The following is a 144,179-nucleotide window of genomic DNA, read 5'->3' as shown; positions in this document are numbered from 1 at the left end:
ACAAGCATAGCTAGCCTTAATAGCCATGTCTGCATTCAACGCCCACCAGCATAGCTAGCCTTAATAGCCATGTCTGCATTCATCGCCCACCAGCATAGCTAGCCTTAAAGACCATATCTGCATTCATCGCCCACCAGCATAACTAGCCTTAATGACCATATCTGCATTCATCACCCACCAGCATAGCTAGCCTTAATAGCCATGTCTGCATTCATCACTGACCAGCATAGCTAGCCTTAATGACCATGTCTGCATTCATTGCCCACAAGCATAGCTAGCCTTAATGACCATGTCTGCATTCATCACCCACCAGCATAGTTAGCCTTAATAGCCATGTCTGCATTCATCACCCACCAGCATAGCTAGCCTTAATGACCATGTCTGCATTCATCGCCCACGGGCATAGCTAGCCTTAATGACCATGTCTGCATTCATTGCCCACGAGCATAGCTAGCCTTAATAGACATGCCTGCATTCATCACCCAACAGCATAGCTAGCCTTAATGACATGTCTGCATTCATCGCCCACGAGCATAGCTAGCCTTAATAGCCATGTCTGCATTCATCACCCACCAGCATAGTTAGCCTTAATGACCATGTCTGCATTCATCGCCCACTAGCATAGCTAGCCTTAAGGACCATTTCTGCATCTATCACCTACCAGCATAGCTAGCCTGAATGAACATGTCTGCATTCATCGCCGCCCACCAGCATAGCTAGCCTTAATGGCCATTTCTGCAATCATCACCCACCAGTATAGCTAGCCTTAATGACCATTTCTGCATCTATCTCCTACCAGCATAGCTAGCCTTAATAGCCATGTCTGCATTCATCACCCACCAGCATAGCTAGCCTTAATGACCATATCTGCATCTATCACCCACCAGCATAGCTAGCCTTAATGACCATGTCTGCATTCATCGCCCACCAGCATAGCTAGCCTTAATGACCATTTCTGCATCATCGCCCACAAGCATAGCTAGCCTAAATGACCATATCTGCATTCATCACCCACCAGCATAGCTAGCCTTAATGACCATGTCTGCATTCATCGCCGACCAGCATAGTTGGCTTTAATGACCATGTCTGCATTCATCGCCCACGAGCATAGCTAGCTTTAATGACCATTTCTGCATTCATCGCCCACAAGCATAGCTAGCCTTAATGACCATTTCTGCATTCGTCGCCCACGAGCATAGCTAGCCTAAATGACCATTTCTGCATTCATTGCCCACAAGCATAGCTAGCCTTAATAGCCATGTCTGCATTCAACGCCCACCAGCATAGCTAGCCTTAATAGCCATGTCTGCATTCATCGCCCACCAGCATAGCTAGCCTTAAAGACCATATCTGCATTCATCGCCCACCAGCATAACTAGCCTTAATGACCATATCTGCATTCATCACCCACCAGCATAGCTAGCCTTAATAGCCATGTCTGCATTCATCACTGACCAGCATAGCTAGCCTTAATGACCATGTCTGCATTCATTGCCCACAAGCATAGCTAGCCTTAATGACCATGTCTGCATTCATCACCCACCAGCATAGTTAGCCTTAATAGCCATGTCTGCATTCATCACCCACCAGCATAGCTAGCCTTAATGACCATGTCTGCATTCATCGCCCACGGGCATAGCTAGCCTTAATGACCATGTCTGCATTCATTGCCCACGAGCATAGCTAGCCTTAATAGACATGCCTGCATTCATCACCCAACAGCATAGCTAGCCTTAATGACATGTCTGCATTCATCGCCCACGAGCATAGCTAGCCTTAATAGCCATGTCTGCATTCATCACCCACCAGCATAGTTAGCCTTAATGACCATGTCTGCATTCATCGCCCACTAGCATAGCTAGCCTTAAGGACCATTTCTGCATCTATCACCTACCAGCATAGCTAGCCTGAATGAACATGTCTGCATTCATCGCCGCCCACCAGCATAGCTAGCCTTAATGGCCATTTCTGCAATCATCACCCACCAGTATAGCTAGCCTTAATGACCATTTCTGCATCTATCTCCTACCAGCATAGCTAGCCTTAATAGCCATGTCTGCATTCATCACCCACCAGCATAGCTAGCCTTAATGACCATATCTGCATCTATCACCCACCAGCATAGCTAGCCTTAATGACCATGTCTGCATTCATCGCCCACCAGCATAGCTAGCCTTAATGACCATTTCTGCATCATCGCCCACAAGCATAGTTAGCCTTCATGACCATGTCTGCATTCATCGCCCACCAGCATAGCTAGCCTTAATAGCCATGTCTGCCTTGAGCATCCACAGGTCTAGCTTGCTTCAGGAACTTGCCTGCATTGTAACACCCCTTGACAAGCTCACTTCACTGACCAAGTATGCATATGTCCCCACATGAGCATAACTCGCTGCCACAATGCGTGCATATGCCTACCCACTGAATTAACTCCCTTCAGTTACTGCATCTAAAAGCACCACCCCAACAACCTAGTTTTATTCTATGATCGTGTTTGCATTCCTCGCACACCAACATAGCTAGCCTTCATGACCATGTCTGCATTCATCAGCCACCAAAATAGCTAGGCTTAATGACCATGTCTGAATTCATCACCCACCATCATAGCTAGCCTTGATGACCATGTCTGCATTCATTGCCCACCAGCATAGCTAGCCTTCAAGACCATGTCTTCATTCATCACTCACGAGCATAGCTAGCCTTAATTACCATATCTGCATTCATCACCCACCAGCATAGCTAGCCTTAATGACCATGTCTGCATTCATCGCCGACCAGCATAGCTAGCCTTAATGACCATATCTGCATTCATCGCCCATGAGCATAGCTAGCCTTAATAGCCATGTCTGCATTCATCGCACGCGCATAGCTAGCCTTAATGGCCTTATCTGCATTCAACGTCCACCAGCATAGCTAGCCATAATGACCATGTCTGCATTCATTGCCCACGGGCATAGCTAGCCTTAATGACCCTTTCTGCATTCATCACCCACCGGCATAGTTAGCCTTCATGATCATTTCTGCATTCATCACCCAATCAGAGTCGCCCAGGTGTCAGAGGCCTTGAAATGGTGCTCTTCCTTTTTGAAAAATCGGACCCAAGTCGTCAAGTTGGGAAGTTACTACTCGGAAGCCCTCCCAGTATTGTGTGGAGTTCCACAGAGATCATCACTGTCACCGATATTGTTTAATATCTATCTCAGGACAGTGATGGACATCTTCTCAAGGTTTAACCTGAAATACCATTCATATGCAGAAGACACGCAAATATATGTCAGACTAAAATCAGCACCAGAAGCAACCGAGCGTGTCCTGGCTTGTGCTGAAGCTATAAAAGACTGGATGGTGGAAAGCAAGCTTCAGTTAAACCCCACCAAAACTGAGGTTATAGTATTTGGACTAAAACATCCTCTTGGCCAATACCATGCCTACAACCCTTGTCAGCCGTTTTTGGCTCAGTCACATCCTTCTCTCATAAGGTTAAGAACTTGCGCTGTATTTGGCAAGGATCTTTGGGAATTCATGCCAATGTCTCTGAGGTAGTTAAATCTGTCAATTCTCAAATTCGACTCTTGAAAGCTATTTTACTTCTTGTCTCCGAATCAGATCGTGCAACGATTGTAGGTACAACGGTAAACTCAATATTGGACTACTGCGGCACACTGCTCCTTGGAGGCCCGGATTGTCAACTAAAACAACGCTAGGTAGCTCAAAACGCTGCTATTCGATTAGTGTACAATCTTCCAAAAAGAGTTTCCATCTCCAAGCACCGTCAAAAATTGCACTGGTTGCCAGTGCGGCAATTAATCGAATTACGCTACTATGCCTGATTTTCATGTGCATCCAAGCAACTGCACCTAGGTATCTGATTTCAAAGATTAAAATCTACCAGCCCGCGCGTACTCCGTGCTCCTGATGGAAAAATCTCCTAGCTGTCCCATTGTCTAAATGCCTCTCCTGGGGAGACTGAAGCTTCTCCATCAGGGGCCCCCAACTCTGGAATGCACTTCCAGCAGAACTGCGGAATATATCATCTATTATTACCTTTCGGAAAAACATAAAATTATACTTGTTCCAGTGATTGATGTGTCCTGTGACTGTGTCAAGTGTTAGAGAGAATTCTCATTTATGGCTAATCCTTCACCTAGTGAGTCCCTCAGAAGCTTTTCTGGGGTTTATTTTTTTCCACCTGGTAAGAGTGTGAGCCTTTTTCCCACTCTTACATGTGTTTTGCCATGTGTATTTCTACTGTTTGTGTGATCTTGGGCTCTGGAGCTACACCACTCCATGAGCCCCACTTTTTTGTGTGTTACACAGCACCTTCAGTGCAGTAACACAGGACTGTCTTTGAGACTTCCCACTGTCTCCATTTTTTCTGGAGATGACTACTGTCCCCCAGAAACAGGTAAAGTTGCCATTTACTTTATGTAGTCATTTAAACTACAGACCCAGTACACCCCATCTTACATGCAGTATTGGAAAGGGCTAGTTCCTATCCCTTTTTGTCAGTGCCTCTCTGAGCTTTATTTTGCTATCTTAACAATAAGACTTGGCTGGTGGCAGTGGTATCTACCCTAACTTTTCTACCGCGATTATACTATATAAACGTGGTACTGTTTTAGGCTATTGTATTAGCCTCAAACTTAAACCTGCTTGACCAAATACTTTTTATGTTGGCTCCGGTTGGGTTTTATCGCCATTTCTTTTAGTTAAAGTCCTTCTTGTGTTTTACTTTGCACGGCAAACCAGGTTTGCCTCCTTTGTTCACCGACCTTTGGTGGGCTTCTGTCCAGAAGCCCTCCTTTGGCATCTGGGTGTCTAGGTGGGCTGAATGTGAGGGAGAGGTTTAGTCACCTCCTGCACAGGATCTCCTTGGAGACCCGAGTTGCACTTTGTGTCAATTGGCTGAGGTGGTTGTCCGGGCGGGACAACCCCATTGCTGAGTGATTGACAGCCAGGCTGTGTGAATGGGGGATTTTGGCAGAAAAGGCAGGACTTAACCGAAGAGAAGCGGAGAAGAAGGCTGCTTCTGCAACTCCCGAGTCCCGGTGAAGCCCTGCTGCAGTCCTGAGCTATCTACCCTTCAACGACAAGAGAAGATCCAGTCCGGAGTCTTCTTCCCCTGAGCCTGGTGGGATAGACCAGCTCACCTTCCACAGCCAGAGGATCCTCTTCTTGGTTGAAATCGATGCACACAGCTGTAGTGGTCCGGATACCCATCTGAGGAGCCTCTCCTGTATTTTTTTTTTTTAAACTTTATTTTGAATTTTCAAAAATCAAATTATAACATAACATACATGGAATTACTTGTGCTTCTCGTGCCCTCCCCCCCTCCATTGTCCTCCGCCCCTCTTCGCCTTATAACCAAGCCTGGGTCTGTAGTGGTTCGTGGTTAGTTGTATTGTTCACGGTGGGACTTGCGTCCGTGGGATTCCGATGAGGTTCAGGTGATGCGTCTCGGGAAGCCTTGCTGTCTCCGTTGGACATTAGGTAGGCTATATAGGGGCCCCAGCTGTCAGGTGGCCGGGCGTGTAAGGGTAACAGTTTGGTGAAGTTTGTTTCCGTGTCTTGGCAGTATGATATATCGTTTAGCCATTGCTGTGTGGTCGGCGCGGGACCCTTCCCCCAGGACATCGCAATTCTTCTGCGCGCCAAGAGTAACAGCAACCCTCCAAGTTTGCGTGTTGTGGGGGGGAAAGTGTTTGGTGAGTCCCAAAAGAGTGATTTTGGGGTTGGGTTCTATGGGTACGTCCACTATTGCAGCTGTCTTTTCCAGAACCGATTCCCAGAAGTGTTGTAACCTCGGGCAGGCCCAAGCTAGGTGGAGGAAGTCTGCCGTTGGGGCGCTAGATCGGCCGCACTGTGGGGAGGTTGAGGGATGGTAGCGGTGAATTCTGGCTGGGGTGAGGTATGCTTGATGTATATATTTTAGGTGGATCAGTTTGTGCCTGGTGTTTAGGGATATCTTCTGGGTTTGCGCCAGAATGTATTCCCAATCTTCGTCCTGGAATGTGGTCTGGAGGGTTTTTTCCCACCTCACTTTAGGTGTTACCAGGCTTGGAGCTGTGTCTGCCAGTAAGGATCTGTAAAGCATCAAGACTAGCTTGCCCTCACCCTCCGACTGGATAATCCCGTGGAGCAATTGCCATGTCTCGGGCTGTCGTGGGAACGAGGGTAGTATGGTATGTAGGGCGCCCCTGAGGCGGAAATAGATAAATGAGTCTAGGGCAGTAGAGGCTCCGCGGGATCTGGCCTGTTCGGGTGTGAGGAAGTGTCCATCGACAAAGAGGTCACCTATGGTTTTAAATTTTTAGCTTGACAACCCAGTTTAGGAAGACTTTTTCTGTGGTTAATGGGACTCCGGGAATGAATTTTACCGGGAGTAAAGGGGAGAATCTGGTCTGGATCCCACACTTCAACGGTATTTTCTTCCATATTGCTATGGTAGAAAGGACCGTATTTAGGGTTTTATGTGGGGTGTGGGTCAGGCCGAGGATGGTTGCTCTGAGCAGGTTGGGGGAAGCCAAGGCGCATTCTAGTTGGACATGAGGGCGAATGAATTGCGTAGCATACCAGTGCCCGAGGAATTGGGCTTGTGATGCCCAATAGTAGCGTTCTAAGTCAGGGAGAGCCATTCCACCCTTTTTAACAGGTTGTATCAGTGATTGGTAAACTATTCTAGCTATCCGCGTATAGGGAGATTATTAATTTATGGGGACCGAAGGATAGGCCTCTTTGTATGTGTTTAGCTCAAAGGTCTGAGGCGAGAGGCTCCATCACCAATGCAAAGAGCAGGGCGGACAACGGGCATCCCTGCCTTGTTCCTCTTTGAAGGTTGATCGCCGTTGATCTGGTTTTCCCTAGAATGATGTGGGATCGGGGCTAGTTATATAGTAGGGCTGTCAGTTGGAGGAATCTCTTACCTAGGCCCATTCTCTGCCTGGTGTGCAGGATCTGTCACCTCTAAAACTCCGAATATGCGTCTAATGCCGAACGTGGTATTGCGGCCTTGCATAAATCCGGCTTGGTCCGCCATAACCATCGCGGGCATCAGAGGAATGAGTCTGGAGGCTAGAATCTTGGCCAGTATCTTGTTATCTAAATTGATCAGTGATATTGGCCTGTATGATCCACATTCCTCTGGGGGTTTGTCGGTTTTGTGGAGTAGTATCATGTTCGCCTCATGGAGGGTCGGGGGGAGCGATCTGGTTTCTAGTGCCTCCTCATAGACTTGTAATAATAATGGGGCAAGGATGGGCGCAAATGTTTTATGGAACTCACCAATCAGGGGCTTTGGTGCGTGGTAGGTCTTTGATGGCCTGGAGGATTTCTTCAATAGTGATAGGTGCGTTTAGGGGTTCCCTTAACATGGTGTCTACCCAGTATAATTCTATGTATGCTAGATATTGGGACAGTTCCCTTTGGGTGGCGTGAAAGTTAGTTGTGTATAGGGTTTGATAAAAGATGCGAAAAGTTTCTGCTATTTCCTTTTCGTTGTACACCAGGGTTCCTTCGAGGTTTCGGATTTGCTCAATTTGTGTGGGTTTTCGGTCTGCTGCTATTAGTCTTGCAAGAAGGGTGCCTGGTTTCTGCCCCTCTCCATACTGGCTGATGCGGTGGCCGTGGGAGAGGAATTTCAGTTCTCGATCTGCGGCTGCTTTGAACTTATCAAGCTCTATCTTCAGTGACGCCAGTACCTGAGGGTCGTGTTTGGTCGATTGTACTTGTTCAAGCTCTTTCAGGCGAGTCTCGCTCTGTGACAGTTCTCGTCTAATGAGTTTCAGAATTCCTTGCTCTTTGGATAAACAGACTCCTCTGATGTAGCATTTTAAGGACTCCCACAGGGTCCCAGCGGACGCCACCGATCCTTGATTGATTTTGAGGAATGTTGTGATTTCTGTGCGGAGTTCGGCGGCGAACACCTGATCCTGCAGTGACCCAGGTTTGAGTCTCCAGTGTCTCCTTCCCTCCGACGGGTCTGGCGGGGTGTATTCCACTGTTACTACCGAGTGATCGGACATGGTTCTGGGCAGTATTTGGCTGTTCGACCATTGAGTTTGGCTGTGTGCGGATACAAGGATGTAATCCAGGCGGGAGCTGGTTTGGTGGACCCAGGAGTGGAACGAGTACTCCCGGTACTCGCCGTGTTGGCGTCTCCAGATGTCCACTAGGTCGTATGCTCTACAGATCTCCAGAACCTGGCACGCAGCTTTGGGAATAGTTGTGGAGGTCGGGTGGGATTTATCTTTCTGTGGGTCTAGAGTGGTGTTCAAGTCACCTGCCCCCATGATAGTTGCTGATCTTGTTTCTCCCAGGTGCGTCATGACCCAATCAAAGTTGTTGCAACCGTCTGTGTTCGGACCGTAGGAATTTATTATTATGAGTTCAGAGTTTTCGAGAATTCCGTGTAGTAGAAGTGACCTTCCGTCCTCATCACTGTTGGTTGCAAGTAATTTGAATTTCAGAGTTCTATTTATTAGGATTGCCACTCCTCTGGCGTAGAGGAAAAAGACGCAAAGTATCTGTGGCACCCCCAATCTCGGGCCCACTGGTTCTCCGTTCCCGGGAGGAGGTGGGTTTCCTGGACCAAGGCGATGTCCACCTTGTGTCTTCGGAGGTATTGTGTCATTCTCCTGGTTTTGATCGGGTTATTGTCACCTTTGATGTTCCACGTAGCTAGCTTGAATGTTGTGAGTAATTGAATTTTGAGGTAAGTTTTGGCCAGGGCACCACCTTGTCGTGGGGTGTTCCACATGTGTTGATTCTGAGTTTCCGCATCTTTAGATGTCAGCGTACTATGGTACAGCTGTTGGGCATTTCCGGGCGGCGGCAGGCGGAGCACGGGCCCCTGACTAGTACAATTCCATAATAACAAACCATTTCCCTCCCAATCATGGGCAACCCCCAACTTGCCCATCAGCTTTCCCCTCCCAAGGTCCCGAAACATAGCTAAGCTGCGCTTGGGGCGCTAGGGAGCTTCCAAGGACCAGCGCACCTTAAAGTTTAACATGGAAGTCTGGATCCGGGGGATCGTTCTTATGCGTCTCAGGGCAGCCTATTGACGTATGCAGATGAATCTCAGGGTGGGTCCCCATTGGCTCGTTCTCTTCTTCGGGGTCTAGCGTTGTCTATGTTTTGTCTGCACCCCAGTTTATCGAGAAACTAATTTGCCTCCTCGGGCGTATTGAAAAATTGTGACTTGCCGTCGTGTTGGATATGTAGCTTGGCTGGGTAGAGCATGGAATACATCAACTTGTTGTCTTGCAGTCGATGTTTCACACCATTGAATGTTCTGCGCAAGGCCTGGACTGAAGGGGAGAAGTCGGGAAAAAATTGGATGTTATCTCCATCGTATTGCAGGTGCCCTTTCTCTCTTGCAACCCGGAGGATTGTATCTCGGTCTCTGAAGTTAAGCAACTTTGCGATTATTGGGCGGGGGGCTGCTCCAGGGATGGGGCGGGTAGTTGGGACCCTGTGAGCCCGCTCCACCACGAACATGTCGGACAATGCAGGGTTTCCAAATATCTCCTTGCATAGTTTTTCGATGAAGTCCTCCATTTTTCCTGTGGTTTGTTGTTCCCTTACCCCGATGATCCTGATGTTGTTCCGGTGTGAACGCCGTTCTAGGTCCTCGTTCTTGGCCATAACAGCTTTCATTTGTGTTTCTAGCGTTGTCACTCTGGCGGTCATAGAGGTCACGTTATCCTCTACATCAGAAATTCGTTGTTCAGCCGTGTCCAGCCTGTCCCCGTGTTTGTCTAAACGGTGTTGAAGTTGGTCAACTTTGGTGGACAGGGAGTCTAGCTTGCTATCTATGTCGCCAATTCCTGCTTTTAAATCGAGGAGGATTTCTCTGATGTCTGTATCTGGAATGTGCTCGACTTCTCGGGGTGTGTCCGCTTCCAAGTTTTCATGTCCCGCATTTGTTTTGGGGGTTTTCACTATGGCTCCAGCCTCGAATGTCAGCTTCCGCTGAGCTTTGTCTGCTTTCCCCATCGTGATGGTTTACTGTGTTTGCGTTACTAGATTGGGGGACTTCGCCTGTGGTCTCAAAGGTTGTCTCGTGTGGCTGTATTTCAGATGTTTCTTGAGCTGCAGTTAGCCGGCCTTTCCTGTCCTGCCTTTGTCCGTGTTATTGGGTACCCCGGGAGGGGTTTCCTCTTGACCTGGAGGGTTGGTTTAGGTGCCAAGCTCCGGCCCCGATGTGAGCGTGTAGGATTGCCTGCCGCTTGAACCATTGGGGCGTGGGAGAGAGGGGAGGCCGCCGAGGCGCCGGCCGGTTCGTGTCCCTCCCGGTGTCGCGGGGGTCCTTTGAGCGCTGTGTGGTCGCCGGGGGTGGGCCCGCAGTCCGGCTGGCCTCGGGCCTGCTGTTGTGCCGAGGTGTCTACGCGGATCTCAACTCCCGGCGCTTGGTGGCAGCTACCGGGCCCACGAGGCTCGCGCTGGTTGGCCGCCGAAGAGGCGGCGGGGGGAGGCAGGGTGGGCCCGCCACTTGGTTTGGAGAGATGTCTAGCTCCCGACCGGCCAGTCCTCAGCCAGCGCCCCCGGCACCGCTCGCCTCCGTGCCTGGCCTCGAATCCGCCTTACCTTCGGGGGGTTGGCTGGCCCCCGGGCCGAATGTGGTGAGAGGGCTGGTGCTCCTCCTCCTTGTCTCGTTGCCTGTCGCCAGCGGTGCCGCTCGGATGGAACACTCCCGCCGGACACTGCGCCTTTCGGGGGCCGCTGGATCTGCTCACCCAATGTGGTACACCCAGGAAGCCTCTTGTTGACTTATCTTCTTGCCGGGAAGGTTGTTGATCCCCGGCCGCTCTCTCGTGTGTGTCTGCCCAGGTCACACGTAGTAACGGATCACTCTCCTGCGGCGCCTCGCTCATATGCCGCCACGGGCCGCAGCCGATCAGGGCCTCATCGTACCGCGCCTCTGGTTGGATAGGAGGCCGCAGTCGTTCTCCACGTCTTCCGAGGGGGTGAGGGGGCTGGCGGTCGGTGCGCTATACTTTGAGGCAGCTGCCCCTCCACTGAGGGGGTCGGATGGCCCCCAGATCCGCGTTATTGGGAAGGATTAATTAGGTGCGCTGACGGCGCTGACACCAGTGCGGCCATCTTGGTCGCGCTCTAGCGCCCTCTATAGCCTCTCCTGTTTTAAAGGAGCGCACCTTTTATTCACTGTTGTTTTACTGCTGCTGGCTTCATCCCTGGGTAGTGCAGATCGCTCCAGACGTCCTCCTTCTTGTCCCCATGACTGAAGCTCCAGGAACCATGAGTCTGCAAGAACTACCAGGAACAACTGCCGTAGCACCAGCTTTTCTTCATACGAATAAAGTACTGTTTCCAGCTTCGAGGAATTGGGGTGAACCCTTTCTCTTCACCCAAGGCTTGCCCTTGTCTTCCTTCCCTCTTATAACTTTTGCTTCTCTTTTGACAATATCTAAGTACTCCTGGCAATCCCGAATCGTGAACTGTTCTAACCTTGTGATCCTCGACAACAGGGCCCTGTCCCATTTGACACTGGCTCAGGCCTATTGACTTTTATCTACGTTTTAGAAAGTGTCTCTTAATTCTATCTGCCTTGACAAAAGTATTGCCTATGATTTTTATCCCCAACTCTCTTGTGTTAATTCATGTGCTAAGTGTGTTTGACTAGGGTAACATTTCTTCTCGCGGGTATGCTTTTCTTTCGTAAAACCGAACTGTCATTACTGTCAAAAAGTGATCCCGTAATAACCCACGGTAACGGCTTTGTTTCACAACACCGGTCTGTCAAATCCAAAGGTACTTACCTTGAATTGTTCTGCACAAGGGGAATTGGTTGTGTGTAGTGTATTTGAAGTGTGGTTTTAATTTAATAGAAGTGAAGTGTTTTGTGAACAGATGGTCTAAAAATAAATGTACTTTTACTTTTTAACCAGAAACCTTGAGTCAGTGTTTTCTTGAGTCACAGTAATTGTAGTCCTTTGTGTAATCTCTACAAATGCTCATTTGCTCTTGAGATAAGTCTGGCTTCTCCGCTACTGCTACCACTCTAACTGTGTAGTACAGGCTTGTACCAAATAGTACTACCACCTGTAGTCTTAATTGTGTGTACTGGTCCCTAAGGGTACTGCACGGGATTCTGCCTAACATCATGATGTGAGCAAAGGATTTTAATATCTGCACCTAAATTCAGTTTAATGCTTGGTGCCGAAGGGATATGCGTATTACAAATCCCTAATCTAATCTAATCTTCATTGCCCACAGCATAGCTAGCCTTAATTACCATGTCTGCATTCATCGCCCACAAGCCTAGCTAGCATTAATGACCATGTCTGCCTTTAGCATCCACCGGTCTAGCTTGCTTCAATGACCCACCATCCTAGCCTGCTTCAGTGGGCAGGTCTGCAGGTGACCCCTCAATAGACTCGCTCTTATCAATGACCATGACCATGTCTTTATGTCCCACAGGCCTTGCTTAATTTATCATTTCTGCATGTCCCACCTTACCAGCCAGACTGGCAAGGACCAAATACCACGTTTGCATGTGCCACCACCCTGACTAAGTTTGCTTTGATGCCCACCCACATGTCTAGCTCGCTTTAATAACCACGTCAGCAGGTGCCATCCTACCAGCCAAATTTGCTAAACGTTCATGCCTTCTTTTGTCATTCCCAGCCCCTTCCTGCCCTAGCTATGACTATGGGCCTCATTACCAGGCGGGCAGAATGGGTTTAAGGGCGCTGGTAATGGTGCCGGCGCTGTTAAACCCATTCCGCCCTATTACGGGGTTCCCTTGCGGGACCCGCTCTGGACGTCTGGTTTTACCGTTTTTAACGGGCCCGTTGTTAGCTCCCTCCCCATTCCCATTCGAGCCCTATGGGGGCTCGAATGGGAACGAGGAAGGTCCGGGTCCGGGTTCCCTGAAAGGGGAAATACCGGGCCCTCCAAGGTCGGAATGGCCCGGTATTTCCCCGTTCAGGGAACCCGGACCCGAGTTATTATTAAGGGCATGGCTGCCTCCAAACTCGAAATGAAGCCCTATGTGTGAATGTGGCACGCACCTGCTCAGCTTGCTCCAATGATTACTTACGCATGTGCGCCCCCCCGCCTGCTTATCTGGCTTCAACAACCACGTACTACTATGCCATCCAATTGGCCCAGCTCACTTTAATTACTACGTACTGATGTGCCACCCCACCGGACTACCTTGCTTCAATGACAACATAGTCATGTGCCACCCCACTGGCCTAGCTCGTTTCAATGACAACATACTCATGTGCATCCCCACCTGCTTAGCTAGCTTCAGCTACCATGTACTCATGTGCCACCCCACCGGCCTAGCTCACTTCAATGACTATTTACTCACGTGCAACCCCTCTGGCCTAGCTTGTTTCAAAGACTATATTCTCATGTGCCACCCACCGGCTTAGTTAGCTGCAATGATTCCATACTGAGGTGCCTCCCCACCAGCCTAGCTCGCTTCAACGACAACATACTCTTGTGCATCCCTGTCAGCTTCAGCTCAGCTAGCTTCAGTGACTGTACTCATGTGCCAATTGTGACAAATCTAGCAAATTCGTCTCTTCTTCCTAAGGGAGAGTCGATATCCCTTTTGGGACTAGGTAGGTGAGCCCGCTACTCTTAACACCCCCTAGGGGTCAGGGCAAGCGGGTACACACTTGGGGTAACCCACCCTTTGGGGACAAGGAATTACCAAGTACGGGTTTTTCTACACTTCCCTGTAACACGGAATCACACGTTTTTGTTGATTATAGACGAAATGAGCACTACAATAAGGTACAGGGCCCTTTAAATGTGGATGGTTTGGTTTCTGACCCGGCCTTGGTAGCACTTACGCATGAAGTGCAGAACCAATGGAGCCCCTCTTCATTTCAAGGAGGAACATAAAGGATCTGAGACCCAGATCCATCCTGGGGATGAGAGACCGAAGCCTGCTCCGGAGCACAGAGGAAGGGACGTCTCCATTCCAGGAGGAGCCAGTCCAGCAAGGCGGAGAGTCTGAGAAGCTCAGAGCTGCTGACAAACCAAGAGACAGAGCTGCCACAGATGCAGCGCACCAGCATCCAGCAGGTTCGACGCCAAAGTCTTGTCTGTCGAAGACAGGAGGAACTGAAGTGGGAGACTCGACCACGAAGAAGTCAGAGTCATGGTTCGGCACCGAACAGAGAAGCCACCTCTCCGACAAACAACACGGCAAAACCAGGTACGCGGCTGACAGAAAGGAGCGGGAGGAGGGCGATGAGGTACCAAGATACCCCCTGGTGGTGAACACACTACCAAACCCTGACAGCCTAAGAGGCCAGATAGCCCATGAAGGGCTGAGCAACGAGATACCCCACGAGGGGGTGACACTGAAGAGAATCCACAAAAGGCAGAAAAGCCTCCTAGCCTATGCAGGGCTTCTAATCCAGGGGTGATAGAGGTAACAAGTTGAACCGGGCTGAAAAGCCAGGAAGCCCACGCACAGCTAAAACATACAATACCCTACAAGGCGGTGAGATACCCAGCAAGGGTGAACAAGAGAAAAATTATAGACGTACCAAGATACCAGAGACCCTGAGCTGGGGAAAAACACAGTTCCAGGTGAACAAAGGGAAACACAGACTAAATCACAAAGCCTATTTTGTCAGACAGTGAACAGGCTCACAAGGCCAGTTATTCCAGTAAAGATTGGAACTGTGGGAACTGATAAGAACATTTGCTTTCGGCGGTCCAGAGCAACTCCATAGACTGTAGAAAGAGAGACAGAATCAAGGACCCATTTTGAACAGTAGCAGCAGGCCGAGGCCTGAGAGAAAAAAAAGCACACAATTGAGGTCAGAAACCAGCCACCAGAAGCCAAGAAAAAGGGAATTGTTTTACGGAGGCAAAGGGTATGTTCTTTTTTCATTAGTGGTAGGGATAGACGATAGGTTAGAATAGGTTTGGACCAGGGACAGAATTTTTGTGAGACATTCTGGTGAGCACTAGTATTTTGTTTTTCCTTGAAGATTAGAAAATCCACCATCTTGGAGCTGGGTACAGACAAGGCTTTCATTCCTTTAATCGCTTTGTTGCAAAACATGTTCTCGTGTCTGTCTCCTATGCCTGATTTACCACACATCCCCCAACCGAACTCGCTCCAAAGACAATGCTCTCATGCACCACCACACCAGCCTTACTCACTTCAATGGCTACATACTCCTGTGCCACCTGTGAAGGGTCAGAAATGTGAGGCAGACAACTTTGTGAAGGTTTTTCAATAGATGCCATTTTATGAACTCAAAAGGTTGGATGGACACCTCACTATCCCTACCCTGATGAGGATTGCCCTGCCTGAAATAAACCAAAGAAAACACTCTAACAAAGGAGATCTGTCCCTCACACTTATACATACAGTATGATATGATATATTTATAAAGCGCCTGTACAAACGTGGTTCAAGGCGCGACAAGACAAGGTGGGGGGAGACAGAGGGAGGACAAGACAAGCGATCTTCCTAGGCCTTGGGTCATTCAGATCGTGCATCCACCCGGGAGGAGACTTTAGGTAGGGGTTTAATAAAAATAAGTGTGAAACTTTAGAAAATACATCAGTTCACTTCAGTTAGCAAAACACAATCACCATATTTTTGCAATGCCTGCCACAGACAGACTATAAAACCCTATGATTACAAGTACTGCATCGTATACAACCAGAGGTGGAATGGAGAAGGGTAGCCCTAACTACCCCAGGTCCCAGCATAGGTAGTGTACAGCACTACTACTGCTCTTTTTTTTTTTCTTCAATATTTTTATATAGCGCGCCTCATGCCTGGCGGTCTCAGAGTGCACACATAGAGCATACAAGACAAACAGACAATGAGAAAAAGAACGGAGGATTCAGTGTCCGGGAAGCAAAAATAATCAGTGGCGGCAGGAATGAGTTAATCAGGAGGTAGGTTGAAGAGATTAGGCTTCAGCATTTTTTAAAACTCTGTGGTTGTGGGGGAGACTCTGAGGCTGTACGGAAGTGCATTACAGGCAATCAGGCTTTGAACATCAAAACTACGACCGCCAGCTTTGGCCAGTTTGAACCGTGGCTGCACAATTTTAAGTTGGTACTTAGACCTGAGAGTGCGCGAGGGGACATAGTGCTAAAGGCGATCCACAAGATATTTCGGAGCCACATTGAGTCCACATTTGTGAGTCAATGTAAGAAGCTTGTGGGTGACTCTGTGTTTCACAGGCAGCCAGTGAAGATCCCGCCTTGATGCAGTTATGTGAGCACGTTTAGAAAGGCCCGAGATGGCACAAATTGCTCCATTCTGAGAAATCTGGAAAGATGACAAATTGAGCTGAGAACAGCCACTCAAGAGACTATTGCGGTGATCCAGGCGGGAATGAACAAGGGCAGTGGCAAGGATGGCTGCATTTTCATGTGTCACAAAAGGTCAAATCTTGCAAAGTAAGTTATTGACCAAGCCACATGACAAACGAATCTGAGCAACATCCAGGGGAACACTGAGAGTCTTTACCTTTTTGGCTACTGAAATGATGGTGCCTGAGATGGAAAAGCTCTTATATTCCTGCGGTAAGATTTTAAGTTTAAGACTGGAGGCCACAATCAGGAGTTCAGTCTGCTTGGTGTTTAAAGCCAAGGACTTAGTAGCCATCCAGGCATGGATGGCAGAGTAGATGGAATTTAGGTTAGACAGATCCTGAGCATGGCATACCTGTGAGTTTCACTTCCACCTAAACCCAGGACAGCTCTTGGCACACAGCACAGTGCTACAGCTACAATCTGGCCCACAGCACTGCAATTGAGACCTGGAGCATGTTATGGGTGCAGTACTGCACAGTCAGGGCCGGCGCTGGGCAGTATATGCGGCTGCACATGGCCCTGCTCCGGTCATGGGGCCCTGCGCAGAGAGTACCGTTGACTCGGACTCCCTTTGTTGCAGCAATTTGCAGGCTGCAGCGTGAGCCGTGTCTGTGTGCTCAGAGTGCACTCGAACGGGCGGCCTAAGTTAGAGAGCGAGAAAAGCCATTACAAAAAAGTTACATGCAAGCATGGGGTGGGGGTGGGCAGGTGGCTCCGGCGGGACTGTAACTATGTAACAGTTTGCCGGCACCACCACGATTTCACCTGACGTCACGTGCACACCGGCGCCATTTCAGAACGTTCCAAGAACTTCTGAAATAGCAGGCAAGACAGCTACTGCGTCGCCTTGTCAGCAAACGAACTTCAGTGCCTGGAGCTGAGACCTATGGACTTGCGCTTTAATGTGTGCTGAAGACGTGCAGCAGGTAATGTATGGAAAGGGCGAGATGATGACAGTCTAGGGGACACACACAGCCACGGCAGTTGCGCAGGATATGATATGATATGGCATTTATAACGCACCAATACACAAGTGTTTCAAGGTGCGATGCGGCAAGGGAGGGGGAACAAAGGTAAGACAAAGACAAACGATCTTACTAGGCCAGGTAACATTGAGATTGCGCAAGTGCAAGGTAGGGGGGAAAGGTTAAGTGCGTGGGGAAGGGGGGTAGAGGGGCAGTGCTATACATAGGATCAACAGTAAGGAATAAATAAAATAAATAAAAGCAATAGGTAAAATTGCAGCCAGCTAGTGGCAAGTGTAAGTGCAGACGTCAAGTGTGAAGAGCAGGTGGGGACTGTAGGAATACAGATACAGCCCCCAATTGCAGGGGTTGCCAGAGAGGCAGTGCAAGTGTGCAGCTGGCAGGGGAGGGGACCTGGGCCCAAGATCAGGGGGTAGCCAGGTGACCAGTGCTGATTCAGTCAAGAGTTCAGCAGGGGGGAGGAGGAGAGAAAGCAGAAGCAAAGAGGAAGGTCTTGAGGTGCTTCCAGAACTGGAGATGGTTCTCCTCAAGTTTCAGGGAGGCAGGGAGGCTGTTCCCGAGGGAGGCCCCAGCCGAAGAAAGAGATCTAACCCCAACTCGCTGTTTGGAGAAGCGACTGACCCTGAGGGAGCTGAAGGCGGATGAGCGTAGAGCTTGAGAAGGAAGATATTTAGGAAGAGAGAGTTGAAGGTATTGAGACGCCAGGCTCCAGAAGGCCTTGTGGACAATGCAGAGGGTTTTGATCTTAATCCTCGCAGCCACTGGGAGCCAGTGCAGAGATTTGACTCCTGGAGAGAGATTTTCCCTGGGCTTGAGGCCAAGGACAAGTCTCGCAGTCCTGTTCTGGATGAGTTGCAGAGGGCGGGGAGTAGAAGCAGGCAGATTTAGAAAGAGGATGTTGCAGTAGTCCAGCCTAGAGAGAACCAGAGCTATGGAGTCAGTGAGCTTCTGGGGGAAGGAGAGGAAAGGAAGAATACCTCTGAGGAGGTGCAGCTGGTAGTGTGACTTCTTAGAGACATCATAGATGTGAGGAGAGAAGGAGAGAGTGGAGTCGAAGATGACCCTGAGGTTTTTGGCCTCACAGGTGGGAGAAGGAGGAGGGCCAAGAGAGGCTGGACAGAGAGTGACATGAAAGGAGGGAGCAGGTGTGCTGATGAGGAGAATATCACTCTTACTGGCATTAAGGCAGAGATCGTTGGTGGCACACCACTCCTGGATAGTGGACAGACAGTCAGAGATGAGAGAAGAAGAGGTGGCGGAAGGTATCCTGAAGATTAGCTGAGTATCGTCTGCACAGAACTGAAAGTTGGGGCAGAGAGTAGCAATGCGGTGGGCAAGAAGTGCCAAGTATTGGTTGAAAAGCCAGGGAGACAAGTTAGACCCCTGGGGAACACCACAGGTAGAGATAGAGATAGAGGAGAGGAAGGACCCAAGTTGGACCTGGGAGGGTCGATCGGAGAGAAAAGAGGTCAGCCAAGCCAGGGCCTGATCACTGATACCCAGCTTATCACAGAGACAGTTGAGCAGGATGGCATGGTTCGACCGTGTCAAAGGCAGAAGAGAGAGCAAGTAAGATGAGGGCACAAGGGGTATTGGAGTCAAGGTTGGAGAGCAGGTCTTCATGGATGTTCAGGAGAGTAGTTTCTGTGCTTCTGGCAGCTCTGAAGCCAGACTGATGGTCATGGAGACAACCAACCAATTCAGTGTGAAGATTGAGCTGGGAGATGGCCAGCTTTTCCCAGAGGTCGCCCAGGAAAGGAGTGATGAGATTGGCCGGTAGTTAGCGAGGCAGGAGGGGTCGGCAGAGGGTTTCTTAAGAAGAGGGTGCACAAGGGAGTGCTTCAGGGGGGAAGGGAAGATTGCAGTGGCGAAGGAGAGGTTGCAAAAGTCAGCCAGAGCCGGAGCAAGGGTGTCAATGTGGTCCTTGATGGTTTTAGAGGAACAGGGGAGAACCTGTTTTGACAAGACTTTCATAGATCGGACTTGTCTAGAAACCTTGTCAGGGGAGAACAGGGGAAGGAGGGAGGAGGGGGGGGCCACAGAAGGGCCAGAGGAATAGTGGGGAATAGAGGGAGGAAGAGGAGAGGAAAAGAGAGAGAGGACAGGATGTCCTGAGTTTTAGAGATGAAATGAGAAGCCAGGGCCGTGCAGAAGGCCTGGGAGGGGACAGGAGAGGAAGAGACTGCAGCAGGATTAGCCAGCTCCTTGCAGTTTTTAAAGAGTTCGGCCGATTTGTTGGATGCCGCAGAGACACGGGCTTGGATGAGGGCTCTCTTCTTGGTGCGGACAGAGAGCCGGTAATGCCTTTGGAGCAGGCGGAAGGCCAGTTTGTCAGAGGATGTACAGGAAGCAAGCCATTTCCTCTCAGCCACCCTACACTTGCGTTTAAGGGTGACAAGGTCTGAATCGTACCAGGAGTTGCACTTGGCTTTGGGATTCAAGCGGATCCTCATAACAAGGGCAAGGACATCAAGAGTATCAGATATAGCAGTGGAGCATAGAAAGGGCTGTGTCAGGGTGTGAGTGAGGGGGGGATGAGAAAGTGGCAGCGAAAGCCTCAACTGGCTCAAGGGAGCCTGAAAATGAGCTGAGTGTCATCCGCATAGCACAAAGTTGGGGCAGAGAGCGGCAATGCAGTGGGCAAGAAGTGCCCGGTATTAGTTGAACAGCCAGAGAGAGAGGTTAGACCCCTGGGGGACACTACTGGTAGAGAGGAGAGCGGAAGGACCCAAGTTGGACCTAGGAGGGTTGATCGGAGAGGAAAGAAGTCAGCCAAGCCAGAGCCTGATCGGTGATACCCAGGTTATCACAGAGACGGTTGAGTAGGATGGCAGGGTTGACCGTGTCAAAGGCAGAAGAGAGATCAAGTAAGATGAGGACACAGGGGGTGTTGCAATTGAGGTTGGAGAGCAGGTCTTCACGGATGTTCAGGAGAGCAGTTTTCGTGCTTCTGGCAGCTCTGAAGCCAGACTGTCATGGAGACAACCAACAGATTCAATGTGAAGATTAAGCTGGGAGTTTGCTCAGGAAAGGAGTGATGGAGATTGGATGATAGTTAGCTGGGCAGGACAGGTCGGTAGAGGGCTTCTTAAGAAGAGGGTGCACAAGGGAGTGCTTCGGGGGGGAAGGGAAGACTCCAGTGGCAAAGGAGTGGTTGCAGAAGTCAGCCAGAGCAGGTGCCATGTTGTCAATGTGGTTCTTGATGGTTTTAGAGGAACAGGGGTGAATCTGTTTTGACGAGACTTTCATAGATCAGACCTGTCTAGAAACCTGGTCTGGGAGAACAGGGGAAAGGCAGAGAAGGACGGAGGAGAGGTGGCAGAAGAAGGGTCAGAGGAAGAGCAGGGAGTAGAGGGAGGAGGGGGAGAGGAAGAGAGAGGACAGGGTGTCCTGGGTTTAGAGATGAAAGGAGAAGCCAGAGCCGTGCAGAGGGCCTGGGAGGGGACAGGAGATGCCGCAGAGACGTGGAGGCTCCCTTTTGTGCGGACAGAGCCAGTATTGTATTTGGAGCAGGTGGCAGGCCAGTTTGTAAAAGGATGTACAGGAAGCACACAGGAAAGGAGAAAGTGATCACGCCAGGAGAGAGGAGTGGTGAGAGGGATAGAGAGGGGAAGGTCTGAAGAGATCAGAAAATCCAGAGTGTTCCCTGCAGAGTGAGTTGGGCCAAAGGGGAGAATATAGAGTGAGAGTCGCAGAGGTCGCGAAAGAGTCCAGAGGAAGGACAGGAAGCATCCAGGTGGATGTTAAAGTCTCCAAGAAGGAGTAGTTGAGTGGTCGAGACCCGGGGGGGGAAGAGGAGAGGCCCGCCCACTCAGAGAGGAAGGAGGAGATCTGACCAGGTGGTGGATATATGGTGGCTACAGAAAGGGAATGGCTAGGAGAGAGAGAGAGAGCCTGCAGATGAGGCATTCGCAAGAGGAGTAGGCCTGCGTAGGAATGACGGAGGCAGGAATCCATTCAGGGAAGATCAGGACTATACCCCCTCTGGAACGATTGGACCTGGGCGTGGAGAGGATCTTGTAGCTGTCAGGGAGGAGAGTGTCAAAGCTCGTGACAGAGCTGGCCGTGAACCATGTCTCAGTGAGACCGAAGATATCGAAGGTCAAGTTGTTCGAGGAGGCCGCAGATGTCAGAAGCGTGTTAGACTGCTGAGCAAGAGTTTAGAGTGGCGATATTGAGAAGGTTTCCATCCTTGAAAGACTTCTGGGGAGGGGTACAAATAAGAGGTACGCCCTGCCGAGGGGGGAGCAGAAGAGGCAGGAGGAGAGGGCAAGGTAGCCAAGGAAGAGACAGCAGGGGGAGGCAAGGAAGCTGTTGAGGGAAGAGAGGGGACAGCAGGAGAATAAAGGATTTTGATGAGGCGCGTGAAGCATCTATGAAAGAGGAGAAGATTGGCCTGAGGGCCTTGGACCAAGACGGTACCATTCTTGTAAACATTTATGATGACGTTGGAGGAGCGGAAGGAGGCCAGGGGGGCCTCCCACCGGGTGCCCCCATTAATGGGAGAAGAGAAAGGAGAGAGCACAGAGACCATATGAAGAGTCCATAGGTCTGGTGAGGGAACGACAAAGAGGATGTCGGTGAGCGTTTGCCTGGAGGAGGCACTGGTGTAGGTGTCAGCGATAGGGAGGCCTGGGTTGGAGACCAGGATATCCTTTTTAAACTTTTTCCTACCAGGATAGTCAGTAGAGAAGCAGTTAGAGAATATAGGAGAGACAGAGAGCACCATAGGGTAGGTAGGGAGAGGAGAGAAAAAGGAAGGGTGTGGGAGGGGTGGGAGAGAGCAGTAGGGAAGGACACAGGGAGGGACGCGAGCAGACGATAGAGAGACGAGACAATAGACAATTGGACAGACGACAGGAACTTAGATTTGGTAGGAAAAATGATTATTCTTGTCATTATTCATGTCATACTCTCCTGCTCTCTATAGCATGCACACAGCGCAGTTGCAAATGCAGCCAGCCCATCGGTAATGCCAGCTTAGAATGCTCTGAAATGGACTAACGAAAAAGCAACGTGGGATCGTAGAATCTGGAGCATGGCCCGTGTCAGGCGCTGCATTGCAATGCCAGTAAAAAACTGAAAACAAAACACCTGCCAATAGGTTTATTCAGAGGTTCCCTCCATCACAGTGGTGGTATCACAAGGCTGTGTAGCGGCTCGTGGTGAATTATTTTCTGGGCACACATTCAACTCTAATTACATAAAAACATTGTAATGCAGGCCGCCACTGCTGCCGCAACCGAGTCATTCAGCTGTGAACTGCGCACGTTGAGAATCTGCTTGCAGTTATTTTTCTGTTCTACTTTAACATGGTAATGCATTCGTCAGCGGCTTGCCAATTCTGAAAAGACGACAGGTGCTTATCTGCCAGGCCATGATATGATATGACATGATATGGCATTTATAACGCGCCTATACACAAGTGTTTAAAGGCGCGACGAGGCAAGGCAGGGGGAACAAAGGGAGGACAGACAATGATCCTACTAGGCCAGGTGGCATTCAGATCGCGCAAGAGCATGGGAAGGGGGAAAGTGCGGGTTGAAGGTGGGAGGGACAGTGCAGTACTTGAGTATAGAATAAAACAATAAGTAAAGGTAACGGCCAGCAGGTGGCAAGTGCAAAGGTAAGTGCAGACATCAGGGGTCAAGTGCTGGTAGTGGGACTGTAAGTATACAGAAACAGTCCCCAAGAGCGGGGGTTGCCAGGCAGGCAGTGCAGTTGTGTGTGTACTCTTGATGCATACTCGTGTGTCTGGTTAAATCTTCTACACCAAACAATGGGTTCTAAAGAAAGATGGCCATTTGTCCAGAGTTTTGAGTGCCGCCTGGCATCAACCTGCACTGGGCCTAGCTGGCACCCATGTTGCGTTGTCAGGCGGAGGATGGGACGGAAGTTCACATTTTATTTAGGCAGGGAGGATGCCAGCGTAAATATGGATAGCACATGTTATCATGCCAGACTGTTGAGGGAGATGCAGACTGTGCTCTTGGGCCGTGGCATAGTTTGTGTGCATGTGGCAGGAGGTATGTACTAGGTTCTTCAGAGGTGTCGATTTCACACCTAGAAACACTTGTGTATCGGCGTGTTCTAAATGCCTTATCATATCATATAATATGTTTATATTGTGTACATCTCGCAGGAGCCATAGATTGTACATGCCATTGAACTACCTGTCATAGGTGAGCTCAAATATACGTTACAGGGGGTGTTCTGGGAGTCCCTCTACTGGCACGAACACAGCCCATTGACCTGTTCTTGGCTGGATGGCCCCCGGGAGAGTCTCAACCAGGTCGTTACCTCACTGTCCCTTTTACAGAGGATACATTTTCATCTGCATATCAGTCTTTGTCCTGCCCAGGGGCAGTCCAGCAACGAAATGCCAGGCAATTCTCCTCTGAACAAGAGAACCAACAGCATCCCCAGACACGTGTTTCAGCCTAGTCGGGCCTCATCAGTGAGGTGGAACTGTGCCTCTCTAAGAACCTCTCATTTGATTTGGCTGCATACTGATGGTGCAGAACGTAAGAAGGGCGGGGTTCCTAAAGTGATCAGGCCTCCCCAGGTCTCCAAGCGTCCATTTTGGAAATAGGACATCCGCTTTCATTTGTGTCCGTTTCTTGCGGAATATGCCTAATGTGGCCGGGAGGGAGCCTTAATGGATCGGATGTAGTGCTAACCGATGGCGCTTTTTGCTGCCTTAGCAGATAACATGGCCTTGCCGCATAGCACCCACTGGCACCCCCCAGACTTGCACTCTGCTCACCTGTGCTCACTCGAGTTCTCTCTGCATGCTGCAGGGCACAGGACAGGTCAAGGTCAGCCAGGGCCCCGGGCAGGTCAGGGAGCAGCAGGATATGATTGGTATGATATGATTGGTTATTTATAACGCGATTAATACCCAGAGGTTTCTAAGTGCGTACCCGGGGATCGAACCTGTGTTGCTCGTGTTGTCTTGCTTCCAAGGCGAGCACGTTGCCCCTGAGCTATCCTCCCGAGGATAAGGCGTTGTTGCTGTGGCCGTGGGTGGCTCTCTCTGGCTGACTCTAAATATTTTTATTTTTTTATTGATATTGTTGAAATAAATCAACTTTTCAATATAAAACTTTACATTCCATTTGTCAATTAGTCATAAAATACAGAAGCTCATCATGATTATTGAATTATCAGCTGTAAACTACACACTTGTCACTCATTAAAAGAAAAGATGTAGTAAAAGATGTAGTAAAAAGATGTAGTATTCAATTAATATGAACATTAAACACAAATTAGGCAATTGAAAACTCCACATGTGCAAAATAAACAAAAGACATTCATAAGTAACAACGGTTCTCTAGCAAGTCAAGTTCACTCCATAGAGGAAGTTAACAATTGCAATTTGAAGGGAGACTTTAGTCGTGCACAATAGCGTGGGCCATCTTTCTACTGAATCCAGCTGGGCATAACGATAGTATGTGTTCTAGAGTTTCAGTAGTCTGGGTGTCAAGACAAAATCTACAGAAAGACGCCACCCCCTCACAACACTTACGTTGGGTCAGAAGTTCACGGGTATGCCATAAATTCAAACGCATTCTCAGAATGCCTGAGCGTATTTTTTTGCAGGGGAACTTTAGGAGGTATGATTCTATGTGTCCCAATCGTTTGTGTCTAAATTTTTCGGGCATTGCAGATTTGTATTGGAGACATTTGGTTCCAGTCTTGATCCAGTCATTTTGATAGATTAGCAATTTCACTTTATTTGGATTCGACAAGAGCATGTGAAGCGACACATCCGCTTCCACTAGGGTGAGATAGATGGCTCGTAACCACTGGCTAACAAACTGATGTGTAGTATGGAAAATGTAATTCGATAGAAATTGCAGAACATTATGTTCTTGGTATGGCATCAAACATTTCCGAAAAAGGGCACATGTTCTCCACTGGTATTGGGCATTTAGACAGTTGAGGCCTAATTCATAACGCACCCATACTATCGGAATGCATTGTGGAAGCTGGAGAATTGTTTTCCAAAATTTGCCTTCTAACCTGTCAAAGACTCCTGCCTGCCAAGGTGCTTGCAACTCAAGCCCATATAAAATAAAAGGGGTCGCTTTTTGCTTTCAGTAGAGAACTGCCAGTTTCATCGTAAAAGCACCATAACGATGCATTATGATTTTTGTCTGTGAGACAGCCGAATCGAGTTTACATTTTACAACATCCAGATGGGCGTTCACTGAACCATTACCCTCAAAGACCATACCAAGATAAACGTAACTTGGCACCGTAGCCAAATCTATGTGATTGATGGACCAAGATGGAATGGATCGCGTGGTATTTCGAGGTCTATAGACGACAACTTGGGTTTTAGCCGTGTTCACCCGTAAGTCATTGGCTATTATGTAGTTGTTGAAGCCATCGAGAAGTTTTTGGAGTCCATATGGGGTTTTTGAAATTAACACCAAATCGTCGGCATACATTAGGGTCTGAATTTTATAGTTGTTTATCTTGGGAGAGTCCGATGATATAGCTTCGAAAACCTGGCGAACGTCGTGCATAAAGTAATTAAAAATTGCGGATGCCAGGAGGCCACGAGCAGTTGGAATAGCTCTAGATAGGAGGCCTTCCAGATTTAATCTAATACGCACAGAAGTCTCACCATGAAGCAGTTGAATAATTTGCTGTGATGTTGGTGGGCACTTCTCTCTAGAGAGTTTCGCAAAGAGAATGGGACGGGAGATGGCATCAAAGGCCGTATGAAGATGGCTCTGAATATTAGTGCGCACTGTGGACTGCGTGCGCACACAGGCACCACCAGGCCGCTTTCTTCTGGGACCTGGCCTGCCCAGGCCGTGGCCGTCCTTGCGTACGTGCACCATCCCCAGCTAGCCTGATGTTGCCTTGTTGTTGTGAGGGTAGGCTCCAGATAGTCTGGTGGCAGTTTCGATTTCCCCCGCGAACAGGCCGCGCATCCTCCTCCCTCTGACGTGATGGGGGATAAAATCATCTGTCCTGAGGGTAAGCCTGTGTTCCAACCAAAAGATTGACCCAACCCTCTTACGGGTTGCACTGGGTGAGCAATCAGGCTTCACTCCAGGGAGGGGAGAAAGGGTACAGTTAGCCCCAATAGAAACCAGAAGAGAATACACTCCACATTATACTGAAGAAGTGTAATTACACAAAGAGCAACTCTCAGTCCATGTAGGTCATTTTGGTTACCCAGCAGAACTTAGTGTATGTATAAAAACAGTCAAACGGGCCTCGACAGATCTGTTCCACTCTTAAGCTAACATATGGCCTATTCCTGGCGGGAAACTGAAAACATATATGGCTAATGAAGTGGGAGAAAAAGGAATCCATGGTCAATATTAAAATTCATTAATACGGTCCTTATAGGATCCACAAATGCCAGCAAAGGGACCACACAGTCATTCCCACAACCTTGAGCACATTGTAAAATCACTAGTATACATCTAAACCATATACTTCACATAGGGGTTGGGGGTGGGAAGGTTTAAAGCTTCTAAACCATACCTCAAAGTACCATCAGAATTCAGAATAATGTCAGACTATCATTATCAGACCAACATGGTCTCATTCCGATTATACATCCCTATAGCTGGGGTGATGCAATAGATTTACATCGGCAGTGAATCACTGGTAATGACTAAAATTCCAATCTTTGGTAGAAGATTCCAGGATGACCCTTGAAAAAGGTCAAGTTTCAGGTGAGTACCTTTTTAACTCACTTTAGGAGGGCGAGGAAGGAGAAGGAAGGAAGGAAGGAAGGAAGGGTGGGTTTGAGGGCCAGCCAATGATGTTGGCTCTTCAAACTACCCCCTACCCCCTGTTTCACTAACACTGGGGGTGTACTGGGGCTGGAAAGCAGCTGAGGCCCGTCCAAACCACAAAGGAGGGTGCAGGGCTGGGCGCACATTGGCCCCATGTTGCACACTGCCACTTCCGGTTCAACAAAAAAAGGGATAACCAGGAACAAAGTAGCTGCGCGTAGATACCAAAATAATGCATCAGTACCCGAATACTCACCTTACTGACATAGTCCCCTGGGTCAGAAATGGGAGCCCTCAAAAGCACCCCTGTCCTCTGTGCCATATGGGTTTCCATAGGACAGCCAATCGAAAAGGGTTGCCGTGGCAGGGGAACTTCAGTAGAAGTCTCTCTTAGCATGAAAATAGCCGGGAAAACCAACAAGAAAAAACACAATGTTGAAGGGTGCCAGTAAATGGGACGAGAGAACCCCAAAAACAGAATTCTGTCCTAACGGTACCCATTTCATCTTCCCTGCAGTTCATATTTGTGAAGGTTTTTCTTGTCATGAATGTATAATGCATGCACATTTCTACATTAGTTATTAGAAGCCCGTGGACTGTGAGCTACAGGGCTACGACAAAGCCTTTACTAGTGGTGGAGAAAATATGGGGAGAGAATAAAAAAGGCATAGTTTAAAAGTGTTTCTCTTACAACTGAGGCACAGAAATAAAGCCTACCTCTGGCAGCAGTGTCCAAGCTGGACACAGTGGGGATTTGTGGGGGGTCTTAGGGATGCTGTTGCCAATGGAGACGAAAGATATGTCAGAGGGGGCCCCGCCTCTTGGTGTGGAGCAAAGGAATTCTCGCCATCTGTGCCACATCCATGTAAGCTCCCCATATCGCTCACAGGGCTGGCTAACGACTGCTGGACGTGTATGCCTGACCAACTTGTGTCCACCTACAGAAGTCATATATAAACGTGTATTATCCAAAATTGCCATCTCTGCGTCTCAGTCATTAGAGACAGATCTTTAAAGCATAGGCGTTTGAGGAGCCAGGAATGAGGAGCACATGTTTGTGGCTATAGATCTTTGTTCAAAATAAAAAGGGGTTGGGAAATCTTATGTTATGTTGACTTGTACTGCGTACCGCTACCACTCAGAGGCAGTCTCCAGGCAAGGGGCCTCATTAGAAATCTGGCGGTCCAGTAAGAAGGGTGACGGTAGCAACATACCGGCACCCTTTCTGGGCCGCCAGACTATGAGAATGCCTGCAGGGGCCGGTGCTCCCATACCTGCCGGGAGCACCGGCCCCTGCAGGCATGGTATTCACAGAAGCACCGGCACCGTTAGCAATGATGCCAGTGCTTCCGTGTCCCCATTCCAGTGGCATAGGGACTTACAGTTCCCGTGGCCTAACATCCCAGGGCGCCGGGACTTGTAATATCCCGGTGGCACCGGGATCTCAGGCGGCGGAAACAGTGTTACGAGTCTGGTGGCAACCCGCCAGTAGCACCAGCGGGTTACCGCCGACCTCTTAATGAGGCCCAATGTGCCTCTGTCCCTATTCTAAGAGGTATTTCATTAACTCAATCAAAAACGAAGGGTCTGTCAAAATGTCCAAATCAAAATGTCTTGTGTACACAATACTATTATGACCCTCACATTCTCAAAGTAACTCTAAGGTGAAAAGGGTAAAGTCTTTGGCCTTGAAAGTGCACAAATGTTCAAGTTCAAAAGGAAAGGAGTAACATCAAAACAAAAGTTGCCAATGGATAATGTTCACAGTTCCAGGGGATTGCTCCCTTCCCCAGGTTTTCTCTTCAAGACACTTTAAGCTTCTAAGGTATGTGTTTTGCTTGGATTTCTCTGATCAGGAAAACCACCAAAAAACTAGTATATAAAACCACTTTTCTGTTAGTTTCAACTTCGTAGGATACCTGGTGTACTTGCCTGCCACGTTTCTTTTCCGCTTTAATCTACAAAAAACTACTTGTCTTTAAAACGCCTCTAGTGCTAGTTCCAACTTCATAGGATACCTGGCAGGGACGTCATGCGAGGGTCGCTAGGGGTCACAACTGCGACCCCTGAGGTCTCCCTTGCTATGTCTGTGGTCTCCCTTGCTACCCCTAAACAAAACTTTTTAAAAAACTTTTTTTAAAATTATAAATGGAACATCCTGGTCTGTGGTCCGTGCCATGTGGCTCTTTATTTCTGGAGTAGCTGGCTTTCTTGTTCAGGAATCTTTAAAAAAACAGGGGGTTCCACAAGTGTAACACTTTGAGCTTTGACCATGAATAAGAAAGAATAGGAATAACAAATCGTTTTTCTGGAATTCTATATAATAATTGCTGGACTCATTAAATGTTTATTTTCGGCACATTTAAACACCTCAAATTCACAATGCAGACAAAAACTATGTGTATTTGCCTTTCGCAAGTTGCAGTTATAGCATGTTTTTTCCTATCTTTGTTTCTGTCACGATCATCACAAGACATCCCATCTCGGTGTCCTCGGTCCTTGTGCCTAAAAGCTTGTGTACAGTGTAGAAATGTTTAACCATAGCACATCAAGTGACCCTTGATTTCATTGTGCCACAATTAATGCGTTGTTGTAATGTGTCTATGTTTCCTATCTCTCTGGCTGTGAGGTAACGAGTGCCCAGAGTACGTGATGCTGTGTGAGTACGCTGCTTTCCCTCCGCGACTCTAAATTCTTTAATACACAGTTATGAACCCTCCCAATGGTATCCACGCAGGCTTGACATGTTGCCAACTTTGTCACTTTCTGTGATGTCATCAGAGTTCAAGAGTCGTGTGATATTACTTCCGCTACGCCTGGCATTTTGGTGAAATGATGTCCCTGATACCTGGTGTACTCTCCTGCCAGGTTTCCTTTCCACTTTAATGTACAAAAACAACCTATGTATATCAAACACCTTCGCTGCTAGTTCCAACTTTGTAGGATACCTGGTCTACTCCCCTGCTAGGTTTCGTCTCCACTTTAATGTAACTCTTTACTCAAAGTCTTGGCTTTGCCTGGTATATTCTCCTATCAGGACTTCCTCATGTGATTCACTTTACACACTTGCCAACTTGACTTTGCCTGGTGTACTCTCCTACCAGGGCTCTTCATGCGCTTCACTTAACACACTTGCAAACTTGTGTATATCTTTCATTCATTCTGTTATCCCCCCTTTGGAAATATTGGGTTTCACATTCCCTTTTATGTGCTTCATTTACTCTTATTTGTCCTTGTTAAGGTTGCCGAAGTACCCAGTGCCCCAGTTTCCCTCCTGAGGAATCACTGGCTTTCTGTGTTGTTCTTCATTTCTTCCGCTGCTAATTCAAAGCAGCGATTCAGTGTCCCATTCCACTTCCCAGGCTCACAGACTCCGCTTTGCATCTTCTGCGTTCTCTGTAGCTCCTGCTTGCCTGCTATTTACTTCTCATGTTCGGGCAGCGTAGATACTGCTCTCTAGGTTCCCTTGAATGCCAGGAAGGCTTTCCTCTTAAGGACTCTATGCAACGGACCACCTCCTGCAGTCTTCTTCCTCTGGCCTTCTCCCTGAGCCGGCTGGCTCATCGGGCTTCTCTGGAAGACAGTAGTCCCTCGGTCGTTACCAAGAGGACGAGGCTTTCCCAGGCAGCTTCTCTGTTCTGCCAGATGATTAGGGTTTTTGCATGTCCCGGCACATATCATGCACTCGCAACAACTAGGGCATGTTGTGTGCTTCTCGCCTTTACTGATCCTCATTGCTCCATTCAGCTTTCTCGTTCCAGTACTTTCACATGCATGGAGATGGTAGTCAGTTTTTGGCAAACTATGGATAGAACATTGGATGGTATTATCAGTACTTTCACATGTATGGAAATGGTAGTCAGTTTTTGGTATTTATGTATAGAACATTGGAAGGTATTTTATTTATTTATTTATTCATTTCGACATTTATATAGCGCAAAATTCGCCCAGAGGCATCTTGGGGCTAAGCAGTGAATGGGTAAAGACAGAGAAACTGAAGCAGAAAATAGGCGTATTAAAAAAGGCCGGATTTTAGAGAGCACCTAAAAGATAAATAGTTAAGCATAGAACAGAGTGACAGAGGAAGGGAATTCCTAAGTACCGCTGCTGCAATGGAGAAAGCTCTGCCACCAATATGGGAGTGTTGGGCTGCACGGGGAACAACAATCAAACAGGCATTGGCAGAGCAGAGAGAACGAGTAGGAACATACGGGCAAAGTTTTGCCTGAAGATACTCTGCCCCAGTGCCATGTAAGGAGCAGCGCACCAGACACAACGATTTAAATTGAATACGCTTGGCCAATGGGAGCAATATGAGCACGCCTGGACGTCCCTGTGGCTACTCCTGCTGCTGAATTTGCAGAACCTGCAGACACCGAATCAGGTAAGCAGGCTGTGCCAGATAGAGAGTTGCAGTAATCCAGTGAAGATAGGACAAGGGAGGCCACCACAGCGCTCCTAAACTCGACTGGTATAAAAGGGAGAACCATGCGTAAAACCTTCAACTGCAAATAACTCTTCTGCCAAACAGCCCTGATATGGTATTCGGCATAAGAGAGGCTGGAATTTTCACCCCTGACAGCCGCCAATGGAATAGGAAATGTGCCAAGGGAAGAGGGCCAGAAAAGTGTAATCAAAGAGCCATATCTGGAGGGCGTGGCTTGGGCAGCCATGGAGTAGGACGTGCTTCCTGAGCAGCTCTGGAGGAACTGACATATGATCTGTGAAAACTACCTACAAAAACGCACTACTGGTTCCAGGATTGACTATACATGCATGGGAATTGTGTGTGGGATTCTGGAGGAAATGCTCGGCGAACGACGGCGGCTGCTCAGTCCATTGTCACACAAGATGGCTGACAACAAAGGAAACGAAACTGAAGCACCCGGAGCGGCAGAATAGAGACGGCAGCCGCGGGGAAAGAATGATGATGGCGAGGTGGAGACGGAGCGAAACCCCTGCGGCGGTAAGCCTTGTGTCACGTTGGCTTGCGTGCTGACCCAGAAGGCAAGAGCCCAGGGGCAGTGGGGGTGCGAACAGATAGGCCGCGCCACGATAGACATATGAAGCGCTTGCTCGGCATCGATGATCAGAAAGCCGCGGTGAGAGGCGGCGGACGGTGCAACTGCTTGAAGAGTACTACAATAGCTGATAAGGGTGGAAAAGACGGTTGGGGAGGCACGCGGACGCTGAATTGAGACAGTGAGGCCCAACGGAGGCCGCAGAATGTCGGCGCGAGGGGCCGTGAGCAAGAACAAGAAAAAGCAATCCACAATGGATATTTTTGCCAAAACGCAACATTCTCCTGCGGCCATCGCGCCCAAAGTCTCGATGGCACCAGCGGAGGGCACCACAGTGGCTGATAACCATCAGATATTAGAGGCCATCACGGAGCTGAAAGACTCTTGCGGGGTTGTGATGTCAGACCTGCGCACTTCCCTGGAGGCTAAAATAGACGCAGTGGGCATAGAAGTCTCCCTGCTGAGGCAAGATGTCAGGGGAGTGGCGGAACGAACAAGCAGCCTGGAAGGTGCAGTGAAAACCAACATGGACACCAGCACTAACAACGCAAAGGAGATCAATGTACTCGTACAACAGGTAGCTAACTTGGAGTCTCGAGCGGAGGAAGCAGAAGGGAGAGCGAGGAGGAACAATATTCGCGTGGTGGGCTTGCCGGAGGGCGAGGAGGGACAGGACCCGACAGACTACGTCGAGAACCTACTCCTACAAGGAATTGGGGATGGCAAACTCTCGCAGGGATTCGCAGTGGACTGTGCACATAGAGCCCTTATGAGGAGGCCGAGACCAGGGGCCCCTCCCCGGGCAATAATCGCCAAAATATTGAACTACAAAGACCGCGAGAAAATACTGGAGTACTTCCGAAAAGGTGGAACAATCGAAAGGGCCTCAAGCACCATCACGGCGTATCCGGACTACACTATGTTGGTCCAGAGGCAACGGTACAGCTATGTGGCAATCAAAAGTAGGCTGCACGGGGCTGGGATAAAATATATGCTTCTGTACCCCGCGAAATTGAAGGTGGTGCACAAGAGCAAAATTTATTTTTTTGACACTCCGGAAGAAGCAACGACGTTGCTGGATCTGCAGGGCTGCCCGGAACGAGACACGGAAGAGACCCAAGAGGGACACGATATGTGACTGGGATACGGTATGCATAGTGTTAAGGCATCGAGTGAGCACCCCAGGGGTGACTAGATGAAGATTAAGAACAATGGGCGCGGCTGTAGGAGGCTGATTTTCTGATAAAATACCACTGATTGTAACAGACTTGAAGGACTGGAATATAGTAGTGTGTACATATATCCAAATTGTATAGCAATGTGTAGTTAACCCGAAGTGACATAGGAACGGCAGGGCGCCAGCACCCTACCCCCCGAATTATAGTTGTAGTAGTAGTAGGTTGGCCACTAAGGCGGTCTCACCCTGCGGAGCTTTGAGTACAGGCAAGAGCCAGAAAGAGCTAGATGCTGGGGAGCCTGAGATCCAGGGATGGAGCTGGGCAACAGTTGGGGGGTGTGGTGTTGGGGAAGGGACGGGAGGCGGGAGGGAGGGGGAACGGGAAGTTTGGTGTGTTTTTGGTTAAAGGGAAATTAAAATTGGAATGCAAGCCTATACAGATTGGATTGGAATTCAAAGTCAGACTGCACCTGGGGAGGAGGAACGGAACTGGTACAGGCCATGGGGGACCTTAAGATACTTATATGGAACGTGCGGGGGCTCAACAGCTACTTAAAAAGGAACAAAGTTATGTTGTACCTGCGCAGGCAGAAAATAGATATTGCATTGCTGCAGGAAACCCACCTTACACGAGAGAGGATGGACATGATCGCTGGGAAGTGGAAAGGAGTGTTGGTGGGCTCATCGTACTCTGCTTATGCAAGAGGAGTGCTTATTTGGGTGGCGCCACATGTCCCTTTTCAGCGATTGCAAGTGGTGGCTGAGACAGACGGGAGGATGGTTATGCTGAGGGGACTGGTGGAGAACAGGGAGATAAGCATTGTTAACACGTATGCCCCGAACCATAACACAGCGGCGTACATTAGAACATTGAGTGAAAATTTGAGCATATGCGTAGGAAGCTCGGTGGTCTGGGGAGGGGACTTCAACTGCGTATTGAACCCGAGGGTGGACAGATCGGATGGGAAGATGGATAGACCGGCCCCTGCAGCCAAGGCGTTACAGACATTGCTGGATGACTTTGGTTTGGAGGATGCATGGAGAGTGAGGCACCCCCAGGAAAGGCAATATTCACATTATTCTGCCCCACAGCAGTTATCAACGAGGTTGGATTATGTCTTCACATCACCCGAAATGATAGCGGAGATCGCACAAATAGAGTACAAGACCAGCGTCCTTTCGGACCACTCGCCCCTGACTCTCGCATGGCAATACTGCCCACCGAGGGCGAGGATTCCGACATGGCACCTACGAGTGGAAGCATTGTGAGGCCCCTTTTTTAGGGAGGACTTGAGGGAGGAGATTGTTAATTATTTTGAAACAAATACTGGGAGCGTGGATTCAGCGGGAACACTATGGGAGGCCTTTAAAGTTGTCATGAGGGGGGTAGCCATAGCGAAATCCAAGGGCCTACAAGGTAGGGTTTTAGCTGAACTGCAGGAGACGGAAGAAAAATTAGAAGAGGCCCTTAAGGGGCGGAGACGATACAGCAGAGAAGCTAGAATTGACACTTAGGCTACAGCAAAAATGTGCAGAATATTGGGAGAGATTGTGTAACCTTAATTATAAAAAATACGTAGAGAGACAGCATGCGGGAGATGATAAACCGGGGAGACTTTTTGGCGTGGTTATATAAGAGTGGACCCCCAGAGTCACAATCAGGACTATAGAAAGAGAAGACGGTAGCGTAGAGGACACCCAGGAGGGAGTTAATCAAGCGTTTTTGGATTATTATAAAGTATTATACGGAGATGACGGGGAAAGTAGTCCCGCTATGATGGAAGAAACGCTTGAGGACATGGGGTTGCCCAAGATAAGCGAGGAGGAGAGAGAGGAACTAGACACCCCGATCACCTTGGAAGAATTAGGGGAGGTGGTGAGGCAGTTGCCTACTAGTAAAACCCCAGGGACAGATCGACTCCCAAGTGAGTTTTACAAAGTATACATGGAAGAGGTCCTCCCCCACAGTTAGAGATATTAAACGAAGCATTCGGGCGGGACGCTTACCGGAGTCACTGAGAGAGGCCGTCATAATACCTCTCCCCAAACCTAATAAAGCTGTGGCTCCTATAGACCCTTGTCAATGCTGAATCAAGACGGCAAGATATTAACTGCTGTTTTAGCAAATAGACTGAAGAAGGTTATTGGCAAATTAATACACCCGGATAAAACAGGCTATGTCCCCCATAGAAACATTACCAATAATCATAGGCGACTCCAGAGAATCATTGAGCTTGGCAGGGAAAGAGATGAGGAAATGACAATTGTGTCTTTGGATGCAATCAAGGCCTTTGACTCCGTTAAATGGCCATGGCTGCTTGCGGCCCTGAAGCAGTACGGGTTAGGGCCTGGATATGTAAGGTGGGCGAAAATTGTATATAGCGAACCGCTGGCTAGAGTTAGGACAGGATCTGTGATATCAGAAAGGTGGCAGCTCAGCAGGGGTACTAGACAGGGATGCCTGTGGTCGCCAAAGCTCTACATACTGGCCCTGGCACCTCTAGCAATATATCTGAGGCAGCAATATGACACCATAGGCATCGAGGTGAAAGGGCAGTGGCATCTGATCTCCCTACATTTAGATGACATGCTGCTGTATGTGCGATTCCCAGAGGAAAACCTCCAGTACATTCTAGAAGTGCTGGGGAGAAATGCTGTGCCATCCGGCATAGCAGTGAACCCCCAGAAGTCCAGCTTGATCCCATTAGGGAGGTACATGGGGATTCCAGCGGAGCGGTTACCTGTATTGCAGGTGCCGTGGGCGGTTAGCATATTTCGGTACCTGGGGATAGATATATACCACACCGTGGAGGAAGAGCATAGGTGCAATACAGAAGTAGCCACTAAAAAAATTGAGAAGTGGATGCAGTTTTGGGCAAAGCTGCCCTTGGCGATGATGGGGCGGGGAGCAATGCTAAAGATGGTGGTCCTGCCAAGGCTCCTAAACTACTTCGGGAACATACCGTACCTGATTCCTAAGAAGTTCTTCACCAAATTGAATAGCATGTGTAGGGGCTTTTTGTGGCATGGCACGCGAAATAGAGTGGCGTTATGGAAGCTACAGAACTTCCATGACAAAGGAGGGATAAAGCTGCCCAACTATGAGGCGTACTATGTGGCAAGCCAGTTACAGTATGTTACCAAATGGCTCTCTGACGAAGAGACCTTGGAATTTAGGCTGTTTGGGCGTGATTGTGCACCATTTTATTTGAAAGAGATGATGTGGGTACCCAGGGCGGAAATGGTGGGGCGCCCTAAAATGATGCTACTGGGGGGGACGGTGTGGCGCGGGCATGTCAAATGATGGAGAACCCGTCCCCATGCTCACCGCAGATACCACTGGTTGCATTGACGGGGGCAGACGCGCAGCTACGAATGATACTCAGGAACCACTGGGAACCGGCTGGGGTGGCAACAATGGGTGATATTTGGTGGGAGGGCTCTAGTATTACTTTTGTGGGGCTGCGGGAAGAAAACTGGGTTGCACGAGGGCCAATATATTACGTATCATAGAATGGTACAGAGGATTAAGCGAACATGGCCTGAAACTGCGTTGGAGGAAGAATCATATGCCACCATAGACATGATATATGACATAGCTGAGGGGGGGGGTCACGAGATTTCCAGATTGTATGAAATGCTGATGTCTAAAGTGGGGAAGGAGGTCACGCAGTTGAGACTCGACTGGGAAATGGAGGTTGGGGCCCCGATGGGAGACGGGATGTGGGAACGGGTGCAGGGGTATCATAAGAAGGTGTCTAGAAACGCGAGGCTGAAACAGATTCAGCTGTACATAACGCATAGGGCATATATGACGCCTTGGAGGATATCGAGGTTTGAAAATGCAGGACGGCAAGCATGCCCCAAGTGTGATGAGGAGAACGCGGGCATGGTACATATGTTCTGGTCATGCCCGATCATAGAGCGATTCTGGAGGGGAGTGAAAGAGAAACTGGAAGAAAAAGGGGTCAAGATAGTAGTGGATACAGTGTGGGCCTGTCTGCTGGGGGGGTTCCCCAGACCACAGAAGCTCAGGCACGTGAGTAAGCTGAGGGATCTGGCTTATGTGCTTGCAAAGAGGAGGATTGCCATGGGATGGAAGTCATGCCATGTGCCAAAGGTAGAGGTGTGGTGGAGATATTTGCAAAAATGGGCGAAGCCGAAACCATGGCAAGAGGCGAGTAGCACAGGGGGGGAGGAGGAGACTGAGTCCCCGTTGGCCTGGAAATCACTGATAGCCGAACTGTTTGGGTCATTAGATGACCCGGCGGAGCCTGTAGAAGAGGGGACCGAACCACAGGTTGCGGAAACTGAAGGTTTAATGCAATAGACTCGTAGAGGGGGGTGGGATAAGGGAAGTAGTGGTTAGAAGTTAAGAAAGTGTAATGAAACTGTTGGAACATGCACTGTTTGTTTTGTTTGTATTGTTTAGTTGTTTTTATAATTCAATAAAATGTTTAAAAAAAAAAAGAGCCATACTCAAGTTTATAATCAGTAAGACCCATGGATGGTTGAACGGGAGTTATTACAATATGCCGTGAAGTCATGGGGAATGGATGGGATATCCCTAAGGAAAAGGGGGATACCATGTCTCATCCGATGATGGCAGGTCACCCCTCTCACCCCACGGAGGATCACCTCGCCCCATGTGGTCCTCCCTCATATGCCTGCCCCCAGGGTCAGGATGCGGCTGCCGTCCTCTGGCTGCATGGGGAGAAGCCCCCTTCAGGGTGGTAGTGATGACATCACCAGATTCATCACAGTGTTATTTTCTCCAGCCTTGGTTCAGCGGAGACAGAGAGATGGTGTGGAACAGGCATGGAGAATCGACTTCCATGCCCCCCAGTCTCAGAGCCCGATACAACCAGAGATTGAGCACCACGAATCAGAAAGAATGTTAGAGAGATTGTAGGGAAGGCCTACAAAAGGCCAGAGAATGAAGCATGATGTGGGGGTAATGACAATGATGTGTTATTGGTATAGCGCGTACGCCTAAGCACTTTACAGAGAACATATATATATACACAATATCCCCCAACAAAAGTTGGTACTAATTTATCGGCCTTGAAAGTATGAAAGGCAGAGTTGGCCTTCCCGGGATTCCAATCTGCAACCTGCAGGTCACACAGAGATCGCAGCAGCAAGCGCTCAACCCACTGAGCTATCTTAACAGCTAACCAGGTAATAGAGAGAAGCAGTTCTACAAGACCTGGCAGCACAGAGACAGAGAGAGCACCAAGTCCCTGGGCAACTTCAGGAGAGCCTACCGCTGGGCCAGAAAACTGGCCAAACTGCTGATGCTAGCTCAGGTGCAAAGGGTCCCGGGAGCTGGACAGAGGAGTGGCCTGAATGGAACGGAGACTGCTTCTCAGGGGGAGGGCACAATATCCCTTATGAGTAAACTGGGCCTTGTAACCACCGGATCAGGGAGACGTGGGCCAGGCGCCATCCTTCTGGGTAGATTGCAAATAGCAAGCTGGGCACTATATCCCCCAAATAGGGAAACTAGGCCAAGAAGCTACTGTGTGCTATATCCCTATGACTGTGAAACTAGGCCAAGAAGCTACTGTGTGCTATATCTCTATGGCTGTGAAACTAGGCCAAGAAGCTACTGTGTGCTATATCCCTGTGGCTGTGAAACTAGGCCAAGAAGCTACTGTGTGCTATATCCTTACTGCTGTGAAACGAGGTCAAGAAGCGGTCGGGTGCGATATCCCTATGGCTGTGAAACGAGGCCAAGAAGCTAATGTGTGCTATATCCCTATGGCTGTGAAACGAGGCCAAGAAGCGTCCGGGTGCTATATCCTTACAGTTGTGAAACGAGGCCAAGAAACGGCCGGGTGCTATATCCCTATGGCTGTGAAACGAGGCCAAGAAACAGCCGGGTGCTATATCCCTATGGCTGTGAAACGAGGCCAAGAAGCGGCTGGGTGCTATATCCCTACGGCTGTGAAACGAGGCCAAGAGGCGGGTGGGTGCTATATCCCTATGGCTGTGAAACGAGGCCAAGAAGCGGCTGGGTGCTATATCTCTATGGCTGTGAAACTAGGCCAAGAAGCTACTGTGTGCTATATCCCTATGGCTGTGAAACTAGGCCAAGAAGCTACTGTGTGCTATATCCCTATGGCTGTGAAACGAGGCCAAGAAGCGGCTGGGTGCTAGATCCCTATGGCTGTGAAACGAGGCCACGAAGCGACCGGGTGCTATATCCCCAAGAGTGTGTGGAGGTTGAGGTACCTGGGGAGAACCGTATCCCCGCTAGAGATAAATCCCTGACACTATCGTTCCCCAGAAATGGTTCTCCTCCTAACTACCTGGCCGTCAGCAGACTGTCCAGGTTGGTTCCCTCAAATCCGAATGCCGCCCGTCTCCTGTCGAGTCCCTCTTGGTTCTATTCTCTGCCCAGTCATCTTTAAACGTGGCACCGCTGGGCTCACTCCTAGACGACCCCAACATGGCAATACACCAGTACCCTGCCGATACATATATATATTGAGTACCACTCTGTGGGATAATAATGTCTTCTGTTATTTCAGCGCTTTGAAACCTATAGGTGTGTGGCGCTATATAAGAAATACATGATTAATCTTAGCTATTTTAATTTTATTTATTTCATTACCATATCATACGGTTAGACAATGACACCTTTTAATACGTGACACACCATTCATTAAAATCAAATTCCAACAATAAAATACACGTTACGACATCAATAAAACCAAAACAGATAAGACATAAAACCACAAGTCATTGTGCAAATTCAAAGAGTGAGGAGGGTCTCATGGCATTGGGTCCAAAGCAATTGCTGTCTCCCGCCAGAGGATGGTAAGAAATGTGGTGCACGCTTCCTGATTACCACCCATAATCATATCCCGGCAAGTATGTCCCCGCTACACCCGCAGCTTCTGGGGCGCTCTGCCCAAGATTCTGCAGAGAAAGACACTTAGTTAAGAGATGTCTAAAGACTCCAGGCAGTCGCCTGCCTTCCCTCGGTGTCTTTGACCAAGCCCCCACTTTCACATTAGTTTTTACACTGTTACATTTCAATTTAATATAATCCCAGACCAACTAATTCCCCACAGCATTATAAACATATCTAGGATAATGTTCTCGATCCAGTATATACTCCACAAAGCAGGCCGCATGTTTTTCTGTGGCCCGATAGCTCAGAGGCAACATGCTCTCCTTGGAAGCAAGACGGCACGAAGCACCACAGGTTTGATCCCCCGGTCCGCGCTTAGAAACCTCTGGGTATTAAGTGCATTATAAATAACCTATCATATCATATACTTTGGTATTTGCCAAGAGACCTACCCAAAGCACTGTCTGGTGCCTGGGGAAGCCACGTGGCAGCTGTTGGCCTGATCTTCACCACATTGCTGGATGGCATACGCTTAGCCCTAGACAAAGTTAATTCATACAAATAACCCATCAGTGTATTAGCTGAAGCATTTGTCAGCTCCCAAGTCAAAGTCCAGCAACAAAATGGAAATTTGACGAGGATTGGCACAATGTTGAATTGTTGATCAATGATTTCAGTCGCTGAACGAGGAGGCAGTCTCTTCAGGGTGCTGCGTTCCATTTTGGACAGCTCCGCTAAATTTAAAAGTGACCAATTCTCAACCCCATATAGAATGATTTATAATATCCTGGCCCAATGCAACTGGCTCACTGCACCAATATCGTATCCTCCGCCCTCACGAGCGAGTGAACCGATGGAGCAGGGTATAACTGCAGCTTTTACTTTCACGTGTTCGAGATGCTGTGTCCCACATCATTCGTTGTCCAGATTTATGCCCAGGTATTTATACTCCGAGACCGTTTCCACTGCTGCCCCGTCCTTCGACCAGCTCACCTTTTTTGCAAATGTTGTTTGTGGGACGAAAAACCATAATTTTCGACTTAGCAGTGTTCACAATTAAAGAATTGAGATTAGTATATATTTTTAGATGGTTCAAAGTCGACTGCAAGCCTCCAGGAGGACAAGGACATCCGCATAGCCAAGACATTGCTGTGGGGTGTCAGCTCATTTTTGAGGAACAGACGTCGGGTTGGCAATGGCATCTCCAGGACCAGACATATAAAGGTTGAACAGCATGGGCGCTAAGGTACATCCTTGCTTGAGACCTTTCTGGGTAGGAATCTTATGATTTCATATGCGGCAATCTCCACCTGCTTACACGTCTCCTCATGCTCTGCACCATTTCTCACTCCTGCACATCCTCTATGCCATCCTCTATGCCTTGGTTATGCTTCTTCTCCCTTACGTGCAGTGCTCTGAGGCCTACGGGCATGTAGCGCCCTATAAGAACTACAATAAATAAATAAATAAATACAACTTTCTCTTATAGTCTTATATCATTTTCCCGTCAATGCATCCTAAACAGACGCAAGTCCTGCGGTTCCTTGGCGGGACTTAATGCACCTTAACTTGGACATGGTTTACGCACTTTGAGACTACTACGTGGGTGAGCTGGCGCAGCACAAAAAACCTAGTAGTAATAATAAGAATAATAATAATTCATGATTGCACTTAAAGGCCAATGGCACTCAAAATATCACTGCCTTCCATCTTGCCTTGAAACCATTCCAAGAAGGATAACAAATGCCAACTTAGAGCTTAACCCCAAGAGCGAATCTGTACACCTGGGCAACCCTTCCAAGCAGAAACCCACTCAGAGTTGGCTTAGACGATACACGCTTATTTGGGCTCAACCCTCAACTCAGCCCGTACGCAAAATCCCCAGCTTTCATCGTGGATAGCAACCTATCCTTCCAACATCATGAAAACGGCTCAAGTGGCTTGGTATCAGCTCTCACTACTCACAAGATCAAGCCCTCTTTCGCGCCCCCAGACCTCCGAACGGTGGTGCTGGCGCAGGTGATCTTGCGTATCGTTGGAGGTAGCGCCCTCCCTATAGGTCTCCCGGTTTCTTACCTGGCCCACCTCAAAGTGGCCCACAACGCTGCAGCTCGCTTCATCACCGGCTCTATCACCTTATCTTGCGCAGATCACACTGGCTCTGGTGATGAATTAAAAGAATGTGTTCCTTCTCATCAAGAGGGAGCAACCCCTTATGGGACTATGGAGGTGATACGGCTATGCAACACCCTCCCTTGTATTTTCTATCACCAGCTGGTAGGAACCAGCACCATTCAATTTTATTTTATTTTCGTTTTAGGGAGGAACTTAAAGACGGATATGCAAACAGTGAAGAGAAGAACAGCTGCCGGTGAGCAGTAACACTGGCTTACAGAACCGCGCTGAGGAGGAGCCGAGTACGCAGCAGACGCTGTGGAGGATATAACCAGGAGACAGTGTGAAGAACACTGTTGCTTCGATGAAGGCAGAACCTCGAGCCAGGGACGGGCCACTTAGGCAGGAAGCGCCACCACCTCTGAAGGTGAGAGGTAACTGCATCCTGGAGTGAGGACTCAGGTGCTCCCAGCATACCCCACATCAGGGTGAATGAGTGCGAACAACCAAAGGGACCATAGAATCCCATAGCCCTCAAGGGGCCTACTGAGAGCATACCCCAGGATGGGGCAACTGAAACAGCCCAAACCATGGGGCTAGAGAAGTATGTATTCCTCAAGGGACAAACCCTAACCCTACCCGAGTACGGGATGAACAGAACCGCAGCAGCAGAAGGGCCGGAGAATCCCGTAACCACTGAAGGGCAAACCAAGAACATAACCGAGGACGGGGTGACCAAAACCAAACAGTCGACCGGGCCAAAATCGCCCAGAGCCATCCCGGAACATCAGATGTGAGAGGGCAGGAAGGCCTAGGAACAGTATTCATCCACGAGAAGATAAAGAAACATAGAACCGTATCGAGAAGGCCCGGCATCTATCCGGGAACACCAGGTGTGAGAGGCCAGGAAGGCCTAGGAACAGTATACATCCACGCAAAGATAAAGAAACATAGAACCGGAACGAGAAGGCTGGGCATCTATCTGGGAACACCAGGTGTGAGAGGCCAGGAAGGCCTAGGAACAGTATACATCCACGCAAAGATAAAGAAACATAGAACCGGAACGAGAAGGCCGGGCATCTATCTGGGAACACCAGGTGTGAGGGGCCAGGAAGGCCTAGGAACAGTATAGATCCACGCGAAGATAAAGAAACATAGAACCGGAACGAGAAGGCCGGGCATCTATCCGGGAACACCAGCTGTGAGAGGCCAGGAAGGCCTAGGAACAGTATAAATCCACGAAAAGATAAAGAAACATAGAACCGGAACGAAAAGACCAGGTATCTATCCGGGAACACCAGGTGTGAGAGGCCAGGAAGGCCTAGGAACAGTATACATCCACGAGAAGATAAAGAAATATAGAACCGGAATGAGAAGGCTAAGCATCTATCCGGGAACACCAGGTGTGAGAGGCCAGGAAGGCCAAGGAACAGTATACATCCACGAGAAGATAAAGAAACATTGAACCGTATCGAGAAGGCCGGGCATCTATCCGGGAACACCAGGTGTGAGAGGCCAGGAAGACCTAGGAACAGTTTACATCCACGAGAAGATAAAGAAACATAGAACCAGCACGAGAAGGCCCGGCATCTATCCGGGAACACCAGGTGTGAGAGGCCAGGAAGGCCTAGGAACAGTATAGATCTACGCAAAGATAAAGAAACATAGAACCGGATCGAGAAGGCCGGCCATCTATCCGGGAACACCATGTGTGAGAGGCCAGGAAGGCCTACGAACAGTATACATCCACGTGAAGATAAAGAAACCTAGAACCGGATCGAGAAGGCCAGGCAGCTATCCGGGAACACCAGGTGTGAGAGGCCAGGAAGGCCTAGGAACAGTATACATCCAAGAGAAGATAAAGAAACATAGAACTGGAACAAGAAGGCCGGGCATCTATCCGGGAACACCAGGTGTGAGAGGCCAGGAAGGCCTAGGAACAGTATACATCCACGAGAAGATAAAGAAACATAGAACCGGATCGAGAAGGCCGGGAATCTATCCGGGAACACCAGGTGTGTAAGGCCAGGAAGGCCTAGGAACAGTATACATCCACGCGAAGATAAAGAAACATAGAACCGTATCGAGAAAGCCTGGCATCTATCCGGGAACACCAGGTGTGAGAGGCCAGGAAGGCCTAGGAATGAGCTCTCCTGTACTAGGGGGTAGTGAGACTCCCAGTGGAATTCTGAATGTCTCTGGAGAAGGGCTAAAACCTGATGGTCGGATGAGGACATTATTCTTTAACACCACAGGAACATTGCGATTTAAGAGAAATTTATTTTAACCTTGGGGTTGAAGGCCAGAAACCAGTCACCACTACTTCCCGGGGTGAGTAGGTAATCCTTAACTAAGCCGTAGCGTCGGACCGTCATTTCCATCTTCTTTTCCATAGAATAGCATAGCGTTAGATTGGCTTAGGTTCCAGACGTAGGACTGACTTTCGTTTTGAGACACCCTTACGCGCAGCTCTCATGATTCCTGCCCCTCATGTCCCCAGCCCTCCAAGATGTCAGGCTGGAGCCAGGCCACGATCACCTACATGGCCCTCAAGGGCATCTCCATCCCTCCAAAGACCCACTTGGAGTCAGACTTGGCGCTTTGGGCACCAGACTCACTCACCCCCATAGGATAACATTGGGGATTGGACTTGTAGTACATTGATGGGGACAAGATGGATGCCCCCACATATTTCGGTTCCCAGAACTGCATGTGCGGTCTAGTCTTTTGGGTGTGGTTCAGCCCAGAGACACCTGGGATACCCAGAGACTATTTAAACCACACCCAGGCTGAGAAACATGCTTTGCGTTTTCTGCAGCTGCAGCGTGACACTCACCGTGTTCGGATCAGTCTCCAGTAGGCCTGCATCTTTCTTCTGCGCTCAGCTCCTGCAAGAACAAGAACACCATTAGGAGCAGCCTTACCTTGCGACGCTTCTGCCCTTGATTCATCGCCGCTTCTGTCCTGCAGGCATCTTCGGCGGTGTCATTCCCATCCCGGCACGCCGCTTCCTAAGGAAAAGGGAAACGAACAGAAAAAAGGCATTAGTAAGCATTCTGCAAATCTTTGCTTATTTTTAAATACTGTACGAGCTTCAAACGCTTACCTGAATCCCAGCCGCTCTGGGGGAACTCTGTCTCCGGAACTTCTCATCCATCTGCAAGAGGGAAAAGACACTCCAGGTTAGCGTGGAAAAATCTCACGGCGCAGCATTCCACGTTTACCCACCGCATTTGTTCTTCATAACCGGCATCCACCCTGAAAATGTCGCGGCACCTAAAAGACACAGAAAAAGAACCCAGTTCAATGCAAATACGAAAGGGGTGCATCGCGCATCGCGCTCTCACTCACCTTCAGCGCTACTCATCTCAGCAGCACTTCGCCATCCCTCGACGCCGGCCATCATCTAAGGAAGGAAAGGAATAATGTTAGAGAACTGTTCAAACGACTCATTATACTTACCTGTCGGACCCTTGCCAGTGAAGTAACTAGGCAGCAATGAGCCCGCATCAATCAACGTGCCCCTTCGCTGAAAGCAGGACAGATAGCACACTATCCAAGAAAACAAGGTGAGTTCTGGATCAAAGGGAAGGGTTGGACCCCAGGGAAGAAGGGGTTCAAGCACACAGAGACAATAGGGAGTTAAACTCTACCAATCCTTTGTTTCAGGCCCAGTCTCCGGTCGAAAAGCCTCCAGGGAAGGGTTTGGGGTCGTAAGAGGTCAGAACAGGCTGAGTGACGTCCCCGTGGATACCAGATGAGCACGTTACAGAACGCAAAGCCTCACATCAAAATCCATCTGGGCGTCATGGAAACGTCAGAAACCGACCAGTTAGCCCACATGTTGGGGCAGCTACGTTCCGAAGTACATGCAGCCAGGCAGGAGACCAACACCCTGAGGAGAGAGCTGATAGTAGCCAAAGAACGCACTGATGATTTAAGCCGGCAACTTCTCCAGTCACAAGTAGGGCATGCACCATTGCCGGGAAGCGTGCCCTCGATGTCAGCGCCATCAGCCAATCCCGTTCAGATAACCCTTCCTGGGGCAGTTCCCTTAGCCCCGCCCGAACGATTTACGAGGGATCCCAAGAGGTTTGCAACGTTCATGAACCAGTGCCATCTGCACTTCCTTTGTAGGCCAGGGGCATTTCCGAATTACCAATTACGGGTCGCTTTTGTGCTATCCTACCTGAGTGGTAGCGCCGCTGACTGGTCTGTACCCTTTGTGGCCCAAGATGATCCTTTGCTGCATGACTTCAGGGGCTTTCAGCAGGAGATGGAAAAGCTGTTCGCCCGTCATACTCATGGGCAAGCATTACACAACAAACTTCTGTCCTTACGCCAAGGTAATCAAGACCTATTAACATACATAACCACGTTCAATAGACTCGTAGTTGGAGCAGGATGGCCAGTGGAGAAGAGAACCATGTTATTTCATCAGTGTTTGCGGGGGTAGCTCAAGGATGTTCTCGCACAAGTAGTGAACCCCCCGAAAGACTGCACAGAATTCATTGACCTTGTTGTTCAACTGGATCATAGGTTGCAGGACCAAAGAGCAGATCGAACCATACCGGATCCTCGCCCTATGTATGTCCGTTCAAAGGACAATACTGCCCGAACAACGGAAGGTTCAGGAGAACCAATGAAAATTGGGGGGGTGGGGGTCAGATCCCCCTTGACTAAAGCGGAAAGGGATAAAAGGAGACAGCAGCAGTTATGTCTGTACTGTGGACGGTCAGGTCATTTCCTTAAAGAGGGCCCTGTGAAGCCACATAGGAGGACGGTAGGGGCCACGGACAAGGAAGATACCATCAAGGAATCGGAAAACTCCCCAGCCCAGCAAGTGTAGGGATCCACTTGTCGAGCGAAGAAAGTGAACTACAGACCTCCCATTTTGCACTATCTGTGATCTTGATCAATCACCAACAACCATCTCGGATGCACGCAGTAAGAGCGTACATAGACAGTGGAGCCGTTGGGAATTACATCGACCAGGATCTTGCGGCAAAGATGGGGCTTCCGTTACACCCTAAATCATCCACCGACACTACCACTGTCGACGGCACGGAAATAGCTTCTGGTCCAGTATCCCAATGCACTGCAGCTTTAACCCTTCTGTGCCAGGATGGACACCAAGAATCTATCGTTTTCGACCTCATTAAGGCACCACAGTTCCAGTTGATTTTGGGAATGCCATGGTTGGCAGCTCACAATCATCGAATCGATTGGCGAGCAAAAGAATTGTCCTTTCCTGAGACTTGCGCCCACACATGTTATCGCCAAGAGAAACAACCAATAGGCACCAGAACCTCCACGTTTGCGACTGTGGCAATCGGCACCCTACCAAGTGAATACCAGGACTTTCAAGATGTCTTTCAGAAAGAACAGGCTAATACCCTACCAACGCATAGACCATACGATTGCCAAATCGACCTGATACCCGGCACATAAATCCCTTGTGGGCGAATTTACGCACTCGCGGAACCAGAAAACCAGCACCTGAAGGCCTATCTTGACCAATACCTGGCCAACGGGTTCATCCGTCCCTCGAAGTCTCCAGCAGCCAGTCCTCTATTCTTCGTACCGAAAAAGGAGGGGGACTTGAGAACGTGCATCGACTATCGTGCACTGAACCAGATTGCAGTAAAAAATCGCTACCCCCTGCCACTGATTCCTGAATTGCTTGATCAAGTCAAAGATGCCCAAATCTACACAAAACTAGACATGATGGGGGCAATCACCTTGTTCGCGTAAAACAGGGGGACGAATGGAAAACCGCTTTTCGCACCAAATATGGCTTGTATGAATATCAAGTAATGCCCTTTGGCCTTTGCAACGCACCTGCTGCATTTCAATACTTCATGAACGATGTCCTACGGGAATTGATTGATGTCTGTGCTCTAGTGTACATCGACGATATCCTAGTATATTCCGCATCAAAGCAGGACCACGTTAAACACGTCCGATCCGTATTGGAGAAACTCTGTCAACACCAGCTCTACGCCAAGCTCGAAAAGTGCTCATTCCACGTCTCCGAGGTGGAATTCCTGGGCTTTATTATCAGCCCGAATGGAATACGAATGGATGTACACAAGGTCGATGCTATCCTGAACTGGCCATCCCCAAATTCATTCAAGGGGGTTCAAAGTATGCTGGGCTTTGCATACTTCTACCGCCGGTTCATCCCAGGATTCTCACAAGTCATGCATCCCATCACGTCATTACTAAGGAAAAGGAACAAAATGTTCCAGTGGACAACAGAAGCCGAGAAGGCTTTCCAGGAACTCAAAGCAAGATTCACATCTGCCCCAATCTTACGCCACCCTCGCCATGATCTCCCATACCTGGTGGAAAATGACACCTCAAGCATGGCTATGGGAGCCGTCCTCTCACAAAAGGACCCCGAACGGGCCAGTTACAACCTGTTCCCTTCTGGTCGCATAAATTCACACCCCCTGAACTCAATTACGATATCACAGACAAAGAACTCCTGGCCATTAAGTCAGCCTTTAAGGCATGGCGCACTACCTCTTGGGCGCAGACACACAATCACCGTAATAACGGACCACCGGAACCTCCATTACCTAAAAATGGCAAAGGCCCAAACCTCACGACAACTACGGTGGGCTCTTTTTTTTGCTGAATATGACTACGTGATTACATTTCGACCAGGGGTGAAAAACGGGAAGGCCGATTCCCTTTCCTGTATTGGGGTGGAAGAGCAAGGGTATCAGACCCCTGCCCCAATAGCAATCATCCCGAATGACAAGCTCCTAGGAATCACAGCAACCATAACTCAGAAAGAATTACATGAAGAAATCCAAAACCTGATGAGTCCGGAGCAATTACAAGCGTGGAGTGCACAAGGAGAACATTACATGATAAAAGATCAGTTGCCCTACTTCAGGAATCGTTTATTCTTACCAAACCAAGAACTATGAGAACAAGTCATGTCCGGTTATCATGATATGTTATGATATGATATGATGATGTGATATGATATGGCATCTATAACGCGCCTATACAAAAGTGTTTCAAGGCGCGATGAGGCAAGGGAGGGGGAAACAGGGGAAGACAGACAAACGATCCTACTAGGCCAGGTGTCATTCAGACCGCGCAAGTGCAAGGGAGGGGAAGGAGGAGAAGTGCGGGGGGGGAATGGAAGAGGAAATTGCAGTACATGGGATAGACAACAAAAATAATAATAAATACATAAATAACAATAAGTAAACAATAATGAAGTGCTGCCAGCAGGTGGCAAGTGAAAGAGGTAAGTGCAAACGTCAGTGTCAAGTGCAGGTAGTGGGACCGTAGGGATACAGAAAACAGTCACCAAGTGCAGGGATGGGCAGGAACCGACTAGCGGTGGAGGGATCAGGCCCGAGAAACGGAGGTGGCCAGGTAACCAGTGCGGTTCCCGTGATGGCCAGGGAATCAGCAGGGGAGAAGATGAGAAAAAGCGGACGAGAAGAGAAACGTTTTGAGGTGCTTGCGGAACCGAAGATGATTCTCCTCAAGATTCAGGGTGGCAGGTAGGCTGTTCCAGAGGGAGGCCCTAGCCGAAGAGAGAGATCTACCACCAGCTCGTTGTTTGGAGAAGCGACTGACCCTGAGGGAATTGGAGGCAGATGAGCGAAGAGCTCGAGAAGGAAGGTATTTAGGAAGAGATAGTTGAAGGTATTGAGGCCCCAGGCCCCAGAAGGCCTAGTGGACAATGCAGAGGGTTTTGAACTGTATCCTCGCAACCACTGGTAGCCAGTGCAGAGATTTCAGTCCCGGAGAGATACGATCCCTGGGCTTGAGGCCAAGGACAAGTCTCGCAGTTCTGTTTTGGATAAGTTGCAAAGGGCGGAGAGTAGAAGCGGGCAGATTTAGAAAGAGGCTGTTACAATAGTCCAGCATGGAGAGAACCAGAGCTCTGGAGAGGAAAGGCAGAATACCACTGAGGAGGTGTAGCTTGTAGTGTGACTTCTTAGAGATGTCAGAGATATGAGGAGAGAAGGAGAGTGTAGAGTCGAAGATGACCCCAAGATTTTTAGCCTTGCAAGTGGGAGCAGGGAGGGGGCCAAGATCGGCCGGCCAGAGAGATACAGGAAAGGAGGGAGTGGGTATGCCGATGAGGAGAATCTCAGTCTTACTGGCATTAAGGCTGAGGTCATTGGAGGCACACCACTCCTGGATAGCAGACAGACAGTCAGAGATGAGGAAAGTAGAGGAGGAGGCTGAGGGTAGCCTGAAAATGAGCCGAGTGTAATCCGCGTAGCACTGAAAGTTGGGGCAGGGAGCAGCTATACGGTGGGCCAGGAGTGCCAGGTATTGGTTGAAAAGCCAGGGAGAGAGGTTAGACCCCTGGGGGACACCACAAGTAGAGAAAAAGATAGCAGAGAGGAAAGACCCAAGTTGAACCTGGGAGGGTCGGTCGGAGAGGAAAGAGGTCAGCCACGCCAGAGCCTGACCGGTGATACCCAGGTTATCACGGAGACGGTTGAGCAGGATGGCATGGTTGACAGTGTCGAAGGCAGAAGAGAGATCGAGCAAGATGAGGACACAAGGGTGTTTGAGTCAAGGTTGGAGAGCAGGTCTTCACGGATGTTCAGAAGAGCAGTTTCCGTGCTTCTGGCAGCTCTGAAGCCAGACTGATGGTCATGAAGACAGCCAACAGATTCAGTGTGGAGATTTATCTGGGAGATGGCCAGTTTCTCCAGGAGCTTGCCCAGGAAGGGAGTGATGGAGATAGGGCGATAATTTGCCGGGCAGGAGGGGTCAGAAGAGGGTTTCTTAAGAAGGGGTGCACAAGGGAGTGCTTAAGGGAAGATGGGAAGACTCCAGTGGCAAAGGAGTGATTGCAGAAGTCAGCAAGGGCAGGAGCCAGGGAGTCAATGTGGTGCTTTATGGTTTTGGAGGAACAGGGGTGAACCTGTTTTGACGAGACTTTCATGGATCAGACTTGTCTGGAAACCTCATCAATGGAGAACAGGGGAAAGGCAGAGAACGAGGGAGGAGAGGAGGCTGTGGAAAGGTCAGAGGAAGAGCAGGGGAGAGAGGGAGGGGAAAGGAGAAGAGTGAGGACAGGATGACCTGAGTTTTAGAGATGAAGTGAGAAGCCTGGGCCGTGCAGAGGGCCTGGGAAGGGACAGGAGAGGTAGAGACTGCAGCAGGATTGGCCAGTTTCTTGCAGATTTTAAAGAGTTCAGCCGGGTTGTTTGACTCCGAAGAGACGCAGGCTTGGATATGAGCTCTCTTCTTGGTTAGGACAGAGAGCCGGTATTGCCTCTGGAGCAGGCAGCAGGCCAGTTTGTCAGAGAATGTACTTGAAGCACGCCATTTCCTCTCGGCCACCCTGCATTTGCGTTTGAGGGTGACGAGGTCAGAGTCGTACCAGGAGTTGCACTTGGCTTTGGGCTTCAGGCGGATTCTCATGACAGGGGCAAGGATATCAAGAGTATCAGATATAGCGGAGTGGAGCGTGGAGAGGGCTGTGTCAGGGTGGGAGTCAGCCAAAGGGGGATGAGGGGGTGAGAAGGTGGCGGCGAAAGCCTCAGCTGACACGCGCTTCATGGGTCGGATGACCGAGAATGTGGGTGGCAGTGATGGAGGTGGCTTGGCCTGGGGGGTAGGGAGGGTGAGGTTGGAGGAGAGGAGACACTGATCACTCCAGGAGAGAGGAGAGGAGAGGGGAACAGAGAGGGGAAGGCCTGAGGAGATCAGAACATCCAGCGTGTGCCCTGCGGAGTGAGTGGGCCAGAGAGGAGAATGGTGAGTGAGAGAGAGTTGCAGAGATCATGAAAGAGTACAGAGGGAGGACAGGAGACATCCAGGTGGATGTTGAAGTCCCCAAGAAGAAGGAGTTGAGAGGTTGAGGCCAGGAGTGAGGAGGAGAGGTCTGCCCATTCAGAAAGGAAGGAGGAGATCTGACCAGGTGGCCGATAGATAGTAGCTATAGTAAGGGAATGGCTAGGGGAGGGAGAGGACCTGCAGGCAAGGCATTCAAAAGAGGAGTAGGCCTGCGTAGGAATGACAGAGGCAGGAATCCACTCGGGGAAAATCAGGGCTACGCCAGAGCGGTTGGACCAGGGTGCGAAGAGGATCTTGTAGCCATCAGGTAGTAGCGTGTCAAAGCTAGTGATAGAGCTGGCCGTGAACCATGTCTCAGTGAGACCGAGGACATCAAGGTCAAGTTCTTCAAGAAGGCGGCAGATATCAGAGGAGTGTTTGACAGCAGAGCAAGAGTTGAGAGTGGCAATATGGAGAAGGTTGCCATCCTTGAAGGACTTCCGGGGAGGGGTGCAGGTCTGAGGTGCGCCCTTAGGAGGTGTAGAAGGAGCCCGAGGGGGGCAGGGAGGGAGGGAGAAGGCAAGGTAGCCGAGGAAGAGGCAGAAGGGAGAGATGAGGTAGTCACGGAGGGGAGCGAGGGGACAGGAGGAGAAGAAGGGAAGTTGATGAGGCGCGGGAGGCGTCTGTCAAAGAGGTGAAGGTTGGCCTGAGGGCCTTGGACCAAGACGGTCCCAGTTGAGTATACATTCATGATTACCTTAGAGGAAAGGAAGGAGGGCAGGAGGGCATCCCACCGGGTGCCACCATTAATGGGAGAGGAAGAGAAAGGAGAGAGCAGAGAGACCATATGAAGGGTCCATACGTCAGGTGAAGGAACGACAAAGATGTTGTCGGTGAGAGTTTACTTAGAGGAGGCACTGGTGTAGGTGTCATCTATAGGGAGGCCTGGGTTGGAGACCAGGATATCCTTTTTGAACTTCTTTCTATCAGATTTAGTTAGGAGAGCAGGATAGTCGACAGAAAAGCAGTTGGAAAAGATAGGAGAGACAGTGAGCACCATAGAATAGGTGGGAGAGGTGGAAGGGAGAGGGAGGACGGACAAAGAAAGGACAACTAGAGCAGGCAGACAGGATAGCGCGAGACAGGCAATTTGAGCAACGGGACAAGACAATAAGCAGGATTTGAGGGGATCACAGACAGAGCACAGTTTAGGCAGGAGGCGAGACACACCTAAGTTTGAGAATCCTGCATGAGGGAGAAAGGCCTAGGGTACACAGTGCAATTAGTATAGTATTAGGTCACATTTATACACCACCTAAGTTTTAGAGTCCTGCATAGAGGGAGAAAGGCCTAGGGTACACAGTGCAATAGTATAGTATTAGGTCACATTTATACACCACCGAAGTTTGAGAGTCCTGCATAGAGGGAGAAAGGCCTAGGGGTACACAGTGCAATAGTATAGTATTAGGTCACATTTATACATCACCTAAGTTTGAGAGTCCTGCATAGAGGGAGAAAGGCCTAGGGTACACAGTGCAATAGTATAGTATTAGGTCACATTTATACACCACCTAAGTTTGAGAGTCCTGCATAGAGGGAGAAAGGCCTAGGGTACACAGTGCAATAGTATAGTATTAGGTCACATTTATACACCACCTAAGTTTGAGAGTCCTGCATAGAGGGAGAAAGGCCTAGGGTACACAGTGCAATAGTATAGTATTAGGTTACATTTATACACCACCTAAGTTTGAGAGTCCTGCGTAGAGGGAGAAAGGCCTAGGGTACACAGTGCAATAGTATAGTATTAGGTCACATTTATACACCACATAAGTTTGAGAATCATGATTCCTTGATCGAGGGTCACCCCGGAATTGCTAAAACCCTAGCCAAGGTAAAACGAAATTATTGGTGGCCCACATGGCGTAAAGACATTATCCAATTCATCCTATCTTGTGGGGTGTGTGCTCAAAACAAGTAATCCAAGCAGAAACCGGCTGGGCTATTACAACCATTGGAAATCCTATCAGCACCCTGGCACACGTTGTCCCTCGATTTTATTACTGACTTACCACCCAGTCAAGGGTTTAACACTATTCTTGTGGTCGTGGACCTATTTTCAAAAATGGCACATTTCATTCCTCTTAAGGGGCTCCCAAATGCTTCCACTCTGGAAAAGGTATTTCTTGAAGGCATCGTACGGCTCCATGGGTTTCCTTCAGTTTTGGTCTCAGACCGAGGTACTCAATTCGTATCTAACATCTGGAGAAAATGCTGCTCTATGGCCCAGATCGACATCCGGCTATCCACCAGTCACCATCCCCAAACGGATGGTCAAACTGAGAGGACAAATCAGACGTTCGAGCAGTATGTGCGTTGCATGTTACACCAAGCTGAAGGAAGCTGGTTCGACCTATTATGGATAGCTGAATATGCTTATAATAATTCCCTACACACCAGCACTGGGCACACACCCTTTTATACCATGTATGGCAGGCACCCATGTACTTCTGAGTTGGACGTTCCTACAACCCTGGAAATGCCAGCAGTCAAAACCTTGCACACAACCATTTCTCAAACCTTTAAAAGGGCAGCTGAACACCTACTTCAAGCTAAGAATCGCCAAAAGAAGTTTGCTGATCAACACCGAGCAAAGGCCCCTAACTACCAAGTGGGAGACAAAGTCTGGCTGGCGTCTAAACACGTGTCCATTAAAGGAGCCCGAACTTTCCGTCCAAGATACCTGGGTCCATTCACCCTCAACTCCTTGAGAAATCCTGTGGCGGTTAGACTAGCTTTGCCGTCAAACATGCAGATTCATCCTGTGTTCCACTTGTCTCTCCTTAAACCTGTTCAACCTGGGACCCTGGTAGCAACGCCACCACAGCCAGTAGTAGTCGCCGGGGAACCAGAATTCGAAGTCAAGGACATTCTAGATTCAAAGTACATCAGATCCAAATTATTCTACTTAGTAGACTGGAAGGGGTATGGTCCACAAGACAGGACATGGGAGCCTTGTGAGTACATCCATGCACCTCGCTTGCTTAGACGATTTCATCAAAACCATCTGACCAAACCAGGACCAGACAGAAGAGCCACCTTGAGAGGAGCCTTGGGGGGAAGTGCTGTCATGATTCCTGCCCCTCATGTCCCCAGCCCTCCAAGATGTCAGGCTGGAGCCAGGCCACAATCACCTACATGGCCCTCAAGGGCATCTCCATCCCTCCAAAGACCCACTTGGAGTCAGACTTGGCACTTGTGGCACCAGACTCACTCACTCCCATAGGATAACATTGGGGATTGGACTTGTAGTGCATTAATGGGGACAAGATGGATGCCCCCACATATTTCGGTTCCCTGAACTACATGTGCAGTCTAGTCTTTTGGGTGTGGTTCAGCCCAGAGATACCCAGAGACTATTTAAGCCACACCCAGGCTGAGAAACAAGCTTTGCGTTTTCTGCACCTGCAGCGTGACACTCACCGTGTTCGGATCGGTCTCCAATAGGCCTGCATCTTTCTTCTGCGCTCAGCTCCTGCAAGAAAAAGAACACCGTTAAGAACAGCCTTACCTTGTGGCGCTTCTGCCCATCATTCATCGCTCCTTCTGTTCTGCTGGCATCTTTGGCGGTGTCATTCCCATCCCGGCACGCCGCTTCCTAAGGAAAAGGGAAAAGAACAGAAAAAGGGCATTAGTAAGCATTCTGCAAATCTTTGCTTATTTTTAAATACTGTACGTGCTTCAAACGCTTATTAGAACCCCAGCCGCTCTGGGGGAACTCTGTCTATGGAACTTCTCATCCATCTGCAAGAGGGAAAAGACACTCCAGGTTAACGTGGAAACATCTAGAGGCGCCGCATTCCGCGCTTAACCATCGCATTTGTTCTTCATAACCGGCATCCATGCCGAAAACGTCGCAGCACCTAAAAGACACAGAAAAAGAACTCAGTTCAATGCAAATACGAAAGGGGTGCATCGCGCATCGTGCTCTCACTCACCTTCAGCGCTACTCATCTCAGCAGCACGCTGACATCCCCGGACACCGGCCATCATCTAAGGATGGAAAGGAACGAAGTTAGAGAACTGTTCAAAAGACTCATTATACTTACCTGTTGGACCCTTGCCAGTGAAGTAACTAGGCAGCAACAAGCCCACATCAATCAACGCGCCCCTTCTCTGAAAGCAGGACAGAGTGCACACTATCCAAGAAAACAAGGTGAGATGTGGATCAAAGGGAAGGGTTGGACCCCGGGGAAGAAGGGGTTCAAGCACACAGAGACAATAGGGAGTTAAAGGCATGGTCTAGTAAAAATGTTTATTGTCCCAACGGGTCGGCCATGTTTTTTTAAGCCTAGGTGGCTTGATTTTAGAAAACTTTCCTATGGACCTTACCCGAGTTTTCGTCCATTAAACGCACGCGAAAACAAGCACCAGGGAGCCGCCATTTTCTGATAATCCTATCTTTTCCCCGATCGCCCTGGCGGACCTGCTTTTGCGGCACTAAATCAATTCCCCCGCCCCTGAGCCTGACATTATCAAAACATTCATATTCCCCGCCTCTCCCCATGACGTTACTGTGCTGCGTAGGCAAACGCGCCCAGTCGTCTTCTGCGCGACTCCACACAGAACCCGGAAACCAACACAGATCAACTCACATCACAGTGCGCCACAATTCGGAATATGAACCTGTACTTTACAATGAAACAGCAACACGGTACATTTGGTAAAGTACATTTATTTGACATTAAATGTTTAGAGAATATTCAGCAATTGCCATATGAACTCCGGAAGCCATTTATTTTCTTTTATCTGTATCCGCAATAACTGTTCCGTTTCATCTTGAGTCACGGGTTTCCTTTATGGTACACAGGGTGTTCATTTTCGTAAAAAGAATCACTTTGGAAGAGCGGTGAACCGCAAGGCTGTACCATCAACTAGGCACTAGTCCAGCCTAAATGTTGTTATGTTGCTTCTAGCCACTAGGACAGCGTAAGGGCATGTGGGCCCTTGGCGATCGTCCCATAATATGGTGATCGTGCTCCAGTTGTTAACACGAAGCTGCAGGTGTCTGCTGTAGAATCCATCCGCCGGTGTCTCGAACAGATGGCAGTGGCAGTAAGGGATCAAATACCTGTTATGAAAACAAAAAAATGATAATTAGTCTCGCTAGCCGAACTTCATTAATATTACTCATTTTATTTATTACGGCCGATCAGAAACTATTTGCTTGCAAGGGTAGTTCAATGGAGTGTGGTCGTCTCTAAAATCAATGCGAAAAGTAACGAAATAAATCGAGGCCAACACACAATGATAAATGACAGTCTACATGCGTGAGGAATGATATGATATATGATATGGCATTTGTAACGCGCCTATGCTCAAGTGTTACTAGGCGTGACGAGGCAGGTGGGGAACAAGGGCAGACAGACAATGATCCTACTAGGCCAGGTGTCTTTCTGATCGCGCATGGGGATGGGCTGTACAAGGTTAGTTGAATACAAATTAAATAATAGGGCCAGCTGGTGGCAAGTGCAAGGTAAATGCCGGGAGAAGGGGCTGAAGGATACAGAGACAGTCCCGTAGTGCAGGGAAAAGTGGCTGGGCCATGGAGCGAGATCGGTGAGACCAGTGGACCTGCATGCCCATGTGCCCACAACGAACAGTTTTACTTGCTTTTCCTAGCTCTTCATTCATTCATTTATTCATGCATCCATTCATTAAATCTTCATTCCGGTATAAAAGCATGTAAAGATTTACTTAGATTATATTTGAAATTTCCATTGTGTCTCTTCGTAATGCAGTCTGTAAAACGGACCGTGCTCTTAACAATGATTTTTCGTATACTGACCTAAAACTGAAACTCGGTCTAGTTTCTGAATTTTCTGCCTTATCGTCTCTTACGTTATTGCATACTCCCTTCAAATGTAGTTCTTTCGGCATGGTCCCTGTCTCAAGGTCAAAAAACAATAGACCCTTATACTTCCAGTGCGACTTGTGGGCCTCATCTGGGCGCTGTCCTTCGCATTCTTTATTTGCAACATCACGTAGTATAGGCATCTATGAGAACTTGAAGTTTAGAATCCGTCTATGTAGTGCGCCTCAATGTGCAAATGGGAACTGGCTTCTCTCCCAAATGCCACGGCCCGCTTGGCTGGCGCGTTCTAAGTGCCCCAATTTTGTCACCGTTGTCTGTGAGCTTTGCAGCCCAAATTGAGACATTTAATTTTTGGCGGAAGGTCAGGGAAAGTATAAAGTACCACAGGAGTTGAGTTAAAAGTGAGATTTATTGTTTGTTTGTTTGTTTTATTATTTGCAATACGCAAGCCTCCCCTCCGTTAACAGTGCGCAGCATTTACATTTACATGAGATGAGACATGAGAAAAATATATACATACACATATGTGAGGTGAATAGAGAGAATTCAAAGATGACACCCAGCTTGTTCGCCACCCATGATGGTGACGTTAGGGGTTAGGTTTACAGGTACACTGTACAATAACATTTATTTACAAAAAGACAATCGTATTGCAATTATTTAAACCGGGATTTGTACTTCACAATCAGCTGTGCATCGGGTGGGCATGGCACAGTCGCAATGTTCGGTGGCAATGGATCACTGCTCTGTACAGAAACGTCCAAAATTCCATATCTGTGCTTCTCTAACACAGCAACAATAAGGCCTTTCACAAAGTCGAACTGCATTTCATCATAGACTGGTTTGATCACCCATTGCTTACTTTGTTTTGAAAACACCTTAGTGTAGCGAGGCATCCTTACTTTACCCCTAGTCCTAGATTGTTCACGTCCGACATTGCTGTTATGGGCCAAGACTGCTAGTAGAGTGCGATGTTTCATGCCCCGAAAGCTAAAATGCAAGCGCTTTGGCCTGTACTTTAGGCACATATTGTGGAACACCTCCAAATCTCCTGTGTGACAGAATTCTGTCAGTCTTCTCAAATCTCTTGATAGAGTTTTGTCGAAAACAATCTTCTCAATGGCTTTGTGTGTCGGTGAAGATGGAATCAACCACTTCTTCTTCCGTGCCTCCTCTGGGGACAAAGGGCCATGTTCACATTGGTGGAAATGTTCATTTGCTGTCCAGCGGTGAACGTTGGTACAGTGGTGCATCAGTGACCGCCATTTTTCAAGTAGTATTTCCACTGACCCCTCACAAGTTTTTGAGCTCCACCAAAGATGGTTGGTGATAGAATGTGACCACTGCAAAATACTTTCAAAACCTTTTTTTTTTTCCTGCAGCCGAGATTTTCTTATTGATTGATTTAGCAAGATGCCATACGGCAAATTGATGTTTAATATGTGGGAACTGCTCTCTCATTGTCTTGGCAATTGAAACGTGTCTATCCGTGGCTATGAGGTCGATGTGCATCCCCCTCGATTGTAGATGTTCCACGGATTTTATAAATCCTAGTTTCTCCATGGCCACTGACGATTTACATTGTGTTACCTGCACGACCACCGAACTCACAATTTTCTTACTATCCATGTCCTGAAAGTGGTAGGTGCAGTACTTGGCAGAAAATCCAGGGCTATCGCACTGTCCATCGCCGGCTAGCCTGAATCGTTTGCCTTCGAATGTACTTGCTATAGACAATTGTTCAATTGTCCAAGCATCACTAATGGCCGGAAACAGATAATCACGTTGGTATGTGTAGTACAGCGCTTTAGAAATGAAATGGAATCCCACAAACTGAAAGAAAGCCTCTAACTTTCTAACACTGGAGCCACTAAAAAGTGATGCAGCTGCACACAGTAGATTGCCTGCTGGCATTTTCCCCAGCATTGGTTGTGCAGACCATGAGAACCTATGATTTAATCTACAGGCGGCATTTATTTTGACGTTACTGCCTTTTATTTGACGAGTCACATTAATCAATGGCTTCCCACATACATTCCCTCTAATGGAACGCACACATTTCAGCATACTTATAATTTCCATCAAACAACTGTCGAATAAAATGTATTTGCTCTCTTTCATTAGACTGTCATCCTGCGTCAACGTTGTTTCGGCCTTTGACGTTGTGGAGATTTCAACACATTGGAAAGTAATATCGCTGATATCAAGTTCTGATGCGTCTATGGATGCTGCGGCTGGTTCATTCACTGTCATTTCAACATCTATTACTTCAACATTGATGGGAGAACACAACAATGTCGACAGGTTTTTTGGTGGCAAATTTTTGGCGGGTGTAGATTGTGTAAATTGATCTGCAACTACTTCAGAGCTATCTTCAATACATTCAATAACATCATCTTGTGGTGGTCCGGTCGCACTGTAGCTATGGTCCAATGCAACTTTGCTGTAGTCTCCAAACACAGTTAATTCATGTTCTGGCCATTGGACATGAGCATCTCGAGCCTGAACACGCCTCGCCTCAATTAATAGTTCCTCCATAGTGTACACGGTCTGGCAAGCCACATCTCTCGTTCGCTTCACTGTCTGTGTGTGTATAGTTCTGACACCCACGGGTAACTGGAGGAGATATTGGAAAAGGGATGTTCAGTTTAAACACAAGATGGAGTGTAGTAGAATTGACTGGAAAAAAAACATAAAATAGTCCCCACCACAAACATTTTTTTAAAGTTATGAACTGTTTGTAACTAACCTTTTTTTGTTTTTTTTTTCTTTGCAACTTTTTTGACTCGACTTTCAACATCTGCACGCTCTAGCTCCGATTCGTTTCCGCATGTCCTCCCTTCCTCTTGCGCTGCAAGGACTATATTTTCTGTATCCGCATAGACAGCACGGAATGAGGCTCCATCGTCTCCCTGAAACATAGTACTTTCATTACTATGTATCAAAATATTGTTAGCATAAAACACACGTGAGGACGAACACACAGGTACATCTCAATAGCCAAATACGATTTAAACATTGTGTGCAACAATCAAAGGACAAGTATTCGAACAGTGATGATCTATTTTGATGGAACTGTCAGTATCCATACCTCTGGCTCTGCATGGACTGCCATGAATGGTTGTATTGGAGAGGAGGCATCCGCATCTCCCTGAAACACAGTACTTGCATTAGTATGCTTTTCAATATTGGAAACACAACACACACTTGGGGTCGAACGCACAGGTACATATAAAGAGATAACCGCGAAAGATGCATTGTCCAAAAGAATCAAGGAAAATCCAAATATGATCACATTTCATCGACTTATTTCAACGATTCCTTTACATCTGCATCATCTAAATGAGATGTTGTGATTGTGGTGGAAGCTCCGTCGTCTCCCTGAAACACAGCACTTGCGTTAATAGGGAAGAAAGTATAGCAAATGGAATCACGTTATATGATCACGCATGATGGAGCTGTCATTATCCATACCTCGTGCTGCTGAAGAATATCTATGGATGTTGCAAATGTAGTGCGCACGTCCGAAAGCTGTTGCGCCGATTCGTATACTTGAATGTCAGGCTCTGCATCAAGTGCAGGGGTTGACGCTCCATCAACTGCCTGAAACATAGTACTTGCATTAGTGAGGATTACAATTGCGAAAACATAAAATACACCTGGGGTCGACAGCACAGGTACATATCAACGGCTAACCACGAATGAAACATTGTGTAGAACAATCAAACGACAAGAATTCCAGCTCTGATGATGACGCTCGATGGAGCTGTCGGTATCCATACCTCCTGCTGGTGAGGAACATCTAGAAACGTTGTAGATGTGGCGGACGCTTCACCATCTCCTTGAAAGACAGTACTTGCATTAGTATGGATAACACTAATTATAACTGAAAACAAACACCAGTGGACGATAACTAAGGTGTATATTAATTGGAAAGCAGTAACCAAACATTCTGTAAAATAATTACACGATAGAATAAAACTATTACTTGACATGCATAAAACAAGTCTGTAGCGGATTAGCCTAGTAAGATTACCTGATACGCGCTAGAAGTGGTTGATAACTGCGACCACGTCAAGGATGTAGAATGTTCTTGCTTCAGATTCAAGGGATAGTCAAGAAGTTGTAAAGGTCAATTAATGATTGATAATGAAATGCCAATATTAAAAATAGCCATGTAAGCCGACAGAATACTTGAAAAATGCTCAATACAGCACAGTTCCCTGTCCCCATATATATATATATATACATTGCGTTTGTGGGTTATGAAATCGAAAAAGAATATATTGATAAATGTCATTATTCAAAAAAGTATACACTCATATCAATATCGAAATTATTACAAGGGATAGAACACATACAATATCTATTAATCCATTCGGCTACACACTACCGCAAGGCCTAAAGCTAAATCCGGACACTTGTCTCACCGGTGGCGGAATGTGGACGAATAGAGTGGGAATAGCGTTTTCGCGCAATTTCCGTGTCCTTCGCCGTTTATTCTTCTTTGTTACCCAAGAAGTTGTGTACATGTCCACGGAAAAGTGCCGGCTGCAGATGCGGTATCGATCACCCCTCTTGTCCTCTAAGACTTGTTGGACTCTACTTTCCAGCTCATACAGTGGATATCCGCAATGTCTGACCCATTCTCTTATTCGATCAACAGTTTTCGGGAATACATGCATTGTAGTTCCTTCAGATTTCGCATGGGTCTTCGAAGGGCAACCGCTAATCGAACAGGCAGGTATTGTTGATGAATCTGAAAAGTAAATATCGACATTATTATACAATCTTCAAGAGTAAAGATTTGATACAAAAGTAAATGAATCATACAATGATCAATGCAAGGTTTGTTTTGGTCGCAGGAACTATACCAGTTCATTATGTGCTGCTTAGTATTTGCATAAGTTGCAGAAATGTATAATTGATGTGACTGAAATCTGAACATGTGACTCGTCCCTTGGATGTTCTGTCTTGCACGAGAAGGAAACATGCTAACATTATTGACTGGACCCCCGAAGGATGCAATTCAATCACAATAGTCACAGATGAAAATAAATAGATCTATTGATAGCATAGCAATGGAAACTCAAGTCAATACCAATGAGACCAATGAACATAGCACTATTTTGTACTCTACTGGAAAATAGATAGAAATTTAAAAATCTGCGAAATATAACCAGGATACATGGCCTTACCTTGACCAACAAACAGTTGGGTTCAGCAAGCAGAGCAGTATGTTGCGGGAGAATAGGTGGATGGCCACAGGTAGCGCACTGATGGGTATGCTCGAAGCGGTCGGTCACAGAGTTCACGGATAGCACAACGACAAGCAGATTATCATAGATCTCAGTGGTTCCCAGGTAGCACGTTCAAGAGTTGACTTGCAAAGCACAAAGATGTTCTCATGAGACATATCGAGTGGTTTTTAAAGTATTAGAAACTGGGGTGTGTTTGTGAATGAATGACGTATGTATGTCGTGGTATTAGGGGGGCGGCCTGCCTCAGGGGAGGCCTGCCTGGAGACACGGGGTCTGAGGAGGCCATGTGACCGATGGCCCCTTGGCGTGGGACACCTTTTGAAGTGTACATGTAGTTTGGCACCTTGGCCTTTTCGCGCCCCGGACAGCCCCCCATGCCAGCGCTCATCCCCGGGTGTGAACTGCCTTTGATAGAGGGGGGTGGGATGGATGGCCCTGGGGCGTGCAGATAAGGCACAGGAAGACTGCTGAATGGAGACACACTTATGTGGATTGCAGGGGGGCGGCCTGCCTCAGGGGAGGCCTGCCTGGAGACACGGGGTCTGAGGAGGCCATGTGACTGATGGCCCCTTGGCGTGGGACACCTTTTGAAGTGTACATGTAGTTTGGCACCTTGGCCTTTCGCGCCCCGGACAGCCCCCCATGCCAGCGCTCATCCCCGGGTGTGAACTGCCTTTGATAGAGGGGGGTGGGATGGATGGCCGTGGGGCGTGCAGATAAGGCACAGGAAGACTGCTGAATGGAGACACACTTATGTGGATTGCAGGAGGGCGGCCTGCCTCAGGGGAGGCCTGCCTGGACACACGGGGTCTGAGGAGGCCATGTGACCGATGGCCCCTTGGCGTGGGACACCTTTTGAAGTGTACATGTAGTTTGGCACTTTGGCCGTTTGCGCCCGTCACAGCCCCCCATGCCAGCGCGCATCCCCGGGTGTGAACCGCCTTTGATAGAGGGGGGGTGGGATGGATGGCCCTGGGGCGTGCAGATAAGGCACAGGAAGACTGCTGAATGGAGACACACTTATGTGGATTGCAGGGGGGTGGCCTGCCTCAGGGGAGGCCTGCCTGGAGACACAGGGTCTGAGGAGGCCATGTGACCGATGGCCCCTTGGCGTGGGACACCTTTTGAAGTGTACATGTAGTTTGGCACCTTGGCCGTTTGCGCCCGTCACAGCCACCCAAGCCAGCGCGCATCCACCGGCGCGAACCGCCTTTATATCAATAAACAGTATATCGCCTTTACATCAATGATAGTATATCGTTGCTTATCAATAACAAATGCCACATACCGGAGATTCTTGTGAGCACAGACCCACACTTCAACCGGTGTATTATAGTGGCCAAGACCCTAGGGCCTGTATAATCCAATGGTAATTGTTAGTATAGATATATGTGTGACTTTTATAGAGACATAACCTACTGAAAGACTTTGAACAAGTGTTATTTAGTGCATGCATTATCGAGAATATGTTATGTTAGCTTAGATAGATAGTGACCACCCTGCACAGGTGTCTGACGTCCATCCTTGAATGGAGACACACTTGATTCATTTAAAAAATCGAGACAAACGTTGTTAAAATATATGTGGTGTTTTATTTTTTATCTTATTTTCATGACACATAAATACAAGACTTTAAAGATTATACAGGTCAGGTTGCAGCACAGCGAGAGAAAATCCCCTGTACAGACCGCTGTCACTCGGGAACGTTTCTCTAATGGCACGAACGGCACAGGCGGGTATCACTCTTCGAACGCGGTGTCCAAGCCTCCCGTGAAGCCACCATGTAAAGGAACGATAGGCCACCAGCCTGTACCACCTGTGAAAAGGAATGAAACAAACTGTTTTTAAATGACCCAGATAAGTTTAATAAAAGTTTGTTGTCAATGACAATTCTTGTAACTAATGGCATTTTACACGGACAAATGCTATCTAGACAATGCACACTATTGAATGACTTACATGCGTTACAATGATATGTAGATGTAATTTTGGATATAGTAGAAGAACATGAAATAGGAGTGGCATGACAAGCAGAGTATACTTACTCGTTACTCGGATTACGAGGACGAACAGTTGCTCGAAGTTCGTGCATAAGCACCATCATTATTCTCAACACGGCCCGTGTGAGTCAGGCTGCCCTGAAGTCTGGCAGCTCGGTGATGCATTGCGGTCGTGGCTAGCCTTCCGAAATGTAGGCCAGGCATCCCGAATTTTCTCGCCAGCAGCAGTTCTCGTCCTCAGTTGGCATTAGCTCGCACCGATTGCATGTGCACCAGGTGGAGACGCCGTCCATTCGACTAGGCACAGGCTCTTCATCTGTTGATTCGTCCTGCCAACTGCTGTCCGAATCCCCATCGTTTTCGCTTGCTTCCCTTTCCAGTAGTTCCTCCTCGGTATACTCGGGCTCGTATATGTAGGGCATTATTGTAGCCATTGTGTGTTAAACAAACTAAAATAATTTATAGCGGTGGTACTATTATCTGTTCACACGGGCTACAAGCGGCGAAGGTAGCTGACCAGAGCACTGAAACGAGTCACAGAATACTCAAAGTAACACAGAGAGAGGAATGGAATCGAAAATCTGCTGCTGTGTGTTGTGAAACGGTCTGTTTATACTTATTGAGGAGAGAGGCGTCCTGCCATTTCCATGGCGACACGTCATTAGCTGAAGCGCAGCGAATGTTGACACAAGACGTGCTTTGGCGTTGGGAAATGGGCGGTACGAGTCTGCTGATGACAGGCTCAGGGGTGGGGGAATTGATTTAGTGCCGCAAAAGCAGGTCCGCCAGGGCGATCGGGGAAAAGATAGGATTATCAGAAAATGGCGGCTCCCTGGTGCTTGTTTTCGCGTGCGTTTAATGGACGAAAACTTGGGTATGGTCCATAGGAAAGTTTTCTAAAATCGAGCCACTTAGGCTTAAAAAAACATGGCCGACCCGTTGGGACAATAAAAATTTTTACTAGACCATGCCTTTAAACTCTACCAATCCTGTGTTTCAGGCTCAGTCTCTGGTCGAATAGCCTCCAGGGAAGGGTTTGAGGTCGTTAGAGGTCAGAACAGGCTGAGTGACGTCCCTGTGGATACCAGGTGAGCGTTACAGCAGCTTTTTGTTAATTTATAGCATAGGGAACCTGTTTTAGAAGTAGGAATTAGGGCAAATTTTCTTTATTTTCTTCAATAAAATAGTGTTGAACTTTGCCTCTGTGTCCACCTTCTTTGTCTGACCTACCGCGCCCCCCATCCCGACTAGTATCTGGTTCAAAACCATGTGCCTAATCTACCAGGCAGCCACTGCCAGAATGCTGGCCTATCTGACGGCCAAAGTAAAAGCCTTGGGCAGCACACAGTCTCGCAGTAAGACCAGCACCAGAGAGCAATCTAGACTGGTCTACAAGGAGAAAACTAGGTAGCCGTCCGCCTCAGTGACCATCTGGACTGCTCCAAGTCTCCTACAGTTTCGGAAAGAAGTTAAAGGCCTGTGCCTGGCCCTTCCAACAGCCTCTTGGTGTGACCTAGGCTCTGGCTGTCTTGTGTACATCGTCATCCGTAAATTTGGCATGTGGGTAGGTTCCATGGTGTATACAATGGAAAAAGTTTAAAATGTACATTTGTCTAATTTAGGTTTTTTTGCGTTTTTTTTTTAAAGCGGTCTTCAATGCTTGGATATTTGTGAGCAGCTGTTTGAAATGTGCTGTATACCTCCCAACATTCCCAACATGCGACAAAGCTAAAATGTGACATGTGGGTAGTTCCATGGTTCCATGGTGTAGACAAAGTAAAAAAACCTGCTTTGTCTAATATTTTTTTGGGGGGATCATTGGTGGATATGTGTGTGTCTGTTCAGCATACTTCCCAGCATGCGACAAACATGACATGTTTGCATGTGGGCAGGTTCCATGGTGTAGACGGTGTAAAAAGTATAAAATATGAATATACCTTTTCTATTATTTTATTTTTTAGTACGAGTCACAGTGCAAATCACGGATACAACTGCTAGTTCTCACCAATGTTTACTTCATGACTTGTTCAAATCTCGCTATCAATGTTTTGCTCTATGGCCTGTACAGCACGTCATTACCCATGAGCTCGGTTTGCGTTTAAAAAATGTATGTAATATAAAGTGCTGACATCTTTTGTGGTTAGTTCCGTCCCAGAAAGGAGTCCAGTATTTAGCGGGACTGTGAAACCCTGCGGGTCCCACAGGCACTTCTCCACACCGACTACTTGGGAAATCACTTGCAGAGAGGGGGGGGGCGTTATATCAGTACTGTGTCAAGACTGCATAGACAGTCCTTATTAAGGCTGACATCTAATATAATTGGTTATTTACAACACGCATAATACCCAGAGGTTTCAAAGCGGGGACCTGGGGATTGAACCTGTGTCTATCCTCCCAATGATATGTTTAGTTTAGTTTATTATTTGATAATGCGCTCCAAACCCAGGGGTAGCCGGGCATAGCGGGTACAAGATTACTTAGGCTTAGGTTTCATACATACAGCGGATACATACAGTAGATACATTATGTGAGATATTAACAGGTATAAATACAAATATACAAATGTACAAGGAGTGCAAAATGTAAGTCCCTCTCATTCGTCTGGAGTTGGTAAGGCCAAGAGTGGTTATGCGCAATGATGGGACCGGGTTCAAAGGTTAGTGGTCATTACTCCAGAGCCAACTTTTCAACTTACATCTGAAACTAACGTAGGGAGATTGGCTCTCAATGCCGTAGGGAGTGCGTTCCAGGCGCAGGCCGCTCTAACAGGGAAGCTAGCACCACCTGCTTTAGTTAGTCTGAATCTGGGCGTTTCAAGTAGAGCGTGGTTAGAGGCTCTAGTGTTGTGGGTAAAGGATTTTCTAGTCAGTCTAGCTGATATATAAGGGGGTGCAGTGTTGTTCAGTCCTTTATGTGTGAGAGATAGAGTTTTAAGTAGAACTCTATAAGTGATTTTTAACCAACGAGTGTCTTTCCTAATGTTAGATATGCGCTCTCCGGGGTATGTCAAGGGCTGCTCTAAGAGCATTGTTCTGCAATATTTGTAATTTATTTGTGACAGTTTTATCAGCACCCGCATATAGAGCATTGCAATAGTTCAATTTGGACATTACTAGGGCGTTAGCTAGTGTGATGCAATTAGTTTTATACAAGTATGGTCTGAATGGCCCTGATTAGTTTACAGGTGTAAGCTGTGGAGGAAGCCAGGGAGGTAACCTGTTTTTTGAGAGATAAAGTGGAGTCGAGGTAAAAACCTAGTGTTTTTACCTCCGTTGCCACTTTGATTATATTGCCATCTATATTGAAGGCGCTGTAGTTGGGGCAGAGTTTTTTGAGATTGGAGTCGGAGCCCAGTATCAGTATCTCTGTTTTGTCGTCATTCAGGCAGAGGCCATGAGAGGCCATCCATGCCTGAATGATGAGATAGATCTTATTTACTAGAGCTGTGTCTTCAACAAAATTGCCAGATCATGGTATAAGGATCTGCGTATCGTCCGTATAATTGGTGTAAGTTACTCCCAATCTGTCAAGTTTGTCAAAGAGTGGCTTAGTGAAGATATTGTACATTGTGGGGGAGACACATGAACCTTGTGGGACGCCACAGGTGATATGTATTGGGTCCGCTGAGGCTAATGGGGAGAACACTCTCATCGTACGGTTGGCTAGGAAGGATTGTACCCAAGCTATAGCTTCGCTTGAGAAGTGGGCGGCAGACGCTAGATGGCTGCATAACACTGCGTGGTCCACTAGGTCGAAGGACGCCGATAGGCCAAGGAGGAGGAGCATAGCTGTTTTACCTTTATCCTTCAACTCGTCGATTTGTGTCTTAAGGTCAATTAAGGCTGTTTCAGTACCATGCAGTGGTCTGAAGCCAGATTGGCGCGATCCTAGTAGTTGGTTTGTTTCCAGATAATTTTGGATCTGGAGGTAGGCTACTCTGTCGATAATTTTAAGGAGAAATGGGACTGTGGTAATGGGCCTATAATTGGTCGGGATGGCTGGGTCAAGGGTCTGTTTTTTTAAGAGAGGCAGAACCCATGATTCTTTGAGGTTAGTGGGTACGGTGCTGGATCTGAAGGAGGAGTTTATTAATTTGGAAATTAAGGGCGCCAGATCTCTAGCTGCATCCTTGATAATTTGTGCTGGGAGGCTGTCACCTTGGCAGTTGGATGGTTTCAGGGATAATATCACCTTTTCTGTTTCCAATATGGATATGTTGGAAATTCTAAATGGTTTGCAATTACTTTGAGTGACTGTACTAAGTGTATCTGCCATGTGGGAGGTATGACTTTCAGTGGAGTACAGGGTAGCTTTCTTCTTGGCAATTTTCATTTGTAATGTTGTAATTTTATTGGCTAAGGCATTTTGGATGCTAGTGCACCATTGTTTGTCTTTGGGGACATTATCTATTGGTGTGATTGGGTTTTCCATTTCCCGGAGGATGGAGAAGAGTTCTTTGGAGTTAGAGTTGGCTTTGCTAATTCTCTCATTAAATGTATTATTTTTAGTTTGGATTATTTCCTTCTTGTATTTTTTGGCCAGGCTGTCAAGAGAGTTTTTATTCTCAATTGATGGTGTGTGCCTCCAAATGGCTTGGAGTTTACGTTTTTTGATCCGTAATTCTTTAAGGTGGGGGGTGAACCATGAGGTGAGATGGGATTCTCCTTTACTTTTGCGCAATTTGATTGGGGCAATAGTATCCAGGGCTTTAGACATGGTATTATTGAAGGTCTCAACTAACTTGTTAGGGTCAGAATTGATAGCGCTAGCGGTAAGGGCTGGTAGGAGGAGGGGAAGTAGATTTTCAGCTGTGATATCTTTTTTACTTCTAGTGGACAAAGGTGGTACTGTTTCAAACTTATCTAGTTTAGGAGGCTCTATGGTGGCAGCGAAGCAGATGAGGTGGTGGTCAGTCCACGTTAGTGGTAGGATGTTGGAGATTGTAGTGGCACAGTTTCGGTTGGCTATCCAATCTAGTGTCCGTCCTTTTATATGTGTGGGGGCAAGGACTTTTTGGGTAAGGCCATGTTGACCTACCCTGGCACGGTTACGAACCTTCCTGGAGTAGAACTTCAAGTTTAATACAAAATAAACCGCTGGTCCCTCCAGGTAGGAGTTTTTAACCAAAGATTCCCACTTGCACTCCGTATCACTTGGTTTAAATTGTCAGTCAGCCACAGCATGCAGTTCACTACTTCAACCTCTTAGAGTGAGAATGAGGCATGTATGACGGCTGTGAATGCTATTCTCCAGCAGAGGGCGCCAATGTCCTACAATTCTAATTTTTACTTCTTAACAGACAGCTTTGAACTAAACGTTACCTAAAGACAGAACCCATTTTTTATTCGTTTATGTTTTCTTTTACTTAGTGTTTTTGTCCCTCGCTCACACTACTCGTCTGGTTCAGGCAGCCCTTTGTAGTGAAAACAGATGAAAGAAAATGGGGAGGGGGCAGTGGCATTTCATTTTATTTATTTTGCATTTATAGGCAGCACACCTAACGCTCGGGTAACTGGGCGCCTCAGTCAGTACAGATGTGTGGGCTGTGAAAAAGTTCACGGGTAGTTCGGGAAGTAGACGTTTTTATATGTTTTCAGAAGGTCCATTAAGAAGGTTCAGCACGAAGGGCTTTAACAGTGAAATGGGAGTAGATTACAGTGAGAGGTGTACAATACTGTGAGGACCCATCACGCGTGATCTCGCGAGACCGTGCGCGGGAAGCGCGCAATGGACTGGAATCGCAGCAGAGTTGGAACGAGGACGGTCGGGCCTCGGCGCTCCTCTTTTAATAAGGAAATCAGCTCCAGAACTGAAGCCTGCAGCATAAGCAGGGGAGCCAATTTATGAATTTTCCAGGGGTAAGGGGGGCAAATACAGGAAGTGACATCACTGGGAGATATATGACCGCAAATTTGCATGTAGTCGCCCACCTGGTGCAACGGCGCATTCGGGGGGCGCGCGCAGCGCAGAACAGTGGAAACATTGGCCAGCATGCACTGCATATACTGAAGACAAGTAAGAAGGAGATTTAAGCCTTCGAGTTGCATTCCAGTAAGACATCACTGCCCCTACTCCACCGCTCTATAATCGTCCAGGTTGTAGTAGCCCTCCCTCAAAAGGCAGAGCAACACAACTAGGATGGGCGCATGAAATGCTGGCTAAACAGAAGGTACAGCTGCAAGGTGGAGTACCACCATCAAAAAAAAGTTCCCAATTCAAGGGAAACGAGAAGTAAAGACGTTTCCTGATTAAAAACTACCAAGCAAGACGTGTGTGGTGCCAGTAAAACATCAACAATTCAAACTTACAATAGTGCTGCTGTAGATTGGCCAGCCACAAGTGACATTTGCTAAGATGTTACCCCTGGGTAACCAGATAGAGTTAGGGATGTAGCTTAACCTTAAACCTTTAAGTGGACACAACAGATGTTCTGCTGAAGTATAATGCAATCCTCGCTGAAGTATAATGCAATCAAGTGTGGTTTCAGACTTGGGGGGAAGAGTGTTAGCTGCTTTTAACATTGTAGTTTACCAGAAACTCTGGTAAAGTAGTGTACAATGTTAAAAAGCAGTTACCCAGGCTCACGCTGCACCCAAGTGATGTTTGGGACTGATGGGAGCACTCGCGTCTAAATGTTGTAGCCATGGTTGTCTCCATGTTTTAAAAACTCCCACTTTCCTGATTTTCAACATTCATTTGAAACACCCCTTATTCAAAAAATGAAGGAGTCAGTAAAAAAAGTACACCCCACTTATGCTTAATAACGTCTTACCTTCCAAGAAACGAGCATACAACTAATTTGTCAGGGACTGCTATTAGAGGCCCTGGCAGGGCCGGTGCTATCACTAGGCAAGGTTAGGCGCTTGCCTATATGTTGGAAATGTTAGAGCTGCAAAATGCTTTTTTTAACAACCCCACACTACTGCCTTGCCTGGTGATAGCACTGGTCCTATTGTTAGTTACTGTCTGCAGTAAGGCTGGCTGCAGCAGCAGACCAGGTGGCGCAGTGAAGGTTGGGACTTGGGGCTGGGTCAGTGTCACGATGGGTGAATGGGCGTGGTGGCAGCGCTGGCATCTGTGCAATGTGCATTAGCAAGCCACCAAGCACCACAAGTGACCCCTTGACCGATCCGATCGTCAACTCAATGGTATGAATGCTGCAGTGCAGTGCGACGACCACGACGCAGGAGTCAGGACAGGTGAGGAGGACCCCTGGACCGAGGTGCCGTGCCGACTACACTGCCAACCAAGTAAGTAGATGTACCAGTGTGCAAACCCACGTTAAACATGCTTACTTACTTGCAGAACACACATGCTGAAAAACTGCATTGAAGGGCTATGTGGCGGCTCAAGATGGGTTCCACATCAAGCCCCAAGCAGACTATTCAAATCAACAGAGTCAGTGCCTGCGAGATATCTCAGCAAGATTGGGGCTGGGGGACTGGGGTGTGGTTGCTGAAGATGGCAGTGTGTCAGTGACGAGCAGCTCCGCTGCGAGCGATACGAGGCACAGTGCCAGGCTCAGCGCCGTCACCCCTCCCCGGGGCTCCATGGCTGGGGACGCAGGGCATCAGGGGCTGAGAGCGGAACTACTGTGGGGGGCAGTGGACAGCATGGAGCCTACGGCCCCCCCTTCAGACTGCAGTCCTCACTCAGTGTGGGTGGCTCTACCGCTTGCTTCCCAGGAGCGAGCGCTCCCGGTCCGCCTAAACCACAGTACCTCCATATGTGGCTCAAAGTCTCTGTCAACCTGTGGTAACATAATATTGCCTGAGCTTTACAAATTGTCATGAGGGTCCGTCTGAAGTCTCCCAAAAAGTGTGCCCCCACTGGTCCCAGTGTCCCAGTGTGTGCCCCCACTGGTCCCCTGCCCCACTGGTCCCCTTTTCACACTGTGTGCCCCCACTGGTCCCTGTGCCACAATGTGTGCCCCCACTGGTCCCCATGTCCCACTGTGTCCCAATGTGTGCCCCCATTGTGTCCCAATGTGTGCCTCCACTGGTCCCCGTGTCCCAATGTTATGCCCCCACTGGGCCCCGTGTCCCAATGTTGTGCCCCCACTGGTCCCTGTGTCACAATGTGTGCCCCCACTGGTCCCCATGTCCCACTGTGTCCCAATGTGTGCCCCCATTGTGTCCCAATGTGTGCCTCCACTGGTCCCCGTGTCCCAATGTTATGCCCCCACTGGGCCCTGTGTCCCAATGTTGTGCCCCCGCTGGTCCCCGTGTCTCAATGTGAGCCCCCACTGGTCCCCGTGCCACAATGTGTGCCCCCACTGGTCCCCATGTCCCACTGTGTCCCAATGTGTGCCCCCACTGTGTCCCAATGTGTGCCCCCACTGTGTCTCAATGTGAGCCCCCACTGGTCCCCGTGCCACAATGTGTGCCCCCACTGGTCCCCATGTCCCACTGTGTCCCAATGTGTGCCCCCACTGTGTCCCAATGTGTGCCCCCACTGGTCCCCGTGTCCCAATGTTGTGCCCCCACTGGGCCCCGTGTCCCAATGTTGTGCCCCCGCTGGTCGCCGTGTCTCAATGTGTGCCCCCACTGGTCCCTGTGCCACAATGTGTGCCCCCACTGGTCCCCATGTCCCACTGTGTGCCCCCACTGGTTTGCGTGTCACAATGTGTGCCCCCACTGGTCCCCATGTCCCACTGTGTCCCAATGTGTGCCCCCACTGGTCCCCGTGTCCCAATGTTGTGCCCCCACTGGGCCCCGTGTCCCAATGTTGTGCCCCCGCTGGTCCCCGTGTCTCAATGTGTGCCCCCACTGGTCCTTGTGTCCCACTGTGGTTGTATACGAATTGTTCGTTTTACAACTGTTCGAATGACAATTGACCTTTTCACAATTGACCGAATTGTGAAGGTCAATTGTACCATATATGTGGGGGGAAACCCCTCACAACCCCCCACCCAACGCCAAACCCCCCAACACCCCTATATATATATATATATATAACCAAAACTATATATATATATATATATTTATATATATATATATATATTCGGTCAATTGTGAAAAGGTGAATTGTGAGCCTTTAAATTCGGTCAATTGTTCATTCGAACAATTGTAAACTAACAATTTGGGTAATACCCCCACTGTTGTGCCCCCACTGGTCCCTGTGCCCCACTGTTGTGCCCCCACTGGTCCCTGTGTCCCAATGTTGTGCCCCCATTGGTCCTCATGTCCCAATGTGTGCCCCCACTGGTCCCCTGCCCCCACTGGTCCCCATGTCCCAATGTGTGCCCCCACTGGTCCCTGTGTCCCACTGTTGTGCCCCCACTGGTCCCCGTGTTCCAATGTTGTGCAGTGTTATATTGAGTTTGGGAGTGGCGCGCGGGGTGCAGTGTGAGTGGGGTGCGGTGGGGGGCGCATTCCTAGTGTTTCACCCTGGGCACCAAATGGGCTAGAAACTACCCTGCTGCCACCACCCATAGTGCGACAGAGGCTGGGCCTTTGCGGGGCCTCAGGCTCCATTAGGAGCCTATTCATGAAGAAAATAAAAAGCACACACCTTCTTTTGTCTTCATTAATAGGCTGTTAATGGAGCCTGAGGCCTCACAAAGGCCCGGCCCCTGTGGCACTAAGCATGTGTGGCAGGGGCCGTGGATCGGGCTGCTGCTTGGTGATGAAGCAACAGCCCGACCCTTTGGTCATTTATCCTCTTTTTTTTTTTCTTTTCAAATTGTGGATGCGCGCCCCCCTGGGCATGAGGCTGTGGCCCACCAGAGGGGCGCGCCCCACAATTTGAATACTGCTGCCCTAAGCCCTCCCCTCCAGGACCATACACCAATGAGCCCTAGAGGGGAGCGCTTAATCGGACATGTTCGCACTTTTACCCGGCCGCAGAGAAGTGACGCAGTATCTATGGAACGGGCCATCGATGCTGCATCACTTCTCTCCGGCGGGGGGGGGAGAGGGCTCAGCCCCGACTTGATTTGGCCAGGGGGGGGGCTCGGGCCCCTGATCATAAGCAGATCCCTATGCCTGCACAGCGTAATTCCATGGCTGAAGGCAAGCCTCGTGGGAGGTCTAGCAGGCAGGGGATGTAAGTAGCATCCACTGTATCATCAGTGCAGTGAAGCCAACTGCACTGCTGCTGTAACAGGACTGCACTGTGAGTGCTACTCTATGATCTGGAGCACCCCCTCTCCAGGGCTAGACTGGGAATTAAAAGAGGCCCTGGAAATAATTACTGCGGACCAAAAGAGGCCCTGGAAATAATTACTGGGGACCAAAAGAGGCCCTGGAAATAAAGTTCAAAGTGGCCCCTTATGACACATTTTCAGCAAGCCCAATGCTTTTCCCATGAGAACATTTGGAAATACCACAGAAATGAGGCCCAGGGTGCAGAGGCCCACCGGGAAATCTCCAGAGTTCCCTATTAGCCAGTCCTCCCCTGCCCCTCTCCCTTCTGCTCATGGTGTCAGAATGAACACCTCTACCCCAATCCAGTGTCCTGTGTCCATCGGGGGCCACCACAAATACTCTAAGGAAGAGGGGAGCCTTTGGTCCTTTCTGGAACCTTCTCGGCAAAGAGTATGCAACGTTTGTATCTGGCATAACGATACACGAGTCTGCCTTGGGAGGCTGAGTGTAGCCTTCTGGTCGGGTGGTGGAGGCGCAGCGAGTCTGCGAGGCAGTGAGGCTGCAAGGCATGGCCGTGAGTGCCCAGGGAAAAGGCTTTCCATTGAACTCCCTGCCTCATAGGTCGCCCGTGAAGCAGCCTCACGGTGGAGTTCACGTGGTCCATTCATTTATTGGCGATTTGTGTGGTGCCAGCTGCAGCGTGCAGAAGGCACCATTGTGCCCCAAGATTGAAGGGTGTGGGCGAAGGAGCCGTGCTTGAAGATCTTGATTAAAGCACCCAGACACCCACACGGGAGCAGCTTATCTGCAAAGCAAAGCAATGGGGGAGGGGGCACACAGAAAGATCACTGGCATTCCTTGAAGGAGGATTCAGACCTTTGCAGCCAAGGATGGGTTCAGCAGCTTAGTTTGGGACCTTTGGAGTATGCCCAGGGCTTTGTCGGGAAGATCACCATACGCTCTGGAGCAGTAGAAGAGAGCCTATAACCCTGAGCGTGATGGTGACTTTCAGAGGTCGAAGTGAGCGGGAACGAATGGGAACAGAGATCCACTTCTTTTATTTTTTTAATTAAGAGTTGCTTTACTTTTTACAGCTATTTCAATAGTTTCAGAACTGTATTCTTTGGCCTTTGAAACACACATTTCCCTTTTACTTGCACTCTCTTTGAAGCTAATCGCTTGTTTTGCTTTTCTGCTGAACTGCAAAGCAGTTCAGCAATGTGTAAGTCCTTACGTTCAGTAAAGAAAACGTAATCAAGAAACCCAAGACAAGTATTCCCGGAGGACCCTCTTCTTTTGCCCGTACCACCCACTTGGCCATCTGCGCGCTTGCGCGCTAATCCCACAACAAAATAAAGTCTGTCGTCCAGTAAACCTATTTCAGGGTAGACTCTATTCCTACCCTTAAGTGCCAGGCTATTATGCAAGTGTATGAAAAAAGGACAAGCATACTCGTCCTTGGCACTTAAGGGGTTAAACTCAAGAAAACCTTAACAAAACACAATAGGCCTCGTTATGAGTTGGGTGGTTTTCTGGGGTAATTCTGCCGGAATACCGCCCAATGGAATTGCTGTTACCGCCACTTGTTACAGCAGATTCACCGCCGGATTACAAGTAGCGGTGGCAGTGTCAGTGCCCATTAATTCAGAGTCCATAGGGTATTGCGATTTTCCGGTGGAAAGTGGGGGTATTTACCTCTAGCATGAGGCGGGAGGTCAATCCCCCACTCCATGGCAAAACTCGTAGTATGGCAGAGCTGGAAATGTGGCGGTAATTCCGTTACCTGTACTTTTTTCCCTCATCGCCATACTCTTATGAGCCACAATAAGGTTTCTTTCCCAACACGAGAATGTTGACCATCTTCTGACCAACTCGTGGTTCCTACTAACCACAGGCGGCAGGGGCTCATGGCCCTTTTCAGAGTTCCAGTCCATGCAACAAGTCTCTCTCTTCCTTTTCACCTCTTCAGGCTGTATCGTTCTATCCTAGTTTGTAATCGCTCTCTTACATACTTATTTTTACTAGATGGTCTTCCCCGCTTTTGTCAACCTACATTTTTGCTGCAAAATGCAAATGGGAAGTTGGGGTAAGGTATGCATGGGGGTGGGAGTTGTAAGGAAGGATGCAGAGGGTGTCCCCCTGCATTTCGCAGGTGTCCGGCATCCCACCTTGGGCTATGGTTTCCTATAGCCCATCATGCGCTGTGGCTTTTCTGGCCCCTCGCTCTGCTATAGGGTATGTTTTCTGGCACCCCGCCTTGGAGTATAGTTTCTAGTGGCACCCCGCCCTGGGGTGTAGTTTCTAGTGGCACCCCGCCTTGGGGTGTAGTTTCTACTGACATCCCGCCTTGGTGTATAGCTTCTTGTGGCACCTCGCCGTGGGCTATACTTCCTTAGGTATGATCCTTCTCACATCGCTCTGGGGTATGTTTTCTGGCACCTCGCCTTGGAGTATAGTTTCTAGTGGCACCCCGCCTTGGGTAGTTTCTAGTGACACCCTGTCCAGGGGTGTAGTTTCTAGTGACATCCCGTCTTGGTGTATAGCTTTTTGTGGCACCCTGCCGTGGGCTAAACTTCCTCTGGTACGATCCATCGCACCCCGCTCTGGGGTATATTTTCTGGCACGTCGCCTTGAGGTATGATTTCTTACAGCCCGCCCTGGACTATGGCTTCTCTTGCCCTGCCTTGAGGTTTGTTTGCTGGCCAATACAAAAACAGTGTCTACTTATTATATGAAATCAAAGAAATGTTCACCTGGCTAGACTATGCCATGTTCAAGTTCGGCTCTTGTGCCGATCCAGATTCCAAAGATGTTGTCTATGAATCTCTTCCATGTAAGTCACTTCTTTGACCAGAATGTATGTTCTAGCTCGTGTTTCCGTTCGAATACATGCATAAAGAGATTGGCACAGACCATTGAGGTGCCAGAGATTTGCAAATAATGATACTTTCCGAATCTAAAATAGTGCCGGGCTCAATAATCGGAACGTTGACTCCACAGAATCACACAAACAAGATTGGAAATATTTATCCAACTGGAATAATCTATTAATATCTTGAGATTGCCGTTTTCTAAAATATCCTCATATGATACTTAGGTATATCAAGACAATATTGATAATGGTCATTGGTTGCACCAAATTTATATTTGCATATAATCTGGTTGATACAACAATTGGAAATCGTATATTTCATTGAACCAGGAACCTCTCAAAGAGACAGGCATCAGAGCGGCAGACTGTTATTGCGCATGACATCATCTATAAACAACAAACATGATGACATCATGACATTTCAGCATCATGATCGTGACGCTATACAAAAAGAGCTCTCTTGGTCCACGCCTGAACGCCAGAACGGGGGATACATGCAGTGAATACTATTTAATATTCATGGGGTAAGTAGCCCTCAATTTTACCTAGTCAGGTTCTAAATTGAACCATCCTATATGTAATGTAGGGCGGAAAGAAGGATTCCTCACCTTCTACATCAAACACATTTTTCTTATCAGATTTACAGGCAAAATGGACCCAGAAGCCTTTAGCCTACGGAGATCACTGGATTGCCCTTACAACGTCACTATTAAGGAGTGGATATTGGAAAGACACTTACACTCATGGGAGTTGGCCACTTAGCCTTGCTTCCATGTTTTGCCTTTTTCCATAACGTTTTGTGAGATTTTAAAACCCATTAGTTTATACCCCCCCCACGCGGGGGGTGGGAGGGATGCCTGATATGAAAATTAAGGCATCCTTATCATAAACCACGGAGAATACCCTTAATGGAGACAGTTCAGAATAGGTAAGCAGGTTCACTGAACCCAATAACGATTAAGATGAGAACTTAAGGAGACCATCACTCATGATTGTATATGGCCCGATATTACTTCTGTTATAGGGAGTGGACAGTGAAGACCCACACATTGTGATTCTTGCAAACCTCCCTGCAACAGGCACATGGCACAGTCTAGCCAGGTGAACAGTTCGTTGATTTCATATAATAAGGAGACACTTGTGCATAGAGTTTGAAAACAGGAACACTAGACATTCTTATGAATATATTCTAATGGATTCTTTAGATATCTTTGGGGAAACTCGTGGAAGAAAGATGAATCATCAGTTCCTGTAGAAGGGAGTCTCCCGAAACACGATGAACCATTTTTATATTTGAATTCTTGTAGTTTGAAGTTTAAATGTTACTGTGATTAATATTAATAAAAAAAGATTTATTTTCGTGAACCTTATGCCTAAAGTATGCATTCAATAAGAATCATCACTATTACTCCTGATATATTGTCAGTACTGTAATACTGACTGCCTTTATAAACAGTATCGCTGGTGTGCCAGGGAGCGGGAGTGTACATTAACATAGAACACTGTTCTTGTATTAGTTGTTGAAACGGCGTACTTGTGTCAGAGCCGTATTTTGCTCCCCAGCACCCTAATATTCCAGAAGACACTCAGTTAAGATCATCTTGAATTTAACAAAGAACTTAACTGTGCATCTCAACCATTGGTTAACGTGCATAGGCAGAGACGTTTTTCTGGGATGGCAAAAGGGGCACTAGCCCAGGGCCTCCACCTTTGAGGGGGCCACCACAAGGTGCCTGATCTAAACAAGTAAGATGCCATTGTTCACCAGACTTAAATAGCACATGTCAGGATATTTGATGGCATGCGGCTGAGGCTCTAAACCTATTGCCTCTCTGTTTTGACAAGTGCATTCTGCCTTGATCAATTCGTTTTGTAATGCTTTCTGTGTTCCCTGTGGTATACATAGTATGTGTGTTCCTTATGGCACAACTCCAGTAGCATTCTTTCCTTCCTGAGGAAATTATGCTGACCATGTGCAATAGCCAAAGTTGAAATGCATATTGATAAAGTGAGTGCACAATGGTTCAAAAGTTAGCTCTGTGTGTTAAGCACTCATTGCAGAGATATGTGTTGATATGCAAGATTAGAATAGCACATTTCAGCAGGGCTGGCTGAACCTTTCCTATGTTTGAAGTTTATAAACCTGCCGGCATATGTACTTGGTTTTGCAACACAACAGGTGCTATTATCAGCAATGTACCTGCACCAGTTGCTATACAAACTAACATGTCATCTGTATGATGAAGGTCTAGAAACTGGTTTGTTCAGATGGGGTGTTGTAAAACCAAGGCAATCACCTCCAATGATGAGCATAAACATTTAGACCAAGTGGTGAATAAGTCTCCAAATTCAAGACTGCGCAACCAAAGCGTTCCTGCTTGTATCCTGGCTTTGCCAGCAGACGATACATTGATCCTGGTCAAATCATGTTATATCTCTTTCATGACCGTGCTGTATGCCTTCTCGCATGCTGGTGGCATAGTTTAGCCCATTGCCAGTGGTCGAAGTGTATGAAAAGAAATAGTGGAACTATGTTCCCTGCTGGCCTGCCCCCACAACCTACAAACCCCATCGCCAGGCTCCGTGCCATGAGCATGATAACCCCCAGACAAATGCGCCTGCTGTTGAAGAGAACAGTCAGTGCACTGCAGTGCAAGCTTGAACTTCTTCCTACACTTCCATTCCAGAATGGTTTCTTTTTCAAATAAAAGTATAGGAACAGTAAATCTTAATAAGAAAAAAAAAAGTAGAGGAGTAACACTCCCAACCGCTCCTGCCCACTTCGACCACTGGACATAAATGTATCTTTTTTCTTATGTAGGCCATTTGAGTAGTAGGGTTGGTAGGCTGAAGTGAGTGGACCAGATGCTACAGGCCTCGGGGGAGCATATTTTAAGGTCTGCTCGTTTGACACAAAAAACGGTTTGCTTTTTTGTAAAAGTAAAATATTTTTCTGCGCATTTATACATTTCAATTTCACAAATCAGTGTTTTGGAAGTATTTCGTGCTTTAAAATACAAAAGACAACCACAGACTGTTGAATCACATCAATTGGTATGCTGGTACCCTTCATAATGGAGAGAATGAAGCTAGACTCATTCCCATTTTGCGTAAACACCCTTTTATAATATTTAGTTTTTAAAAAATGTTCATGTTTGGTCATGTGATTTGTGTACTTTCCAAGTCAGTTTTTATAAAATTAGATTATTTTAGTTCATGGTAAGAACTGGAAATGAAACTGTTCAAATGCAGGAATTGCAGAGTTGGCACACATCACAGCTTCACCCTTAACCAATGTGTGATCCTGGGGATCTCATTTAGTCTTGTATTGCCTAACCTCTCAAAATAGCCAGTCCCTAAAACTTTCAAAACTGTGAGCCCTGCAGAGTGATTTCCTTTTCAGGATATGATCTTCAAAAAAGCCTCACTCATGGTTTCACTGGCTACAGTGTGGCTTACAATATAACAGTGAGCATTGATAACAAAACTAAATGTCCCACTTCTAATCGGTCTGTCTGGATACAGACACCGTCCTGGTAGCTTCTAATCTACATCCACTATCCATGCTATGGTATGTGTAGCTTTTTATTCCTTCCAATTGGTCTCCTCTATCAATGCTTGAGCACGTTTGCATTCTGTAAGGCAGATCATGCAAGTTCTCTATTCTGGGTTACATGTACCTTTTTACATACGGCCCTGCATTAATACTACAGGCTGAATACCTTCCTGGATGTTATCGATAAAAAGTCTCCTGTATCTATACTAGAACAGAAATAACCTCTTCGTAGACTGCTACTGTTGGCCTTGAAATACCACTTGTTTATCATTCTGATTAGAGGAAGAATGAGGCGGGTAAGGGGACTTAAAGGGAGTAAACATGCTTATTTTGAATCACTTCATTTCTTTGGTTTGGTGGAGGGGGGCCCAAAAGATGGCCGTGCCCAGGGCCCCAAAAGTGCTTAAGATGGCCCTGTACATAGTTCGTTTGCTGGCCCCCTGCCTTCCCCACCAATGTACCTTGTTCTCTGTTGCGGTTCTCCTCGGGCAGACAGGAAGCTTCTGGTTTGGCGTTGCAGGCTCCTCATTGACTTCTCTCGTCCCTGCCACGGTTAGCATAGGGGTCTCTCTCTTTTGGGACCCTCGCCTGCTGGTGCTTCTCGTCCCTTGGCCCACCCTCAGTCTCTATGCTCGAGACTCTCCGAGTGTTTACGGATTATTTGTCTGTCGGCGTCTCAGCGTTCCGTGGTCCTCTCCACGCGGTTGAACACAACTCCAAGACTCCTCTTGACACCTCCCTGGGGTGGTCTTCCCGCCTCTGCCGCTCTGCAGGCGATTTGTTCCCCTTCTCTCAGTGCGGATCGTATATTTTTGTTCCACTCCGAAAAGGGGCGTGTTTCTTCTCTGCATTCTCAGTTGAGGCACTGACAGTGTCTGAAAGGGGTCAGAAGACCAGTCAAACATTCTTGTATGAAGTTGTGAGTCAGTGCACCATTCAATTCCCATAGAACCAACACAACTGTTCTCTTTTTGGGATAAGGGAGGATAACAATTATACCTATCTTGGTATTGGCTGTCCTCTAAAGGCCCCCCCAACCCCCAGTGAGATCCTGCTTGTCCTATCCGCTAGGGGGTGTTCAGCTTGGCAAACTCACCTCCCAGAACCAAAGGGAATGACTCCCCCTTGGGGGGAGGGGACAAGTTCCCCGGATTCGCTACATTGGATAACCTGCAAAAACTAGTTCCCAGGCTCCTTTAGCCTTTCACAAGCAGAGATTTGACTTTATTTTATCATGTGGTTTTGTGTGTAATGCAGTTTAATTACAAGCAGAGGGGGAAGAAACTGGACAGTTGTTTTCTACTAACAGGCAGCCGGTGCCTCAAGTCTGACTCTGTCCAAAGGAGTACATAAGACTTGTGGTTCGCAGACATGTCACTGTTAGGGCGAGTCGTGTGTCCAAGGAAATGAACACTTTGCAGCCCAGTGTGCATCACATGCTCAGAAGCGTTGCATGCTCGAGTTATAGCCATATCTGTCAAATCGTGGTAACTTGTATGTTCCTAAAATGCCCTTTGGTTTTATGCAAAGCATCAAGCCTCCCACCATGGCCATCCCTAGGCCCTGCCAACTCATCCATTGTGTATTGTAGAGGGGCTGTGCTGCTTCCAGTCATGAGGCTCCTATTTTGTGCTGGTCCCTGGCGAGCTCAAGGGTCACCGCCCAACCCCCTGTGCTGTCTGGAAAGTCCTCTCTGCTGTTACAGAGCGTAATACTGTTTGTACGCATGCGCGAGCCTCGTTACGGATCACGCATGCGGGTTTGAATAAATGAGGACTGGAAGACGACATTCGACGCCGGGACTCCAACCAGAGCAGACGTGTCCGTGTATCCTTATGCTAGGTGCATGTGTGATGCGAGGGGCGGCCTGGGGCAATGATTGGCTGCTAACATTGGCGATGAGGAAGTGCAGCGCGAGTGTGTGCGAGATCCTCAAAGGGCTTATCTAGTCGGATGAGGCGTTACGACATGCTCCGCAGCACCGAATCATACGCGGCAAGTTGACCGCCTTCTTAACTCAGCATACACGACGGTTGTGGCCTGAAAGGGTGCTTGTGCGCCGTTCGTGTATCTCGACAATACAATTTTTGGAACCTTCACGGCTATCGGGCATCCGATGGCTGTGTTTCATGGATTTCGAAGGAGGTTTGAACTCCTCAACCTGCACAATCCACAAAACAAAGCAGACACAGGCTGCATGGACTGATCCTACCAAGGAGAGGTTCCCCATGTGACATCACCACACAGCTGGACATCCAGGTGGTCTGGGGACAAGGATTTGCACCAAGGGAAGGAGGTTGCAGAGGTCATTGCACTTCACTCCTGCAACTGGGGGACAACAGAATAAAAAAAATAAAAAAGGAAAGCCATTCCTGCCGGTGGAGAAGACTCCAACAGAAGGGACTAGTCAAGCTGATATACCAAGTGAGTGGGAATTTCAAGCATATCAAGGAGGGGACAGACTTGCAGCCTCATACAATAAAGTGGGGTGCTCGTGTGGTCTGCAAGCATGGGAGAAAAGGATGGTGCTGCGTCGATCCTGCGCAAGTGCCACGCCGACAGCAAGGTACCTTGGCGCCCATGCCAGAGTTTGACATTTCCGGGCCCCCTTCCAAACTTGGACCAAAGTGGTTGTTATGGGTTAAAAAGCTTGAAATGTTCTTTAGAGCCACCTGTGAAACAGACGATGATGCAAAAGTGGCAACAATGCTGTACTCAGCAGGGTCGGAGGTGCACCGGATATTCGACTCATTGAACTTGCAGGCAACCACCTACGCGGCCGTCAAGTTAGCCCTATAAAACCATTTCCTACCTATGGCAAACGTAGGTTATGACAGGTTTGTCATGTGTGCGGAGAAGCAGCTGAGTGATGAATCCCTGGACCAGTTCTGTGGAAGGTTGAGACATTTGGCCAGCACATGCAGGTGGGAGAATGAGGAAGGCATGGTACGGAACCAACTCATTCAAGGGTGCAGCTCTGGAAAGGTGAGAAGACAGATCCTCCGTGAGCCCGGCCTTACGCTAGCGCAGATTTTGGACACTGGACGTGCATACGAGCTAGCGGAGAGCAGGGGTGCTCGGATGGATGCAGCTGTCTGCCCAGGAAAGAGTGAAGAAGCCTTTGCTGTTGGCGGATCAACTCCTACAAAGACACGATGGGGTCAGAAAAGGCCTGATGGCCCTCCAAACTCCAACAGCCCACAATCCTGCCAATACTGTGGGTATGATCTGCCTCATGTGGGCGAGTGCCCGGCAAAGAAAAGAGTATGTGGCAGGTGCGGCACACCCAGACATTACGCAAGGGTGTGCAGGGCTGCGACTCTGGTGGCCACATCCAGGGGACCAGCAAAACTTGGCGGTGGTAAACCCAGAATATTTAAGAATGTGGCTGCGATCGAACATGGTGTACAGGACCTGGACATAGAGGAGGGTGAGGAGGAAGTGTTTTTCATTTCCAACATTGCCACAGGTGCAAAGAAAAGGAGACAACCGACCTGCATGGTCAACATAGGAGACACCCCAATGCCTGTTTTGATTGACACAGGTGCATCGGTCTGTGTCCAGGCGGCAGAACATTATGAGGCCCTCCCAGGCCCCCGGGGATTGAGGTCTCCAAAGCGAGGATCTACACCTTTGGTGGGGACACGCCTCTCCCCATACAAGGAGTCTTTGTGGCGCCCGTTACCCATGGACAAAACACGATAAAGACCAGGTTCTTCGTCACAGATGTGAGCCCTCATTCTTTACTGAGCTGTGCGGCCTCGGAGGCGCTAGACATTGTCCATTTCACCATGTCGGTATATCAAACAGACTTTGATCGCCTCCTGGCATGGTACGAAGACATCTTCCGTGGGGTGGGCAAGCTGAAGGGTGACGCGATCCGACTCCACATCGACGAGTCGGTGAGGCCGACGGCACTGAAGCGCAGGTCGAGAAAGAACTACAGTCATTGATTGATATGGACATCATCGAAAGAGTGGAAGGCCCCACCCCGTGGGTGTCCCCGATTGTGGTGGCACCGAAACCTAAACAGCCCGGAGCCGTACGCATTTTTGGCGACATGCGTTTGCCCAATGCGGCCATCAAAAAAAAAAGGCACCTCACGCCGACATTGGACGACATCATTGGTGAGCTGCAAGGGGCTAAGGTGTTCTCCAAGTTGGAGCTACACCAAGAATCCCGCTACATTTCGACCTTCACCACACAAAGGATTATACCAGTTTAAAAGGTTGAGCTTTTGTGTCTCGTCAGCGGCTGAGGTGTTCCAAAATGGGATTCGTGGTGCCCTGGCCGGACTGAAAGGGGTCAGCAACCTGAGCGATGACATCCTGGTCTTTGCCTCCTCAGAAGCTGACCATATGAAAAGACTTGAAAGGACACTGGACAGAATACAAAGGCTGGGCCTCACACTGCACAAAGAGAAGTGTGAGTTTTTCAAGGACTGCATTGAATTCTTTGGTTTCATCTTCCACGCGGGGTGCATATCCCCGGACCCGGAAAAAGTGTGGGACATTCCAGAAGCAGCTGCCCCAGAGACACCTTGCGAAATAAGAAGCTTCTTGGGCATGGTGAATTACTGCAGCTGTTTTATTTGGGACCTGGTGTCTTTGTCTGAACCGCTGAGGGCACTGACCAAGAACGATGTGGCATGGACATGGATATCGAGAGAACAGAAAGCGTTTACAGACATTAAGACAGCGCTAACGGGCAGGGAAACAATGGTGTACTTCAACCCAGAAATGGAATCCGAGATTGTGGTGGACGCTAGTCCGGTAGGGCTGGGTGCAGTGCTTCTGCAAGCGGATGCCCAAGGACAAATGCGCCCAATCGCATATGCCAGTAAGGCTCTCTCGGATACGGAAAGGAGGTACTCGCAGATTGAAAGGGAGGCACTGGCAGTACTGTGGGGGTGTAAACACTTCAGACTATACATCCTGGGAAAGCCGGTGGTAGTTATCACAGACCACAAACCACTAATACTGATCATGGTAGGTGGATCCTCAAAACCGCCCCCGCGAATTGAACGGTGGATGTTGTCCCTGATTGAGTACAGGGTAAAACTGCAATACCGGCCAGGTACCAACAACCCAGCGGACGACTTGTCTCGGCACCCCGGGGCTGGCCGCGGCAGCACAATGTAGAGGTGGATGATTGCATAGAAATGGTTCAGTGTCATGGAAGCCGCCATGCCCGTGGTGTTGTCACTTCAAGACATCAAGCAGCCTCAGATAGCGATGAGGTGTTTCAGGTTATTCGATCAGCCATGGGCAGCGGGGAATGGAAGGACGTGTTGGCCAACAACACCAGACGGGAGGCAGGGGCTCAACAGGACTTGCAGGCGATGTGGAAAGCCCGTAACAAACTCTCCATGTCGGTGGATGGACTCATATTGAGAGGACGGCAAATTTTCATTCCACGTTCCTTGGTAGCAAAGGTGTTAGAACTAGCCCACAGAGAACATCAGGGTGCAGCGAAAACTAAAGCGCGCCTGAGGGCTAAGGTATGGTTCACCGACCTGGAGAGGCGCGTAGACGAATTTGTGCACGTATGCGTTCCATGCCAAGCAGCCAGCCCAGTTGAGAGGGGACCCCAATACGATCCATGGAAAGAAGCGAACAGCCATGGAGAACCGTACATGCAGAGTTTGGGTCCACCGGAAGGGGTATTACTTTCTAGCAGTGGTGGATCAGTGGTACAGATACCCAGAGATCGAGTTGGTGGAGTCGACGGCATGCGACCATACTATATTGGCACTGGAGAAAATGTTTGCCACGCACGGGTTCCCATTGGAGCTCTGCTCTGACAATGGCCGACTATTTCAGGGGCAACAGTTTGCCAAATACTTAGAGGACAGAGGCATCAGACACCGAAGGGTGACCCCGCTCTGGACAAGAGCAAATGGAGATGCGGAAAGGTTCATGCGGACACTAAACAAGATCTTCCGCATTTCTCTAAATGGGGGAGGGGAGTTACGCCAGAACTTATATGAGTTCCTGAGAGAATACAGGGTGACTCCACACCAGTCCATGATATGATATGATATGATAGTTTATTTATATAGCGCCTATACACAATGTGTTTCAAAGCGCTTCAAGGGAAGGGAGGGAACAAGGGAAAAAACAATGACATTCTTACATGCCATGAACAGGAAGGATGTGAAATTAACTATCGTACTCGGGATGACGACATTTCAGATAGTGCAAGAGCTAAGACATAGATAAGGAAGGGAGGGGGAGAGTGGGAAGGAAATGGAAACAGACAGGCGACTACCGTACTAGGCCTGACGACATTTCTGGTAGAGCCGGAAAAAACAAGAGGTGAGGGAGAGGTGCAGAAAGGTAGGGGAGGAACAAAACAAGCGACTATCATACTACGCCTGACGACATTTCAGATAGTGCTGGAGGGGGTGGTGGTTAGGAAAAAACCAGTAAGGGGAGGGAGGAGGAGACAGACGAGGTTGCTATCATACCAGGTCCAGGGAAAATTCTGATAGAGTAAGTGCATAGCAGAAAGTAAGGGGAGGAGATAGGAAAAGGAAGACGGGAAAGGAGGGGAGAATAGAGAGTTAGCAGTCAAAAAGAGTGGAGAAGCAAGAGGGGAGAGTGAATACAATTGCAGAAGTCAGAAGTAACACATAATGTTGCAAGCCAAACATGAATTGCCCTTTTCTTCTTCTGCCCTTCGCTTAGGACGCCCGGGCGAGAGACACCCTTGATCTAATAGTTAGGAGCAGGAAGGAAGAGGCACAGCGAAGAAGGTGGGTGGTGCTTGCTAAGTGGTGAAAAAGAGCGGCAGGCAGGAAGGCACCAGGTGGGGTAGCACCGGCGGAGGCATTGTTTAAACGCTGCCCCAGAGGGCTCATACCCGAGGTGGAAGGAAGAGCACCGGGGTTGATCGACAATGAGCGCATCCGACAGGAGCGGCAGGCCAAGAATGAGAAAGAAAGCGTTTGGAGAAATCTATAATACAAGGACATCACCGTAGGGGACACAGTGCTGATAACAAACTGACACCGAAGGGAAAGATGTCCCTCACGTACGAACTGCAACCCCTGTGGGTGACACATGTGAAAGGATCCATGGTAACTGCAGTCAACGGGCAAGGGACAGTAACCAGAAATGTCTCTTACTTCAAGAAGATTGAAGTCAACCCGCCGGAAGGAACACCTGAGGCACCTGAGCACCCAGATGCCACGACGACAAGGGAGATACCAGATGGGGGTGGAGGCCCTACCCCAAGAAATGTGCCACTGCTGGCCCCAGGGGGCAGCCGGATATACCCGAGCCGAGAAGCGCGACGACATCCAGCTTGATTCCAGGACTATGTCATGGACCCCGAGGCCTAGAGTGTGCAGGCACAGTACAAGTTAAGTCATGTTGAGTTGTTGCATTGTTAATGTTATGTTGCTGTTCTTGTTGAAAGAAAAGGAGCGATATTACAGAGCGTAATACTGTTTGTACTCATACGTGAGCCTTGTTCCGGCTCGCACATGCGGGTTTGAATAAATGAGGACCGGAAGACGGCATTCGCCGCCGGGACCCCAACCAGAGCAGACGTGTCCGTGTATCCTTATACTAGGTGCGTGTGTGATGCGAGGGGCGGCCTGGGACAATGATGGCCTGCTAACATCTGCCACCTCCTCAGCAGACAGGGCAAAGCAGGAATCAGCTTGCACTTCCGGATAGACAGCATCGCCTAGTGCCTTTGCTTTGCGCTGGTTTAGATGCTGACATCACTGTAAAACCGAACTCATAGTTGACTTCTCTTCTCATGAACACCAATAACTATCATGAGTAATTACAAATGAAGCCCTACAACACCAACCACATGCCATCAGACACACCCCTTCGGCCTCTGACCTCACAGTTTGTTTGTTTTATTGTAGCCTCCCTCTTCACTATCACCTCCCACCCCATTATCCACAACACACCTCTCCACCTCGCCCAAACTTTACCCTACCTTATCCACAGACCAAGGTCTGGCAACACCCTTGCTGAGTCATAATATGCTGAATAATCAGACGTGGTCAGGTGCGTAAAACCACAATTGTGGTGATGGATCCAGTACACATACTGGATAACATAACATAGACTCGGCACAGATTTTCCACAAGGTAGCAGCTGGGCACAAAATGAACCTTCCTGGTTTTGGCTTTAAGTGGTGCAGAGTTCTGCCAGTATGTGAGCCACAATAATTGATAGCTAGGTCTGGACTGCAGCTCGCATCAGCCCCAGCCAGCATTGTGTGAGGGGTCAGAAATGCGAGATCAACACACAGGTATAGTCTTCTCAAAGTTTGTCATTTTATTAAAATAAAAAGGGTGAGATAAACGCTTATGTTTCCCTATCCTAATGAGGAAGTCCCTACCAAGCAAACTAAACTAAAGAAAGATGACCAAGTGCCCGAAAAGGTCCCTGACCCTCACACTAATACATACAACAAAATAACATAAGAAATATTTGGATGTCTTCAATTCAACACAACAGTGTAAAACTTCAAACGTATAACATTTTGGAAGTGCTCCTTGTAACCATGGTTGGGTTTCCGTCCCTTGAATCAATACAGGAGTATCCTTGGAAAAGTTCTGATTCAACAAAGTTCTGTTCAGTCTAACACAAACAATGCTCTCCTTCCAATGCAACCTTCTACTTGACAAAGTAAAGGCCTCTTTCATAAGCACTTGAGCACTTGTTCAAAACTCCAAGCAATTGTTCTTCCTAATATCCTTCTTGGTAAAGCAAATGTCCTTCTCATAAAACATAAGTTCATAAACCACAGAAATTGATTTCCTTATGATGAAAAGTAATTATCAACATATCACACTTGTGCTTCAAATGGAATATGTTTGATAGGATAGCACAGCAACTAGCTTTGGTGATGCACCAGTTTACCAGAATGATAATATAGTTAATAAGCTCTGTCCACCACCCCTTTTTGCCACAATCACACTTCTTCAAAATATCTTCGTCTTTCCTGATATACTCGCCTGCCAGGACGAACTACTATTAATCCCTTTCCTGGTGTACTTGTCTAACAGGATGAAAACTTCTACAACTACAGTCTTAGTGGCAATATTTGTTTCAAGATTCTCCACACCAGTATCTCATGTGAGGAAGGTTGATCAAAGGCCACCTCTTCCTATAGTCTCTTGACAATGTGGGTTACAGTTGTCCCCAAGTTGGTATCTCCAAGAAGGGATTTCTTGTTGTCTTTGTACTGCTTCTTTATAGCTTTTTGGATATGGGTAATGCGGGTTACAGTTTTCCCCAAGTTTGTATCCCAGAGAAGGGGAATTGGGCCCTTGTTGCCTTTGTACTGCTTTATTAGTTTGGTATTCAAAATGATTAACTTCAGCAAAATGTCCTGTTCAGAGCGCCCCAGGGTTACCTTTAACATCGGGCCAACTCACCGGTTTGTTGTGGCATTGCTGTTTCACTTTCTGTTGCTGTGACAGAGTTTGTGCATTCAGCTCCCTCATCTGCCAGCATCTGCGTAATCTCAACGATCTGCCCACTTCTTCTCTGAACCTCTGTCAGCTCTGTTGCACCGCCGCGTCCTCCCGTTCGCAGATACATCATATGTCGGGTTGGGAACATGTTTCCCATATGGCTATGTCTCTTCTCCCATTGCCGTCCACGATGCCGCTTACTGCTGCATACACTCTGCAGTCTCAGCCGCTTTCTCTGCTTACATCGGCTTCAGCTGCTGTTCCTCTTTCGGTGTCTGCTGTATTTACAAGACTCCGTACTACTTCTGCCTCTACTACTCCTGCTCCACTTCTCGTCACCTGAAGCCCCTTCTTGGGTTTAAATGCCCCACTCAGGTGCTTTTCTTTTACAACAACTAGACTGCACGTTTTGTTCAGCAGTACTTCTGATCCTTAGTAACTCTGAGGTCCTCTTCCTCGTCCCAGTACCCCATGCATTATGGATATTGAGGTCCATAGTGGTTTGCATACTATTTTAACTAGTTTGTTCTACTTTACAATGTGCCATTAATAACCCAGGGAGAATAGGGGAATCCTGAGTTGAAGAAGTCAACACTTCCTCCTGATATGAGTCCCCTCCCATGTGATCCTCCCACATAATACCTCCCGCAGGGTCAGGATCAGGTAGCGTCTGCCTTTCCCTGGCCACATGAGAAGAGGCCCATACCGGATTTTTAGTGTTGATCTCACTAGATTCATCACAATAGTCAATGGTGAGGGATCATTAGAGTTGTACCCCAAGACCTTCAGGGGTTGCCGACATGTGCAGCTTGTAGAGAGAAGCGGTCTGGCTTGTCAGACCAAGAAGTAGTTCCTGTGTGTTGTATGGCAGCACGGTTCTGTGTCTTAGTGTGGGGCCACATTAACGTCAGGTGGTTTGTGATGATACCATTGCATGTTGTGCTGTAGATGTGTTAGGGCTATCATCCGCAAGCATTTGAAGGCAGTCAGCACACCAATGATTCCCTCTGCAGTGCCGCCATGCCGGAGCCTCTCTCGTTTCCAGCTGGCCATGCCAGGGTGATGTTGATTCTGCACCTTGGAGAAGCTGCAGCGCCCCCTGTCTCCTCCACCCTAGGCAATCCCTGCTCAGCCGCAACCCAACCTAACTCACCCCTGCTCAATCCCACCTACCTACCCAAATCCATCTCTGTTCATCCAACTCACCCACCATAGCTTACTCCGGATCATGCACACGCTGAATCACTCCTGCTCACCCCCACCTACCCTGACTCACCCGTACTTACTATACACCCAAACTCACCCCTGTCCACCCAACTCACCCACCGTAGCTTACTCCAGATCATGCATACCTTAGATCACTCCTGTTCATCCCCACCTACCCTGATTCACCTGTACTTACTAACACTGATCCACCCAAACTCATCCCTGTCCATCCAACTCACCCACCTTAGCTTACTCCAGATCATGCACATCTACATCACTCCTGCCCCCCCCTATCCTGACTCACCCGTACTTGCTACCCACCCAAACTCATCCCTGTCCATCTAACTCACCCACCAAAGCTTACTCCAGATCATACACACCTAGATCACTAGTGCTCATCCCCACCTATCCTGACTCACCTGTACTTACTAACACTGAGCCACCCAAACTCACCATTGTCCATCCAACTCACCCACCATAGCTTACTCCAGATCATGCACACCCGAGATCACTCCTGCTCACCCCCACCTAACCTGACTCACCTGTACTTACTAACACTGATCCACCCAAACTCACCCCTGTCCACCCAACTCACCCACCGTAGCTGACTCCAGATCATGCATACCTTAGATCACTCCTGTTCATCCCCACCTACCCTGACTCACCCATACTTACTAACACTGATCCACCCAAACTCACCCCTGTCCATCCAACGCACCCACCGTAGCTTACTCCAGATCATGCACACCTAGATCACTCCTGCTCACCCCACCTAACGTGACTCACCCATACTTACTAACACTGAGCCACGGAAACTCATCCCTTTCCATCCAACTCACCCACTGTAGCTTACTCCAGATCATGCATACCTTAGACCACTCCTGTTCATCCCCACCTACCCTGACTTACCTGTACTTACTAACACTGATCCACTCAAACTCATCCCTGTCCATCCAACTCACCCACCGTAGCTTACTCCAGATCATGCACAACTACATCACTCCTGCTCCCCCACCTATCTTGACTCACCCGTACTTACTATCCACCCAAACTCATCCCTGTCCATCCAACTCACCCACCAAAGCTTACTCCAGATCATGCACACCTAGATCACTCCTGCTCCTCCCCACCTACCCTGACTCACCTGTACTTACTAACACTGAGCCACCCAAACTCACCCCTCTCCATCCAACTCACCCACCATAGCTTACTCCAGATCATGCACACCCGAGATCACTCCTGCTCACCCCCACCTAACCTGACTCACCCGTACTTACTAACACTGATCCACCCAAACTCACCCCTGTCCATCCAACTCACCCACCGTAGCTTACTCCAGATCATGCACACCTAGATCACTCCTGCTCATCCCCCCCACCCTGACTCACCCGTACTTACTATCCACCTAAACTCAACCCTGTCCACCCAACTCACCAACCGTAGCTTACTCCAGATAATGCACACCTAGAACACTCCTGCTCACCCCCACCTACCCTGACTCACCCATACTTACTATCCACCCAAACTCACCCCTGTCCATCCAACTCCCTCACTGTAGCTTACTCCAGATCTTGCACACCCTAGATCACTCCTGCTCACCCCACCTACCCTGTCTCACCCATACTTACTATCCACCCAAACTCACCCCTGTCCATCCAACTCCCCCACCGTAGCTTACTCCAGATCTTGCACACCCTAGATCACTCCTGCTCATCCCCCCCACCCTGACTCACCCGTACTTACTATCCACCCAAACTCACCCCTGTCCATCCAACTCCCTCACCGTAGCTTACTCCAGATCCTGCACACCCTAGATCACTCCTGCTCATCCCCACCTACCCTGACTCACCCATACTTACTATCCAGCCACACTCACCCCTGTCCATCCAACTTACGACCGTAGTTTACCCCAGATCTTGCACATCCTAGATCACTCCTGCTCACCCCCACCTACCCTGACTCACCCGTACTAACACTGATCAACTCAAACTCACCCCTGTCCATCCAAATCACCCACCATAACTTACTCCAGCTCACACCCACCCTATCACCCTAGCTCTGCCCATTTCAACTACCCTAGCTCAACCCTGCTCACTAATGCCCCCCGACCCTCACTCATGCCAACTCAACGCCACCCAAACTAGCTTGCCCCACCCCCAGCTCACCCCTGGGAATATGTACTCACCCACCCTAGTTCACTATCACTTACCCGCCTACAATTACCTCTACCTACAGCTCACATACCCATCCTCACCAACCCCTGTGGCCCCTAACCTATCTGCCCTGACGCCCTACCAAGCTGCCCTGCATCCCCTACTCACCGACCCCTGTTCACTCCTGTTGAGGCCCTAGCTCACTCCAGGCAGCCCAGCCTAGCTCACCTCACCCATCCACCCTGGTTACCCCTGCTAAATCCCACATACACCCATTCCCGCTCACACCCACCAATCCCGACTCAAGCCCTCATACCCATCCTAGCTCACCCCTCCTCCATCCTCGTTCATCCCTGTGCACCCATGCTAGCTCACCCCTCCTCCATTCTCGTTCATCCCTGCGCACCCATGCTAGCTCACCCCTCCTCCATTCTCATTCATCCCTGCGCATCCATGCTAGCTCACCCCTCCCCATCCTCGTTCATCCCTGCGCACCCATCCTAGCTCACCCCTCCTCCATCCTCGTTCATCCCTGCGCACCCATCCTAGCTCACCCCTCCTCCATCCTCGTTCATCCCTGCGCACCCATCCTAGCTCACCCCTCCTCCATCCTCGTTCCTCCCTGCGCACCCATCCTAGCTCACCCCTCCCCCATCCTCATTCATCCCTGCGCACCCATGCTAGCTCACCCCTCCCCCATCCTCGTTCATCCCTGCGCACCCATGCTAGCTCACCCCTCCCCCATCCTCGTTCATCCCTGCGCACCCATCCTAGCACACCCCTCCTCCATCCTGGATCATCCCTGCGCACCCATCCTAGCTCACCCCTCCTCCATCCTCGTTCATCCCTGCGCCCCCATGCTAGCTCACCCCTCCTCCATCCTCCTTCCTCCCTGCGCACCCATGCTAGCTCACCCCTCCCCATCCTCGTTCATCCATGCGCACCCATCCTAGCTCACCCCTCCCCCATCCTCGTTCACCCCTGCTCCATCCTCGTTCATCCCTGCGCACCCATGCTAGCTCCCCCCTCCTCCATTCTCGTTCATCCCTGCGCACCCATGCTAGCTCACCCCTCCCACATCCTCGTTCATCCCTGCGCACCCATGCTAGCTCACCCCTCCCCCATCCTCGTTCATCCCTGCGCACCCATGCTAGCTCACCCCTCCCCCATCCTCGTTCATCCCTGCGCACCCATGCTAGCTCACCCCTCCTCCATCCTCGTTCATCCCTGCGCACCCATGCTAGCTCACCCCTCCTCCATTCTCGTTCATCCCTGCGCACCCAAGCTAGTTCACCCCTCCCCTCCCCCATTCTCGTTCATCTCTGCGCACCCATGCTAGTTCACCCCTCCCCCATCCTCGTTCATCCCTGCGCACCCATCCTAGCTCACCCCTCCCCCATCCTCGTTCATCCCTGCGCACCCATGCTAGCTCACCCCTCCCCAATCCTCGTTCATCCCTGCGCACCCATACTAGCTCACCCCTCCCCCATCCTCGTTCATCCCTGCGCACCCATGCTAGCTCACCCCTCCCCAATCCTCGTTCATCCCTGCGCACCCATGCTAGCTCACCCCTCCCCATCCTCGTTCATCCTTGCGCACCCATCCTAGCTCACCCCTCCCCATCCTCGTTCATCCCTGCGCACCCATGCTAGCTCACCCCTCCCCCATCCTCGTCCATCCCTGAGCACCCATGCTAGCTCACCCCTCCCCATCCTCGTCCATCCTTGCGCACCCATGCTAGCTCACCCCTCCCGCGTTCATCCCTGCGCACCCATGCCAGCTCACCCCTCCTCCATCCTCGTTCATCCCTGCGCACCCATCCTAGCACACCCCTCCTCCATCCTCGTTCATCCCTGCGCACCCATCCTAGCTCACCCCTCCCCATCCTCGTTCATCCCTGCGCACCCATGCTAGCTCACCCCTCCCCCATCCTCGTTCATCCCTGCGCACCCATCCTAGCTCACCCCTCCCCCATCCTCGTTCATCCCTGCGCAACCATGCTAGCTCACCCCTCCCCCATCCTCGTTCATCCCTGCGCACCCATGCTAGCTCACCCCTCCCCATCCTCGTTCATCCCTGCGCACCCATGCTAGCTCACCCCTCCCCCATCCTCGTTCATCCCTGCGCACCCATGCTAGCTCACCCCTCCCCCATCCTCGTTCATCCCTGCGCACCCATGCTAGCTCACCCCTCCCCCATCCTCGTTCATCCCTGCGCACCCATGCTAGCTCACCCCTCCCCATCCTCGTTCATCCCTGCGCACCCATGCTAGCTCACCCCTCCCCCATCCTCGTTCATCCCTGCGCACCCATGCTAGCTCACCCCTCCCCATCCTCGTTCATCCCTGCGCACCCATGCTAGCTCACCCCTCCCCCATCCTCGTTCATCCCTGCGCACCCATCCTAGCTCACCCCTCCCCATCGTCGTTCATCCCTGCGCACCCATCCTAGCTCACCCCTCCTCCATCCTCGTTCATCCCTGCGCACCCATCCTAGCTCACCCCTCCCCCATCGTCGTTCATCCCTGCGCACCCATCCTAGCTCACCCCTCCCCCATCCTCGTTCATCCCTGCTCACCCATCCTAGCTCACCCTCGTCGTTCATCCCTGCGCAGCCATGCTAGCTCACCCCTCCCCCATCCTCGTTCATCCCTGCGCACCCATCCTAGCTCACCCCTCCTCCATCCTCGTTCATCCCTGCGCACCCATCCTAGCTCACCCCTCCCCCATCGTCGTTCATCCCTGCGCACCCATCCTAGCTCACCCCTCCCCCATCGTCGTTCATCCCTGCGCAGCCATGCTAGCTCACCCCTCCCCCATCCTCATTCATCCCTGCGCACCCATCCTAGCTCACCCCTCCCCCATCGTCGTTCATCCCTGCGCAGCCATGCTAGCTCACCCCTCCCCCATCCTCGTTCATCCCTGCGCACCCATCCTAGCTCACCCCTCCCCCATCGTCGTTCATCCCTGCGCAGCCATGCTAGCTCACCCTGCCCACCACTTACTTCCTCACTCCTGCTTAGTGAAAGACAGGCACCTACCCTAGCTCGCCCTTGCGCGCGCACACCCACCCACCTATTCTAACATGACCCAGACGCAATGCGCCAACCTGCCACTGGACACCCCCACTCACTAGTTGTTACCTCCACCCACCCTAGCTCTCCTCACCCAAGCTCCCCCCGTTTATCAACACCCACCCAGACTAGATCACCCGCGCTCAGCTTCACCCACACACTTGGTCCATCGGCTCAGCACGCTTCGCCATCACCACCTGACCCATAGCTTGCCCCAGCTCACAACCTACCTTCCTTAGCTCATCCCTCACCACACACTTCAGCTCACCCCATCCACCCACCGTAGATCACCCCCACTAACCCTTGTTTACCAAAGTCCAGCCACCGCACCTTGGTCCTGCTGACCCCACCCACCCTATCTTTACTTTATAACATTTGTATAGCGCAGCCATGGACCCTAAGGCGTGAGGGCGCTACAAGGCATGGACATCACAATGTGCACGTACAATCTATCATAAGAAAACACCTAACAACTGTTAAAAACCAAAATAGCAGGATAACAGCATAGAAAGGACACGATATCAGTTAAAACGGCAGGTCTTCAATTTATTCTTAAATATCCCCAGAGATTCAATCCCTCCCAGCTCTAGAGGAAGAGGGTTCCGGACATTGGGCCCAATAGCAGGAAAAGGCTGAATTGGAAACCTTGACAGTTTTGCATTTAGGGACGAGTAACGGGTGCTGGTGATTAGACCTCCGAGCTGTGTCGTTCATTCCAGCAGGGAGTAGGTACTGTAAGTAAGCAGGTAAATACCCTGTCGGCATTGTTGTACTATGGTCAGGGTTCTGAATAAGACCCTAGACCCCACAGGTAGCCAGTGGAGAGAGCGTCTGGCTGCCGTGACATGCTCTCTGCGCTTGAGTCCCATAACGCTTCGGAAATGGCTCAATTTTGGCAGTCTTGGACTTTGTTTCGGTCAGTTCTGTCTATACCCATTAGCAGACCTGAGCAATGGCCAGCTTTAGCGCCTATAATTGCTCTGGCAATAGTTTCGGCATTATCTTGTGAGATGAAGGGTCTCAGGTTGCCAGTAGTTTTATGTAATAAGCGCAAGAGGAGACCAGGCTGCTAACATGTTGCTTCATGGAGCCAGTGATCGAATGTGACGCCTAGCGTCTTCACTTTTTTCAAGGGAGTGATCATTTCGTCACCCAGACGAAAACGATTGTAAGTTGGAACAAGTTTCTCCAGCATGTGAACGGAGCTTTGAAAGAGCGTGGGCTCGTTTCAGCTCAGCCCACGACCCATCCCAGCTCACCAAAAACTCTCCTAGCCCAACAAACCCTTGCTCGGCTCATCCCAGTTCACTTTCAACCCAGCCCTTTTGAAGTGATGAGGCCGGCCACAAGCAGTAGTTGAATGTCTTTGTTTTATTGACACAGGGCCCAGACTCCCAGCGGCCTCTCCAGTTACTGGCCAGGCGTCCCCCACACACCTTCCACATTGGCACTCAGTAGGGTTCCTTGGAAAGGCACCTGGAAAAGGTCAATGCAACAGGTCATGCTCAAGCAGACACAACATGCTCACGCACCCTTGCATGGTGTAGAAACAGGGTTGTCCAACTCCAGGCCACGAGGGACGGATCCACGTCGGATCTTCAGGATATCCCTCATTAAAATTCATGAGATCAATTCGCATACAATGATACTCAATATATGGAATTTTTATCTTATGAATATTCATGAGGGATATCCTGGAAACCCAACAGGTATCCGGGCCGCCGCGGTTTGGTACATTTTATGCTGAGCCCCCACTTGAGCAAACATGCTGTTGTCAAGCCAACCAAAAAGCCAACACTGCGTATATTTTCTATTAAATACATTTATCGTCTTCTCATTTGAAAGAGCCTTCCTTGCACCCCGGATGCCAAGAGGGGTGCAAGGCTCTTTCAAATGAGAAGAGGGCCACCCCCACAGTTTCAAGACCACAGCGAATATCCAGTAATCGCGCGACCCCTGCAGCACCAGCTGGGGCGGCTCACGCAGAGCTCGACAGAGCTCATATGCATGGAGCCACGCATTTCGAATGGGATATATAATTTTAAGTGAGTCTCCAAAAAGTGGGGCTGGGGCCCTGCCGGAGCCCCCGGTCCCACCACGCCATGGCGGGACACATTATCCCGCCACGGCTCTAGCTGCGATGGGATATGTGCCTGCCATTTTAATGTCAGGCAAGCTGACAGAATGGCCACCCAGCCACGGTGTGCCTGGCTGGCCCTTCTGTCAGTCACTGTGACTTCCTCTTGTGACCCCTCGCATGAGGGGTCACAAGAGGAAGTTATGGTCCCTTTTGTTGGCCCTCCCCAGCTCACTGACCCTCAGCGAACCCTGGTGCTCTGTGATCTAATCACGGCGCTAGCAGAGGATCAACGGCACCTCTGGCTCACAGATCACTGAGCCCGAGGCGTCTTTGTCCGTTGGCAAAGCTGTACAAAACATGCCTTGAATTGTGTACTTTTCAAGCCATCTTTTATAAACATAGAAAAACATAGAAATATGTAACACATTTCTATGTTTATAAAAGATGGCTTGAAAAGTACATAATTCTATCCATCCTTTATAAAGCTGTGTCGACGGACAAAGATACCTCGTGTTTTGTCCGTCCTAAAGAAAGTATGTTTTTCCTTTCCTTTATGTGCACAAGTAAAATCAGAGAGACCAATGATGGTATAGGCAGGAGAGAATAGCGGTGAAATTTATTATTGGATGGCCAAGTGACGTACTCAGCGCGCGCCTCTGGCACATTTAGACATCATTTGAATGGTAGCTTTGAACAGAGGAAAATTACTTAACTCCTGGAATTTAAGTAGTCCAGCTCCACTGACATTCCTGAAAACCCATCTCAAATTTGACCCAGAAAATTCTGCACTTTCCAACCGCACTCGGGCCATGGAGTACAGAGGCAGAAATACATGTTTATATATGGGCAATTGGACCGCGCCTCTGGGTGCTATTATGCGCCGGCATACTCGAAATGCCCATGTGTCTACACGGTTATAGTCATTGCATCGAATTAAAAAGCATCGAATGCCTTGCCATCGATAAAAATTAATCTAAAAAAAGCATTGAATGCATTTTTTTTCTTTTTTTTAATGTGAGGGTCCCCGCTCAGCCCCCCTTTTTTAACCTTTAAAACCTGTTATAATTAAAATAAACCCTTTACCTTAAAAAAAATGCATTCGATGCTTCTTTTTTTGATGCATTTTTTCGATGACAAGGCTTTCAATGCTTTTTAATTCGATGCATTTTTTTTCGATGGCAAGGCATTCGATGCCTTTTAATTCGATGCAATGACTACATACCGTCTACATTGCTGTATGTCCAGAGCGTGTACTTATCAGCGGCACTGCTGCAAGTACCTAAAGGGCGGGATAGATGGCCCACGATAAGCCCCTTCAGAAGGTGGCATATGGCATTTCCAGGAAGAGAGGGATGTAAAGTCGTTTCATCTGATCTTGCATAGCAGAGTATGTGCCATTCTCGTGGCATCCTGTCAATAAAGAGTGACAGAGGGGATCTTTGCAAGTGAGTGTGCGCCAGTGTGTCTGTCTCCTGAGCAGACCTGGTGACACAATCATTTTCTCCTTCCTTATTCATGTCTTAGCTCTTGCTCTATCTGAAATGTCATCAGGCCTAGTACGGAAGTCGCCTGTCTGTTTCCTTTTCCTTCCCACTCTCTCCCTCCCTTCCTTATCCATGTCTTAGCTCTTGCTCTATCTGAAATGTCATCAGGCCTAGTACGGAAGTTGCCTGTCTGTTTCCTTTTCCTTCCCACTCTCTCCCTCCCTTCCTTATCCATGTCTTAGCTCTTGCAGTGTCTGAAATGTCATCAGGCCGAGTGCGATAGTTAATTTCACATCCTTACCCTTCATGGACTGTAAGGATGTCCTTGTATGTTCCCTTGTTCCCACCCTTGCCTTGAAGCGCTTTGAAACACATTGTGTATAGGCGCTAACTAAATAAACTATCATATCATATCCGACCAGTCACTTTTAAACTTTATATCACTGGGGTTAGATAACCCCATTGTTACCCCAGAAGACAATTTTACAGAGGTACCAACGGTCCTCATATGATTTACATGCTACTCGTGCCTATCTAAAACAGAGGGGGGTCTGGGAGTCTCTCTACCAGCACAAACACAGCCCAATGACCTGTTCTTGGGTGAGTAACCCCTGGGAGAGACTCTACCAAGTCTTTAGCTCAATGTCCCTTTCACAGAGAAGAAATTTCCCTGCATATCAGTCTTTGACCTGCCCAGGGGCAGTCCAGCACCGAAATGCCAGGCAATTCTCCTCTGAACAAGAGTACCAACAGCAACCCCATACACGTGTTTCAGTCTTGGTGGGCATCATCAGTGAGGTGAAACTATGTCTCTTTAAGAACAGTGAGCAAGGGGTCCACGTCTGGATCGCCCTGTTAACTTAGGGTGAGACCCAAAGTTAATTTATGCAAAACAAAGTGGGGTCTGGGAATCTCTCTACCAGCATGAACACAGCCCAATGACCTGTTCTTGGGTGAAAAACCCCTGGGAGAGACTCTACCAAGTCTTTAGCTCACTGTCCCTTTCATAGAGAAGAAAATTCCCTGCATATCAGTCTTTGTCGTGCCCAGGGGCAGTCCAGCACCGAAATGCTAGGCAATTCTTCTCTGAACAAGAGTACCAACAGTAACCCCATACACGTGTTTCAGCCTTGTTGGGCATCATCAGTGAGGTTAAGCTGTGTCTCTCTAAGAACGGTGAGCAAGGGGCTATCTGCCCGGGTCATAGTTGGCTGGAGAACAATGGGGTCAAAAGTGTGAGGGTTATGAGTTAAGCACTCCCATCACACATGGTGCGGCTCCACACTACACAGATGAGACTTAGACTCAGCCTGTCATCCTGCAGAGGTCTATAAACTGAGTGCCAGTACACTGAGGAACATAAACGCCAACCAATTGCAGGGCTAAAAGGGCAGGACGAAGATGACATGACTCACTACATGAAAATGTGATATAATAATTAATAATATGACCCCAGAGTAGGGGCTCAGGAGTAAAATAAAAGAGCATTTTTTTCCCAGAATGGAAAGGCATGCAACGCCTTCCAGATTAAGCACTGGTGGCAGAACCAGTAAATCAAATATAAAAGGACTCGGGCAGACAAGGCCATTTCACAAAGCGAGAATAAAGACCGAGCTAGAGACTAAGTAGGGTACATGGTGTTGTGGCACCTTACTATGGTTTGTGCACTTTTTAGGCCACGCCCACCATGGAAGCCACGCCCCCAAACGAGCCTCCCCCAATCTCTTACCCCACTTAAAGCACTGGGTATGTTTGAGCAGTTTCAGGCAGATATCTAAGTGTCCGAAGGTCAGCATTTATCTCCTCGTTTGGAGCAGAATGTTATCTGGGTGTCGTTCGAGGTGTATGCGGCCCGTCCCGCAGCCGCGCCACAGCAATGCGCAGGCTACACACACATGTTCGTTTTAGTTGGTAGGGTGCTATGAAGGGCTGGTGGCTGTCGTCCTCATCACCAAATTGAAGTTCTTGTTTATTAATACAGCACCCATACTCCTGCGCACAATGCACTCTGGAACTCATTGGAGCAATGCCGTGCACATCGCAGCTAATCTGTGTTACCCACCATAGCTCACCCAACCCACTCTAGCTCACAACTTCACCCACTCAAGCTCCATTCCATCCAATCTGCACCCAGCTACCCTAGCCCATCCATGCTCCCCCTCCCTCAGGTCTGCTACGCCGCATAGCCCCAGATTACACCCCCTACCTCACCCCCGCTCATCCCCACCCACCTTAAATCACCCCATCTCACATTCCGGGCTGTGTGGTGCACCGTGCTGCCCTGCCTGTGCCACAGATGCAAAGGCACGCGGTGTTGGGCAGAGTACAGGGAATTATGGGTAGGGTACAGGATACATGCTTGTAGCACTGAATGTGGAGGCCCAGTTCCTGGGAGGCATACCTGTATTTTCGGTTGTTCTTAGTCTCCACGACATCCTTATCACCTACTCAGGCACTCACACATTTGCAAAGTATTGCAATTATTTTCTTAGTTACGCACACCATGTTGCAGCCTGGCAACACATGGCAATACCTGGCACGCGATGGCTGTACCCGGCTAGAAGCTGGCATTTTGGCACGATAATTTAGGAATCATAAGTGTCTATACCAGTGCCCAAACAGTTGGCTTTGCCAATGCCTGTTGTGTGAGTGCCGTCAATCCTGTGCCCTTGGTTGTGAATGGGACTTCCATGTGCGGTGAACTGGGAGGAGGTGTCGTATACCGCGTTTCTTGAGGCAGAGGTTGAAATTTAGCGCTTTAGGTGCTCTGAACTTGAATTTGTCTAGAGCGGTTTGTTACCAGGTAGAATAGGGTCACCACTGCAATTATGACATGCAGTACCTCTAGCAGACCGCTGGAGGGCAATAGAATGTCGTCAGAGAAATGGAAGAGGCAGCTAGGTTGACAATTCTGGCCAAGCAGACAATGTTAGACAGTGGAAATGTTTTTTGCGCTGGTCTTCGGCTATTGCCAATGCCATCCAAGCCATGAGAGAAGCTGGTGTTGTGATATGTGCATTCTGCAATCACAGTAATACTGGGAATATAGTTATCCAGTAGTTGGGGCTGGGACGCCTGTTATAACATGGGGTTCGCCATTCGCCTGTTTCCACTTGGAGCAAATCTGCTTGACTATTGCCAATTATTCATACATACTAATTAAAGGACATTCTAATGATAATACTTTAATACAATGTGTGGCAAAAATCAAACAATGTATTCCCTTATTCCCTCATTTCACATTTCTTTAACTGATGTTGTGACTGATGCTGTGATTCTAACCCTTACTGAAGGTGACATCTACTGGCAAAGAGCAGTATTGCCACTCATTTCTTAATGGAAATTGGTGAGGGAGTTCAGTTCGGAGAGCCCTGGAAGAGCCCTGGCCTTAAGGGCAATATTTGGAGACTGCCAGGGCTGATCCCCTGCCCACTTAAAGCCCTTGTCTTACTATTTTCATCAGTGGACATTGGGTACCCATGGGAAGTGCTATAGGGTGAACACCCCACTCTAAGACCCCAAACCCACCGGCCCCATGACTATCAACAGGACATCTGATCCGAAGAACCTGGCCTCTGAGGTTCCCTTTGCAGTGCTGTGCACTTACCTCTTTCCAGGAGAAGCAGCACTTTGCCTGGTGCATCGCGCGGTCTCCAGCCACCGGCAGGCTGCGCGAGGCCCTGGCTGGGCTGACCCTGGTGGGGAGTTAGAGCTGAACATATGGACATAGCAGGCAAGGTTCTGGCCATGCCGGCTGGGTTTGCCGCCTCTGTGTTCCAAAGCTTCTCCTTTTGGACACAATTTCAGTTAGTCTCTTATTTTGAATCCAGTATTGGGAAGTGAATTGTATCCCTACAAATCAATAATTGGAAATATAGTTTGGCTTCACAATCACATAATGTTCAAAGGCAAAGAGCAGACGCCCACGTTTCTCAGAAAAGAACAGAACGGCAGTAGCATTGGTCTTTTATGGTAAGGAATCTGATTGGCTGGGAGGGCTGCCCAATCACATTTACTGGCTTTGAGTTGGAGACTAGCTCAGCAAACTGCTCCAGAGAGCAAAATCCCATGCTGTAGCCAAAGCATGCACCGTTATTTCGAGAACGGAGGAGTGTATGGAAAGGAGGGAGAGTGTAGAGGAGTGTACGGAATGGAGAGTGCGGAATGGAGGGAGAATGTGGAGGAGTGTACGGAATGGAGGGAGAGTGTGGAGGAGTGTACGGAATGGAGGGAGAGTGTGGGGGAGTGTATGGAATGGAGGGAGAGTGTGGAGGAGGGTACGGAATGAGGGAGAGTGTGGAGGAGTGTACGGAATGGAGGGAGAGTGTGGAGGAGTGTACGGAATGGAGGGAGAGTATGGGGGAGTGTATGGAATGGAGGGAGAGGGTGGAGGAGGGTACAGAATGGAGGGAGAGTGTAGAGGGGTGTACGGAATGGAGGGAGAGTGTGGAGGAGGGTACGGAATGGAGGGAGCGTGTGGAGGAGGGTACGGAATGGAGGGAGCGTGTGGAGGAGGGTACAGAATGGAGGGAGAGTGTGGAGGAGTGTACGGAATGGAGAGAGAGTGTGGGGGAGTGTATGGAATGGAGGGAGAGGGTGGAGGTGGGTACAGAATGGAGGGAGAGTGTAGAGGGGTGTACGGAATGGAGGGAGAGTGTGGAGGAGGGTACGGAATGGAGGGAGCGTGTGGAGGAGTGTACGGATGGAGGGAGTGTGTGGAGGGGTGTACGGAATGGAGGGAGAGTGTGGAGGAGTGTATGGAATGGAAGGAGAGTGTGCAGGGGTGTACGGAATGGAGGGAGAGTGTGGGGGAGTGTATGGAATGGAGGGAGAGTGTGGAGGAGTGTACGGAATGGAGGGAGAGTGTGGAGGAGTGTACGGAATGGGGGAGAGTGTGGGGGAGTGTATGGAATGGAGGGAGAGTGTGGAGGAGGGTACAGAATGGAGGGATAGTGTGGAGGAGTGTACAGAATGGAGGGAGAGTGTGGGGGAGTGTGTGGAATGGAGCGAGAGTGTGGAGGAGGGTACGGAATGGAGGGAGAGTGTGGAGGAGTGTACGGAATGGAGGGAGAGTGTGGAGGAGTGTATGGAATGGAGGGAGAGTGTGGAGGAGGGTACGGAATAGAGAGAGAGTGTAGAGGGGTGTACGGAATGGAGGGAGCATGTGGAGGGGTGTACGGATGGAGGGAGTGTGTGGAGGGGTGTACGGAATGGAGGGAGAGTGTGGAGGAGTGTACGGAATGGAGGGAGAGTATGGGGGAGTGTATGGAATGGAGGGAGAGTGTGGGGGAGGGTACGGAATGGAGGGAGAGTGTGGGGGAGGGTACGGAATGGAGGGAGAGTGTGGGGGAGGGTACGGAATGGAGGGAGAGTGTGGAGGAGTGTACGGAATGGAGGGAGAGTGTGGAGGAGTGTACGGAATGGAGGGAGAGTATGGGGGAGTGTATGGAATGGAGGGAGAGTGTGGAGGAGGGTACAGAATGGAGGGAGAGTGTGGAGGAGTGTACGGAATGGAGGGAGAGTGTGGAGGAGGGTACGGAATGGAGGGAGAGTGTAGAGGGGTGTACGGAATGGAGGGAGAGTGTGGAGGAGGGTACGGAATGGAGGGAGCGTGTGGAGGGGTGTACGGATGGAGGGAGTGTGTGGAGGGGTGTACGGAATGGAGGGAAAGTGTGGAGGAGTGTATGGAATGGAAGGAGAGTGTGCAGGGGTGTACGGAATGGAGGGAGAGTGTGGGGGAGTGTATGGAATGGAGGGAGAGTGTGGAGGAGGGTACGAAATGGAGGGAGAGTGTGGAGGAGTGTACAGAATGGAGGGAGAGTGTGGGGGAGTGTATGGAATGGAGGGAGAGTGTGGAGGAGGGTACAGAATGGAGGGAGAGTGTGGAGGAGTGTACGGAATGGAGGGAGAGTGTATGGAATGGAGGGAGAGTGTGGAGGAGTGTACGGAATGGAGGGAGAGTGTGGGGGAGTGTATGGAACGGAGGGAGAGTGTGGAGGAGGGTACGGAATGGAGGGAGAGTGTAGAGGGGTGTACGGAATGGAGGGAGCGTGTGGAGGGGTGTACGGATGGAGGGAGCGTGTGGAGGGGTGTACGGAATGGAGGGAGAGTGTGGAGGAGTGTATGGAATGGAAGGAGAGTGTGCAGGGGTGTACGGAATGGAGGGAGAGTGTGGGGGAGTGTATGGAATGGAGGGAGAGTGTGGAGGAGTGTACGGAATGGAGGGAGCGTGTGGGAGGGTGTACGGAATGGAGAGATAGTGTGGAGGGGTGTACGGAATGGAGGGAGAGTGTGGAGAAGGGTACGGAATGGAGGGAGCGTGTGGAAGGGTGTATGGAATGGAGGGAGCGTGTGGAAGGGTGTATGGAATGGAGAGAGAGTGTGGAGGAGTGTATGGAATGGAGGGAGAGTGTGGAGGGGTGTACGGAATGGAGGGAGAGTGTGGAGGAGTGTATGGAATGGAGGGAGAGTGTGGTGGTGTGTATGGAATGGAGGGAGAGTGTGGTGGTGTGTACGGAATGGAGGGTGAGTGTGGAGGAGTGTATGGAATGGAGGGAGAGTGTGGAGGGGTGTATGGAATGGAGGGAGAGTGTGGAGGAGGGTATGGAATGGAGGGAGCGTGTGGAGGGGTGTACGGAATGGAGGGAGAGTGTGGAGGGGTATATGGAATGGAGGGAGAGTGTGGAGGAGTGTATGGAATGGAGGGAGAGTGTGGAGGGGTGTACAGAATAGAGGGAGAGTGTGGAAGAGTGTATAGAGGAGTGTACAGAATAGAGGGAGAGTGTGGAGGAGTTGCAGAAGGAAGTTTCACATCTCCCATTTAGAGCAGCTTTGTCCAACTTCAGACCTCGAGGGCCGGTCCATGTCCAATTTTCATGATGCCCCTCAATTTGCATACAATGATTCTATATGTATGCACATTTTTCCTCATGAATATTAACGAGGGATATCATGAAAAGCTGTCAGGCTTCTGGCCCTCGAGGCCCGGAGTTGAACAGCCCTGATTTAGAGAGATGTCTGCAGGAATATCCGGATCTGTCTATAGAATTTAAGAGTCACCAGAGTTGTATCCTGTCACGACTCTGAGCAATGCCGGGCAAATGAACTTTGAGAAGCGGGAGAAGCCCTGGGAACACTACCAAAGGGCGTGCAGTGGCAGATCCAGGAACCATTACTCTGAAACCGGGTGAGGAGAGCGCAAATTACAAACGGATAGAAACAGCGGATGAGGGAACAGAGGACTAAATGAAATGTTCTGCTTCGGTGAACAGATACTGGAAAGTAGTTGAGATATGAACTGCGAAGGGCGAAATAGAGCGAATCGGGGAAGGTGTCAGGAAGCTATCGAAAATAAGGATAAACAGAAATGAATGGTCCATCAGACTATATTACAAAGGGCAGAATTGAGCAAAGTTACTCAAGATCAGGGCTGTCTCAGGATTTGGTGAGGACCGGGGCAAATCATTTGGTGAGGCCCCCATATGATTTCTTGCACTGGACCAGTGCCAAACCCACCAGGAGACTCTAGGACTCTCCAATTCATGTTATGTTTGCAAGAACTCGAATTAGGTGCATTACGCAAGTTATATATCATATGCATATATTTATATATATATATATATTATGTATTTATTTATTTATTTTGCAATTTGTATAGCGTGCTGAACCCTGAGGCATCTGGGCGCTGTTCTTGACAATGGTTAATACAGTAGTTACATGATTACACATATGCGTGATTGAAATTAATACATAGTTACATATTTACACGTATGATAGGCAGATAGTGAGAAAATACAGGCTGATCTGTAACGTAAACTTAGACATGGGAGGTTACAAGTATAGTTGGGTTATAAACTGGTGGAGGTGACTTAGAGCCGTGTTTCTTGTGTGAAGAGCAAAGGTTTTATATATACATACAAATTTATGTATATATATATATATATATATATATATATATATATATATATATATATTGTGAAGATTCGCAAGGTATCAACACTTCTCCCACAAGGGGAGCCCATGAGGCTAGGGAGGTGTGGTCGCATCCCAATAGTCCCACTAGGGGTGGTGTAATGCAGGAGGACCTCATGGGGAGGGACTCCCCCTCTGAGGACAAAGACGATCACCTGGGGCACAGCCCATTGGACATTTCCTAGCCTTCGCCACTGTTCAGAACCAATTTGTGGAAAGTAAAACCATGTACTTCTGTAATGCAGAGGATAAAGTTAAAACCAAAACTACTAGGACGAAGGAGAGCACAGAAGACATGACGGTTTTCGACTGTGCTGTTACTAGTACGAGGTGCCCCCCCGGGAGGCATGACAACTACCATAGGAACTTCACATCATCAAGTTGATATTGTGCTGTGGCGGACCCAGCGATGTAAGGTAAACAGTAAAGAAGGACTGGGTGAATAGGAGAAGGAACTCCAGCAAGCAGGCAGCCTTTACGGGTAGGCTCATACCCAGACCTTGGGAAGCCGTGGAAGGCAGTCGGCCTTCGGGGGGCAAGAAGTGGCAACGTGCAGAAGTGGCAGAGCTGGCGGTGGCACGACTTCGGGAAGCTGGACCAGGAGGTCCTTGAGTCCTGCCCAGACCGCTGCAGCGAAGGCTCCAGTAAGCCGTACCGTGAACACGAGAGAAGACGCGGCGACCGCACAGAGAACAGCAGCCAACCCAGGACTTCGGGAGGAACGGGCAGCACTCCCAGAAGAAAGCCACGGGATTGGGAGTAGCGGGTCGACCGGGTGGGTATGCATACGATCGCCAGTGGATACAGGTTAGAAGTTACCAGGAAGAGGCAAATATCCAGACATATATAGACATTAGAAGAGGCCATGGCTTTCAAGTGCTGTTGCCATGAGTGAGCCAAGATGCAATTGACTTTGTGGTGAGCAATAAATGAATTCTCACTAAAATAATGTATGAAGCAGCAATACAGCCAGTTAACTAACCCATGCGTGAGCCGGGTCGGAAGAGCTTAGCCTCAGAACTAAATCAGCCCAAATGATTGACAATTTGGAAATATTTACGGACTGGAATGTGTGACATGTTAGACATTGCCAGATTAGACACTGAGATTAAACATATTAATCAGGATCACAAGTGTGTTAAGTGGTGAAGCTGGGATTTGAGCCCCGTCTACAGTTTCGGCCATGGACTACTTTAATTCTCTGTTCTTGTCATAAAGCAAGATTACTTTTTTTGTGAGTGTTTCACATCCATCAACTAAAATCACACTTGTTTTGTAGACCTGTCACGGAAGGCACAGAAAGCGCATTTCGTAGGAATCCATTGGCAATTGTTTTACAATTACCGTGTAGCACTTTTGAATTAATTGGGTAACATCGTGTTGGATAACGAAGGTTGAAGGAGTGGAAAACGAGGAAGAAGCCAATAGTTGAGGATTTATTTGTGATGTGCAAGTTCTTTCTCATTGTGAGAAGACTGTGTTTTGTAAATTGCACAAGGAAGGGTGCCATGATGAGCAATGGGGGGGTTTCTCAGATCTTTATGGGTGAAATGTGCTTCATTTGAGAATTTTCGGATTGGTCTAGTTTACTATATATGTTGTGGGTGTTTGTGTTTTGTTTTCTGTTGTCGTTTGTGGTCCTGTATGTATGGTCGTTGATTGTACTTCTTATTGGGATGTTATATAGTTTGTGGTTGCTTTTTCCTTAATTGATATCTCTTACATGATGTTCTACGCAAATTTCACTATTGACCTAGTCATTGTTATTCTGTATTTACTTTGTTTTTCTGTATTTGAAAATGAAAATAAAGTCAATAATAAAAAAAGCGCACAATAACCAATATGACGATGTAATTAAAAAAACACCTTTAGAAGTGTATTATCCAAAAAAGTAACTTGTCAATCATAAATGGCAGTCCACAGGGGCCAGACCTAAGGGTTGCTATTTAGAAGGTTGGAATACCCACGACAAAGCAACTCTGTGAAAAGCGCACCTGCCCATAGTCATTGTTTGACACAGACTGACAGGCTGCTGCTATTCATGACATGAAGAGCACCATTTGAGAGGCCTTTGACACATATCTGGCTTGCTGCTGTCTAGGACCCCCTCTGCTCCAAAGGCCTAGAGCGGGCCATACCTTCAACAACGAAAAATGCAATTGATAATGGTAATGTTTATTTATAAAGCGCCTATACACAAGTGTTTCAAAGCGCTCGTTTTGCTAATTGCCAATAGTATCCATCTAGTGCACGCCTACTGTCCCCAATAAGGGGAATAATGCGTGAGTTGGAAGAGGTGGTTAGGTGGTGACACAAGAGTGCAGAAACGCGCGTCCAGGCTTTACCACCAAACAACGCAGTGATTCTGGGCGGATCTGCACCACTGACTGGATACTACTGAGCTATCTTCGGTGAAAGGGTCGCCTGCACACATTCGCCCACTAAGTATTTCTATTAAAGCGCCTTTAGTTAGAGAGAGGAACGTGGGAGCTGGCATTGGTACCCTGGCACAGCATGAACAAGCATAGCTCTCAGCTATCTTCTTAACCACAGTGGCAGCCAAACCTATCAACATGCATTGGAACTGTGGTACTTGCATGATCAACTATCACGACATGTGATCGACATATCTGTATTCAAGCGAATCTTCTGTAACAGCGCCACGATGCCCTAGGGCCGCTGAGCTCTTTATAAATTCGAAAATAAATAAATAAATACAAATATTCCCAATGAAGAGGAAACTACTCCATAGTTTGCGCTGCTGCGACTGCGGAAACGGGATGTCACGCAACAAAGAGAGAATGCGCTATGGGTTATACCGATTAGACGCATAACCTCACCAGCAAACAATCATTCTTATAAAAAAAAGTTTGACATCAAGTGCTCGACACAGCAGAGGGCCTGATGTACAAGACGATTTTCAATGGGAAGCACCCATCGAAAAGCGCTTTGTAAGCCAGGTCCCGGGTCCCTGAGTAGCAGAGGGGCGATGTGCCACTGTGAAGTGCACAGCTGGGAGAGTCGGAGTGAGGGCTGCCTATTACTGTGGCCCCTCTAATCCAGCCAGCACCCTCCTGCTCGGGGCCTATAATGTGCTAATGGCCAGCATGATGGCACCAGCCATAGCCCCCCCCCCCCACACCCATCCTTTCACTAGCCTGCTGCCTACCCAAATACAGAGAAGGAGGTATGAGACAGCCAAAACGGAAAAGCAGAAAAGCACTGCACTTCCTTGCGTGCCCCCCCCCCCCTGTATTACAAAGGGACCCCTCCCCATCCCCCCATGAGGGTTACTGATGGCCCTCAGTCAGGGCATATCAGTGGATGGATGGGGCAGGTATAAACAGGGCGAAGGCTCACTCAGGAGGACAGCTAAGGGGCAACGTGCTCGTCTTGGAAGCAAGACGACGCAGAGCAACACAGGTTCGATCCCAGGGTACGCGCTTAGAAACCTCTGGGTATTAAACGCATTATAAATAATCAATCATATGATATCGCTCCTTTTTGGCATCAATAATAAACCCCGACGCATAATATATTTGGGGGGCCAACCCTGTTGTAACCTATGGCAGCCATTCGGGATCCAGGGAGACAGTGCGTGCAGATACATTTCCCGCGATGATTTTGGCATCAAATGTGGGTTAGACATATTGACCGCCTGCTCCGTAATCTATGGCTGGCTATTGTACAGCGCTCTGATGCTGCATTGTTGGCGCTGTATACAATCTGCGTATTCATAAATAGCGGGCATATGATAGAAAGAGCCCCTCCCCTTCCCAAAAGCCCATCTAAGTGCAGTAAGAGAGGCCTTGAGCCAGGTGCAAAAGAAAAAATAGGGGGCCTCCTTATAAGTTTGCCGGTACGTCAAAAAAGTGCTGGTGTTAACATTTACCTGAACTTTTCCGGGCCGGCAAACAAGACGTCTGCCAGTGCGGGTTAGATGGCTCACCTTCAGCCAAGAGCTGGAGGTAACTCAGGCCCCCACCGGCATTAAACAGCAGGTATTTCCGGCATGGGTGTTACCGGTGCCAGAAATACCAGCAATTCCCCTCATGGAGTCCTATTACTTGTGCTCTGGGGACACTGGCCCCTTTTTTTATGGTCCAAATGTGCGGAGGCCGAGCCCCTCAGTTTTGGCTTCCATGTTTTCCTATGGCAATACAATACCCAACCCCCCCCCACCTTATGTGGTGCACTGCTGGGCACCCCTAGGCTCCCCTTTGCAAGGTAATTTTGCGTTCACTGGCTAGACCTTTGGCTTACCAGTACTGGAGTGGTCATCTTTTTATGACGTGTGTTTTCACCTCTGCTGCAAAAGCCATCCTACGTGAAGTGCTGTGGGGGCACTGTGTCCCTTTTTCGTTGTCCTAAGTACACTTTTTGCACCTGTTACCCATGATTGCGTGTAGTAACCCTGTGGGAGACTACACCAGCCTTGTCCTCTTGGCAATAGGTAACCCAACCATTGGTGTAGGCCGGTACTACACAAGTTGGTAGAGCGACTGGGCAGCCCGGCTTCTCTCAGGAGGGGTCGATGTGAGCTGTAGAGGTGTAACACGGAGATTCACAGTGACAGGTATTCAAATTACACTTATACTCAAGGTTTCTTATTAAAACGATTATTTATTAATTTAACAGTCAGTTTTAAAATAAGCCTTCTTAAGAAAGGGCAATATGCAACAATAAAATACACTTCAAAAATACACTCCTTCACTTTCAGTTAAGTAAGTAGATACTCTTTTGGGATGGCACACAGACACTTCCTACACCCTCAGGTGACTTCAATTGCTAGGACACTGTGGAAATTGATATATCACTTTAACACTTGATGCAATACTGGAGATATGGAAAAGGGAAAAGGTTAAGAGAGGAAACAAAGGCTAACAAGTTCTCTGAACAGTTAAGCACTTTGTCAATCCCCCAGTGAAGGATAGGTTAACTCTTTTCCAGCAATAAAAGTAACTTATGTCTGACATTTGGATGGACAGATAAACACAAAGTCAAAGGGTCAGAAGAGTCGGCAGGGAACCAGGACAGCCAATGTCAATTGGACACTGTCTAGGGGAGCTGAGGCACTTCTTGTAGATGGCACAAAAGTCTTGCACAATGTTATATAGAGAGTTTGTAGAAAAGAATTACTGTTGGGCCACAATCTGGGTGGCTTGTGAGAAGCAAAGATGCAAGCAACTCTGCAAAGGGCAGAAAATGCAAGTTTCCAGTGATAGCAAGCAAGCTACACACAACAAGAGGTAAGTACCCCTAGTTAGACAGTACCGTAGGTCTGATGACAAGGATGCAGCTGGCATTTGTTCCTGGTGCAGTCCTGCACATCCTGTGTTCCTGGGCTTCAGTCGTGGGGACAAGAGGGAGGACATCTGGGGATACCTGCACTGCAGTTTGAAGGTCGGCGGCGGCGGCAATGGGCTTATGACAGATCAGCGGCACCTCGTGGTTTCAGCTACCGGTCAATAGCACCACTGCAGTTCTTGGATGCCTTGTGGGCTCCCCTTGCTTCTGGGGTCCAGCACTCTGTTGAGGTGGCTCAGGCTTGGGTCTTCCTGCCTCCAGGGAGTCCTTAGGATCTTCCTGGAGTTCGGGTCCGGCTTAAGTTTGTTTCTGGTGTTCATGTCCCCTGGCACTCGGTTCCAGCAGCAGCAAAGAAATACAGCCAGAAGGGAGAGGGGTTCCAGTCAAGTTCGTCTTGGGGTCAGTTTGTCCCACCAACCCAAGGGAAGAAGTCATCCGTTCTGGGCTTCTCTAGTCGATTTGAAACTTGGAGCTTCAGCACTGCAGCAGGGCTTCAAGGGGCAAACCAATGGTCCAAGAGGGTGCAACAAACTTCTCTTCCAGTTTCGTCTTCGGTTCCTTCGTCAAGTGGTCGACTCTGCACTTCCTTGCAAAAGACCTTGCCTTTTATGCAGGATTCTCCCATTCATTTGCAGACTAGCTGTCACTCACACATCAGGGTGGCTGTCCTGCAAGGACAGTTAGCCAGCCAATCACCTTTGGGTGCATTCCTGTAACCAAGGAGACTAAGCACAGTGTATTTCTGGAACTTCCTTTGCTTCCTGCCCTGCTAGACACGCTGGAGCCATAGGACCCCGCCAAAGACAAAATGTACGAAGGAGCCAAACCTGGTTTGGCACACAGAGTAAAACCCAAGAAGGACCTCACAAGCAAGGAACTGACTGCACTTACTGGCCTATATGCTAAGGACACTGCTGTATAATGTATCTTGCTGTTATTCTTTTATCTGGCTATTTTGTGAATTACCTATGTATGCATCATAGTTTTTTTAGTTCTGGTTTCTTTTTGTTTTCTAACGTCATTTATGTAATTTTGTAATTGTTTGTATGTCGGCGCTCTTAAGCCTACGGGTCAGTGATGCGCGGTATAAATAAATTTCATTCAATGGCGAAAAAAGAAGACCGGGCCATTTTGACAAAATGGTGCAGCTGAGGATTCAGTCTCCGGTAGAAACGCACAATGGTAGGAAAATGAAACCACTGCCACCAGCCATTAATTGTAGAAAGGGTAACATAAAAATGTTACATGAGAAAGTAGACAAAGGGGCTACTAAGTAACCCTTCCAGGACTCCACGTAAAATGGTGTGTGCTGGGTCTACCAAGAGAAAAAGTAAGTAAAGCCAATTTCACTTTACTACTCTTGGAAACAGTAGTTTATCCAAGAGAAGGTATTTAAACCTTAAGAGACATCCAAAGGACTTCTCTGTGACACTGCACTGAGGGAGCTGTGTGTCACAATACAAAAGGTGATGCCTATGGAATTTGTCAGACTCCAAAAACCAAAAAGAGACACAGAGTCCAAATCTGATAAAATACACGAGAGGGTGAGAAAAAGGTCTCACTCACTCCAGGATAGAACATCGAAAAGTCCCAGAGTCCAGCAAAAGAGCTGGGAGTCTCTAAGGTAGAAGGGACTGAGCACAGAAAAGAGAATGTTACCTACCAGCACCTTTCTAGGTATCCTCTGAGCAGGCCGCTGGGAGTAGTTACATGTATACGGGTGCATTATCACATCTTGCCTTGTTAGCAGCGACAATAAGCTTCAGAGGACCATGCACTCAAAATGGCCTCTGTGTGTCTTCAAGATGGCCTGTACGCTGTCCTACTTTTCCAGGTGGGGGAGCGAGGACCCTTTCTTCATGCCCCGTGGTGTGCTTCTTGTGTGAGCTGGCAGTAACTGGGGTGGGGTGAGGGAGGGAGGGCTGTCTTCCCCCAATCCACATACTTCCAGGGGCTTTGATGTTACTGGGAAGATTCTAGGAGGATGGCTGTCCACCAAAAAGCCACCTCCAACTCTGAATGTTGCATGTGTCCTTATCGGAAGGCTTGTGGAGACCCCAGCACAGATTCTGGCTATAAAGAGACGAGCTGGGCCTAGGAACCAAGTCAACTACTGCAGCTGAGACGACCTGAAGAAGACGACTGAGGGATGCCAGTGGGCTGATGCAGAAAACAGCATTGGCTCAGCCAATACCACTGTGTTGTGAACCTCAATCTTCTATTTATTTATTTATTGGAATTTTTGATCAGTCCTGGCCATATCATAGGTATCGGCGAGCCGTAAAAGGTTCAAGGGTTGAAAAAGTGGGAAGGGAAACTGAAGTTTGAAAATATTTTCAGGCTAGGATAGAAAGATTAGGATAGACAAGTGGTAGCAGGAGAGGGGGAGGGGCAGGTATATGTGTGGGGAAACAGGTATGTTTTGAGGTTCTTTCTTTCTCAAAGTGGTGCTGGAGGGTGCAGTGTGAATGTGGAGAGGTGGGGTGTTCCATGCCCTGGGTGCCCAGTGGGTAAAGGCTTGTTTTTGTGTACATGTTAGTCTGCAGAGCGGAATGTGTAGGAGATGCTGGCTGGCTTGTCTGGTGTTTGTGCGCACGTTAGTCTGTAGAGCGGAATGTGTAGGAGATGCTGGCTGGCTTGTCTGGTGTTTGTGCGCATGTTAGTCTGCAGAGCGGAATGTGTAGGAGATGCTGGCTGGCTTGTCTGGTGTTTGTGCGCATGTTAGTCTGCAGAGCGGAATGTGTAGGAGATGCTGGCTGGCTTGTCTGGTGTTTGTGCGCATGTTAGTCTGCAGAGCGGAATGTGTAGGAGATGCTGGCTGGCTTGTCTGGTGTTTGTGCGCATGTTAGTCTGCAGAGCGGAATGTGTAGGAGATGCTGGCTGGCTTGTCTGGTGTTTGTGCGCATGTTAGTCTGCAGAGCGGAATGTGTAGGAGATGCTGGCTGGCTTGTCTGGTGTTTGTGCGCATGTTAGTCTGCAGAGCGGAATGTGTAGGAGATGCTGGCTGGCTTGTCTGGTGTTTGTGCGCATGTTAGTCTGCAGAGCGGAATGTGTAGGAGATGCTGGCTGGCTTGTCTGGTGTTTGTGCGCATGTTAGTCTGCAGAGCGGAATGTGTAGGAGATGCTGGCTGGCTTGTCTGGTGTTTGTGCGCATGTTAGTCTGCAGAGCGGAATGTGTAGGAGATGCTGGCTGGCTTGTCTGGTGTTTGTGCGCATGTTAGTCTGCAGAGCGGAATGTGTAGGAGATGCTGGCTGGCTTGTCTGGTGTTTGTGCGCATGTTAGTCTGCAGAGCGGAATGTGTAGGAGATGCTGGCTGGCTTGTCTGGTGTTTGTGCGCATGTTAGTCTGCAGAGCGGAATGTGTAGGAGATGCTGGCTGGCTTGTCTGGTGTTTGTGCGCATGTTAGTCTGCAGAGCGGAATGTGTAGGAGATGCTGGCTGGCTTGTCTGGTGTTTGTGCGCATGTTAGTCTGCAGAGCGGAATGTGTAGGAGATGCTGGCTGGCTTGTCTGGTGTTTGTGCGCATGCTAGTCTGCAGAGCAGAATGTGTAGGAGATGCTGGCTGGCTTGTCTGGTGTTTGTGCGCATGCTAGTCTGCAGAGCAGAATGTGTAGGAGATTCTGGCTGGCTTGTCTGGTGTTTGTGTGCATGGTAGTATAGGAGATGCTGGCATGGTAGTATGCAGAGTGGAATGTGCAGGAGATGCTGGCTGGCTTGTCTGGTGTTTGTGTGCATGGTAGTATAGGAGATGCTGGCATGGTAGTATGCAGAGTGGAATGTGTAGGAGATGCTGGCTGGCTTGTCTGGTGTTTGTGTGCATGGTAGTATAGCAGATGCTGGCATGGTAGTATGCAGAGTGGAATGTGTAGGAGATGCTGGCTGGCTTGTCTGGTGTTTGTGCGCATGTTAGTGTAGGAGATGCTGGCATGGTAGTATGCAGAGTGGAATGTGCAGGAGATGCTGGCTGGCTTGTCTGGTGTTTGTGTGCATGCTAGTGTAGGAGATGCTGGCATGGTAGTATGCAGAGTGGAATGTGCAGGAGATGCTGGCTGGCTTGTCTGGTGTTTGTGTGCATGGTAGTGTAGGAGATGCTGGCATGGTAGTATGCAGAGTGGAATGTGTAGGAGATGCTGGCTGGCTTGTCTGGTGTTTGTGCGCACGTTAGTCTGTAGAGCGGAATGTGTAGGAGATGCTGGCTGGCTTGTCTGGTGTTTGTGCGCATGTTAGTCTGCAGAGCGGAATGTGTAGGAGATGCTGGCTGGCTTGTCTGGTGTTTGTGCGCATGTTAGTCTGCAGAGCGGAATGTGTAGGAGATGCTGGCTGGCTTGTCTGGTGTTTGTGCGCATGTTAGTCTGCAGAGCGGAATGTGTAGGAGATGCTGGCTGGCTTGTCTGGTGTTTGTGCGCATGTTAGTCTGCAGAGCGGAATGTGTAGGAGATGCTGGCTGGCTTGTCTGGTGTTTGTGCGCATGTTAGTCTGCAGAGCGGAATGTGTAGGAGATGCTGGCTGGCTTGTCTGGTGTTTGTGCGCATGTTAGTCTGCAGAGCGGAATGTGTAGGAGATGCTGGCTGGCTTGTCTGGTGTTTGTGCGCATGTTAGTCTGCAGAGCGGAATGTGTAGGAGATGCTGGCTGGCTTGTCTGGTGTTTGTGCGCATGTTAGTCTGCAGAGCGGAATGTGTAGGAGATGCTGGCTGGCTTGTCTGGTGTTTGTGCGCATGTTAGTCTGCAGAGCGGAATGTGTAGGAGATGCTGGCTGGCTTGTCTGGTGTTTGTGCGCATGTTAGTCTGCAGAGCGGAATGTGTAGGAGATGCTGGCTGGCTTGTCTGGTGTTTGTGCGCATGTTAGTCTGCAGAGCGGAATGTGTAGGAGATGCTGGCTGGCTTGTCTGGTGTTTGTGCGCATGTTAGTCTGCAGAGCGGAATATGTAGGAGATGCTGGCTGGCTTGTCTGGTGTTTGTGCGCATGCTAGTCTGCAGAGCAGAATGTGTAGGAGATGCTGGCTGGCTTGTCTGGTGTTTGTGCGCATGCTAGTCTGCAGAGCAGAATGTGTAGGAGATTCTGGCTGGCTTGTCTGGTGTTTGTGTGCATGGTAGTATAGGAGATGCTGGCATGGTAGTATGCAGAGTGGAATGTGCAGGAGATGCTGGCTGGCTTGTCTGGTGTTTGTGTGCATGGTAGTATAGGAGATGCTGGCATGGTAGTATGCAGAGTGGAATGTGTAGGAGATGCTGGCTGGCTTGTCTGGTGTTTGTGTGCATGGTAGTATAGCAGATGCTGGCATGGTAGTATGCAGAGTGGAATGTGTAGGAGATGCTGGCTGGCTTGTCTGGTGTTTGTGCGCATGTTAGTGTAGGAGATGCTGGCATGGTAGTATGCAGAGTGGAATGTGCAGGAGATGCTGGCTGGCTTGTCTGGTGTTTGTGTGCATGCTAGTGTAGGAGATGCTGGCATGGTAGTATGCAGAGTGGAATGTGCAGGAGATGCTGGCTGGCTTGTCTGGTGTTTGTGTGCATGGTAGTGTAGGAGATGCTGGCATGGTAGTATGCAGAGTGGAATGTGTAGGAGATGCTGGCTGGCTTGTCTGGTGTTTGTGTGCATGGTAGTATAGGAGATGCTGGCATGGTAGTATGCAGAGTGGAATGTGTAGGAGATGCTGGCTGGCTTGTCTGGTGTTTGTGTGCATGGTAGTATAGGAGATGCTGGCATGGTAGTATGCAGAGTGGAATGTGTAGGAGATGCTGGCATGGTAGTATGCAGAGTGGAATGTGTAGGAGATGCTGGCTGGCTTGCCTGGTGTTTGTGTGCATGGTAGTATAGGAGATGCTGGCATGGTAGTATGCAGAGTGGAATGTGTAGGAGATGCTGGCTGGCTTGTCTGGTGTTTGTATGGGTGATGGGTTTGAAACAATGTTGAGTCCTTTGAAGGCAATTCTCTAGCGTATGGGGAGCCAGTGGAGTTGGGCAAGTGTTGAGGTAATGTGTGAATGTTTGGATGGGTGGAGGATGAGTCTGGCTGCTGCCTTTTGTATGGCCTCCAGTGGGGGCAACAGTGCTGTTGGGGGGTCCAGTGAGGAGAGCATTGCCATAGTCCAGCTTGGAGAAACCCATTGCTTGGACTGCAGTGCTCAAGTCTTCAGAAGGAAGGATGTGTCTGATCTTTCATAGGAGGTGTAGTTCCATGTTTTGGGCACAGCAGCTATGTGCTATGTGAAGGTAAGTTGAGGATTGATGGTGACACCGAGTTATTTGACTGGTGTGGAGAGGGCTATGTATGGGCTGTCTGTGGCGAGTTATTTGATCCACAGGGCGAAGTGAGGTTTGTGAATAGGGGGGCAGTTGAGGAGTGTCCCTGTTTCATAAGTGGGTGGCCATCCAGGTGGTGATGGTGGAGAGACAGTTTTTGAGGGTGTTGAGTTTTGAGGGAGATAGGTTTGTGAAGCATATTTGTGTGTCGTCTGCATATTGGTAGAAATTGATGTTGTGTTTGTTAAGAGTCTGTCTAAGGGATCCAACATATAGGTTGAAGAGGAGTGGAGATAAAGAGAAGCCTTGTGGGATGCCGTACTTGAATTGGGAGGTGTTGGATCGAAAAGGGGACATGGACACAAAGTGTTTCCTGTCAGGACGGAGAAGAACCAGTCGGAGAAGGTGCCTTTTTGTTTCATCCTGTGGACTAGGATGTCAAGTAGAATGGTGTTGTCGATGATATTGAAGGCTCAGAGAGGTTGAGGAGTACAAGTAATGCTGTGTGCCCTTTGTCGGTGATGTTGTGAAGCTTCGAGGATGTGAAGTGTAGCAGTATTGGTGCTGTGTGCATGTTGAAAGCCAGATTGGAAGGGGTTAAGTATGTTGTTTGTGGTGATGTGTTGTTACAGTTGGGTAGTGACAAAGCAATCCATGATTCTGGAGAGGTGTGGCAGCATAGTGATGGGGTGGTCATTTTTGGGAAACAGGTTTTCTGAGGAGGGGTGAGTTTTGTCCCGTTTTGAGGGCAGCGGGAATAGTACCGTGTGAGAGACAGGAGTTGCTGATGTTGAGCCAGTGGGGAGCGAGGTTGGTGATGCAGTTGGGCGTGGCTTATGTTGGGCATGCATCATCCAGAAAGGGTGCAGGTTTAGTTTTGGCAGCAAGGGTGATGAGGGTGTCTGTCTATGGGGTGGAAGGAGTCCCGTGTGTTGGTATGTTTGGGAGTTGTGGGTGGCGGTGGGAAAGCAGAGGCGAGGGCTTGCCTGATGTTGTCTATTTCAGAGTTGACATAGTCCATTAGGGAGTTGCATACTGCAGTGTGTGGAGGGTGTGGTTGGTGGTTTCGACAGGGATTTGACAATGTCGAATAGTTTCTGTGCACGATTGGAGGTAATGGATGGCGTTGGCATTGCGTATGGCTGTTCTGTATTTGTTACGCAAGTGTTTGAGTGGTGTTTTGGTGGTGGTGCATGAGGGCCTTTGCCAGGCTCTTTGACATTCTGCCTTAATAGTGAGCCGTTGAACCATGGTTTGAGATGGCGGCTGCAGGGTTTTTGTGATAAAAGGGGGACATTTTGTCAAATGGCTGCGTGATGGTGGTGTTGTAATTGTTGCAGAGAGTGGAGGGAGGCGCGTGTGGGGAGGAAGGGGCTGGTATGAGTGGTGCTAAGGCTGTGTGTGTAATATGCTTGGTTTGTCTGGGTGGGGGGTCAGGGGAATGTGTGGCAGGGGGTGGGGGGGTTCCTGTGCAGTAGAGTGAGCTTGAAGGGGATTGCATAGTGGTCTGACCACGACACACATGATTCGATTTTTGTTTGAAATCAAAAGGTCTAGGGGCTGCCTAATCAACAGTGAAGAACTCAGTGAGGTGCCTTACTCCCTCTGAGGTGCCTTACTCCCTCTGACTCATGGGACCAACCAATCACCTGTCCTGATCGAGGCATATTGGATGTTTTCGGTCGTCAGATCTGTATACCTCTTGAACTGCCCCTTCCCCCCATTGGGTTTTCAATGGGCGCAAAGTCCTGCTTACTATAATGCTTACCGTAGTGCTATCCGAGGCTGGTAAAGGGTGCTGGTGTCGGGCTCAGTACTTCTGTGGGTGATCTTTTGGACCTCAGCGGTGGCAGCTGCTTCTCCTTTCACTACAAACAGACCTAAGACTCTAACCTCCCTATTTCGTCAGAGGTTTTCCTGCAGCGGAGGAGTGGGACCTCCTGGACTACTCGCCTCTTCCCCAGTGGTCGAAGAGAGAAAAAAAAAGTAGTGGTACTGTGGACTGAGTGGAAAAAAAGAGTGTTGTGGAAGGCGAAGACGAGGGGTAGGGGTGCCTAAAACAGGCACAAATGTATTTTTCAAGTTATTTTGCTGCCCTTTCATTTAGATCCAACTACTAGCCTACAATATCATCATAATCCACAAAGTTATAGACTAGTAGTTGGATGTAAGGGTAAAACCAGAACATTAAAGCAACTTGGGGATTGCTTTAATAAGTTAAGGACTGGCCTGCTGCTCTAGAGAAAGCATGGAGGTCTGGGCTCCAAGGAATTGTGCTGCCTACAGAGTGAGTTAGACAAGTGTCGTGTTTTAAGCCTCGAGCTGTAGTAGCTGAACAATAAAGTATGAAACGTTTTAGTTCAAAATCTAGCAGTCTGGCTGTTTTATTGTTCTACTCAGTCAGAGAGTGTCTAGTTCATCCACTCTAATACATGAGATGGAAGTTGGCCAAGATTACAATGTGACTCAAGTGGCAAAGCTGGGATTCTGACTGAACACTCAAGAATCTCAACACTAACCAGTTGAACAAACCACCTGGCACCCCTTTTCCCAAGTTTAATTCACTTGCAAGATATGAAATGGCATTAAAGAAGCAGCTCAAATGCTGTCTATTAAAATGTGGTAAACATTTCTCCCCTGAAGTGTCGAACACAAGTGTTGATGACATTTGCAGCTGTTGGAATGTCACTGAACAGGAAACTGACCTATATCCCCGACTCTTATGCCCGTTAACCCCTCTCTCATTTACCCAGCATCTGCCGTCACAGATTTCCCTCTTTGTTGCCCTTTCTTGCCATTGCTTTTGGAGTATCACCCTCTTTCTGATTTAATGGAGCATGAGGACTACTATTTTCGCCCGATAAAATGAATCACAGCCAACAGAGCCCTCCTTTTACATTCTACAGTTTAAAAAGCTCACAAATTAAAATGTTTACTTGTAAAGCCGGTGGTGCAAGACTGAGTGTGAGCTCTGGCAGCACTGATGGCACGAGTGTGAGCTATTGCAGCACTGATGGCACGAGTGTGAGCTCTTGCAGCACTGATGGCACGAGTGTGAGCTCTTGCAGCACTGATGGCGTGAGTGTGAGCTATTGCAGCACTGATGGCACCAGTGTGAGCTCTGGCAGCACTGATGGCACGATTGTGAGCTATTGCAGCACTGATGGCACGATTGTGAGCTATTGCAGCACTGAGGGCACGAGTGTGAGCTATTGCAGCACTGATGGCACGAGTGTGAGCTATTGCAGCACTGATGGCACGAGTGTGAGCTCTGGCAGCACTGATGGCACACTTATCCTATACTGCACACAGTGATGGTTCGCAGCGTGCCACACAAGACATCAACAGATGTTTTCCATGCGCAAGTGTGACCCACGGTTTGGACATGGATGGTGAACTATGAGCAGAGGTCATTCATGGAATGGGTGTTGTTCAACAGGCTAAGGAGACAGTTTAAGAGACTTCTTGGACAGGGTTCGAAATTGAGGGACGCTGGGAGCTATTTAGCTGCGGCTTGTAGCCTAGGCGAGCCTAGTTACCTTGACAACTACCCGTGGCGTCACTAGAAATCAGTTATTGGGGGGGGGGCAAACCGGGGGGCAAAAATACAACATGGTGGGGCAGGGTGGTGGCACACCAAATGAGGGTCAACCGGCCAAACTGGTTAAATTATACCTATATTTTACCAAACTGGGTAAAAAAACGTGTCATTAAGCATGTTCAGGGTAGGTTTAATGCAATAAAGGTTTTGCATCAAGTTAATATATATCCTGAAAGTTAACTCATGTTCAACGGTTGCAAAAGTGCCCTTGCAGTCAGCAAGAGACAGCATTATTTTACTTCAAGCAGACATCGCTTCCAGCACCGCTTCAAGTAATGCGTAGTTCCAGGCACAGGTTCAAGTAATGCGTAGTTCCAGCACAGCTTCAAGTAATGCGTAGTTCCAGCACAGCTTCAAGTAATGCGTAGTTCCAGCACAGCTTCAAGTAATGCGTAGTTCCAGCACAGCTTCAAGTAATGCGTAGTTCCAGGCACAGGTTCAAGTAATGCGTAGTTCCAGGCACAGGTTCAAGTAATGCGTAGTTCCAGCACAGCTTCAAGTAATGCGTAGTTCCAGCACAGCTTCAAGTAATGCGTAGTTCCAGGTGGTATTTAGCAGAAGAGATCTCCCTCACACCTCAGGTTCAAGAACAAATCTCTCTAACAGATGAAATATCACATGAAGGCGCCAGGTACCGGGGGAAACGAGGCCGCTGCTCCCTTGGTTCCTTAGCAGTGGTCGCAGGACTCTCACTTTGCCTCCGTAGAATTGTTCACAGTTTTCCGTTTCTGGCTGTACACCCCAGTGGCGGCTGATTAATTTTTTTATTGGAAAGGCATACATATTTCACCCAAATATACCATTGTGACGGAGTGCAGTGAGTGTGCCAAAAAACAGTTAAGAGGTGTTGCGGGGGCTACCCACCCAGAGAATATATGCTTACCCACCCAGAGAATATTTTTAAAATAATGGCTCAAAATGGTGTACACATTGGGTAAAATGCCAAACAGTTTGCAATTGGTTTTGTACTGTAACGCATTAAAAAATCCAACAGATACAAGTCACCAACAGTGCAGAGGAGCATTTCGCCAACACATTTTTCGGTTGTTTTTGGCCACACTATAAGCCAGTTTAAAAACATTTCCATGCTGGCCTCACCATAAGCCAGTGTTCCCACTTACACACATGTTCATGTTCGCTTTACGTTTAATGCCAGTAATTATACTATAAGAAATCATGTCCACGCTTGTTCTGCCAAAATATGGCAGTATCCCACGTAAGAACATACTCCAGTTGTCTTAAAATAGGTCCAAACGGGCTGCATTCAAATGCCATTCTAGCCACATAATAAAACTTATCCTGCATACCCAATACAAAATGTCATGCGACTGATGGTATTTTTTACTAGGCATCTATCATAGATTTTTTTTTTCTTTAAACCATTTTAATTAACTTTTTGGCAATACAACAACAAATCGCACAATGAAGGTATTAAGTACATTGTTTTTGTACGCACATTGCAACAATTGCGCTTGTTTATACATCCAGTAAACATTATATTAGGCCCTGTAGCATACCTCCTTTTCTCTCCAGTCCCCTCCCACCTCTGAAGGATTCATTGGGCTTAGTCGTACCGCTCCCTTCCCCCACCTCACAAACCCATACCCAACAGTGCACGCCTCCCCGCTCTCCCACCACGCCTGGTGCTTTCACTCTTTATCTTTATCCTACCCCCTCTTCCATATCGGTCTCTTGCTCACCCCTTTATACAGCAGTTTATAGCTCATGGAGGTAGGTCATCAGAGGGAGCAAACATCCTTTGAACCAGCGCTTTCCATGCCCCTACCGCCATGCTTGCTTTATTCTGTCCCCTTCGTACTGCCCTATACCACACCACCGTCTCCGCCTCTGCCCATTTCCGTAGGTCAGCCCAGCATGTGTCACACCTCTGGAGTATCTCACAACTCCTTCCTAACCACAGAAGCCAAATGTAGTTGACCCCTCCCACCTTGGTTGGCAGGGGCAACTGATTCTTGCTAACAGGTAACCACGAGGGATACGGAAGGGGGTGTTAGGGTAACCAGATAGAGGATTAGGATTTGTGTCATGGATGGGTAGTGGGGTTTGAAAGGGAAGAAACACACACAACATAGATCATGAGAAAACAAGAGTAACCCCCTTAATATTTGGGTTTCTAAATCCTGACACACCCTTCTAATCCACAGACCACACTCCTTCTTATTAAGGAATGTGCCCGCCTGATATTCTTACATTCAATGAATCATAGCAACTAACATAAGCACATAACATCCAGGTACCTGGACAAAAGCAATAGCACAAACAGAAACAAGAACTTCAGCATGACACTTAGCACATGGAATATCGTTGCACAACTATCCAAACAACCCCCTGAAAATTCTTGCAACCAGAGTTATTTCCACCACTTCATACTCCTCCCAAAACCAGAGTATGCTTGTAGCAAGCAGCAACAGACAAACATAGCGTACCCTCAACATAGGTCTTAATTCAACGTTCTCCCCAGTAGCGTAAAAATGCTTCCAGCAACATTCTTTCCCCCAGTAGCGTTCATGCGCTTCCAACAATGTTTCTTTCCACCAGCAGCGATCAGGCGCCTCTGTATTTCTCCCACCCCTCCTCCCGCCCGCCTTGTTGTTCACAACTACAAAACTGAGCGACTTAACTGAGGCCTGGGGGGCCGGATGGCGAAGATGAAGTTGCGTAGAGGCAGGGAAACCTTGCGGTCTCATCAGTGTTCGCCTCTCATGCACCGCGGGAGGGATAGCAGGCGTAGCCTGTCGTTCCTCTCTGCGTCTCCAACACGCCAGCCTCCTCCAAATGCTCAGCAGCAAATCTCCTGGTTCTCCTCCATGCTCTCCTCCGGCCCCTGCCAGGAAACGCTAAAATCTCCAACAAGCAGCAGGGGCCGAGGAGGGAGTTTTAAAGACGCCTGCATTGTGTGCACACATGCACTCCCAACGCCCATGGCGTTCATGGGGAAATAAGTCTTTTGGCCTTCCCGGCCCTTGAATGGAGTTTCCTGTGTTTTCCTGCCCAAGCTGCCCCATGATACACCCCTAATCCCCATTTCCTCACACCATGCCTCTCTACCCTGGGTCCTTCGGCCAACTTCCATGCCATGGCAATCCGTCACTTAGCCAAGACACAGATAAGGTCTTTCATCCTTGCTATATGTACCTCATTCCATTTGCGCTTAAACAATCCCAACAGACCCACTTCTGGTGGACACTCCCGCATGCCAATCCCAGGCCTGCAGGACCCTGTCCGATATATTCTGGCAGAACCTCACTGTCACTGGACGGGACCAGAACATATGCAACATATATGGTGTACGGGGTCATGTACGCTCTATGAGTAACCTGCATCTGCATCTGCTTAAATGTTGCATTCCTTGACACAGTCCGCGTATACAGCAGCACCCTTTCCCATTCCTTATCCGTGAAGGCACGCCCTATATCCCTCTCCCACTTAGCCCTTGCTTGGACTTGCGTATTATCAGGCACATCCAGCATTTATTTATTTATTTATTCGTATTTGTTGAGCGCACAGCAGCCCGTGGGCATCGTGCATTAGTTCATAAAGCCCAGAAACCACATGTCCGCCCTCCGTCAAATCATATATAGTATCCAGGATGTCATCACCCGCGATACCCGTGGTTGGCGCTGGCCACCTACTGACCAGTATCCTCACCACCCTGTGATACATCAGGAACTGTCCTCTTGGGATATCGTACCTCTCTGTCAAATCCAAGAAACCCTGTATGTAATATCCCGTTCTGATTCAGATCCCCTAGTGAAATGATCCCATTTGCTTCCCAGTGAGTCCTGATACTACTGACCTCCTCCCGTGTCCTGCCACAAATTGCAGCCAGTTGTATGTTATCAGAGTACAGGTCCTCTCTGCCCATCAGTTTCCACATTCTACGCCATAGCGTACATCCCAGAGTCACCAGGGCAGGTACCTCCCCCAGCTGCTCGCGTCTTACCCAAAGCACTTTCTTCATGAAATATGGTTCAACGTCTCCCTGCAGCAGCCATGTGTCTAAGGTGGCCTCATCCGCCAACGAGCCCACAACAAACTGAAACTGGCCAGCTAGATAGTATGCTTTAAAGTGCAGCGCTCTGATTCCTACATTCTTATAATCACAGTGCTCCCAACGAGATCCGGTTCCTCTTGCCTCCGCAAAAGTACATCCTCACCGTGGAGTCCAATTTGCGAAAAAACGCACTAGGAATCTCGAATGGGACATTAACAAAGTGATAAAGCAAGCGCGTCAGCACCACTATTTTGAGAAGTGCCACTAGTCCCATGATGGACAGCAGAAGTTTTTGCCAAAATGCTACAGATTTCTCAACACCTCTAAGCGCCTTTAACGTATTAGCCTCAAATTCCCTTTGTGGCACCTAAAGGTGGCCGCCACCCATTACAACCCTAGATCCGGTAAGTGTCTCTGCTCCAAGCCCACTAGTCCAGCCAGCGGAAACAGGCTGGACTTCTCTTTGCTAATAGTAATCCCAGATAACATTGCAAAGCCATCCGGTACCACCAATATATGTGGCAGGTGATCTGTTGGGTGCTGACATCCCTGTCTGGTTCCCTTCCCTAACTTCCACACCTCCGAGACATGTCTCCCAATTCTCACTCTGGCCAGTGACTCTCTGTACAACAACTGTACCCACTGTGCAAAGCGCGGTCCTAAACCTAAGCGCCTCAACACTGAGTGGAGCCAGTCTCATCTCACAGAATAGGAGGCCTTCATGCCATCCAGTGAGGCCACCATGTATCCAGCATCGACCGGTTTTGTCCTCTCTATTACATGGTGCAATCTGCACAAATTCCTGGCCACGTTTATGCCAGGGATGTAGCCCGCCTGATCAGGATGCACCAACTTGCCTATTACCCTCTGCAGTCTATTAGCCAACAGTGCAGCTAAGAACTTACAGTCCTTCCTCAAAGGCTTCCTCCAACATGCGCAATCGGTGCGCTGCTAGTTCATCTGCAGATGCCCTGTAGAATTCCACCGGGATTCCATCTGCTCCCAGCGTTTTCCCTGAGGGCGGTGCGCGTATTCTTTCTTTCAATTCTTCCACCGCGAGGGGTCCGTCTAACATCTCTATCTGCTTCTGCTCTAGGCTGGGCAGCTCTATTTCTGCCCAAACTGCTTCCTCGTACTCAACATCGCGACAACAAACTCCCCACTGTCCTCGTATAAGCACTGATAGTACCTTTGGAAGACCGATTTAATCTCCACTTGGCCCCGCCACACCTCCCTGCACTCATCGTTTATATCACTAATCATACCCCTTCTCTCTTCAGCACGACATAACCAGGCTAACAATCTCCCAGGCTTGTCCCGCTTTCATGAAGCCTCTCTACGTGCTTGCTATGATCATGCTTGCCCGGCCTCTCCCAGGCTGCTATGCATTCCTGCTGTAGTCCAATGAGCGTCCACTCTTAATCTTCCGGCCGCCCTCCCCTGTCTTAAGTTCCTCCATCCTTGCCTCCACACCAGATATGGTATCCATTGAATCTTTCCATAACCCTCCTGTTATCCCGATTGTCTCCCCCCCTAATCACGACCTTAAAGGATTCCGACAGGGTTCGGGTGCTTCCCACACTTCTCTTATTGAGCGGAAAAAGTCCTCTAGTTTCTCTCCAAAGAAGTTCCAAAATTGCTTGTCTTATAGTGCCTCATCTGTCAGTTTCCACGTAGGGATGGGGCTCCTAGTGGCAGTATTCTGCCACGTCACCAACAAAGGCGCATGAACTAACTGGACTCTCGCTTTAAATTCCACAACGGTAAATTCACCCCGCATTTTGGTATCAGTAAACACATGATCAATGCGCGTGTGCACCCCATGCGGACTCGAGTAATAAAAGTAACCCCTCCTGTCTCTGTTCAACCGTCTCCCTGCGTCACACAATCCTAACTCTCATAACAGGGTCCACAGCACCTTAGCAGGGGGCGCTCTCCTCCTGTGTTTCCCGTTTAACCTATCTAGCACTGGGTCCAGTGTACAATTAAAATCCCCTCCCCACAACCACAAAGCACCCCTGAACGGTGCCAGCCGGGGATCCCCAATGACTTGAAAAACCTGGTGGCATCGTGATTGGGTGCATATGTATTTATAATACAAATTTCCCTCTGCTCCAAAAAAACATACATTTCTACCATCCGACCTGCATCACACTTACACTCCAGTAGCTTAAGCGGCACTGAGGGGGCGACCCAAATAAAAGCAACCCTAGCATAACCTGAATATGTCAAACTCTGTGCCACTCCTCCCCATCATTTAACAAACACTGCTTGTTTAGCGGCTGTGAGGTGAGTTTCTTGTAGAAGAAACACCCCCTTATTTTTCAAATATGTGAACACCCTGTTCCGCTTAATATAACTGTTTAGTCCCCTGACATTCCAAGAGACCACCCTAATACTGATCATCCAAACTTTGCAACCACCTTCCACTGGGGCTTCCCACTCGCCTTTCCCTGCTTCCCCTTACCCCCTACATCTGCACGGAGACTCCATCTGTTACATCCCTACATCCCACTATAGGCGCTCGTCTGGGTGGCGCTGTGCTAGGATTCGGTATACTCTGTCACCTGTAGCCCTCCCAAGATGGCAGCTAGGAAACACTGTTGTCTCTGTTTACAGCAGGCCGGTGCGGTCTGTGCTGTGCTGTATTAAATGCCGGAAGTAAAGCCGCAGCACGTCACTACTCTCCTCCAGATAGACGCATCGTTAGTTCGCCAACCAGGGAAGATTGTTCCTACTTTCTTTCTCCTTATTCTAGTCCTTACCATATCCTTATCTTCCGTAGCCGGGCAAATGAAGCCACCAAGTCCTTCCACAGCTTTCTCCCTCGCGCGTGTCTTGTTTCGGGCGGCATTTCTTTCCCGCGATTGGAGGAAAGCCGTTTTCCGCGGCCGCTACATAGATTGACTTCCGTGTATTTAAATCTCGGCAAGACTCATTCTGCACATGCCGGTCCTCTATTTATTGAGGTGGTTCCTCGCCCTCATTATATTCCCTTTCTTCCAGGAACACAGCCTGGTCTGCAAGCACAGCGCAATACCACCATTACGTTGGCAAAAAAGGATTTAGAAGCAAGACACTGTTCGAAAGTTAAGGAGTCCCCAGCAAGGTTTCCAAGTAGGTTTTCCGGATAGGATTACTTGGTACCTTTTCTGAGAAGGATTTCTTTTGTTTGCCTAAACCTCTCTTACATCTCACAGAGCTATATTATTGAACCGAGAACACCTCCAGAAGTATTGCATCACGTGATTTCAGAAGGGTATATCCTCCTCCGTTCTAGTAGTCCCTTCACAGCTTCTAGGTACTCATCTCTTCTATTCTTTTTGTTAGACACACTGAGAGAGTCCTCCCAGGGATCTTCCAGTCCGGACAGCAGTGAATTAAGAACAATCCAGAGATCTACGACCCTAACTCCAGTTTGCAGGGTTTTCTCCCCCAGAGGGTTTCCCTGGGAACTCTTCCTCTATCTGATCCTGTATCCGAGGCGGAGGGTGGCAGAGCTTTCAGGGGGATTTTCCTAGCATCGGAGAACTGACATCTGATTCAGGTCAGTGAACCGCTGCATGTTTTCTTGCTTTCATGACACCATCCCATCCCAGCTCAGCTCTGAGACTGCTCTGATGCACTCCATCCCTTCCCGCCACATCCCCTCCAAAAATAACCTCATACTTCCCAATGTCACTTGCCCTCTGTCCGGGGCAGGTCATGGACTGGCACGGCGTGCAACCTAACTCCTGAAACACCCCCTGAGCCCCCAAGACCCAAAAAGAATTCCCAACAGTTACTGACCCATTCAGGCTCTGCTGCATCTCCCACTTAGCCAGCTCCACCCTCCTCTTGCCAGTTTAGAATGCAGCCACTGGGTGCCCGAGGTAGCACCCTGAGTAACCTAACTGATTCTGCAGGGTTTGGCAGCTTTGGTGCACCCACACGTTCCTCAGCCACCATACCGGCGTATCTTCATACTTGCAGTTCTGTGTAATACACAACAGTCTCCCCCGCCTCATGCCAATCTCGTATCGCACATGTTCAAATCCCTTCCAGGTTGTGTTTGTCCTCTCCGTCTGTTGCTCTTCAAGGGGCCGCCTCCAGTCTCCCACGGAGGGGGGCCACCCCCACCATGCCCATCCATGTCTGCACCCCCTCTGTGTTGTCAGAGAAGTGTGAGGTTCCCTTATGAAGCACCTTCAGTTTCGCAGGATATATTAACATATACTTCAGTCCTGCCTTGCGAAGCCCTTCCTTCGTGTGGCTGAAAGCAGCTCTCTGTCTCTGCACTTTCAGTGTGTAATCCGGGTACACTGCAATCCTAGCAGAGCCCCTCTCTATGAGTCCTCCCTGTCTCCAGAAGGCTAGTATCACTTCTCTGTCTTTATAGTTCAAGAGTTTAGCTATGAAGGGTCTCAGAGGCACTCCCGGAGGGGACCTCCTGGCCAAGGATCTGTGAGCACGCTCAGCCATGACGCCCTGCGATTGGGCGCTGTGCCAATCTCCTGCAGCAGCATATTTTCCACATACGTCATGGCGTCTTTCCCTTCTGTTCCCTCTGGGAAACCTAATATTCGTATATTGTTGCCCCTCGCTCTTCCTTTGGCGTCCTCAGCTCTGTGCTCTAATGCGGCTATCCTCAGTTTTAATTCCCAGACATCTGACTGTGATTCCGCTATGTGCTGTTTGTTTTCCTCCACCTGTGCCTCCACTGATTGCACTTGGTCTGCCAGTCCCCTGTCATCTTGCTGCAGCAGTCCCACATCAATTATAACCTCATTGATTCCCCTCTCCAGCGTCATTTGAAGCGTTGCTATTGCTTTCAGGATTTGGTTCTCATCATTTTCCCCTTCCGGTTGTCCGAGGCTACCCTTCTCCTTTACGTGCAAATATCTCCATTCTCGTTTGCTTTGTCTTGCCCTTATGCTGTTTATCTACCATGTGGACAATCTGCTCTCCGTGTAAAACTGTTTCCCAATATCGCTGTCCTCAGGCGTACACTACATCAGTTCGCCCGAGTGCGCTCCTTGTATATCAATAGTTATGCAGGAGAGGGGCACACTTCCCGCTGTTATAGCCTGCACCCGAGTGTGAGACCCAGCAGATCCTTAATGCTGCTGTAGCGCTTTATCTCCCCGCCCCCCCAAATGCAGCACTGGGTTAAAAGGTTCCTACACTGCCCAGGTCTCGCCGCGCTGCTACACCTTCAGAAGATTCAAGCCATCCATCCTGTTGTTGTTTAACACTGGGTTGCCTCCCGGCCTCCCTCTGCAGATATCCGGCACACGTGGCCACCACCAACCATGCAGCTTCTCTCGCCACGTGCGGTGTGGTGTATATTGGCCTCTCTTCTCCTTGCACACGCCGCTATCACTGCCAGTCAAACCAGTATGTTTATTTCAAGGGAGGGGCAGGCTGTGTTACTGGCACTTTGCTCATCTGGCTGCGCCCCGTGCAGTGCAGTTAGTTCATGGGGCGGGAATGCTCATCCCCCAGTCCCCCATGCCTTTCAAAGCCTTTGGGTGGGGGTCACAGTTTTTCATGCCTCCACACTTCCCTTGCTGTGCTGACTTATCTCCCAGCACCCACCTGACAGTCCACCATGCAGGACAAGTGGCCTCTGCAGCCCAGCTTGCAAAGTGCACTCAATGTCCTGCCATTCCAATAGGGAGCAGCCAAAGGCCCACGCAACACTCCTTCCTTCACCACAGGTCCTCCGATGCATCAGCCACCCACTCTGCTGTCCCAATCGCTGGTGTATCCGCTCAACAATCTCCTTCAATTCCTTTTGCTGGAATGATCAGGCCTTCTCCACTTACACCATCATCCATCCCATGCTCGCCCTGGCTTGTGTCTCGCTCCAGGAGCACCACCACTCAAGCAGGCGTTCAGGTTGGGCTTCCCCAGTTCACCCGATCTAAGATACAGCATCTTGCAAGCCCTCTATTGTCAGTCCTCCAGAACGGAGGGTCAAAGGCAGCTCCTCCGCTGCGTTCCGCTAGCGGTCTCCTGTCGCTCTCTGTTCTCTCCCAGCTCCAACCAGCAAGCTTTCTTTCCCCAGGTCACTCATTTGCTGGGCTGCGGCAGAAATCACCCCTCACGCCCCGCCCTTTGCGTGCAACTTTCTGCAAGGTCTGCAGGGAGGGGCGGGGGTGCACCGCCAAAGCATGCCGCAGCTCGCCACCATCTCCTGCACTTCTTCAGGCGGCAGCCAGCATTTTATGTATTCCTGCCGCACTCCTGCTGTTTCGGCTTTCCAGGCAGTTCCGCTTTCCGTTTTACGACTGTCACCAGTCCCAATCACTCCCAGTGCTGTGCAATGCTGACACAAGCCAGTTGAAGCTACTTGGGCTACTTAGTTACTATTTACGGGCGTATCATTAACGGATCCGGCGGGAGCACCGACAAACTGCTGCTTGCTGCATGGCTGCTGGGCACGCCCCTCTATCATAAATGGCCAGTCAAAAAAATACCATGCCTGCACCCCAGGGCCTCCCCAGAGCCTCACAAGGCGAGCTGACTTTGGCTTATGCACATCCACCCCATCTGCCAAAATAAGCTTCACATCCCAGTACAAACACACGTGCACACACGTTCACAGAAACCTTCACACGCAGCATGCAGTAGCTCATTCACACGCCCACCCATCATCATACACTCACTCATTACACACAACACAAGCATACACACATATATACACATATTTAAATTAACATACCTTTTGCCCCGTTCAGATGCTCCCTCCGGGTGCTCCAGCTTCTGCATAGCATAAACAGGAAGCAGGAAGCAAAGAGCGCTTCCTGGCTTGTGTACAAATGCGCAAGAGCTGGAGCGCTGATGACGAAGTGGCCCGCACTGTTTTATGTGAGAGGAGGCACAATAGTGCTTCCCAACACACATACAAACATGCAGTTCCTCAGTTAGAATCCCCAATGGGCCATGGAATGTTGGGGAAGCAAAACACCCCCGGCTTTGAAGTCATCTACATTAAATGCACTGTTGTTAATGCAGCGATTTTGAACACATTAAGGGACATGTCCTACAGTAGAAGGGTACCAGGGTAGCTCAGCAGGTTAAGTGACTGTTGCTAAGGTGTTATTTATTTAAGACTGCCTGTAAATTGTAAATTATCTGACTTTTTGCAACTCCTTAAAAAGAGAAGGGCTATAAAATGTGTTCAGCCAAGGGATCGATTGGGGTGGCAGCTTGCTTTTATTCAGGGTGAGGGTTCTGATTCTGAACTAACACACATATGTAAATTTAACTGCGTTTGTGACAATCTATAAACATTGGGACACACCTATATGACATTTAAAGCATAAGGGAATCAAAAATAATAGACAACATGAAATATGTTCATCACGTGTAGAAGTTAGATTTGCGGAACACTATTTACTAGATCATCATTCCCGAGCGGTAGCTCCTGCTCACTGGCTACATGCGGATACCCAGTCCTGTTAGACATCAGACATCTTGACACAACCACAGCTAATAGATTTCAGGGTTGTAAATGCAAGTCCCTGAACACTCACACCAGTGAGAATACAACCCGCTAGGGAAGAAAGGCCCAAGTCGATTTTGTAAGGATAAAAAGTTTTAATCCCACACGCAGATGAGAGCAACAACAAATAACTCTGCTGCTAAGAACGTTCTGCCGAAAGCATAGTACAAGCAGAATCTTATCAAGAAAAACATTGTCATTAATGACGAAAAACATATACAGTGGAAACCTGCGTGGCTGGTTGGTGTGCGCCTATACAGAATCTGCCTGCCACATAAGGGATGCCAGGCCATTGGTTCCAGCCCGGTCCGTCCGTCTTCCTTCCTTTGCGTGGGTGCTGCAGTGATCATCTTCTTCTCATTTCGAAGGTCAAAAAACAAATTAATTATACTCCTACAATACAACTGTTTTATCACTCATACTGTTCACATGACAGGCCTTGAAACGGACACAAAGGAGGTTCTGGGGCACTGTAACCTTCCCACACACATTTCACTCACTCCCCTCTGCGCCGTCCTGCTCCAAGGTCTGCACCCTCGTTTTGAACTATCATTTATTCCTCCCAGCACCTCGCAATACAAATCACACGATTGTGGCTTCAACGATGTGCCCTGTCTGTACTCTTTGAACATCTCAGGACTTGTTACTTTGGGGTTGGTGGTCAAAGGGCACCTGGTGCCATGGAATTCAGAGGTCTTACGTTTTAGTCAGTTATATGGGCTATAACTCGTGGTCGACTGGGGATGGGCAGGTCATGCTTTGGCCAGTGTGAGATAACATGCACACCAGGCACCGGTCTGTGATCACAGACTTGTGGGGCACATTCCTCTCAAGTAAAAAACACATCTTTGTGAAACTGTTAGAACAATGAATAGGCGTTGCAGTGGCTGGGGGTGTGGGCTGTCCTCATAGGGACTCAGGCATGGCTGGAGATTGCCCTCTTCTCGGAATTTGGGCCAAGTGCATACAATGCCACATTTACTGCACAAGCCTTCCCGTCTACCTATGGTTACTAATATATACCCAAAATAGTAATACTTTGCGCGCATTATGCAGTACCATGTGGATAGACTGTATTTGATTATATTGAAGTAGGGTCCTGTTAAACTGGGAGGTGATCCTCTCACTGTCCCTCCTTCCCCCTTGGCCCATCATAGGGCTTCAAATGCATTTCGCCTCACTCTAAAGCACCTGGGGATGGGGGGTGGGGGAGATAGGGCTGGGCTGCTCCCTTCCCAACATTTGCAAAAATGAAAGCTGCATTGGGGAATATGGTTCTAGAAACTGTGCACGTGTCCACATTGAAGAAAGCCCAACCACGGCACCTGTCGAGGGCCCATGTTGAGAGTGGGCGAGTAGTTGAATCAAATATGAGTTAAAGAATGTACGTGGCTCCTGTGGCAGGGTGGGGGGGGTCATATCATGCCAAGGTCCGCACTTCCCTTAAATTGTTCAAAGATGAACCATTTTGTTAGACACTGAAGAGCACCCAGGTACTTTACTAAAGGCCCACAGGTCTGAGCTCCAGGAAGAAGCTACTGCCTGCATCAGATAATGATGCTGAGCAGAGGTGGGGGATCTTCCCATCAGCTTAGCAGTTAGAAGGGGTCTGGAAATAACTCAGGCTTACCATAGTGTTCAAGTCAGTGGACCAAGGCAGAGTCCAGCCCATCTTTGCCAGACTCCCTTTACTCAGTTTCCTCCGATGGAGAGGAGTCGCTCATGCCTGCTGCCATTCCTTTTTGACCTATGCAGTTACCATCTGCAAAAAACGCAGCACTGCCTGACTTTTTGATTACTGAGGGCCTTGTTACAAGTGTGGCGGTAGCAACGCACCAGCACCCTTTCTGGACCGGTAGACTACGAGAATGCCTGCAGGGGCCGGTGCCTGCAGGTCTGGCCTGCCGGGAGCCCCAGCCCCTGCAGGCAGGGCTTTCACCGAAGCCCTTGCACCGGTAGTAACAGTGCCGGTGCTTCAGTACCACCATTCCCGTGGAGTCCTGGAAAGGGGACTTATACTTTCTGCCTCCTGACATCCCGGCCCGTCGCCACCTGGAATATCCTGGTGGTACCGGATATCAGGCGGCCGAAAGGTGTTTCAAGGTTGGTGGCAACCCGCCGGTGCTCTGACCTCGTAATGAGTCTTTACGAGGAAGCTGTTTTGCGGTCGGAGATTTAGCGATATGGTGCCCCCTATGCGACGAACAAAGGGTAGCTTAACACGACTAAGATAACCTTGCACCATCATTAATTTGTACATGGTGCATGTGTGTGTATATACTTCATGTGAATGTTCGTTCAGAGATCTTTCAGCAAGAGGCCGCTGCATATGCTTTTACTTTGTTTTTCAGAACCAGCGCCCCATTCAAATAATAGCAATGAATGTGACTTTTGATGGTTCCTTTTTCAAAACAGATTTTTATCTTGTCATTTCATTTAAAGTTTATGAGATTTGAACTTACCTGGGGATGAGTTTTAAAAAACAAGTTCTAAAAAATATGTCTTTCCTTTTGATTTCCAGCAATGAGGATGACATTTGACATGCTTGCTGTAGAAGTTTGTTGGCTGTGTGGCACTTTACTTGCACACATTTCCTATTGAAAGGACTAAATGAAACATGCAATTTGTTAGCAAAGCAGCTATGTGTTTTAGTGGCTTTTACAGGCAGACTTTATGCAAGAAAGCCAGCACAATCGTGAAATGTATGTCGGGACACTGGCTTGGTGTGCCGTGTCCACAAGCCGGAAGGACTCCCATGATATAATCGGTCCGAAAAGGAGTTGCTCCACATGAACTGCAGAGCTGAACAATGCATGATTTTCTTTCTACACAGCTGTGCTTGCCCCTCCGCTCAGTGGTAGAAGTGTACCGAAAAAAGTAATGTAACTGTGGTCTTGGCAGGGGCGAGGGTAGGCGGGAGTATAGTGCAACATGTGGTAAAGTGTTGCCGGCGGGGCATTACAATAGCCTAAGTGACTAGGAACTGTGGGCCTCATCAGGAGTTTGGCGGAGTGGGAAAATGCGGCAGTAATGCTATTACCACTGCATTTACCGCTCTGCCCAATCCCAAGTATGGCCCCACCTTGACGCATTCACCTCCAGCTTTTAGCTTTTAGCTGGAGATGAATGCGCCAGCGGTAAGGGCATTCTCGGCGTTATTATCGCTGGTAGCATTTGCGCTGGCGGTTATTGCGCCAGACCGAGTTGCGGTAACGCTAATTGCGTTGGGTGGTATCCTGAAAGTGACCAAAGCTGCTGGCACAAAGAAACAGTTCCAGAAGTTTTAAATCTGAATTAATTATTGCAGGACCAGTAAAACAATTTGAAAAAAAAAAATAAATAAAAAAAAAAAATAATTAGCGTTGGGATCACGCCCAACTCATGATGTTACCCTAAGGCTCCGATTAGAACTTCACACTTGCACAGGGACATGATTGGACAAATCCTCTATATAGACTGGTGAATAAGTAGAGGAATGGTAAACAGAAAAAAATAAATATAGCGGAACACCGCTCCCGACCGTTCCCGCTCACTTCGATGACTGCCTCCACTTCGTGCTAGAGCACAAGCCTCTTTAATACAGTTTGTTAATAGCTCACTATTATTTTTTGGGAGTTTAGGTTTCAGTGTAAATTAATGTTAGATAGGAAACCTGTCCCTCAAAGTATTAGATCGTCAGAACCTCGAGGAGAAATGCATAGCTCCCAACCTTTTTTGTCAGCATGGCGGGTGAAAACACCCGATTTTCTTTTTGGCGGGTGAGAGGCCCATAGAAGTGAATGGGCGTACGAAGGACTTGGCGGGTGATTCATCTGCTTTCAAGGCGGGTGACACCCGCCACAAGCGGGTGAGTTGAGAGCTATGAGAAATGTGAGGTGTCCCTAAAACCACTTCCCCGCTTTGAACGCCTCGCAACTACTCTTCTCAGTTAGGATTGCAGCGAGTTTCCGTAATTGCCTTCATGCTTAGCTACTGTGACTTTGCTTCTGCAAGCCCTGAGACAGGCCTAGGTGATGACTGAAATCCAATGTTCAAGAAAATGAAAACAGTCAAAATAACCTTTGGCCTGCTTTAAAGTGAACCGTTTTCAATTTGCTTCCCTGACTTTCCAGATAACCGCTCTCGAGGGAGCTGTAGAGTGCGTGGGCGCAGGCGCAGGCGCAGCGTGTCTCCAGCCGCCGTGCGCTGCGTGCTCTACGTGCTCAGGCAAAGGGACTGCACTGCCGGTGTGAGGGCACGTGCGCTCTCAGCACACACTGCGCAGGTGCAGGGCTTCAGCAGGCCGCTCGGCTGGACACAGAGAAAGAGTGCCAGGGACAGCGCGTTCCTACTTCCAGTATTTACATATTTAAAAGACCCCATCAGGGATTTGAAAAAGAAAAATTAGAGGCGCTCCTCTCCTAACCGTTCCTGCTCACTTCGACCACTGCTCGTCCCTCCGGAACCTTCTGTGTATTAGCATTTATCTGGCATTTGTTAGATGCTTATACAACAGCATAGTGTTTCCAAGCACCACAAAGAAAAATGGGGAGGGAACAAGGGGAGTAAATACCATTGGAAAGAACAATAAATACAATCGCTCCTACTGAGCCTTGTGGCATTTGGGCGTGCAAGTGTAGTGTAGAGAGGTGCAGGAGATAGTGGTGGGTGGAGGGGAGGGGAGAGGTACGGACAAGTGCTCGTGGGCCTGGGGGAGGGAAGTGCCAAAGGGAGCCAGGGAAGAGGACTCCGGCTAAGTGCTAGGGCGGGTGAACCCTGGGAGGAATGCGCAGCCGCCAGGCAGCGAGCCCGCAGGGGGTGTGCTGTGCAGGTGGAGTGTGCTGGTGTCGAGTGGGTAGAGGGCCTGGAATCCTGGGCGAATCATAAAGACCAGGCCACCAGTCTCAGCGGTAGTGGGTATATTAGCAAGGAAGGGAAGACGGGAAAGAGGCAGCGAAAAGCAGAGTTTTGAGTGGTTTCCGGAATTTAAGGAGGTCTGGCTCAAGGCTGAGAGGGGAAGGAAGGGTGTTCCAAAGGGAGGCACCAGCCACAGAGAAATCTGGATCGATCGGCCTAAGTGTCACTGCGGCACTAAATCATATCACCCGCCCCTGAAGCTGACATCACTTTAGGCGTATGGCCCATTTCACAATGCAAACGCACGTCTCGTGTCAACGTTCTCTGTGCGCCAGCTAATCACGTGTCCCAATGGAAATGGCAGGACACCTCTTTCCTCAATAAGTATAAACACACTGCTTCTTATCAGACAACATCAGAGTTGCTTTTCCAATCGTTTCACTGTCGTTTCTGCTCTGTTCAGCTATCTTCGTTGCACAGAGCCCCTGCGAACAGATACTTATACTAGCATTACTATTGATTTCAATTGTTACTTGCGTTATAATGGCAACAATACAGCCCTACCAGTATGAGCCAGAGTATTCTGAGGCAGAATTAGTTGATAGAGAAAAATGCCGAAATAATGGGGCATCAGACTACAGTTGGGAAGACAAATCACTGGATCCTGAGCCTGTGCCTAGTCGCATGGAAGACGTGACAGCGGACAGTGCAGGGGATTTTCACACACTGTGCTGCAACCCATAGTATACAATTTGTAGTATATTTGTGCCATCAACATCAGCAATAAAATAAAATACAAATGATCTTTTATGAATAGTTGTTTGAATTTTTCAGTGAAACAAGGACACGCTCACTTGTCTATGATATGATATGGCATTTATAATGCGCCTATACACAAGAGTATCAAGGCGCGACAAGGCAAGGGAGGGGGAACAGAGGGAAGACAGAGACGATTTTACTAGGCCAGGTGACATTGAGATCATGCAAGTGCAGGGGAGGGGGGTGGAGAGAAAAGTTTTGGGGGAAAGGGGGCGGGGGCAGTGCAGTACATAGGATAACAATAAAATAAATAAGACAATACATAAGATAAAGAATAAATAAGAGACAATAAATAAATGTTAGGCCAGCTGGCGGCAAGTCTATGAGGGACATGAAAGAATGGTTGGTGTACCTTTACGCTCACCTACTCCACAACCATCCATCCCCCCTCCATTATAACCCACTACAGAACTGGGTGGGTGGTAACGGCTAACGTGCCAAACACCATGTACACTTCAAAGGTATCTTTCGCACAGGGGCCATTGTTCACATGGCCTCCCAGACCCAGTGAATCCAGACTCCCCTCTCTTGCAGACCCTGCCCATGTAATCCACATAAGTGTGTCTCCCTTCAGCAGTGGTCCGGGCCTTTTCTGCACGCCTCTTGCCCATCCATCCCCCCTCCACTATCAATAGCAGTTCGCACCTTTGGATGTGCGCTCCCAAGGGGGCTGGCAGGGTGGCAACGGCCAAAGGTGCCAAACACCATGTAAACTTCAAAGGTATCTTCCTGTAACGCTCACCTGATTCTCGTAGAGGCGCCGGTCTTGACTGGGCGTATACCGTATCTGCAAAGGTGATGTTTAACACACGGCTGGCTCTTTGGGCTGGACCTCTGTGCACTGTATGGCTGACTTGAAGGGTAAGATGTCTGCAGATAGAAAATATGGGATTAAGGAACTGGGTTATTGAATGTCTCTCTCTTCTTCCCTTTCTCTTCTCCTGTAGAACCCCAAAGGTTAACGCTCTCACCTTAGGTAAGTGAACGCCGTGCTCTCCATCTGCCTCGGGGCAGGGTGCTGTAACCAGTTTCTTCACTGGATAAGGGGAGCAGGCCTCTTGACTTCAGAGGACTGCTGTCCGTCGTTTACTGCACGAACGGTAAGTTTCGAGTAATTCTAATGTCTTTAAAGTCTTTAGTAATGATGTTTCTTGTTTTGCAGGGTTCCGGCGATGGCGGATGACGGGCTGAAGTGAGTTGAAGATGGAGCCAGTGTGATGAATAGAAGCGCCTGGAAGCACGTAAGTAAGCGCTTGTTGCCTGCTTCACGATGCGCTCTAACTGTCTTTTTATTTTGCAGGTACAAGTTCGGAGCGGCTGCAGGGTGCCGGAATACCCACTGGATTAGATGTGGAAAGGAGTAATGGCACGTGAGTATTAACGTTCCCCAATGTCTTTAAACGCACCTTGTTTTGTCTTTCAGATGCGGGATGCAGCGCCGAAGGCCTCCGGAGCGTGCGAAGAGTTGGTAAGCTTTTATCTTTCAGATGCCGGAATGCAGTGTGAAGACCTCCGGAGCGCACGAAGAGTAGGTAAGCCTTTGTCTTTCAGATGCCGGAATGCAGCGCGAGGCGTTGGTGACAGCCGATGGACCAGGTAAGTGAAGAGCTGTCACTGAAGACCGTAATGCTAACCTGTTCTTTCTTGTCTTTATAGGTGTTGCTGAAGACTGGATTCAGGATGGTAAGCCTTTTTCCTTAGGCCCAGGATCAGATGCAGAAGACACGATGAACGTTCTGCTGCAGAGGATGCAGAATAACGCAAAGCAAGATTCATCCATCGGGTGTGGTTTAAATAGCCTCCTGTAGTGCTTAGGTGTCTCCTTCCACAGCCACGCCTAGGTAAGAAAAGAGTTCCTGCTTTCCAGAAGAGTTCCAGTGTTCTGAATCTAGGGAGTGGCTCCTGCTCCACCCAACAGGAAAAGTAGTTCCAAACAGAAGAGGATCAGAGGCTCAACTGGCAGGCAAGTAAGCAGCATGGTCTGCTGCAGGTAAGTCCACCCAAGCATTATGAGCCCGGCGCTTCCAGCGCTGGGACTGGGCATATTTATGAGCCTGGTGCCACTGGCGCCAGGACTGGGTCCAAAAGGTCCCAATTGGGACTGGTTGGCACTCTGAACCTGGGTTATGGATCTGCTTCCAAGGGAGTTGGGAAAACCCTGACCTTTTGGAAGCAGAGATCATGACAGTACCCCCCCTCAAGGCCCCTCCCAAACCGGGCTTCTCCGGGGGTTTTGGCTTGTCAGGAAATGTTCGGTGAAATTTTTTGATTAGGCGAGGAGCGTGGACATATTCAGCAGGTTCCCAGATCTCTCTTGGGGGCCGTAGCCCTTCCAGTCAATTAGGTAAAATAGTTTAGATTTGGAGATCTTGGAGTCCAGAATGCTTTTGACTTCAAACTCGAGTTCTCCATCAACTAGGATAGGTTTTGGAGATTTAGTTAGTCGGGTTTGAGGTTGCACGGGTTTTAATAGAGAGACGTGGAAGACCGGATGTATCTTCATGTGCGGGGGCAAGTCCAACTTGACCGCTACTGGGTTTACTATGGTAGTGTTGGAATAGGGACCAAGGTATCTTGGGTTGAATGTGCGTGGCCCTTTTAGAGGTAGATATTTGGTGGATAACCAGACTTGATCCCCTACTTGATATTGAGGGGCTTCCTTCCGATGTTGATCTGCTCCTTTCTTGTATTGTTCTTTAGCCCTTTGAAGGTGAGAAACAGCTTCCTTAAAGGCTTGGGTGATTGTAGAATGCAGGTAGTCTACTGC

Source organism: Ambystoma mexicanum, chromosome 3q (assembly GCF_040938575.1).
Source record: "Ambystoma mexicanum isolate Mex_15411 chromosome 3q, UKY_AmexF1_1, whole genome shotgun sequence".
Taxonomy (NCBI): Eukaryota; Metazoa; Chordata; class Amphibia; order Caudata; family Ambystomatidae; genus Ambystoma; species Ambystoma mexicanum.
This window is presented reverse-complemented; position numbering follows the sequence as displayed.